This window comes from Lissotriton helveticus, chromosome 4_1, assembly GCF_964261635.1.
Source record: "Lissotriton helveticus chromosome 4_1, aLisHel1.1, whole genome shotgun sequence".
Classification (NCBI taxonomy): Eukaryota; Metazoa; Chordata; class Amphibia; order Caudata; family Salamandridae; genus Lissotriton; species Lissotriton helveticus.
The window spans coordinates 134,806,623-134,950,801 of record NC_136063.1 but is presented as its reverse complement, the minus strand read 5'-3'; the positions used below and the strand labels follow the sequence as shown (position 1 = coordinate 134,950,801).

Below are 144,179 nucleotides of genomic sequence, written 5' to 3'. Positions count from 1 at the left end.
GCCATGCTTGATTGTTTATGTTCCTGAAGGTGTCCCTTCCTGGTCATAAACAATCATTTAAGAATGGTGAGTTGCAACTTCAATGTGTTCTGCACAAAGCAGCTCACAGAGAAGTTACAAATTGCCATTTAAGATTGCTTCCTGTACATAAACAATCATCCCCCACAACGTATGCACCCAAAGTGCAAGGGTGCCTGCTTTTATTTATTTATAAAGTTTTATATAGCGCGAACATGACCCTAGAGGGTATGCAAGCACTTTACATTACACTGTTTGGAAATATCAGATGATTGGGGCAATATACGTACATTCAATATTCGACAGTCAATACAAAAGAGGTACACAGTGGTATATAGGATAACATATGTGTCTAACAGTCATGTATGAATTAAAGTCTTATAATGTGAATTTGTTCATTAAAAGCATTTTTACTTCATTTTTGAAGGAGGTAGAGGAAGAGATTCTGCCTACATCTGGAGGTAAGACGTTCCAAATCTTCGGTGCAATACCTGAGAATGCTCTGCAACCCGTTCTCTTTTTGTGGAAGGGTTGTGGTTTCAGTAGTAGTAACTCGCTCTTCGTGAATGTCTGCAACCTCCTGACTGCTCTAGCTTTTGTGCTAAGTAACTGGGGGTATTGCTATGCAGGGCTTTATGGGTCATGCAGGCGAGCTCTAGTTGTATTCTTGCCTTGTCGGCTAGCCAGTTCAGATCTTTCAAGGTCGGAGAAATGTGGTTATTTCTGTTTGTTCCGGAGACCAGCCTGGCTGCAGCGTTAAGAGATACCCTCAGTGGGGCCAACTTGTATTTTGGAAGTCCGCATAGAGTGGTGCTTCCATAGTCCAATCTTGGTAACACTAGGGCTTGTACCACCATTTTTAAGTCAGTCTGTGGGAGGAAGGGTTTAAATTTCCTTAGGATACTCATCTGATGATTAGCTCCCTTGGTGGCATTACTGATATGCACCTGCATTTTTAAGTGTTTGTCTAAGATGATTCCCATGGATTTCGCAGTCAATGATGTGGAGAGCACAGTCAAAGGCTGTTAGATGCTTTAGCCACAGGTTTATCTTGGGTGTGTGATTGTGTGGAGGAGATGTTTAGGAATTCCGTTTTTTGGTGTTTAGCATGAGGTGGTTGCCAGTGAGCCAACTTGGAGTATTATGTAGAATAGAATAGCGCTGAGGGAAATGAAGTCTTCTGGGGAGGAGATTTTCATATACAGTTTTGTGTCATCTGTATACAGGTGATATAGAATATTCGCAGAGCTCAGCGCGTTTGCTAGGGGTTCCATGAGTAGATTAAAAAGAATGGTTGTTTCTGCTGAGCCCTGTGGAACCCCTAGGGTGACCATGAAGGGTTCAGAAAGTGATTGCTTCATCTTGATTCTTTGGGTTCTGTTGTTTAGGAAGGAGGTAAACAATTGTAGCACGGGGCCAGATAGGCCCATCATTAGTTCCAGTAGGGACAGTAAGTTGTCATGCTCAACCTTGTCGAAAGCGGAGGATAAAACAAGAAGTATCAAAAGACATGATTCGTTATGGTCTAACATTTTTAATATGTCGTCCATTATGTGGGTGAGTGCTGATTCAGTGCTGTGACCTTGACGGAAGCCTGATTGGTCTTTGTCTTGGAGGTTGTAGTTCTCGATGTGGCTGCATAATTGAATTTGTACACATTTTTACAGCAGTTTCACCAGAGTGAAGATGTTGGATATAGGGCGGTAGTTGTTGAGATCGGAGGAGAGGGAGTTTACTTTCTTTAGTATGGGTGTTACCTGCCCTACTTTAAGACAGTCAGGTATGGTGCCTTGGCTAAGAGAGGCGTTTACAATCTTTGACCATAAGGGTAGTATAGAAGTGGTAAAAATGGGATTTCTGGTTGGCTAAGGCTTGCGCCAAAGCCAGACATAAACCACCACTCTAGTCAGGGCAAGGGAGTTACACGCCAAAGATAACCCCTGCTCACCCCCTTGGTAGCTTGACACGAGCAGTCAGGCTTATCCCGGAGGCAATGTGTAAAGTGTTTGCGCAACACACACACTGCAACAACATACTAGGCACATCACAAATGAAACTCCACACAAGGTTATATCAAGAATAGCCTTTGTACTATTGATAGAGATCGCAGGTCACCCGGCCAATAAAAATTTTCACCATACACATACCAGGCCCATATTCTTCCAATTCATCACCTACATTAATCGGGTGACCTACCGATTCTTCTACCAGTAACTCTGGTTCCTACCTATTTATTTCTATTGTACCTGACTTACCAATCCACCGTTGCAGGTACCTAAGATCCACAATGGATCAGGGAGCTAGCTGTAAAAGAAAGGCAGTCAAAATACAAAACCCAACTTATTTCTATTTCCGCATTAAATGATCACAAACAACTGGGAAGTTTTAAAAGTTTATCTAGAAATCAAGTTCGGAAATTAGCAAGTTTACAGTTAGAAGGCAATCAATAATCAAGATAACGAAAAGAACATAGCCATAGAGGAACAATGTCAGGGCAACCATTTATGAGTCTACAAGAAAGTTATTACAATGCGGTCTACTAAATAGATTTAGAACTTGAATCACGAGCTAGACTTTACAAGTTTTGGAAAAATACTGCAAGGTAAGGATTGGAAAATCCTATACATCTATAGGAGGGGAAAAAATTGGAACACGCTATAGTTCTAGTATCTTAACGCGAAATCAGATTTAGGAGAAATTTTATATACCACAGTTATGTTTCATAAACAGTATGGAGAGAAAATGTGTTCTAACAGGTAGGGAAACATAGGAACATGCTAAGGAAAAATATACTGTGTAACTTTATAATAGGTTGCGGAAAGCATGGAAAATTAACATATGCAAAGAAATGTCTTTATTAAAGCAAAGACAGAAAAATAGAAGGTGCAGTGAAGAGTTTTCGCACTATATTTACCTAGAAAGGTGTGCAGACCAACCCTGGCCACGGATCAGTCAAGGACAGGAAATACCCCAAGGAAGGACAGTCATCTATGGGACAGCAGGTGCGGATTGGACACCCCAGGACTGGACAGGAAAACCAGATTAGGATCAGGACAGGACCACCAAGGCACGACCAGCACCCGCAGTTTGGAAGCAACGCCTGCGCTCCACCCTCTCTGCAGTTATCAGTCAGAACCCCGATTGGGTTAGCGAACTCCCCAGCAAAGTGCTCCACCAGCACTTAAGGTTTAGTAAAACCTTTAAAGTCTAAGGTCAAATTCGGACAGAGTGCTCTGCAGCGCTCTGTATTCAGTCACCTATTGAGTGCGTTGGGTCAGTGACAGGTCAGCTATTCAGACAAGTCGGACAATTTCTCTAGCTGAACCTAGGCTAGATATACTGTTTTCGGGTCAGTGTACCACCCCCCAATGTGGCAAAGTGTCAGAATCCCCAATTTCGATTGGTCCACAAGTAGGATAGGCTAACACACCAATCAGAACAAACTTCTACAAGCTCGGTTTTGCATTTTAAGGATCCGCCTAGTGAATTTGGGGTTCCCATGAGAGAATACACAGAATACAATAGGAAAGATTTCATTGTAACAATTTCAGTACATTCGAGTCCCTCTCGCTGGGTCAGAGGTGGCTTTCGCAGGAGCATCTTGACTTGTGGCTGCCAACTGGCTGGGTTCCACTTCTCAAGGCTACCTTCTCCCAGGCTGCGCGACATGCGCAGAAGGGACCTTCAAGATGGTTCTCGTCTCAATCAGACCCCCCCATATCGCGGTACATGAAAAGTAAGCGAAAACAAATTAAAACATAGAAATAAAATTAATGTACCATATACCATGAGTAGTTACTTTATTTTTCTTACTACAAAAATATACTATGCCGTTATGAGTTAGTGCTACAGACAATAACACGAGAGCATCTGCGCAAACTTCACCATGTGAGTATTTCAGACAGCCATATTAGCGGCAGATACGCATGCGCACATTTTCCCACCACAACTGCGACTACGTCACGTCACGTGAGTGTGACTAACGCATGCGCAGTAGTAAATTCCCAAGCGACGGCCATTTTAAGACAAGGATTAATCGTATTAGTAAAACACATAGGCAAGCATCACTAAGATACATGTATATCAAAAATAAAGGAAATTAGTAAGACATACAATTTGGATTACAGAGTTATAAGTGAATCGAGGTTCCTGATTTCAGCAAGTCGCGTAATGTGCGAAATCTTGCTTCATCAATCCCCTCTTTGATGATATTTACTATCATCACAAACTAAATGGAACCAGATGCCAACTTTTAGACTTTGTGCATTTCCATCTCTTCCAACATTCGATTCAATTTCTCTTTCACATCTTTATCAGGGTGAGAATTTTTCACCCTTTTGTAAATTTGATTATTCAAGTCTTCCAATTCTAGTTCATCCACACTCCGTTTCACACCTCTCTTATTCACAGCGTATTTCTTTGTGTGTTTGCGGCATTTGCAACAGACAAATATGAGAAAGATGATGAAGCCTATCACTCCAATTGGCATCAGTACCTTAAACAATAAACCTTTACCTAAATTAGCAAACCAATGACCTACATTGGAGAGACCATCAACGAGTCTCTTCCAGGCACTATCAACCTCCAGTGGTTTGAGTTCCTTTTCCAAATTAGTAATGTTTTTCATATACTTTTTGATCTGTACACTTTTATCCGGTATGTAAGTGCAACAATGTTGCGCCTTCAGCATCCGGCAGACTCCGCCCTCTTTTGCTAATAAGGTGTCAAGCGCAAGTCTGTTCTGCAAAACCATTGATCTGATCGCAACCATTTCGGTATTGACCAGCAAGAATCCATGAGCTGTGTCAGTAGACAGCACATCCACTATTGTGGATAATTTGCAAATTCTGTGTGTGTTCACAACCACTCCCACTCCAGGTATCAGTGCACTAAAAATACTACCCATTATTTCACCTACGCTTTCTCTTTTACTACGCATTAAGCCATTAGTGTTTTCATTGCTTTCAGCAATTTCCCTCACATGGTATATTTTCGGGAAGACAATGCCAAAGTAGCAGCTTCCATACCAGTGATCCGGCAATTTGAAATAAGCCTTGTTTCCACATATATAATAAATTCCGGGAAACACAGGTTCTGACCCATTTTTGAAAACCCCAACCTCCAATTACCTTGTAATTGTGTTCACATTGACTGGAACCAATGAAAATGTTATTATAATAACTAGTCTTCTCGCGGTGAAGACAGAGTTTCCCTTTCCTTTCGAAATCCAGCAACAAAGCAGGACCACTCCCACCATTTGAGGTGCTTTCCATGTTTTCAGCCCATTTAGGAGTTTTCTGTCTCTTATCATTTGCCTTTCTTTGGAAACTTTCTCTTCTTTTCTCTGCCATGTTTTAAAAAAAAAATTCTTGTTCATGTAATGAACAGGTCAAGTTGTCTCTGTGTGCTTCATTTAAGTCTATGGTACCTATAGTCAGAAAGTATTCTCCCATATAACGTGTAACATCACTTTTAGTATGTACAGGATTCAAATTTCCACGTATGGGAAGTTCAGAAAATATCACGTCTGAGTTAGAATAGTAGTACTGTAACGGTCCTCTTTTGTAAAATAAACTAGCTAAAATGCTACAGGAAATTCCATAGGTCAAGGGTAGGTGATGGTAAGTCACGCCTTCAGCTACAGAAGTAGGTAGCTTCATGCAGACATAGCAGTCTTCTATTTCCATAGTTTCTACATAGTGCACTAAAAGATTAGCGAAAACATTTAACTGTGTCTGGTTTTTAACTCCACGATAATGTAGTCCTTCCTCCTCTGATGCTTCTAAGTCTCGTTTTGTTTGTCTGAGTGCTTTTTCACGTCATTCTACACTTCGTGTTGTCAGTTCTTCAGTGTCAGTGGTCACAGTCTGAGTAGGGTCAATATTAGTATTTTTGCTTACCATATAAGGAATGAAAACTGTTAGTCCTATCCAAATTATTAACACTATAGCTATGCTACATATACATACTCTGCAGCATGTTTTGCAACAGCTGCGTCTAGGCCTTCCATTCACATTTGAATCAGACATTTTCGTTCAGAAGAAGATTTCTCAACCCCTCTTTGTAACTCTGTACAGGTAGCTTACCCTGCACAACTTCAGGTTGGTTCGTCTTCCTCGGCAGAATAATCAGCTGTCTGTTCTTCGTCACTTTCGTCAGTAATATCAAGATCTTCAAATTCTTCCAACACTAGATATGTCCATTCAGGATCTTGATATTTTTCGTTCAGTCTTTTTATTCGGTCACTCCGTCTTTTGGAGCTTTCTCCAGCTTGTTCGGTAATACGGGGACTTTTCCTTCTTTCTGCAAGTTTTTCTTCTACTGTTATTATTCTCAGTCTCAGTTTCTTAATATATCCTGGTTCAATAGTTTTCTTTTTCTTGAGTCTTTTAGCTGGCACTGTGATTTGGCTTTCTTCTAATACTCTTTTATTTTAGTTTGTTTGTGGCACTTCTGCCTCTGTCTCTTCCCTTCCTGTCTGACTAGTTCCAGGTATGGTATCTATTTCTTCTGCCTGGTTACTAAGCTGGCCTGGTTCAGGGGAATTTTTGTTTTGGCTTTCCAATGTCTCTATTTCTGAGTCCTGAACACGTTCTTCTATTTCTATCTGATCCTGTTCAAGCACTTCGATCTCTTGATTTTCTTCTGCTCGAACTTTTGTACTAGTTCTAGTCTGTCCCTTTTCAGTTTCAGGAGTTTGTGGAGGTGTATCAATCACCTGTTCTGTCCCTGTCTGACCTTCCTCTTCTTCCTCAGATTTGACATGAATCTCAATGATCTGAGGGTCTTCGCCTGTGCCTATCTCTTCCTCTCTATTCCACTCTCTATCTTCGTGGGTTCGCTCTCTTGTTCTGATTGGGTCTTCGGTTAGGTCGATTATGGGTATCCAATCATCTTGGCTGGTGCTCGGTTGTTCGTCATCAGCTACTTCAGGACCAACGTCTGCAGACCCCTCAGCTGGACAACCTTCAGCGCCTTTTTTCTCGTCTGGAATCACCTTCTGTGTATGGCTGGCATGGATCCACTTGGGAACGCCTGCACACTTCACCGCTGTCGTGGTCACCAGTATTATTTGGCGTTTTTCTCCCCACCTCGGTGCAAGGCAACTCGAACGAGTATGTTTCTTTATTCTGACCCAATCGCCAGGGACCAATTTGTGGACTGGAGTCGTTGGATTGGCGACGGCGTCTTCTCCAATCTGGCGAGAGATAGAACGCACTTGGTCACCCAGTTGCTTGCAGTACTCAAGTACCAAATCGTCAGAAATGTTTAACAGTTTGTATCCTGGTACCCATGCTTGTCTCATCACTCTTCCCATCAGGATTTCATGGGGGCTCAGGCCTGTTTTTCGGTCTGGAATACTTCTGAGTCCCATCTGAACAAGAGGCAAGGCATTTATCCAGTTCATGCCAGTAGAATCACACATTTTTGCTAATCTCGATTTTATAGTGCCATTTATTTGCTCTACTACTCCAGAAGCCTCTGGACGATATGCACAGTGCAGTTTTTGTGTGATTCCGAATGCTTTACAGAGCTGATCGATTACTTCATTCTGAAAATGTTTTCCTCTATCTGATTCAATAGTGACTGGAACCCCAAACCTAGGTATCAATTCTCGTAGTAACAATTTGGCTACTGTTATGGCGTCACTCTGTTTGGCAGGGTAGGCTTCCACCCATTTTGAAAACAGGCAAACAATGACAAGGACATATCTTTTTCCCTCACAACGAGGCATGGTGATGAAGTCAATCTGTATTCTTACAAAGGGACCCCCCGATTTTCCAATTTTCCCAAGTTCAACTACTGTTCTTTTGCCAGCGTTGAACTGCTGACATGTCAAGCACCTTTGGCAGAGTGATTCTGCTACTTTCCTGAACTTCGGATTGTACCATGTTTGTTGGAAAACCAGAACCATGGCGTCCCTACCAGTGTGTGAATCTCCATGTATCAGTCTTGCCATGAAAACAAGCAGATGTCTAGGCAACACAGGCATACCTTTTGGGCCCACAATGACACCATCCTCACTTCTTGGTCGACAACCAAGTTTCCTCCACTTCTCTTTCTCTTCCGATGGCACAGCATGCTGCCAATCTCTCACCTCATCCCATGTAGGCACTTCTTCAAACACCATAAGTTGGCAGCTGTTTCCAGGTCCTCCCAGTTTAACATTTACAGACATGCGATTTATTGCACAATGTCTGGCCACTTCATCAGCAAAATTATTTCCCAATGATACATGGTCAAGGCCCCTTCTATGAGCAGCACATTTGACCACTGCCAATTCTTTTGGTAACTGGATGGCCTCCAGTAAATCTTGTACAACTTTCCCATTTCGAATGGGTGTACCTGATGAAGTCAAAAATTCCCTTTGTAGCCACAATTGGCCAAAGTCATGCACAACCCCATAACAGTACTGACTATCAGTATATACTGTTATTCTTTTGTTTTTCCCAATTTTGCAAGCTCTTATCAATCCAATCAATTCGGCTACTTGTGCAGACTTTATTCCATATAAACAGGATGCTTCTTTAATGCTGTTTAAAGTGACTACAGCATAGGCAGCACTTAGGCCCACTAGTTCGTGTCTTATACATGAGCCATCTACATACAGCTCTTCATCGTTAACAGGCAAAGGAGTTTCCTTAATGTCTGGGCGTGGTTTAGTACTGAATTCTGTCAGGTCAATGCAATCATGCTCGTTCTCTCCCTCGTCTTCTACAACCATTGAGTCAGGGAGTAAGGTGGCTGGATTCAGGATATTACACCGAGTAATGACTACATTTGCAGCACCCACGAGAATCCTCTCGTATTTAGTCAGCCGACTAGGGGTGAGATACTGAGTTTTCGTTCGGGTCAACAAAATCACAACTGCATGTGGAACATACACAGTTACAGGATGTCCCATTACAATGGATTCACTCTGTTCTAAACTCATGCAGGTTGCAGCTACTGCTTTCAGACATCCAGGTAATCCAGCAGCTACTGTATCCAAAGTGGCAGAGAAATATGCCACTGGACGTCTAGTCAAACCATGCTCCTGAGTTAAGACTGACAATGCACAATTGTCTCGCGTGTCACAGAACAGGGCAAACTCTTTAGAATAGTCCGGCATTCCCAAAGCAGGGGCTGTACACAGACAATCTCGTAATTTAGTGAATGCTGTTAAGCCTTCATCATCCCATTCAACTGGGTCCTTTGCTCCTTTCTTTGTCATTTTTATCAAAGGCTTTGCCAGGACTGCGAATCCCACAATCCATTGCCTGCAATAACCTACCACTCCAAGGAACATTCTGATTTCTTTCTGAGTACGGGGTAACTGCATCTTTTGAATTATTCTGACTCTTTCCGAAGTGACTTTTCTGATGCCTTTTTCTATCTGGTGCCCCAGATATTTCACTGACTTTGAACAGAACTGCAATTTTTCAGGGGCCACTTTATGTCCCTTTTCACCTAGGTGATTCAGCAAGGCAATGGTGTCAATCACACAATCTCTGTTACTTTTAGACGCCACCAAGAGGTCGTCTATATATTGCACCAAAACAGACTTTCCAGGTAAGACTAAGGATTCAAGGCACTTTTTCAGGATCTGGTTAAAGATAGAGGGGCTTTCTGTGTACCCCTGGGGGACACGATTCCAAACATACACGTGACTGTCGAAAGCAAATGAGAAAAGAAATTTGCTATCTGGATGCAATGGGATCGAAAAGAATGCATGACATAGGTCTATCACAGTGAACCACTCAGCATCCCAGGGAATCTGATACAAGATTACTGCCGGGTTCGGGACAATGGGACAGCAAGGAACCACAATTTTGTTTACCTTTCTCAGGTCCTGCACTACTCTGTACTTGCCACTAGGTTTCTTGATTCCAATTATGGGAGAGTTACATGGGCTACTCATTACTTCTTGTATGATGTTTGCTTCTAGCAATTGTTGTATTTCAATGGCAACTCCTGCTCTCACTTCTGCACTCATTTTATATGGCTTGGTATTGGGGTAAACTGCATTTTCTTTCATGGCTATTTGTATGGGGTCTACATTTGCCATTAATCCTACATCCTTTCCAGTAAAGTCCCATACTTCTGGTTTCACTGTCTTTTGGAGTTCTTCGGGTAAGTCTTCTATAGTCATTCGTTTAATTTCTGAGTCAGGTCTGATTAACATTAATTTATAGATGCCATCTTCGTCTGGGGTCTGAATTTCAACGCCCTTTGGTGTTCAAAAGATGGTGCAATTCATTTTGCACAACAAATCGCGTCCCAGTAAGTTTACTGGACTGGTATCACAAACGACAAATCTGTGCATTTCTTTGAAATTCCCTATTGTGATCTCCATGGGCTCGGTAACGGGGGTACTAATCAGTTGATTAGATACGCCCACCACTTGGATTGCTTCTCCCGAGAGGGGTAGGTTTGGAACGTCCGCTGTTCTCACAGTAGAACGGGTAGCACTGTTGAAAATGGCAATGTATATGCACATAAGCGGCGTTCATTTGTGTTCACTGTACCCCTTGTTGTAAGCAGAACGGATATCGCTAAACACTGACTGTGTTATCCCGCCAGCATAGACCCATGCACACACGTACACGACAGCCATTTTAGGCACCATGGCCTCTCTGCCCGTTTGTTGAACCCCCGGCACCCCTCCCCGCGCGCACTGCTCATGCATCGGCCATAAGACCCTCTCCCTCTGCGTGACCCTGCCCTAGAAGTAACCCTCCTGCTTGACCCACACCCCCCATTTCCTCCCAAGAACACCCTTCCCCTCAGCTGACGAGCCCCCCCCCCCCAACTGCACTTGGCCTTTCGACCCGGTCCCAAGTCCTAAGACCAAACCTCGTGGATGTACACCCCCCCCCTTTTCCTGCGCAGCATAACAAAACCATGATACACCAGCCGAAGTCCCCGATCTTATCGCCTGCCCAACCTTTGATCTGATCATCCCATCCTGCCCTCGTGTCCTGTAGGAATGTCCGGCTGAGAGATCACAATCTCTTGTTACATTCAGGAGGGGAGAATGACATCTGAGCGACTGGTATGGGAATAGGCCTGAAGCTGGGATTCCAAGCATGCTTCTTCCTACTTCAAAGCGTCTTTATTGCAATGAGGAATGTTTTGTGCATCATAAACATGTGTATAAAAGACGAAGCTTCAGAGAAACTTGTTAGAGCACCTCCTGAAGACACTATGCGAGTGTCCGAAATGACAGGCTCTCCTCATGAGAAAAAAGCTCTGTTCTTGTTTTCCTGCTTCCAGCGCCCGTCTCTTTATTTGGTAATTGTTCAAGATGGGAACTAAGAGGCGTCCTGCGCCAGCAGCCTGGGCATCAGGTGCGTTATGGGCTGACTTTTCCACAATTGGCGTCCCAACGCGGGGTCCATCAGCGACATACGGTCCGGTAAGAGAGGTCCAGACGATGGGGTGAACATCTAAACGATTGGAGTATACCTGCCTTGAGAGGGCCCTCGTCCGGCTGCCGATTGAATGAACTTCACCGATTCCGAACGGACCTCTCTCAAGTGACCTACTGTCCTGACTGGAATCCCACAGGAATGCTGCGGTAAAAACATGGAGAAAGAGAACGATTGGGCGCTGGAAAAGGGAAGGCGAAGAATTGCCCACACGGTCCGGTCCGGGTAAGGTTAAGTAGGACGTCTTTACGTCCGATTGGTAGGATGGCTTTATCCATCTGATTGATTGATTGATTGTACTTGAAGTATTGGTTCTCTTTGAGACATTTTCTATTTGCAAACCACGATGAATAGGAACGTTCCCCTCTCTTTGCAAATAGTTAAGGATAGGTAATGCAGACGTTTGTCCCCCATTGTAATCCGTCATGCCTATCTTTCTCCCCACTGATTGTTTGTTATCGATTTTTATCGATTATTGCTCTTTGAGATATTCCCTGTCTACAAACAGGGAAGAATAGAAATATTCTGCCCCCTTTGCAGATAGTGAAGGATAGGTAATGCAGATTTGTGTCCCCGTTGTAATCCGTCATGCCTGTTTTTCTCCCCACTGATTGATTGACATTTATTGTTCAAGGAATAGTTCTTTTGAGGTATTCTCTGTTTGCAAATAACGTAGAAAAGAAATATTCTGTCTAATCTTTGCAAGTAGTGAAGGGTAGGTAATGCGGACCTTTGTCCCCCGTTGTAATCTCTCGGGCCTATCTACTCCCCACTGATTGGTAAACTAGTTCCACCCGGACCATTTATTAGAGGTAGGTCATCTGGCTCGACCAGAGGGCACCCCTAATAAAAAGTACATATGCAACAATAACGAAGTAATCACCGTATCCTGTTAACAGAAACTTTAGCATGAAACACGCTAGGAAAAAAAGGGAAGAAAGAAATAAGAAAGCAAAATCAGTAGGCCACTGATGAGTTTTTGATTTCGCAACAAATAGGAAAACGTTAGAAATAGCTCACGATAAAACACATGATTTCGCTAGAAATAAGAAACGTTAGAAATAAGCCCGTAATAAGAAACATGAAAATGGTGAGAGAAGCCAAGCTTGACATCGCAACGGCCACGAGGCAACCAGGCTTCGCCACCCCTCACTGCTCCAAACATGTCTGTCCCACCGCCTGCCACACCCCAATAACGGTAACATGAGATAGATACAAATCAGCAGATACCTACCCCCTTTCTGGAAAATCCCGAAGTGCTACAGGTTCGCGGCTACGCCCATCCGGAAGACGAGATCTTCGGCACGTGTAGGGCGGGTCCTGCTGCCAGCCGTCGGCCGGAGGTCGTCGCATAAGGTGGGCCAGAAGAGGAGCTGAGGCCGACGGGATCCGGGCGTCCCCTCTTCTTTCTTCAATAATGGCTGCGACAACACGGGGGGGATGTCTTGCTCATGCCACCGACCCCCCCCCCCTCGCATCTCCTGGTCCAGCCACGGCTTGGTATGAGCTCCCCGTTCGGCCCTGAAGCGGCGCCTTGCAGGCCACCGGGGGGGGGATGTCTTGCCTATGCCTCCGACCCCCCCCCCTCTCATCGCCTGGTCCGGCCATCATGAATATTAGCGCCGAGAAAAACGGCGTGGGGTGCGCTGGGAGGGAGAGGCGGCGCGAACGAGCCTCTCCCACCTCCCCAGGTGGAGGCCCCCAGCGGCACCCCCAACGCTCCACTCACCCGACGAGGGTTCGTCCACTCGTAAAATGGCGGTCGACCCTGCAGGAGCGGGCCTGGCGTGAAGAGATGGCCCGGTTGCTTGCTGATTAAGAAATGAGTCCCACAATCAGAAGTGTTCTCCTCGACTTTGAAGATTCTATAGGAGCCACGGGGGCCCCCGACCCCCGCAGACACCTCCGATGGGGAATGACTGCCATGATTGCCCGCGGAACGATGAAAATGTAGCCGCGAGACGTCGGCGCTCCCATGCTGACGCCAGCCTCAGTTTGAATGACTAAAATCCTGCAGACTACAGTTCGGATCAGTTCCGGTGAAAACCCAGTATGACCCGGTAGAAAAAAAATTGTTGCCTCCCTCCCCCTTTGACTGATGGTTCATACCGCCGATCCTTTCTGTTGCCCGTTAACGGAACTTTTGGACTGCCGAAAGAGCCTCTAGGCCAACCACGAGTTGGTGGAGATTTTGACTATGCCTAGATCTGCCTGGCTGCTCCCAAAATGGCGCTGGTACAACTGAAACTTTCAACTCCTTGTTGTACCCCGATTGCTCAGCCTTGGTGTCATGAAATATGTATGCAGTTTTTAAACACAATGAATTGATATGGGATGGGTACTGATTATGTGTTCGGACAATGAATTGACATGAGATGGGTACTGATTGAACATTCGGACAATGAATTGTTGTTAAGTTTTGGCGCATCATGATTATTGAAAGTTTGAATTTCAACACTTATGATACTCGCTCACACTGAAGTTTCGATATGATTTTATTGTACTTGTCGCACTTTTTATTATGAAATCAACGACCACCGACTCCATTAGGTTTTCCACTAATAAGTATCCCCACATGTACAGTTCCAGCCTGCTCCGTGGCTGGCCCACGGGGTTGTAGGCCCGTATTTATGCACCGACATTTTTATTAAAGATTTTTGGAAAAAGCAAACGTAGTTGTCACGCGTAAATTGGTAAGTTTCGAATAAATGACCACTATTTCCGATATAACTAGATTACAGGTGAAATGGCTCAGCTCGACTAGTTAAGGGTTAAAAAGTATAGTACGCAGAAATATTGCAAATATGAATGGTCCAGGTTTTTGTTGTATGTGTTTTTCATTTTTGTACAAGCCTAAAGCAACTGCTAAAGATCCTGGTATTTAGCCTATACTTTATATGCTACCTGTGTCAGGAAAGTTGTTTTAAAATACCCCTAAGTCGCCCCGAAGGAGTGCCACCTGACCCCCCCCGCCCTAGTACGAACGACAATGACCCCGTACCACTGTAGGTTATCCCTTTTCCTCAACGGAGAGCACGAGCTCGCCCCCCCACGTTGCACCGACTGCCCTTTGTTCTGACCCCCCCCCTTGCGCACGATCCGTAATACCACACTTGGGCGACCTATGCTATCCACAGGCTTCCGATAATCATCTCTCCCACACTAAATGGTCCACCTGGGCTTAAACGCCAAGTTGGCAGGGACTGCGTCCAGTGGAGATAGCCCGAGTATGTGTAAGTAAAAGCCTTTTCGAGTTTATGCGCGCTAATGTGTTTTTAAAATGCTGCCCCCGCCCCCCTTCTTTTTCCCTCTTTCTGCAGGTCACATCGGAAGAAAATGGTGATCTAGCGGACAAAGAGATGGGAAAAAGGGCTTCGATTATGGTGCTTACACACGACGAGCGAACCATGACTATTTCTCTCCCTGAACTTAGCGCTTGGAAGGACAGCCTGAAGCGGAAACTACAAAATATGACTTCGCTTGGCACCCCGAATAATACAACCAAGAACGACGTGCACTAATGAATAAAATTCCTACACTTAGCTAAATAGGGAAAGTTTAAGGAATATTCTGAGGTGAGGTTTACCCAAGTACCCTCCGCTCGGAGGACTAGGAATGTTGCCAATGTTTAAAATCTACTACCTCCTTTCGCACCCTCATAGACATGAAACTCAAAGCTGCCCCATTGTTCTCGCAACTGACACCCACTGTTGCCTCAGCCTGGAAACACATTAGCCTGGCCAGGTTAGTTCTTGACCAATTGCCAAAGGCGTAAGTGTGTGCAACCAAAGCCACCAGTGGAGGCAGCCGACAATAAAAGAGAAGAAAAAGGTAAAAAAGAGCTTAGGATGCTAAGGATGCGCAGCGTACAGGAAGAGATCATGTTGGCCAATAACTGTGTTATGTTTTGTCTTGGATTTTTGTATATAATACCAGTCACTGTTCTATGTTTTGTCTTGGATTTTTGTACATAATACATGTACTGTCTCCCCCGCCTGAGTTTGTGTACACGTAATGTATGGGTCTACGTCGTCCCTCTACCTGTGTTTCCGTATTACTTGACCCCTACTGTTGCTGTGTTGTGTGCGCACTGAATGGCCCATTATTGTACACGTTTCTCTCTCTCTCTCTCTCTATGTCATACGTGTACCGAATGGTTCGTTTAGAGTGCGGACAACTCTCTCTCTCTCTCTGAGGGTCCCCCCTGTTCCCTCCTCCCTTGTGTGGTAACGTTGTGCCTCACCGGCACAAACCTAATTGGGTCTCTTCGAACACGAAGGTGTTCGGCAAAATTGACAGAAACTAAAACGATTGTAACTTGCCATATTACTACCTCTCCTTTCTGCAAAACGATAGAACCCGAGTTGGTAATGAAAGAAAGGACAGGTAAGACGACTGATGTCCCCTAATCTGGCCTTTTATAGGGGGACTATAACGTCAATGGTTGTCTGTTTTTCAGTTCGTTAGAAATGCAATCCCCAATGCCCAGATTGCCTCACCCCTCTGCACTTAAGTGCGGATGTCCAAAGCGTCCTCGCTTCTCCCGATTGACCCCAGCTCCCTGTCCAAAGCGTCCTTGCTTCCCTCGATTGACCCCAGCTCCCTGTCCAAAGCGTCCTCGCTTCTCCCGATTGACCCCAACTCCATATCAGCTATCCCCGAAGCGTAATTGATGACCTTGATTAACCGTCGCTCCCCAAGAAAAGCATGTTTAACCTCTGCCCCCTCTCATGATGATAACCCCCCTGCTTGCAAGAGTTTGCCGACCCCGAAGGGAAATGTAAGATTGTCAGTACTTGGGTTAAAAAGAAAAAGGGCGAGTCTCTACCTAAGGACTCGATTTCGAGTTTGATAGAATACACTGTCAATGGGAGTCCGATTTCTCTCCACGTACGACACGAATGAACGCCAAATAGGCTTACGAATTCAGTGAAAATGCCCTCCTACATACTCCATAAGTGATGACTTCTGACTGTGACTGATGAACATATCCCCCACCCACTTAGGATTGGGGACGGAATTGAGATGTATAAAAGTCTTCTCCTGCCAGTTTTTCTAAAACTTGTTTTGTACCCATTCTAAGATAATCACCGGAGGAGAGGAGCTGGACGTGACGCACAGCCTGGCCACAGATCATGAAGCACGTGTGACCGCAACCAAAGGTGGAGTCGCAGAGCAACGAGACGCGGGACGAGGCACCACTCTCAAACTCGGCAGATAAAGGAATGAAGGGTTGCCTTGAAGCCCTCGATTTGCTGACCCACTCGTGCCTGAAGTCCCATTCCCTTTTGAGCCCGACTGATGGGCCTGCCTGCTCGTCGTCCTTTGCTCCTTTGGTCCCTTGGTGTGTTCAAAGATCTGATCCCACTCCGCCCTCTCTTCCCTCGATTATTCAACAACGTCACCCCTTTCGCATAACTTTTGACTCAGAAAAGAAGAGCAGCATTTAGATAGAATAAGTTTTTGCCACGGAAGAAGAAAGACACGCAGGTGCCCAGCATGAGGCACCCCTAAGAAGATCAGTTAGGAAACAGGACTGTGATCTAACAGCAGAGGACTGATCACACCCTGCAACGCGTAAGGATGAATCCGAGCTGGACCTATAGCTCCACCGCCGGTGCTCAACAGCGCCAACGAAAGAAGACGGACTCTGTTAAAAAGACACTGTGACAAAGACCCCCCTTCCTGAACTTTCTGCCCACCCCTTGACTAATTGCTTGTATCGAATTGAATTCCTCCCTCAACCATTTTGTGTTGCTTTCAAAAATGTTTCATCGGTCACTCATGTATTTAGTTTTCCAAAAGTCTCTTATAGCACTGACAAGACCCGAAGGTATCAGAGCACTTTTTACTGTATTTTGATGTCACCGGAGAGAAAGTCAGAACCTGATTCTACAATGTGTCGGAACCTTTTTCTTGATTGACCCCGACTAAGTATTATGCCGATCTCTAGACTTGTATGAATAACCCAACAAATGTAAAATCATATGTACCGCATTCCGCCAATCGTATCGACTGTATAGAAATGAACTAGCTTATGTAAAAAAGCGGCGACTGTTGAAAATGGCAATGTATATGCACATAAGCGGCGTTCATTTGTGTTCACTGTACCCCTTGTTGTAAGCAGAACGGATATCGCTAAACACTGACTGTGTTATCCCGCCAGCATAGACCCATGCACACACGTACACGACAGCCATTTTAGGCACCATGGCCTCTCTGCCCGTTTGTTGAACCCCCAGCACCCCTCCCCGTGCGCACTGCTCATGCATCGGCCATAAGACCCTCTCCCTCTGCGTGACCCTGCCCTATAAGTAACCCTCCTGCTTGACCCACACCCCCATTTCCTCCCAAGAACACCCTTCCCCATAGCTGATGAGCCCCCCCCCCCCCCCCCCCCCAACTGCACTTGGCCTTTCGACCCGGTCCCAAGTCCTAAGACCAAACCTCGTGGATGTACACCCCCCCCTTTTCCTGCGCAGCATAACAAAACCATGATACACCAGCCGAAGTCCCCGATCTTATCGCCTGCCCAACCTTTGATCTGATCATCCCCTCCTGCCCTCGTGTCCTGTAGGAATGTCCGGCTGAGAGATCACAATCTCTTGTTACATTCAGGAGGGGAGAATGATATCTGAGCGACTGGTATGGGAATAGGCCTGAAGCTGGGATTCCAAGCATGCTTCTTCCTACTTCAAAGCGTCTTTATTCCAATGAGGAATGTTTTGTGCATCATAAACATGTGTATAAAAGACGAAGCCTCAGAGAAACTTGTTAGAGCACCTCCTGAAGACACTATGCGAGTGTCCGAAATGACAGGCTCTCCTCATGAGAAATAAAGCTCTGTTCTTGTTTTCCTGCTTCCAGCGCCCGTCTCTTTATTTGGTAATTGTTCAAGATGGGAACTAAGAGGCGTCCTGCTCCAGCAGCCTGGGCATCAGGTGCGTTATGGGCTGACTTTTCCACAGCACCAGTGTCCAATAGAAAGGTGACATCATTTCCATCAACCTTTCCTTCAATGTATGGCCCTGACTGGTCTACCGGCAAGGAGGCGCCAAGAACACACTCCTTGTCCTCCCCTCTCAGGCCCCGTCAGTATTGATCGTCACAGAAAAAGGTATCATTCAACAAAAACTGCGAAGTTGCTGCATTTCTATTTTCATCGCCTCCCCAGATCTCTATGTCATCACCCTGTGGTGATTTTCCCTTATAATTTGGCTTTGGTGCTCGGGGCAATTGACTTGCTTTTACCTGTTGCTGGGTCTTTCTTGGTTTTTCATTCTGCGTCTGTGGAATTAAATCAGGGGTTTGGGTATTATCATGCTGTAAATATGGACACTTGTCTCTCCAGTGCCCGATTTCTCCGCACTGGTGACAGGGAAATTTCTTTTTAGCTTCTTCTCTACTCATTTTTACTTTGGGCTTCCCTCCACCCCCAGCTCCTTGATTTTGGGTATTCTTATTCATTTTACTTAATTGCTTTTCCTGCTGCTCGGCTAACTTTACTTGTGCCCACATCACCTTCTCCTTCAAAGCCTTTCGTTTGTCTGCCATCTCGTCTTCGCAATACTTTGCGTATCGCAAGACTTCATCTATTTTCTTAGACTGCCAACAGATTTTATTGTCTTTGATCCACTGGCAAATTTCTGGTCTTAAACCGTTTACAAACCTGTAAATGAAGTGGGTCATGTCCTTCATCTCGATGTTATCTATACCGCTGTACGTTTTAAACACCTGTAACAGTCTTTCATAAAAGGAGTGCACAGTCTCATCCCTTTCCTGCGTGGTTCTATCTATCTTTGTCCAATCAGTTTCCTTCTGCTTTAGGTGTAAAATCACCTGATCATATTTTTTCATTACTTCATCAGAGGGTGCTCCTGTGTTAGGATCCCTCGGGTATTCCTCACTAGGCCGAGCTATGGCGATCTTACACTCGGTCCATAGATCTACAGGAACCACTATATCAAAGAACCCATCCAAGTCTTTCCACAGGCATTTCTGTACCTTTACAAACCTTTCCACCTGCCTGTACCAGTCCACAGGCTTCTCTCTTAATTTTGGGAAATCATTTGTAAAGGACACAATATCCTGTCTGGACCATGCAACATGCACGTATTTTCCACCTGGCACTTCACGCATAGGACATAACTGCTCTGGTTTATCAGCTTCTTTTAGAACGAATTCAGGAGTCACTTGTTTGGATCTAGCCTCATCTTTCTTTTTGGCCCACCTGGCTTTCCACCTATCCACATCTCCCCATTTCTGCAACACAGTCAATAATTCTTTGACCTGTGCCTTCTTCCCTGACACGTTCAGGTTTTCCAGATCCTTGTCTGAGAAATCTGCTCTATACGGTTTTTGCAAAGGTTTCGATTTCGAAATATCTATTCCCATACTAGCTGCAGTGTCAGTTAGTTTTTCATGGAGTACTCTGGCATTTCGAGTAAGGCTCTTGCAGATAAACAACAGCTCTTCTTCCGAGTAGGTATTTAGTCTGTCTAAACCTACATTTCCTGCCATAAGTTCTTCTATTTCTACTCTCAGTTTGTAGAGATCTAGAGGTTTCGACTGAAGAGTTTGTTTTTCTAATTCTCGACTCCATCTCTCAATTTCTTCAGGAGTTACTACCGTGACGCTCTTAGTACCTGAAGTTGATTCCATTTGAATCTCCCTCGTATTGAAAGGATTATGTCTTTTCTGCATCCTTTTTCCTGTTTCCCTAATGGGCAGATCCATTAGCGAGACTTCAGACTCACACTCACTTGTTAAGTCATCTACAATTAAGGGCTCTGATCTCGGTTGGGCTACAACTGGGGTAATAACTGGAGTTCTTGGACTTCCCTGTCGGTCCCCATACAATGGAACCACTGGTCCAATAGTAACCGGGATTGTTAAAGACTCAGGACTTGCATTTAACTGGGAGATTTTCTGAATTATTTCAGCTCTCTGCTTGGCTAGAGCCTCTCGTTCCCTGTCCTCCAATATCCTTTCGACTGAATTGTCATGTAATACTATAACCTATGGGATTTATATTTCAGCAGATAGGATATCCGTCAGCGTTGTGGCAGATTAATTTATCCGCCAAAATCGAAATCAGGCCCAAAGTCTCCTTGACATGGTACACCCACCCCCTATACCACACCAGATATGAAGTTGGGCTATTTACCTTAGCAAGTGTCAAGAATTCCCGTTATGCCGGGGGGAGGAAACCGGTAACCAGCGAAGACGGACTACAAATCCCAGGATGCTTAGCGGTTGAGAGGTTATGTAAACGGGAGAGCCGTTACATAACTCTAGGAAACACGCCCTATAAAGGGAGGAACCTGGAGGTACACCGCTGTCGGATATTGTGTTTTCCCCGAAGTACCTGATTCGTGAAGAGCTGCGTTCCGGAGTGGTGCTCCAGTCCGGCAAGAACGGAGGTAGGTCGAGTCAATCTCCCTGGGCCGTGTCTTGTCCAAAAGTAAACTGTTCCTGACCCGGAAGCTCTACCGGACTACCTTTGAGCTTCGCCTTGACTCGGCTGAGTTTAGGCGCATTGGTGCTTGCCCTGGTAGGAGTCGTACTCCCAGCCCGACCCGAGACACAGGGACAACCAGCTATAACGCACACCGGGAGGTGTTTGCCGCGTTACAGACTAGGAAGTCCACAGGATCGATCGAGCGGCTGCTCTCGGTCCCGTTATCTTACATTGCTTTGGGTATCGGTGACGCATCACCAGGAGGTGACGACGCGTCCCGGTACAGTAAGAGGAAGAGGTTGAGCGGCTGCTCCCTACAGGTAGAGACCCCGGCTGGGTGTTTCCCTGACTCCTCTGTTCTACCCATCCATCTACGTGCCCACCACAGCCTATCGATTGGCATTGTCGGCCATTGCACACCTGCCCTCTGTTGGCGTACGTTGGGAGCAGCGTATTTGCAGAGGACGGTTAGGACCATCCGTGCTGTGGGTTGGCAACGTAGAACGTCTGGAGGATTCCAGTGACTATATCTTTTGTTTACTCATTGTATTAGTTATGTCTTCATTAAAATAACTAAACTATACCCAAGTGGGTGCGTCCTCATTATCGTGTCTGTTAAACGATCCTGAGACGTCCAGGGCGTTACAAAATATCCGACCGACCATAAACTATAACTGTCTCCTGGTCGATAAACAGACATGGCAACACTTGATGACGTGCTGGCTGCGTTAGCGGCCGTACAAATAGAGTTGGCGGCCTCTAGACAAGAAACCGCCGATGTAAAAGCCAGACTGGATGCTATACAGTCGGACCCGCTCATGCCCAGTGCCTCTCTCACGAAGCAAAACCCTGCGGTCGTAGTGGAGATGCCCGTTGCCATACCCTTGGCAACACCAGAGAGATACAGTGGGCACCCCAACACTGTGCAGGTATTCCTCACACAAGTGGCGCTGCATTTATCGTGCAAACCAAAGGCATTCCCCACGAGTCAGGCCCGGGTGGCGTTCCTTATTTCCTATTTGGCTGGAAACGCGGCACAGTGGGCCGTACCACTGGTGAGCAGGGACGACCCCATCTTGTGTGACTGGGGTGCTTTCCGCGAGGAATTCCTGAAGGTGTTCGACCGAAGGGCAGATCGTACACGGCGGACCGTGAAATGCTCGAGTTAAGACAAGGATCAAACGACCTGGTACAGTATCTCAACGCGTTCCGTAGGTTGGTTGCGGAAACCAAGTGGCCTGTTGCTAAACAAACGGCGCTCTTCCATCAGGGGCTGTGCGATGAGCTCAAGGATGCAGTGGCTCGTATCGACCCTCAACCCAAGACATGTGAAGGCCTTATCAACCTGGTGTTACGGTTGGAACATAGGCTAAACGAAAGAAAGGGGGATCATGGGAAAAAAGGAAAAGCCCTTCCATCATATGTGACGGTGGGAAGTCCCGAAAACTCCAGCGCATCCAAGGGAGAACCCATGGACATTAACGCCATACGAGCGAGCCTCACAGCCACGGAGAAAGAGTCACGCCGCAAACAAGGATTGTGTCTGTATTGTGGCAAAAAAGGCCACTACGTACGTGAATGCCCTGCCAAACCTAAGACGTCCCGTTATCGGACCCATCGGTCGGTAACAGCCGTGGTGGATGTCCCGGCGGAAAACTAGAGGACTCCCGGACTAAAGAAGGGGCATCTCGGAGTCACGCATCCATCCCTTCACTTTCCAACTCGGTCACTAAGGGACAACGACACCTGTTTCTCACGGTGCACGTAGGAGTGCTAGACCAGTGGATACCCGTTGTGGCCATGGTGGATTCAGGGGCCACTGGCATGTTTATGGACTACAACGAGGCATGCAGGCTCGGGCTGGTGCTTCTTCCCAAAGCCGTACCCGAAGACGTCTATGCTGTAGACGGAAGGCGATTGGTGACGGGGCCCATCGGGCAGCACACGGGGGTCCTTCCGGTAAGATACGGAAGGAACCTTTTGGAACAAATTGATTTTAACATCATCCGAGCACCCCAATACGGTGTCATATTGGGATTGCCGTGGCTACAGAAGCACAACCCCTCTGTGGATTGGCCAACGCATCGCATCGAAATGACGTCGCCGTATTGCACCCTGCATTGTGGAATACAACCGGAATCGCTTGACGCAGAAGAGAGCGGGAGACAGACGGTGGCTACAGCGGCAGAGAAAGACGTGGCACTCCCCCAGGCTTATCGCAGTTTTGTGGATGTATTCGATGAGGTGAAGGCGGAAGTGCTACCACCACATAGACGGTTTGACTGCCAGATCGACCTGGTGCCAGGGGCGAGCGTTCCCAGTGGCCGGCTGTATGCCCTGACGGAGCCTGAAAATGTACATCTCCGGGAGTACCTGGATAAACTCCTCAAGCTAGGATTCATCCGCCCGTCCAAGTCCCCGGCCGCCTCGCCACTTTTCTTCATCCCAAAGGCTAACGGGGAGCTGAGAGCCTGTGTGGACTTTAGGGAGCTCAATGCGATAACCATCAAAAATCGTTACCCTTTGCCTCTCATCAGTGTACTTTTGGAACAGGTCAAGAAAGCTCGTATCTACACCAAGCTGGATCTGAAGGGGGCATACCATCTAGTGCGCATGAGGGATGGAGACGAGTGGAAGACCGCCTTTAAGACCAGGTTCGGCCTTTTTGAGTACCTCGTCATGCCGTTCGGCCTGTGCAACGCCCCGGCAGCCTTTCAGTACTTTCTGAATGAGGTCTTCCGAGAGGCGATGGATATTTACGTAGTCGTATATATCGACGACATCCTCATCTATTCGTCCAGCGTGGAGGAGCACGTACACCACGTCAAATCTGTGCTCCAAAAGCTGAGGGAGAACATGCTGTTTTGCAAACTCAGCAAGTGTGACTTCCACGTCACATCCGTGGAATTCCTCGGAGTGATGCTGAGTCCGGATGGACAGGAAATGGCAGAACGCAAGATCAAGGCGGTGAAAGAATGGCCGGTGCCTCAAAACGTGAAGGACGTCCAAAGTTTCATTGGCTTCGCCAACTTCTACAGACGGTTTATCGATGGATTCTCAGGATTGGTGGCCCCGATCACACAGCTACTAAGGAAGTCCAAGGTCTTTGTCTGGTCCCCGGAAGCAAACGCAGCCTTTGAGGACCTGAAAGGCGCCTTTGGTAAAGCCCCGGTGCTGGCTCACCCCGATCCGGATCTCCCCTACGTGGTGGAAGCAGACGCGTCGGATGTGGCACTGGGTGCTATCCTGTCCCAACGCAACCACGACACAGGGGTGCTTCATCCTGTTGCATACATGTCCCGCAAACTCAACGACGCCGAACGCAATTATCATATTGCGGAGAAGGAGCTTCTAGCGATCAAGGACGCCTTCGCCGAATGGAGGCATTGGTTAATGGGGGCAAGACATGTGGTTTCGGTGTATACTGACCATCGGAACCTACAGTTCATGACGGCCACAAGACATCTGTCTCCCAGGCAGTTGAGGTGGATGATCTTCTTTGCAGGGTTCGACTTCCGCATCACGTATCGGCCTGGGACGGAAAACCGAAAAGCAGACGCCCTGTCACGTCAATCTGCTGTTAGGGAACCGTTGCCTGCTACCGAGCATTCCATCTTTCCCCGCGAATGGTATTGGGAGTTATCCAGCCGGATACGTTCCTGAGGGGAATCCAGAGAGGGATCAGGTCATTCGCATGGCGGAGGTGGCTCCTCAGTCACAAAGAATGGCAGGTAAAGGATGGTATACCCCTGAAAGGCAGGTGCCTACTGATACCCACGCCTAGGCTAAGGAAACAAGCATTCGTCTGGTGCCATGACTCTCCATGTGCCGGTCATCTGGGCTTTGAAAAAACGGTGGCTAGCATGGGACGGAATTTCTGGTGGCCAACCATGAGAGTGGATGTCAGGAGGTGGGGACAAGAGTGTCCTACGTGTGCTACCATGAAGGCCGACAACGGCCGAACCCAAGGGCTACTCCATCCGCTTCCAACCCCGGATAGACCATGGGATAACATATCACTGGACTTCGTGGTGGGTCTACCGGTAGACCAAGGGATGACAGTGATACTGGTGGTAGTGGACTACTTGACGACGATGGGGCACTTCATCCCCTGCAAAAAAGTCCCTACAGCAGGAGAATTGGCGTCCCTACTCCTAAAGAATGTGGTACGACTGCATGGATTACCTGGGGTGATTGTGTCGGACCGTGGATCGCAATTTAATGCGCAATTCTGGAAAACGTGGTGCACGGCGCTACACGTCAAAACAGCCCTGTCCACCAGCTACCACCCGCAAACGGACGGCCAAACCGAGCGCCTGAACCAAACGCTCAAACAATATCTGCGCTGTTTTGTGGACCAGGGTAGGGAGGAATGGGTCGACTTGCTATGGGTAGCGGAGATAGCGTACAACAACGCCACTCACAGCTCCACCCAATCATCTCCGTTCTACAGTAACTATGGCCACCATCCCAGGTTCTTGCCTTTTCTACATCCTTTCAAAGAGGACAAGATTCCCGCCACAGCAGACAGGGTGGCACACATTAAAGACAGGTTGCTGCGCTCCAGGGCTGTCCTGATCGAGGCCAAGAAAAGGTACAAGGCTACGGCAGACAGGAAGAGACGGCCCGGGCCACTGTACCGCACTGGAGACTTCGTCTGGATTTCCACAAGAAACATGAGGTTTCGTAAAAACAGTGTGTTCCATCCCAAGTACATGGGCCCCTATCGAATAACCAAGAGTATGGGTCCCGTGACCGTGAAGGTGCGCTTGCCCCAGTCGTTGCGCATACACCCTGTCTTCCATGTGTCATTGCTCAAACCAGCATCCTCCAAGCAGTCTGAAACACCTAGGCCGGTATGCGTGGAGTCGGAGGTGGAGTATGAAGTATCGGGCATACTGGCGTCCAAATGGCGTAGGGGCAAGTTGTGGTACCTGGTTGCGTGGAAAGGCTATGGCCCGGAGGAGCAATCATGGGAACCGGCTAAAGGGGTTCATGCTCCACGCTAGGTCTCCTTGTTTCATCGACGTTTTCCTGCCAGCGCTGGCCCAGCGGGGAGCCGCTGAGAGGGAGGATGTACTGTCAAGAATTCCCGTTATGCCGGGGGGAGGACACCGGTAACCAGCGAAGACGGACTACAAATCCCAGGATGCTTAGCGGTTGAGAGGTTATGTAAACGGGAGAGCCGTTACATAACTCTAGGAAACACGCCCTATAAAGGGAGGAACCTGGAGGTACACCGCTGTCGGATATTGTGTTTTCACCGAAGTACCTGATTCGTGAAGAGCTGCGTTCCGGAGTGGTGCTCCAGTCCGGCAAGAACGGAGGTAGGTCGAGTCAATCTCCCTGGGCCGTGTCTTGTCCAAAAGTAAACTGTTCCTGACCCGGAAGCTCTACCGGACTACCTTTGAGCTTCGCCTTGACTCGGCTGAGTTTAGGCGCATTGGTGCTTGCGCTGGTAGGAGTCGTACTCCCAGCCCGACCCGAGACACAGGGACAACCAGCTGTAACGCACACCGGGAGGTGTTTGCCGCGTTACAGACTAGGAAGTCCACAGGATCGATCGAGCGGCTGCTCTCGGTCCCGTTATCTTACATTGCTTTGGGTATCGGTGACGCATCACCAGGAGGTGACGACGCGTCCCGGTACAGTAAGAGGAAGAGGTTGAGCGGCTGCTCCCTACAGGTAGAGACCCCGGCTGGGTGTTTCCCTGACTCCTCTGTTCTACCCATCCATCTACGTGCCCACCACAGCCTATCGATTGGCATTGTCGGCCATTGCACACCTGCCCTCTGTTGGCGTACGTTGGGAGCAGCGTATTTGCAGAGGACGGTTAGGACCATCCGTGCTGTGGGTTGGCAACGTAGAACGTCTGGAGGATTCCAGTGACTATATCTTTTGTTTACTCATTGTATTAGTTATGTCTTCATTAAAATAACTAAACTATACCCAAGTGGGTGCGTCCTCATTATCGTGTCTGTTAAACGATCCTGAGACGTCCAGGGCGTTACAGCAAGGGAGAAGAAATTGGGATCTACTCCACACTGTCAGCCTCTATATCAAAACTATGCCACGAATAAACCATATTTCCTCTCGTTTGCATGGTGATGCTTTATACCCCAGGTGGGCAGAAAGACTGTCTGGGCTATAGGGGTGGGAATAGGCCCGCTGACTGGTTGAGCCACCCAGTCTTCATATTTTTTCCTGCAGTCAGGGGGAGCCCCGAACATTGTTTTTCTCATGTTAATTCCCATAGGAAAGTTTGGGAAGTGATACAGAAAAAAACAGCTCAACAGAAATAGACCACATTTTGTAGAAATTTGGAACTTTACTCTGGAACTATACTCCGTAAGTGTGCTTTTCATGATTTGGTTAAATCTGTGCAGCTGTTTGACAATTTTACGTTTAAGGAGTTACTCAAGGTGGTCAAGAAGGGGGTTAAATAAAGATGGTTGGACCTGCGGGACTATTGTGGTACCGCAACATACAAAAAAAAAGTTCCATGGGAACAAGCAAGTGTGCTGGGTTGGCTATCCGGAAGAAATTAGACGGTCTACTTTCATTTGTTTTGTTGTGAAATAAGCTCACTGCCAATGCAGCAAAACCAAAAAAAAAGCCAAACTCTGTACTCAAGAAAATGTTTAACTCGCATCATGACTTTGATTTATGAAGGAAAAAATGCTTCTTGTGTGCCCATCGATGTTTCCACACACATTCTCTAAAATGAAGTGCAGTCATGTTTGCAAACAATCAGGCCCGTCTTGTGCATTATCCTACAAAAGCCCTGCCACAAAACTTGACAGAAGTTCATCCTCCTCGGTCCATGGAGCCAATTTAAATAATTCAGTTCGGGCAAAGACATATGCCAGTGAGAGTCACTTAAAATTCAGGAGCATGATCAATTAGTGGCTTTTTATTTACGTGAATCCACCAGAAAGTAGTAACCAACCTCTGAAACAATCCAGGATGACACGAGATGACAAGGTACACTTGAAGAATGAATGATGCTGTGGTTTAAATTCCAAATTTAAAATCATAGCCCTTGGTATGATGAGACTTTAGCGTCTCTCAAGAGAGATTGTAGGAAAGCAGAAAGGCGATGGAGGAAAACCTATACCCCCACGCTCAAGACCTGTTACCTTACTTTAACTAAGGCATATCATAGAGCGATCTGTCGAGCCCGAGCCACATTTTATGCAGAGGAGTTTCGGAATAGCCTTAATCCCTCTAAATTGATTTTTAAGGTCCTAAAGGACCTTATGATGAAGAGGGCATCTGCAGCTGAAATTTGTACTGACTCCCACTGCGAGAGGTTCGCTGCCTTTTTTATTCATAAGGTTCAGGCAATCTACCGCTCCTTTCCTACGAGGACGCAACAGCCGATCTTAGATGGCTGCCCGAGGGATGACGGTGTGACAATGGACCTGCTGGCCCCCCTCTCTGATGAGGGGTTTGATTTATTGAGCCAAAAAATTAAATCTGGCTCCCCAATGGACCCCCTTAAGCCGGCCCAGTTTAAAAACATGCAGGCTTTATGTCGCACACCTATGTTAGCCCTTATCAATCTATCATTGTCCTCAGGAATTGTGCCCACTAGGTGGAAGCATGCGGTAGTAACACCTATCCTAAAAAAGCCTTCTTTAGATCCGGTCAAACCAGAGAATTATCGCCCCATCTCACTGCTGCCGTGGGCCGCCAAAGTCACCGAGGCCCACGTGAATGGGATCCTGGCTGATCATCTCGCCAAAGCTAATATCTTGGATCCCACCCAAAACGGATTTCGCACAGGTCACAGCACGGAGACTGCCTTGCTGTTTATGACCGAACATCTGCGCTCCGTGTTGGATGGTGGACGAACAGCGGCACTCTTGTTGTTAGACTTGAGTGCCGCGTTCGATACTGTATCCCACGAGATCCTGTTACGGCGGTTGGAGGAAGTGGGCGTTACGGGATCCGCTCTTTGCTGGTTCCACTCATTCCTCTAAGATAGATCGTTCCAGGTTGCTATCCCTCCCGGGAAATCCACCTCTTACCCGCTCACTTTGGGGGTCCCACAGGGATCAGCGCTGAGCCCCACTTTATTTAATATCTACGTTAGACCGCTGGCTGATGTAGTCAAACGCTGGGGCCTGACAATGGTCTCCTACGCGGATGACACACAGCTGGCGGTCACGTTAAGTGGGGACTCAGCAGGGGAGGCCCTCAAGTTCTGTGAGGGGCTTTGTGCGGTGGCCAATTGGATGAATCAGAACTGTCTCCAATTGAACACTATGAAAACAGAGGTCATGGTGTTTGGTAAGCAACCTGGATGGTGGAATGATCGCTGGTGGCCCTCTGAGCTTGGAATAATCCCTACTCCTATTACAGAGATAAAAAACCTTGGAGTCTGGTTGGACCCCTCCTTGAGCTTTACGTGTCATACTGAGAGGGTAGCCGCTACCTGTTTTGGCGTTATTAGAGGCATCAGGCCGGTATTGAAATTTTTTGATGCCCCCACCAGACAGCTCGTGGTCCAGGCCTCAGTGCTATCCAGGTTAGACTACGCCAGTGCTCTGCTAGCAGGGACCAACCAGGCGGAACTAAAACGGCTGCAGCGAGTACAAAACGCCACGGCAAGAGCGGTAGTCGGCCTGCCTAGGAGATGTTCGGTCTCAAGAACATTGCAGGCGCTCCACTGGCTTCCAGTAGCCAGGAGGATTGAGTTCAAGGTGCTCTGCCTGGCTTTTAAAATTTTAAAAGGTACAGCCCCACCCATTTTGGAGAATCTTCTGACCCCATATGTTCCCTCCCGACCCCTGAGATCGATGGGTCAGAATTTGTCTGTGGTCCCACGTTTTCTGTTGAGCAGGACTGGCGGCCGCTCCTTCCGAGTGGTAGCCGCAAAACTCTGGAACTCTCTTCCTGCGGAAATTCGAGCACTGGAAGATCTTTTCCAGTTTAGACGTGCGATAAAAACAGTACTTTTTAATAAAAACTTCTGATTCGGCAGCTATATGTAATGTTGTGTTTACCTTCCTGGGCGCCAGGACGCCCCTTTGCTGGGGCAGCTGTGCGCGATACAAAAGTAATTAACATAACATAACATAACATAATAACCTATAACTAAATAAGAACTATTGCTCAGGCATCACGCTTTCGCAATTGCTGCAGGCATTAGGCTTTGAAAGAGTGGAATTTCTCCGTATTGCTCTTTGAAGGGTGTGCTGCATCCATAACTGAAGAGATCTGCAGCCCAGTACATTATATTGCTCTTATATAGTTTGGTGCGGAGTTATGAAATATTCTGGCAGTCAATGATGCAGCTTGATCGAGGGGTCAAAGCGCGTCGACTAGAAAAATGAAGCCCGGACTATTTTTATTTTGCGTTTGTCTTTTTGCCAGACAGAATATATTGAAATTCATACTGTGCATCTCATGTACTTACAGTGGTCTTGCAAACAGTAAAGAATTTCAGGTAATTACACAAAATATTTTACGCACCTTTTCCACGTCTTTCCAAAATATTAATCCCTGACATGGGCATGGTGAGACTCTGCTTTTGGTTTATCACTGCTGTGTTGTTACTATTAAAGCACATTTGTCTTACTGCTTTTAACCCAGGGCAGTTACTCCCTGGGCCGCTTAACCGTAATGCCACGAGGCTCCCTGTCTAAGAAGAAAAGAATACTGCTTTAAGAGTAGACGGTAAAACTTAAACCTGATGTGCTTACATTTTGACACAATTTATCAGACATAATTTTAGGTCTCTTTGGTGGAGAAGAGCAAACGTGTGTAGTTCAAGCAATGGTAGGAATAAAAGTAATAATAGTGACCTTGTAAATGAAGATGCACCTTACACCCCCCCCCCAAAAATAAGAAGAGGAAAAAGAGGTTTAGCCTACAAAAACGAACATTTGCTGTTCTCCACCGAGTGGAAATCACATTGTGTGCTCATGGCTAAAGTGAGTCTTTTACAAAGTGTTGTGAAAGAAAGCTAAACCTGCATTACTGTGTACCAATTGCAGGCATGAAAAAGACCCAGGCCGGAGCACACCATCGAGGGGTGTCAGGGGAGGGTGTCCATTTCAAAACCTCTACAAACAAGATTGAGGACGAGCATATTTGTACACAAGGGTACACCTAAACGCTGTAGCTTTTTACATGCATAACAGAAAACAACAACAGTCCATCTTCACAATTCCAATTGTTAAAGACTATGGAAGGTTTCAAAAGGATTAATCCCACATCAGACACCAGCGATACCTTCATGGGACCTAAATATTTTCCTTTCCTGACTTTTGGACACTCCATCGGAAGCATTACACTCTTTTTCTTTGAAGTTAATTTTCTGGAAACTGACCCTCTGAGTTGCCATACTTTCCCTCGTAGGGTGTGTGAACTGCAAGCCTGAACAATCGAGGCAAAGACGAGGCTGTCCTCAGAACACACTCTTATTTTCACCCAAAAGTCAACTTCCCTTTCTTTATCAATTGAACGGTTCCATTACCTTACACAGTCTGTTTCTAAATGAGCTGCTATTTACCCCAAGACTTGTAAAGATTCATAAATCTGGTTCCACCAATTGGATTTTTGTCATTATGGTCATGGTTTATTCATTAAAATGTACTCTTTTTTTCAATATTGGTGTGGTATCTTTTTGTGGTGTTATTTTAACTGTGTGCAACATTTCAAACAGTAACAGATACTTTACACATTGCCTCTGAGGTAAGCCTCACTGCTCTGTGCCACGTTACCCGAGGTTTGAGCACAGGTTTATTTAGGGTTCGCTTGTGACTTCACCCCGACAATGGTTGTGATTGCTGCTTGATAATGATTTCACCCCCCTCAACCAGTAACCACATTTCTTACACTATGCCACAGTCTAGTCATAAAAAAGCAGCCACTATGGCCTTCCCAGGCATCCCACTTGCAGACATCTCTAAAGCGGTTAGATGGTCTACTACACATTCACTAAGCATTACTACATGGACATGCATGCCTGCCAAGAAGCTTAAGTTGGACAAGAGTAATAAAAAATCTCTTCAAAATGTTTTCAATTGCTGCTCGCCAGCCATGCTTTAAGGGGATGGATACTGCTTTTCAGTCTATGCACAGCAAGTGATATACAGCGCATATGCCTGCAAACCGAAAACCTTACTTGTCTGTTACACCACTGCTCCCTCTAAGATTGGATTTGGGCGTGAGGCCAATCACCGAGGAACTTGGCCTCAAACCACTGACCTTTTGGCGCCGCCTGTGGAGCAGCCAAGACCTGATAACCTACAGAGCAGAGCTCCAGGACCTTTTACTAACCCCAAAAGCCAGTAGCATACCCTGGCTAAGCTATATAAAGACTATGTGTGAGTCCCTCGGAAATGACAGGACTATGGACAGACCCGGAAAAAGCGAGTATTAGCATCTCCAAGAAATTGCTTTCAAAAACCTATTATGATTTTATGCTGGCTCAAGCACTGTTGGAGGTCCATTCGGGATCACTAACTTCTCATTTTATCCAAAGTAAAGTCACTTATAACATGGAATGTGTTCTGAACGACATCATGCCCCCTCTAACAAGAAAACTGTTCTTACAGTGGAGGTATGGGACTTTACCTTAGAGGTCCTTCACAAAAGGATGGACGAGGCAACCTAGCACTTCGGCATGCCCAGCATGCAATAACTCACAGGAGAATGATGTGCATGTTGTGTTTCTGTGTAGAGCATATCGGTACAGCAGAAAGCATTGGATTGTTCCTCTGCTTAAAAATCTGGGTTTCAGACAGCTTCAACCGGCATACAGAGTCTTAAAAACTGACTTATCCCCGATAATTGTCTTTGCAATGTCAAAATTTTTAACTGCAATGTGGTTTATACGCACAAGGCTTTTAAAGGTGGCCAGGGAATAATAACAAGAGTGTTCGATTCTATTAATTATGACTGTTTTTTAAAAATATTTCCAAGATTTGAACTGATTTTAAATATGATTGTAATATGTTTTATGGATGTACATTGTGCCTATCTTTTATGGTCTTGTGACCGAAATAAAGATTTGAAACTTATTCATTAAAATGTACTCTTTTTTTCAATATTGGTGTGGTATCTTTTTGTGGTGTTATTTTAACTGTGTGCAACATTTCAAACAGTAACAGATACTTTACACATTGCCTCTGAGGTAAGCCTCACTGCTCTGTGCCACGTTACCCGAGGTTTGAGCACAGGTTTATTTAGGGTTTGCTTGTGACTTCACCCCGACAATGGTTGTGATTGCTGCTTGATAATGATTTCACCCTCCTCAACCAGTAACGACATTTCTTACACTATGCCACAGTCTAGTCATAAAAAAGCAGCCACTATGGCCTTCCCAGGCATCCCACTTGCAGACATCTCTAAAGCGGTTAGATGGTCTACTACACATTCACTAAGCATTACTACATGGACATTCATGCCTGCCAAGAAGCTTAAGTTGGACAAGAGTAATAAAAAATCTCTTCAAAATGTTTTCAATTGCTGCTCGCCAGCCATGCTTTAAGGGGATGGATACTGCTTTTCAGTCTATGCACAGCAAGTGATATACAGCGCATATGCCTGCAAACCGAAAACCTTACTTGTCTGTAACAATCGTTTGTAATGTTATGCAGATTTGTAAAGCACAGTATCAACTGGGAGCGTATCCTGGCACTGAGCTGGTGTGAGTCTAGTCACAACTAAGGCCTAGTAAAAATACTCAAAATACCAAGTTTTCAGGTTCGGTTTTCACCTTCTTGAGGAATTCAAGTGATAAGTCTAGCGGCAGGTTGTTCGACACTTTAGGAGCGATGCAGAAGAAGGATTGACCGATGGATCTGGATTTCCATATGCGTGGGATTTGTACAAGTAGGAGTCCGGATGAGAGGAGGCATCTGAAAGATTTGTGAAAGCAGATGCAACTATTGAGGTATGCTGGGCCAGTGTTATGTAGTCCCTTGAAAGTGTGGGTAAGGAGTTTAAATTGTGTTCATTTGTGAATGGGGAGCCAATGGAGCTCCATGAGGTGTAGTGTGATAGGAGTGCTGCATGTGAGGTTGAGAGTGATTTTGGCCGCTATGTTCTGAATGGTCTGCAGTCTTCTGGTTTGTTGTCTTTGATCCAGGCATAGAAGGTATTTTCGAAGTCCCGCTTGCTTGTGACCAGGGCATGTCTGAACGTATTCCTGATGGAAATTGGGAGATTTAAAAATCTTCCTCAGCATCTTCAGGGTCTGGAAGCACGAGACGTGGCAGCACTGACTTGTTGAGTTTGCTATCAATGATGATCCAGAGGTGTTTGGGGTGGGTAGTGGGGGCTATGTGTCGGTCTTAGCTCTTCTGCCCATTAGGTGGAGTCCCATGGTGATGTGCTCTTCCCAAAAATCACAATTTTCGTCTTTTTGTTGATCAGCTTTAGACAGCTGATCTTCATCCATTAGACAAATTCAGTCATGCAGGCAATGAACTAGATCCGTGTACCGGGTGTCTTGTCTGTGAAGGAGAGAATGAGTTGTGTGTCGTTGGCGTGGGAGAGGACGTTGGTGTTGTCAGATAGTATGATGCTGGTTAGAGGGATCAAATATGCATTGAAGAGGGTCAGGCTCAGAGAGGATCCTTGCGGAACCACGTAGATGAGGTCACAGGCGTCCTCTCAATCAGGAAGGAGCAGATCCATCGAAGTGCAGTCCTTAGATTCTGATGTAGTGTAGGCATTGCATGAAGATGGGGTGGGACACTGTGTCAAATGCTGCAGAGAAGTCTAAGAGGATGAGGGCTGCCGGGTCTCCTCTGCCCAGAGTCGTGCAGATCTGTGGCAGAGATGAGCGAGGTCTAACAAGCACAGTAAACACTATCTAAATTCTACCGCCAGACCAAATAAACATCACTGCTTTGAGTCTCTAAATCTACTCTTTTTCCATAGGAATCAATCTAAGAGAGGGTCTGTGTCCTGGTGCATTGTGGGTTCTGAGGGAAGTTCTATACATCTCCTAAAAAGCTAAACTCTTCTTCAAAGAACAATAACTTGCTGTACCATAAGCTGCAAATTTGCTGTGGTAGGTAAGTAACGCTTTCCTTATTTGATATGAAAAGAAGGAGAAAGGTGGTCATTTGTATTCAAGCCTAACGTTCCATGTTAGGTGATTATATGTCTTCTGGACTATGACGTTTTGGGAATTATCATTAAAAACAAAATGGTATAGTAAGACATTTTATAGGTACTCAAACTGACTAAAGGCCAACACATCTAACTCCATTCCAGTGCAACCCAAAAAATAATATATTGTCATTTTCCTTAAAATTAAGGCTCCCAGTTTTATGTTTTACAGGTAATAAACAATGTGCTTCTTGTCAGTATTTGTATTTAAAAATGGAAAAATATAGAAAATTGTGTTTCTTGTGAGTGACTCTCAATGCTGTCCTTCATGAATTCCAGGCCAACAGCAGCGCAGCTAGAGAGCATGGGAGTATTTTAACATACATTTGTATATAATTGATATATTCACCTGTGGGTGTAGAGTTTTATATTTTGCTGCTTAATTTACTAAAAAAAATTGACAGGCATCAAAGTATGAGTGCGGGTTTATCAATTTAATATATGTGGAAATGTACCATTTTATGACTCCATTTATTCTCCAAAAACACAAAATACGTATGGATGAATACATATGAGACGGTTAAAAAATAAATATGCATAAATGCAGATGGAAATGTTAAAAAGATAATTACCATAAAACCGGGAGCCGTAAATATAATTAAATACCATTTTGACTGATGACATTTCAACAACAAAAAAATCCCATTATACTGAATAGCCATTTGAAGTTACTAAGTTAAGGGTGCATAGGTGCTTGGAGGCAGGGAATAATAATAAAGCAAAAGCATAAGGAAGATGGGGAGATTTGCCATAACAAAACTCGCAAAAGAAAGTTGTTAGGGTAAAGGTGGGGGTTTTGGGGAGGGAACCCCCTTCCCTAAATAAAGAAAAATGGTGTTAAGGGGGATCCCAGGTTAATGGTCCTGTCATTCTAAAGCAGAGTAAACATGACAGGCAAGCTACAGCACAAGCTGTGTAACTGCACCTCTTGGTATGTCATGATAAACGATTTCAACATGAGTTTTAGACCAATTAGTTTTGAGAGAACAGATATACACATTTTTCTTAGCTTAAAAGGAATTAGAACAGATATACACATTTGTCTTTGCTTGAGAGGAATTTTATAATCAATTACAACAAAAGGAACATCGTCAAGAAGGTTTTACATACATACAACCATTTTAAACACCTCAAAAAAATTGTGAAATTAAAGTTGGGGGTCCAAGGTCATCAAAAATATGACATTTGCTTGGTTCTTCAAGATATAGTAAGAGGACAAGTAGATACACTGTGTTTAATAAAGAGCACACTAGAAAGGCTATTGAATTATTTTACCCATTAGAAACAAAACAACCCTCCAGTCAATTGTTTTACTCCAGCTCAAATTGGACACATTTTTATATCAACAGATTCCAAATCCAAGCCCCTGCCATACACTATAATGAAATTTCACAATAGTATAAGCAAAGAAAAATATAACACCAAAATAACTGTGTATATTGCCTTTAAACCACCCATATATGCATAAAAATGCTCTTGTTGTGCCTCAAAGGTGAAGAAGGGGTCACCAAAATGGCTAAAATTCCAATATTGGGGTGCAGAGAGATAAGTCCACATTTTTACATACTGGCGTGATATTATTCAATAGCTCGGTTTCACTTCAAAGGGTTTATTAATATGCCTTTAAAAGGTACAATGAGTTCCGGTTTCTATTTCCCGTCATCTTTCCTCCCTCTGAGCAGAAGGCTCTTATCCATCCTTTACACTTCACCTCCCTTCATATTGTAATAGTAACGCAGAATCAAAACCATTTCCAATGAGAGTTCCAGAGTACAGTGGCATGATGGGTGATAGATTACACAGGACAAAGTTGCAGGTTGGAGGCAGATTCCAGAACTTACCACAAGGGAGTAAAATATTATTGGCATGACTGTTCAAGAGTAAATATGTCGATGATCACCTGCTGACATACTGCAGGTTGTGTCCCATCCATTTACATGACTATGTTCTGTCTCACCACTGTGATAACCCAAAGTAAAACTATGAAGAACAATGCTTTTCTCACACTAAGTATATTGGTATGATCTTAGTTACTTGTACATAGTGGGTGTGAAATTCGATGACTTTTGGTTACAAGAATTTCTAAAGCTGCGTGCTTACAAAGACTCTTTGATGTAACCATAAACTATTGGAATAAAATCCTTGAAGATTCATATGATCTATCGTGGGGTGTCTCTACATAGTGTTTTGCCTACATACCCTGGTAAGAATAGCTCTTATTTCCAAGGTTTGGATAATATTCAGCATTATTTCTTAAATTTGCTTAAAGTGTTCATCATAAGGTTTGCAAACTAAAGTCTTTATGTTATTGCCTTAATGGACAGGCTATCTAAGTTGCAGTGAATTATTTCTTTTATTAATCCCATGGCAACTACAGTATCTTTGTCCAATTCTGTTGCGGTCTGCCATGTTTTATGCAAGCACATTTTGTATCTCCAGGTATTTTTCCCATGTGCACAATTCACTACATAGGATGCAGTAGTCACTGGGGAATCAGACCTCTACATCTACAGTACTGCTTGTGAGCGTGTCTGTTACTACTAGGCCTCAATTTCTGCCCACAAACTTTGTTGGTTAGTTGATGTCTGATGGTTCACATTAAATGGAAACAAAACGTCTGTGTGGTACTGCAATGCTAACATGTAGATTCCATTTATGGATAATAAGATCATTTGCTCTGAACGTTTGTGAAAGATGCTTCTATCCTAAGCACTTGGCATGCAGGTGTGGAACAGTCTCCAACTCGATTTGCCCAAACCTGTATTTATCTCATTTGCCGGTTTCTTCAAATGTACACTGTAAAACACTTCAGAAGCAAGCAACTATAATGTATAGGCATCAACATTTTTTTTATTAAAACTTGATTTCAGTACGTGGCTAGCTTGTTATTCTAAAGCTATAAGATAAAACAGGAATGTCAAGGTGATGTTTAAGCTGCATTTTTTCCACACACTGTTAAGAAACATCTTCAGAATTAGCTTTACTAATCTTTGATGATTTTGTCCTCATACTTTAAACGTGGACACTGCAGCTTAGCTTTATTTATATCTGGGCAATTCTACACAGCCTAGAGACCACGTTCCTTAATTCTGCAGTCCTTATCTAAATCCATGCTCTGCATGTGATGATGTACATTATTCTCAAAAGCAGCTTATGAACTTTTGAAGGCCAATGTCCACCTTCATATCAGTGAAGAATTTCCTATTGGCATTTGTTTCTCAAGGAAGTTAATACTTGCACTGTAGTTGTAGGTCATCCACAAACAGCAAACATGGATTTGACTGGCTTCGGAGGGGTTAACTTACACCCACTACATAAGTCACTATCGAGGCTGCTTACTGGGTTAAGTAACAGAATGAAAAGAAGTAGAGGCTAACCTTCTCTGAAATACTTCTATTGTTTCTCACCAGTATGGTTGGACAGATGTTGAATCAGCTGTGACTGTGATGAAAGTCTTCTCCCATTCAGTACATTTATAAGATTGCTAAACAATATGCTTTAGTCCTGGTTTTGTAATAAAAGCTGTGAAACATTCAGTACACATGTAAGATTTTCCACCTGTGAGGATTTTCTTGTGCTGCCTTAATACCTCCTTTACACTGAAAACATTTGTCACAGTCATTACATTTATATAATTTCTCAACTATGTGGAATATCTGGTGTTGCTTTAACCTTGAGTTTATACTAAAAGCTTTCTCACACTTGGTGCAGCGATACAATTTCTAGCCAGTATGGCTTAGGTGGTGCGTGTTAAGGTTCCCCTCTCTAATAAGAGCCTTATTACATTCAGTACTTTGATAAGATTTCTCAACAGAATGGATTCATTGGTGTAGTTTTATTGATGCACACTTTGTACTGAGAGCTTTCTCATGTTCCTCACCAGAATCTGCTCTGTGATGTGCGTTTAGCCCTCTTTGCTTTAACAGCCTTGTTGTATTCAGTACATTTGTAGCACTCCTCACCAATATGGATTCTCTGGTGTTGCTCTAGTCATACCTTTCAATTAAACCTTCGTCTCATTCAGTACACATAAATAATTTCTCACCAGTATGGCTTTTGTGGTGTCCAATTAAATGTGGTGGTGTAATAAAATCCTTGTCACATTCAAGACATTTTTACCTAGTCCAATGTGTCCCGATAGGCGTTTCCCCAGAGATCAACAAAAGCTGAAAGACTGTGCACATTCACTACATTTATATGTTTTCTCAACAGTACAAATTACTTGGTGTTGCTCCAATTCACTCTTGAAAGGGAAAGCTTTGCAATAATCAGTACATTTAAATAGGGTCTAGCGCCACTATGGATTTGTTGGTGTTCCTTTAATTCAGACTGTGCATAAAATGGTTGGCCAGTACATTTACAGGATTTCTCACCAGTATGGATCTTTTGGTGTCTGTTTAGTTTCAGCTCTACATTTGCTACATTTATACTGTTTCCTGCTGGTATGGGTGGTCTGGAGAAGATTTAGTCCAACTTTCGTACAGAAGGCTTTCACACATTTACTATATCTATATGGCTTCTTTCCAGTATGTGTTCCCTGGTGGACATTAAACAGCACATTTTTAATGAGGGTCCGGTCACATTCAATACATTTATGGGTTCTGTTCACCAGCATTGATTTTCTGAAATAGATTCAGGAAGTGCTTGGAACTAAACGTTTTGTTACATTTAGTGCATTTATAGGGTTTAACACCAGTAATGCATATTCTGAGGTTCTGACAATGTACTTACAGCTTTATCACGTCTGGTATGTTTTTATGGTTCATTGACAGTAAGTATTGTCTAGCATATTCTTACAATACATTAAAAAAGCTTTTCAATTACATGTATTTTGTGGTGTCTAATTAAACATTCCTTTGCCATGAAAGCCTTATCACATAGAGTGCATTCCTATGATTTACGAGCAAAATGGTTTCTCTGGTATCACTTTAGCTTTTAGTTTGTAAACATCTCTTAATGTGACTTTTTTGATGAGCCACCGATGATCCTTCTACAAACAATGTATGTAACGTTTAGAACATCTGTATGGATTTTCTAGTCTCTTACTAAGAAACATTTGTCTTGTCAACCTCAGATTTGTTTAATGATTGGAGTTCCCTTTAGAAGTAAAGTGCACCCAAAATCAGCAGAAACTTAGAGAGTCTGTTGTGATGGGTTGACTATAAAAAAGCAGTGATTATCTGGGAAGCTGTTCTCATGTCTACAACACTGAAACACTGTCTTTGGTGGGCTGGCACTAGCCTCCTTTTCATACTTTTCCTAGAGGTTCCTCTCTCCATGATGGCTTAGGACTATCTGATTGTGCAGCGCTTGAACATTGGCTCTGATGGTAAGATGGTGTGTGTATTTCATCATTAATGTAACCTGTTGAAATAAGAGAAGAAATGACACATTAATATTTTATGAAAACAAGATACTTAAACACCACAGACTAGATACAGATTAATAGCCACAAACATAGCTATGACTAATTGATCAAGCCTGTAACAATGACCTGAAAGGGAAATCAAAATACTTGTAATCCAATTAATGCATGGTCCTGCAGCATAGTGCCACGTATAGGCCAAAATACTTGTGGCACCAGTGAGCCCTTCGTTTTATTGTAACTATAGATGAACATACTCTAAAATCATTTATGCAATCAACAAATTATCTAGTTTCATTTCTTAGAGTGGGACACTGAGTGGTTAATCACTTGAGTGGAAAAAGAACGTACTTAATTAGAGGCACAAGAAAACTAACTTTGAAAAGTAACATCAAATTTACTAACTGTAAAGAAAAAGTGATTTGAAAGTTTGTTATGGTAGTTTTAAGGAAATGGTGTAACTTTGTAACAAACTGTGAGAACTATAATTTTCCACCCCTTCCCATAAGAGGCGGGTGCAAGCTCCTCCTGCTAAAGGGTCTCAGTGTGGATGATTTCTCACAAGAATAGGAGACAGGACAGTTAGGGACATAAGGGCTGGACAGATCAGTTCTAGGCTAATCTACTGGCAGAAGGTTTCCACAGGGTCACACTGGTCTCAATCAGCAATAGAGAAAGTACTTGAAACTGTGATCCACCACTTTCTATAATTTAATAAGTGGGTGAGAAGGGCCCACTGGATTCCACCCCTTATCCAGGTGGTTGGGCGTAACATTCAATATCACATGTAGCAACATTTCATGCCATTATACATCAGCGGTAACGTTAGTCTTGGCTGACCATTTCATATGCCCCTTTGAATAACGAAGAATTAATAATTCCATCTCAAACAATCCCGCTGCTTGCCTCGTTGTTTACGGATCTCATTTTGGGATGAATGTGCCGGGATCCTACTAGAGAAGCCTTTTTGGGAGGCTGGAGGTGCTGTAGTAACAAGAAGCACATCAGGAATTAATAGGGGTGAATTAATCCTATACGATGTATGAGTGTTGCCTACAAGTGCCAGATGTACCCACGAAAATAAATACATTGTACAATCTATTTGACAGGTATATGTAACATGGCTATCGGGATGGCCGCAATCATTCCCTAAACCGGTTTCAGTGGATTTTCTCCTTGTAGCTTGTGGGGTGGTTCATGCAGACCTATCTCCGGGCTATCATCCTCGCTGGTGTACGCATTACAAATGTAACTATTCATTCAGACATTAGCTAATAAAAGCCAGACTATAGCACCAAGGGCGACGTGTGTGCAAGTCTTCATTCCATAGGAAATGTGTAGACCCTACAACGCATAACAGCCATTCATAACACTCCTAGAATGTATGGGTGGTTTGGAAATGGTTGTTGGTACCCTCTGTCATACACTCTTAAATCCTGCAAATTTAGGCACCAGTGTACTGTCCAGTGTACAAGTGAACGGCACTTAACTGACCATTCTGGTGCCAGGAATGGACAGGTGAGGGGGACTGTGCGTTCCGTGATAAGGAACTAAGTGATCCACTATTTACAGGTGATCCTGATAAAGTGAGTTGTGCACTATGAAAAACGATTAACAAATATTTAAATTTGAAGGCACTTAAATGATAGGTGGATATTAAGCGTACAAGATAAAGAATGCAATCTTTCTGGGTGCGATATTTTTTGATAATCAAATTTTATTGTTTTCAAACACGAGTCCATTTCTCTACGCCACCTCCCCAGGTCAGGTGGATCAGGGCTTTTCCAAGACGCCGCTATGTCCTGCTTGGCCCCAATCATAGCTGTATTACAGAATAACTTTTAGTTTCTAAACCCATCCAGCCCATCCGTGATCCCCAACAATGAGTGACGTGGATCATGAGGAACCTCCCAGCCCAGTACCTCTGTTAGCTCCACCTCTATAGATCCCCAGAATTGCTCCAAGCGGGGGGCACAACCAAACCATGTGAAGGAAGTCAGCCGGGGCATGAGTACATATCGCACATGAAGAATCTGGGCGCAAGCCCGCACGATAAAGGCGCAGGGGAGTGAGATACGCAGCATGCAGGTAGTAGAGCTTAATCAGCTTAAGTTTGGCGGAGACGGTGACTGCTCTGGGGGCTAAGAGGGCATTGCACCAGTCCACATCGTCGAGGGGGCTCACCCATTGATCCCTCAACGTATCCAAGGAGGTGGGGGCATTGTTAACTAAGGTGCAATAAATGCGGGAGATCCCTCCCTTATCCAAGTCTCCCATCATTGTCTGGGCCTCAGTGGGGCTATATTCGGGGAGCCTCGTGTCGTCCGCAATGTGCATATGGAGGGCATGTCTCATCTGCAAATATTTATAAAATTGGGACGAATGGAAGGAGTAGCGTGTTTGGAGCTCCTGGAAGGACAGCATATGGCCCCTAGCCCATACATCCCCTAGCTGTGAGATGCCAATGAGGTCCCAAGTTTTAAATACCTGTAGTCTGCTAACCTCCCGGAGCCATGCCCCAAGCCAGAGGGGAGTACATTGGGTCAGCTTGCACGTCCATCTGGTGTGACGCAGCGAGGCCCGCCAGGCCAATAACACGGAGCGTGTCATATCAGGCAATCGGGATGAAATGGGCCCCCGTACATCATGGCCTGGATTTTAGTTAGACCTAGTTCGCTCAGCTCAAGCCTGTAGGCCTGGTCAGACCAGCCCCTATTGAACCAGTCGTGGACTACCAAGAGACATACCGCCAAGAAATACAGATAAAAGTGTGCCATCCCATACCCCCATCAAAGGAGGGAATCCGGCAGGCAGACAGAGCCACGCAGGCCCTTCCTCCGCTCCAGAGAAACTTGGTAGTTAGACTGTCCAGTTCCCTGAACTAAGTCCTGGGAAAACAGAAAGGGGTATTTTGTAGGACATAAAGAAATCTGGGGAGGATCATCATTTTAAACAGGGCCACCCTCCCCAGGGGGTTCCATGGTAGCGCTTTCTATTTATGGAGGTCTTCCTTGGCCTTCTTGACCAACAGGGCTACGTTGAGGGACCAGCCCAGCTCACGAAGGAGGGTAATCCTTATCCCCAAGTATTTAAAGGTTTGTCGCCGAAGTGGTATGGTTGACTGCCATTTAAAGCACTCCCTAGAAAGATGCAGGGGGACCAGAACCGATTTCCCGGGGTATGGCCGCAGTCCTGAGGCTCGAAAGAATGCAAGATCTGGAGGCAATATGGCCCGTAGGAGGCTGAGTCAGCCAGGAAGACCAGGACGTCATTCGCGTATAATGCAATCTTATCCATTGCAGTATGCACGGAGGCGATCCTCAGCCCGCACTAGGGAAGCCAAGGGCTCCATCGCCATAGCGAATAGCAAAGGATAAAGGGGGCAACCCTGCCTAGTGCCCCTGGCAATGGGGAAGGCCTCCGAGAGTACCCCGTTGACCAGCACTCGTGCTCACGGGTGAGCGTAAAGGACACAAACCAGAGAGCGGAAGCAGGGCCCAAACCCCATCTCGGCCAGCACACCCTGTAGGTATGTCCAGTCCACCGAATCAAATGCTTTTTCGAAATCTACAGACAAGAGTGATAAGTATGGGGTAAGCAAGTGCAGATGGGCTAGAGCCAGCTGCAGCCTCCAGAGGCAGTGGCGGGTCCCACGTGAGGCATGAACCCACATTGGTCTGGGTGTACCAGCAAGGTTATGTAGGGCTGTAATAGTTGAGCTAGAATGGTGGCGTGCACCTTAATTTCGGTGTTGAGGAGGGAGATGGGACGGTAGTCTGCACATCTACAGGAGGGAGGCTGGGATTTCGGGAGAACCACAATTGTGGCGATATCCACTTCTCGCCGAAAGGAACCTTTCTCCATGGCTTCATGAAATAAGCTGTTCAGGTGAGGCGTTAGGGTGTCTCAACATGCCGCATAGTACTCCTGAGGAAGGCCATCAGGACCCAGGGTCTTATCCGTGGAGGCCAGGGTGATCGCCTATTCAATTTCTTTCAGTGAGATGCAGCGCTTTAGGTCTTTCTGAGCGACCATTTCCAGCCTAGGGAGACGCACCCTACCCCGGTCAAGAAGAGCTGAGGTTGACAGCTCGGGGATGTGCGCTGTGTACAGCCTCCGGTAGTAGGCAGCGTAGGTGTTGGCCATCGCCGCGGAGGCACACGGCACTGCTTCAGCCTAGTCAACCACCTCTGGGATAATACGATTCACCCTGGGGTATGTGGCCAGCCTGTGCAGGATCGTGCCATTCTTGTCCCCCCAACCATAGACTTGCCACCAAAGTTGTCTAATGTCGTCCCAAATGAGGGCAAGCTGTCGGGCCTGGGCGGCATCCTTTGATGTGCATAAAAGCTGTTCCAAGTGGAGCGCCTGCGCTTCCTTGGAGGAGATCACACGCAACTACAATTGCCACTGGATCTTAAGCTGCCCTTTAGCGACGCCCCGTATGGTTGCCTTCCCCGCCTCCCATAGGGTGCCCGGGGAGGCTTTAGAACCCCCGTTAGAAGCAAAGTATTGTTTAAGTTCTTTCCCCACCCCTTTTTAAAAGTCTTTATCTTGGAGAAACCAAGCGTTCATCCTCCATGTTTGGCGGGACGAAGGAGGAGGAGCCCCTGTGCTTAGGAGTATTGGAGAGTGGTCGGAAATGCCTCTGGGCAAAATACGGACGTCTAGAATCTCAGTACAGTCGGGCGTGGGGACAAAGACCGCATCTATGCGCGCTGGAGTGTGGTGAGCTGCAGAGGTATGTGTGAATGGAGTGCTGCAGGGGTGTCATGTGCACCATGCATCGCAGAGTCCCAGGGATTCAGACCAGTTCTTCAGCTGTTTCGCACGCGCCGTTCGGGCAGCAGAGGGAGGACCCGTTGTGTTCAGGGCCGGGACTAAAACTGCATTAAAGTCACCTGCCACAACCATGTTGCCAGTGGGCGTATTATTCAACAGGGCAGCAGTGTGTGAGTGTGGACACGAGCATGGGGGGAGGGGCATATACAGACATGAGAGTGAGGGGGGAGCCAGCCAGCGATCCGCAAACTGTCACAGATGAACGTTGAGGATCATGAATCCCTTGGGAGAGTACGAAGGGCAGGGTGCACACAGGAGGATGGCCACCCCTCGTGAGCCCCTGGAGAAGCCAGAGTGCCATACTCTATCGTAACCATATCGAGCTAAGAAGGGGCAGCAGTTACCTAGGAGGTGCTTTTCCTGGAGCATGTGGAGACACTGCGCATACCTTAGGACCGCCGTGCGTTTGTGCCGGTCCAACAGGCCATTGACGTTCCACGACAGCACGTGAAGAGGTGCCCTAGGCAAAGTATTAGCGGTCATGGTAGGTGTTACCTGGTCCAGGACGTGTGTATTGATATGGGTATAAAGACACGCTTGGGAGCCCGCGGTGATGTGCTCATTCGCTTGCTACAGGGACACAACCGCTCCCACTGGTAGCTCGTGTCATTCTGTGATAGCTGAAACAAAAAACAGCAAGAAACATAGCGTAAGGAAAAAAACCTTCCCACACCACCCCATTGCCCCCACCCTACACTTCAAGAACAGAAGCATCTGTTGACCCCCTCATTTGAACAATACTCAACTTCACAGAGTGAACAACCAAACTAAAACACTTGGGAATGGGGAAGCTTGTCCTCATGTCCGGATGCATGTTTAAGAAACCATCGGGAAAATAGGAACTGTTCTGAGCTAGAGTGCGGTCTCTGGCCGCAGAGCCAGGCCCGGCAGGCAGAGACCGGCTCAAGCAGGGTCCTTCAGGAGCATCGGGCTACGTGAGAGGTCTGTGTCTGGGAGGCCTCCCAGTCGAGGCTCCCTCTTCGATCAAGATTGGCTGTTGTGAGTGGCCCGGCGGGGAATATCCGGTCACTGCGCCTGCACGATCGATTACGTTGAGGCTGAGGAGCAGAGGGAGTGTGGTAGCCAAGTCCACCCTCCGCTCCCCCAAGGCCCAGGGTGCGGTCCTCAGCCCACAGAGGGCGCTCTTCCGTTGCCCAGGTCCAAGCCTCGGTCGGGCTCTCGAAAAACAATGTCTGGTTTGCGAACGCCACTCACAGGCGAGAGGGGTAGAGGATCCGATACTGAATGTTAAGTGCCCTCAATTTTTGCTTAACATCTAGAAAAGAGCGACGCTGGCCCTGGACCTCGCGGGTGTAATCTGGGAAGATCATGATAGCACAATTTTCATGGTGGAGCAGCTGCTGCTTGCGGGCTTCAGACAAGATGGCGTCTCGGTCCTTGAAATTAAGAACCCGCATTATGATCGGGCGGGGAGATGCACCCGGCGCTATTCTGGGGCCAGGGACCAGTGAGCCAGCTCAATCGCGAACCAAGGGGATAGAGAGCCCTCGGGGACCCATGACCTCAGCCACTTCTCTAGGAAGTCCACAACGCAGCCCTGCTCCACTCCCTCCGGGAAGCCCACTAGGCGGAGGTTGTTGCGTCGGGACCTGTTTTCGGCGTCTTCCGCCAGACGATGCAACTCCTGAGTGTGGGACTGAAGACGGGCCACCTGCCCCTTAAGTTGCTGCACGTCATCCTCCACAGTGGGGGTCCTGGTTTCGGTCTCTTTAATCCGGGCATTCGCGTTGCGGAGGTCCTGCCTGATAAGAGTCATGTCCACTCTCACTTCTGCGATCTTGCCCTCCACCGAGGTCTGGGACACGTGGATGGCCTGGAAGAGGGTGGCCAAGTCTACGGACGGAGGAGCTTCCTGCTCAGCCACTCCCCTGGTTGCCACTGCATCCGAGGAGGTGGAATGATCCATTTTTGTCTGGGTGGTGGGGACCTTCGCCGATCTGTCCGTTCGGACCATGATCGGCCCCGGGGAGGCACGGGCTCCCAAAAATCCCCCAACCGGACCCCACAGTGGGAAGCAGACGAAGCAATGGAGATGAACTAGGGGGCAGTCAGGTGCAAGCAGCCGGTGCGTAGACTTGGGACAGACCAATGTGCTTCTCAAAAGGTGCGGCCAGCGGAGAGGGATAAAGGAGAAGGGTCGTGGTCAAGGGCCGTATGCTGGTCCCCCTCCACCAGAGCCACAGAGCGGTCCGCAGGGGGCAACAACCCACAACAGACGAAGAGGTCCAAGAAGGGCAGAGTGTCCCGGGCTGGAGGGTCAATGTGGGCAGATGTCCCCAGGGGTATGGTGGTGGCCCAAGGAGAAGGGTAGAGGGCCTCGCATGTCCTGCTTCACGTGGCTACGGCGATAACCCACAGGGAGTCACCAGATCTCAGTTTATAACCCTCAGAGGGACGCCACCACCCGAAATGGTGGCCGAAGCGCTCACGCCCACGCCCCGGGCCAGAGAGGAGAAGCTCAGTGAGTTACGCTATCACCACCACTGCACAGGAGGGGTTGGCTCTCCCTACCAGCAAGTCCCAGGTGACACGCCAGGAGCGGTGGAAGAGGTTGGGGGGGAGAGGAGCCGAGCCAACAAGGGCCCCCCCCTAACCCCACCTGCTGCCCGATTGACAGCAAAACCACAGCCCAGGACCAGACGCCACCGCACCCCCCACTCCTTACCTGCAGGCCGGTTCACAGGAGCGCACCATTCATCAGACGACGGCCAGCAGTGCCTGCATCAGCGGCCCAGGTCGCAGGGCACAGCAGGGACGTAGTCAGGCCTTTCTCTCATGGATTCAGATGGAAGCCTGTGGTGTCAGCGACGTGTGTCTGAGCCCCAAGGGTGACCTAGAAGGCCGCCCCACCGGCGGCAGTCCACGGCGCAGGCGATGTCCATTTGGGCCTTGGTGGCGACAAAAATCTGCCTCCTCAGCGAGTCGCCCAGCAGATGCAGGCCCACCACGCCAATGACCCCCGTCTGGGTCTCATGGCACAACAGGAGGGCGCCGCCGTCAGCGGTCCACCCAGCAGGCGCATGTCGGGGCCCCGGGAACAACAGGGGACTACCCCCCAGCAGGCCGTGTCCCCGATGGGGCCTGCGGCGCTGGCAAAGTCAGACTGGGTCCGAGGGCAACAAGGGACCACCACAGCCTCCGCACACACCGTGATGAGGGCCCGCGGCACAGACAACACCAGTTCGGGCCTCAGGGCCAACAGGGGGTCACCGGTACCAGTACGCTGCAACGCGGAGGAAGTCTCACAGCACCGAACACATCAGGCCATGCCTCATGGGCAACAAAGAGGCTCCAGCAGGGTCAGCAGGAGCGTTACAAGCGGCCCGCGGGCACAGTAGCACCTCGCAGAGCCGCAGCGCCACAAACACTTTGGTCCCACCTCGGGACAGCCGGCAAGCCCAGGGCGACAGCGCCAGTCCTCCACTGTCTCTCTCCGCCTGTGTAAGGCATCAAACTCGGGCCGGCAGTTCACACAGGGGGAGCGGCGATCCGATCAGGACCGGGGGGGCCACACCAAGAGCCCCACACCACAGTCAAGAAGGGCCGGTCATGGACAGCGGACCAGCAATGGACCAAGACTCAGCGCGGCTGCGGCCACCATCTTGAGAATTCCACACGGAGGGTCCGAGAGGCCGGGGCGGCCTGCCGAGCTCCAAAAGCAGCGCCCAATGACCCGAAGAAAGCTTCAGAGGCCCCCAGGCATCCAGGTAGGTGATGCAAGGTGCCAGGCGGTCCAATGGCAGTGGATGGCCGAGCGGATGACGGAGGGGTCAGCGCACACCTAAGGTGCAACCACCATCTTGACGCTCGTACCATTACTCCCTGGGTGCGATATTTAAGATAATATGGGTATATACATACATATTTTAAGTAAGGTCTTCTTTTATTGCAGATTAGAAAAATCATGTGAATACATCACTCAAATGTGCAGAGATACATTACTAAACAGACATGATATTTCTTTCTACTTGTCAAGAGTAAATATTAGATTGATAATCTGAAACACTTTAACAATTTACAAAAACGTACTTTCTGGCTGGGGAAAATAAAAAATATAAAATGTTTTAACTACATTACCCTAAACTGAATAGTTACAGGCAACAGCTTAGGCATTTCCTAAACAGTACAACAAATATGCCTTTTTTACAGTGCAAACTGGAAAACCTCACATTTTCCAACACAACAAAATATATTTCATGCAAAAGATTAACTAATTAGACTCTTGATGCAATGCTTTAAGCATATTCAATGATGGCTCTCCTTTCCTTTTGTTTTCAGACTTTGATAGTCATGTCAGGGGGCCATTCTCTTTTGATGCTCCTGTTATTTTAACACCGGTGGGTGGTAGGCTAGGGAACTCAAGGTGCATAGTTTTGATAATTTAGATGTTTATGCAAGTCTTTTTGTTGCATGTAATGCTGTAGATTCACGTACTCTGCAGAAATCCTGCCATATAGTGTTAGGATCGAACTGTTGCAACTTGTTTTTATTGTAAGAGGTCTTTTGTGTCACAAGGTATCCAGGGCTTCTCTTGTAGTGAATGTGCAAGATTGTTTTCACACAGAAGGTGGGAGAAAGTATGGAGTAGGTTAATATAGTGTCCATGTGTGTTATGTAAATGAATTGGGTGAAAATATCTTTAGCACACACTGGCTTCAGTGCAGACGGATGGGTGCATGTGATTCTACAGCACTACTTGCAAGGAATATATGCTTACAGGGTAAGTAACAATCTTTATCAACTGTATTGAAGTACTCTGCTAAGAGGTGGCTAGCTACTGGATGGTGCAGAGATCTAAAATAGGGCCATCAGCACCGTTGACCATATCTAGCCTGCTGTCTTGCAAGCATTCCCCCACAAGGCCACTGTGCGCCCTGTTTATGGGTGGAGTGAGGTCTGCGGTTGGGGCGGTCAGGTAGGAATCTTTTGGTTTTAAGGTAGCAGGTTTAGATGCATTTGACGATCCACCTAGCTATACTTGCTTTGGATATGGAGTGACATTTATTAAGCTGTGTAAAGACAACACAAAAACTGATGGATGGAGAGAGAGAGAGAGAGAGAGAGAGAGAGAGAGAGAGAGAGAGAGGGGGGGGGGTGTGTGTGTGTTGTGTGTGTGTGTTCTCTCTCTCTCTCTCTCCCTCTCTCCCTCTCTCCCTCCCTCCCTCTCTCTCTCCCTCTCTCCCTCTCTCCCTCTCTCCCTCTCTCCCTCTCTCCCTCTCTCCCTCTGCTACCGAGTCAGCTTCAGCAAAGAATACTGGGTGAGCAATTGTTTCGCATGACGAAAAAGGGACACAACATTGGGTAGAAATTTGGGGTTAGTTCTAAGGACAACTCAGTCATTGAAGACCTGGAAAAAAGAGGCTCCTGCAGTGTAAGAGCATGTAGCTCACCACAAAAGTGTAAGGGATGTAATGGCTACGAGGACAGCAACCTACCAGGAAGGGAACTGTAAAGGGCGAGAGTTTAGTGGCTGGAAAGGAAGGCCCACTTGAGGTGCCAGACTGGGGTAGGAGGCATCCGGGGGGGGGGATGATATGTTAAAGTCTTCCTTGAAGGCATTAGTGACAGGGATTTTGAACAGCAAGGAATGTTCCCTATTCCGCATTAATGCAACTAGGTATAGCCAAATCGAAGTACAGGCTAGTCCAGACTTTTGCAAATGCAAGAGGTAACAAATGAGGTCCTGTACTATTGGTGTCAGAGGGTTTAGGCTGGTTGACATACAATAATGAACAACCCTATTCCACCTAGCAGCATAGCTAGTGAACGAGGTGGGCTCACAGGCTTCCTTGGTCATACACTCTCGAGGCAAGTTAAGCCAATCAAACTCTAGGACATCAGAAGCCAGATGGCTAGGTTGAGCTGCCTGGGGTCTAGGTATGATTCTGCCTTGGTTCTGTGTGTGACTGTCCAGCCTGTTGGGGAGCTTCTTATGTGGAGTAATGAATATTTCTAGAAGGGTTGAGTACAATGGTTGTCTGGCCCACATGGGAGCCACCAGGTTAAGTGAGGGACATTTGCCGCAGTTTAGTGGGAGAGGAGGAAAAGCACATGCAAATGTCCCTGACCAGTTCATCCACAGAGTATTGGCCATGGACTGGGATTTGGAAACCTGAAGGTGAAGTTTAGGCATTCTGCATTTTCGCAAGGTCTATATGTGGGATTTTCCACCAATGGACTTGTGGGTGGAGTTCAATGAAGTGTTGCTGTGTCCTGCTGAGCAGATCTGCAAAGTAACTGTCCACATGGGTGAAGGTCCGTGATTCTGGAGATAAAACACTATGGTCATGTGGTCTGTTCATACAGGACTACCTGCCCTGAATATCTTAGAAAACAGGTTTGAGAGCTAGGTGTATGGCTAAAAGTTCCAGACGGTTGATGTGAAGCCCCTGTTGTTGGGGTGGCCACCGATCCTGGACTGTAATATCGCCTAGATACAACACTACAGCCAGCAAGTAATGCATCTGTGATGATGGTCACCCGCGGAAATGGGTCTGCGAAGGGCCTACCCATCAACAGGTGGTTGCTGTTCCAACACTGCAGAAAGCAATAGGTGCTCACCTTAAGAATGCTAGATCTTCCCAGTGACCCTCTGCTTGTGACCACTGTGCCGTATGGCACTCTTACAGTGAACGCAGATGAAGCCTTGCACGAGGGACTATGGCTATACAGGAGTCAATCATATCGAGGAGGAGCATCACTTCTCACCCTGTAAGAGGCTGGACTGGCTGAAAAAGAGGCAGTAGCTGCTGAGATGTCACTACCCTTTGATCGCTTGGGTAGGTCTTGGCCGTGACTCCTTTTAGGACTCCCCTCAGAAAGGGCTGGATCTAAAGGGGCTGGAGGTGGGGCTTGGCATCATTGACTGTACACTGCAATCAATTTTGTGGAGCATGGAGATGGCAGCTTGAGTGTAGGCTAGGTACTACTATTTGTTTGCGCTCTTGATCAGCCAGTCATCTAGGTAGGGAAAGACGTGAGTTCTCCCCTCCCCTTCTCTAACCCCACCTCTGAGGTGGATGGCTGTCAACGCAAGGCATTTAGTTGAAACTCTTAAGGCCGTGGTGACTCCGGAGGGCAACATTTTGAACTGGTAGTGCTAGCCACTTAAAGCGAAGGTATTGCACATAAGCCAGATGGACAGGATGGTAAAGTAGGCATCCTTCAGGTCTAGTGTAGCCATGAAGTTGATGGAGTGGTCGATGAGGATCTGCAGAAAGTAGAAAGCTTTGCCTCAGTGATGGGGTGTGGGCCACTGGCTCTATGGCCCCTTTGAGAAGAAACACCTGGACCTCCTCCATCGGTAGGGTGAGGTGTTTTGATCTGAGGACGTATGAACAGAGTAGGATGTTTAGTGGGGTTTAGGCAAGCTGAGGGCAGTAGCCATGCTCGTAAGTAGATTGAACAAACCGTCTGGGGTCATTTTCTCCAGCGGGTAAGAAATCGATGGAGCCTCTCCCCGAAAGATGCAATGAGATTAGGGTAATGCAGGGCAACTCAATGTTTGGAGGTAGCGACTCCCTTGGATGGAGTGCTTCTGCCTCAACCCTTCAAATGATTACCTTGGAGGGAGGCCCTGGTGTACTCTCTATTGAGTAAACAGGTGTATTAGTTGTGGGGGCAAAACCCCACATCAAGTAATAATCATAATCCTAGTCAGGGTGAACTATTAAAGTCACTAAATAAACCTCAGCTCCACGCCCTGATAGCGGTGACACAGAGCAGACATGCCTAACTTAGAGGCAATGTGTAAAACATTTTTGCAATACTAAAACAGTAATAAAGTAAAAGTTTTAAGTAGAGATGGCGCCAAGAAGCACAAAGTGCCAATGATAGTTAACTGTCGCCGTAGACCCAGGTGTGTCAAATATTTTTTGTAGTGAGAGCTACTTTTGATCAGTGAAAATCACGGTCAGCTACCAAAGGCCAAGCAACTTTAAACCTAATTTCCATGTAGACAGACACTATATTTAAACCAAATACTTAAGAGTTCCCTAGCCAGAAACAAAGATGACAATGATGCCAGAATGAATGCCACAGTGCTTCAAGACATTTCAATTATCAGCGGTCACCAAAATAATTATAAATGCAGCTCAAGTAAAATACAAAAAGGAAGATCAATCTTACCTTCAATATGGTTCTGCATGATGTCCTCTAATGCTGTGTAATCTGGTGGTTTCAGAGGGCAATTCTGATGAAGCCATTAGTAGTCACAGTGTGGCAGTTAGACCGGTGCAAAACTTCGCAGAATTTCAAGTGTGTTTCAAAGGGTTGCTACTCTTCTATTGCAGCTCTGACAAGATCTCCATGTTTGTCAGTGTCCAAATGAGCTCAACTTCAGCTTTGTTTTATGCAGCTATTTAGCGCACGAAGGAAAGAGCCGCATCTGCCCTCTACTCTGCATTCCTTGAGACGGTTATGTTACAATTTCACTTTAAAGTTTTTATGGCATCAGTTATGTTGTTGATTATATTCTCACTGCTCCCTTTACTTTTGGTGTCAGCAAGCATTGTTTTGTTCTTGTTCAACTCATACAGAAATTGCAAGATGCTGAAGATTCCTCTCTCCAGATACATTTTTCGAAGTGTCAGTAAAACACCGGATTTGTTTGTGTCAGTTCAACCGATAAAAAAAAAACCTTGAAAGTTGCATAAAACAAAACATCTCTACTATATCAGTGAGAAACTTGACACTGCCTGGCATCGGCCAATCCCCTGTAATCTGGGGTATAGCCTGAGAGGGCAACTCTGATGCAGTCATTCAAATGATCGCCAGTCAGACGTGTTCGCAACTTGGATTTTACAAAGTTCATATCAGAGAAGGTTGATTCACAAAGATAAGTGGAGCCAAACAGGGAAAAAAGTTTCATTGCAGCTGTGCGGATGTTCTTGTACTTTTCAGCATCCACAAGACTCCAAAAATTCAAGTCCGATTGTCTTGCTTTCAATTCAATGTCATTCTGAAGAGTGACAATCTCCATCTCCATGGTGGCAGAGTCCAGGTTGAGCAGCACACTAATTTGTTCAGAAATGTCACTAACATCCACTTCCATGAAGGGGTTTGAAGTAAACATCACACAGGGCTCTAGTAGCTCAAAATCACTAAATCGTTCCTCAAACTCTTGATAGAGCCTCATCAGAAGGCTAATATATTTCTCAATGTCCAGGAGCTCAGGTGCAGCATTATTTTCTGAAAAGATTTGGAGCACAGAGGGAAAGTGCTGCATCTTCCTTTTCTGCACATGCTGCATGAAAAGGTTAAGTTTTGATTTGAATGTTTTTACAGAACTAATCATGTTGGCGATTGTCTTCTTTTTGCCTTGTAATTCACAGTTCAAGACATTTAATTTTTGTGTTACATCTGTCAAAAATGCCAAATCTAGCAACCACTCAGTGCTTGATAACTGGGGGACATCTTCATTTCTAGACTCCAGGAAAGCTTTCACTTCAGGCAATAGCGAAAGGAATCTACGCAGTATATTTCCCCTGCTAAGCCATCGGATCCGAGTGTGCAGCAACAGGTCACCATATTCAGCTGATATTTCTTCAACGAATACCTTAAAGCTTTGGTGCTGCCTGGCCTTTGTCCAAATTAAATTAATAATTTTAACAACAGGAGTCATCACATGATCAAAACCCATTACCTTGGCACATATCGCCTGTTGATGTATAATGCAATGGTAGCTCAGTAATGGAGGGAAATCAGGATCGGCTTTACAATTGGCAATGAAACCAGAGTGATGTTCTATCATTGTGGGTGCCCCGTCAGTGGTTATTGCCACTAACTTTTCCAATGGTACATTTTGTTTAGCAAGATAATTCTTCACCTCATTGTGAATGTCAGCTCCCCTAGTTGTGGTTTTCAGAGGCAGTAAAGTTAAAAATTCCTCTTTGTCTGTGAAATCTTCAAAAACCATTCTAACAAACATTGCCAACTGGTCAATATCAACGGATTCATCACACTGAATAGAAAAATATTTACATGTCTTTAAATCCCGATCTAGCTGCTCTATCATGTTGGCCGATAATGCGGATACCCTTCTTGCAATAGTGTTGGCTCCTAACTGCACACCTGAAATGGCAGACATAATGTCACGGCTATTGTTGAAATCTTTAAATAAGGACTCTGCTATTACAATCATTGCTTCCTTCACAATAGCTCCATCTGAAAATGTTGCTTTGTTCTTGACTAAGTGATGAGTAACTACGAAAGAGGCTTCAGTTGCTGAATTAGCTTTCTTAGTTGGCTTTGTAATAAAAGAATGCTGTGTCTGCAATGCAGCTTTTAGGTCACTCACTTTTTGTGACCTCACATTGCTTCCTTTAGGGAACATCCTCTCAAAATGCATGTGCATTGTTAAAAAATGCCTCTCAACATTGCTTTTTTTCGACACTGCAATTTTTGCGCCACAAATTAAACACGTACATTTGTCTTCAATTTGGGTAAAAAAAAAATTGTTCTCCCACTCTGGATGGAAGTAGTAGGTCTTACACTTTCGCATTTTGGATGGACCTCCTTCTTCATCCATAATTATAAATATCAGTGCTGTAAGGAAGAGTAGAAATGTATGAGGTTACCAGCCATGCTTCTCATGCAAGAATGACATGAACACAACTTCAGAAGCATAGTGTTTCAGGCAATCTGTGAATAGCAACCAGCCTGGCAAGCAAACAGCACAGTTGGAAATGTAATTAATAATTCACACCAACCATCTTTAATCAAAAAAATAAACACTCCTGGGTGGCTGCTTTTCACAAAATCAGGGCTTTGAACTATGATGTGAGCAAGGAAAATGAGCTTCTCTTCCTCATGGTTAAAAGCAATGTGCATAATTGTGCATTCGGCAACTTCCTCCACCCCCTGGGCTCTGATGTCTCTGTACATGCTGCACTATTGATAACTATGTACCCGTGCAGTAAAGATCTTATTGCACAACTTCGGACATTTAATGGATCATCCTAATCCCCCTACACCCTCACTGATATAATGTGTCCACAGAGCACACTGCTAAAGTAAAAATAATTTTTAAGGTGGTTTCTGCCAAGAAAGCCTTGGTCCAGAGCCTTATGGTGCAATATCTGTGATCCTATTTCTTCTGATTCATCAACCACCAAAGGTAGCTTGAGATAGTTAGGGCCAATGGGAAATACAGCAAAGAGCGGCAAATAGGGGATCAACTAACATTTGGAAAGGTGCCTTCCACTGTGTGGCAACACGTACTGCTGCCTTTTGAGTAAAGTTTGATTCAATTGAGCTAGAAAATCTACAGATTATCAAGCACATGGATTTTGTGGCAAATACATATTTAAGAGGGGACACCCCTAAAAATCACAGAATTTTAGTGGCTCTATATATATGACAAATTCGCATTTCACCTGCAGTGGTGTTTAAACCCACTGATCCATCTTAAACTGGATTGGGGGGGGGGTTCGGGGGGGGGGGACTATGACAAGGCTGAACACATATGTGTGTAAGAATAGGAAATATGTTTTAGTGCCTATGATCCTGTGTGATCTGTACTTGTGGCCCAGGACATACCTCAGACTCTCACCACATGTGACACCATTACATGTATAACAGAAAAACAGCCATTTCTTTAAATGGGAGAAATTTGGAGTGAAGTAACGTGTTCCATAAGATGGAACACGTTCCTTCACTCCAAATTTCTCCCATTAAAAAAAAATGCTGTATTTTTCGGTAATAAACATGGCCCGATGCCTACCGGCCATTGGAAGCAAGAAGTCTGCTGTTTGTAAATGCAGCACTTTTAAATGAGAGTAGATTAAAATGAAGAGTTAATTTTGTTGGAATCCAGCAAACTCTTCATTATAATTTTCTACCAGTTCAAAGGATCGCATTTACAAACAGCAGTCATCTTCCTCCCAGTGTCCGGTAGACACTGTGCCATATTTAGAACCCAAAAATACGGCAAATTTGTATTAAATGGAAGAAATTGAAAGTGAAAAAAAAAGTTTAAGACATAATTGCCTTTAATGAATGTATAGAAAACTTCGTTTTATTAAACGTTTTTCTTCATTTTCAATTTCTCCCTTTTAAAAGAACATCTATATTTTTCTCTTTAAAACGGCCCTGTATCTACCAGCTACTGGGAGCAAGATGCCTGCGATTGTACATGTGTCACTTTTAAACGAAGAGTTAACAGTTAACTTTTCATTTTAACTTTCTCCCATTTAAAAGCATTCACACATAGCATCTTGCTCTCACACTACCATAATAAACAATATCGCTGCTTTTTGTCGAAGTCATTACGCTTCATGTGGATGGCTTCTATTTACTAAGCCCTTTAGATCCTATTTTGCATTTAGCACCAAAGACCTATTTGCAAGCGAGGTTCCTACCAAGAAGCATTATTCCTCTTCAGCATACAGAGAAATGATGCCCTCCTTTTAGCAGTTTACTGAGATGTTTCATATTCCATCTGCACCTACAACCCCAGGCTTCCCATCTGAAGTGACACATTACAGAATTTAATGCGAATAAAGGGCCTAGCAGAGGTTACATTCTGGAATAGACAGTCTATAATTCTCTTTCCCACCTTAAAGCAGTTTTAATACAGTCTTAAATCCTGAAAATGTCTCCGTATGTCAGGCTCAGTCATCTTGGAAGTAGCTCTGAGCATATTGTGACTCCCACATTTAACCTTATTCAAAGTCTTATGGTAAAAAATACGGAGACTCTTGTTTTAGATACATACTTCTGCACCAACAAGGGCATTGTTGCTAACGACCTTATCTTCCATACGAATAAATGTGCCCAATGGAGAAATACCTTCCACACTATGCTTAATATTTCTACAATGAAGAAAACTGTGTATGCCATCAAATTGACGGTCATTGCTTCAGACCTTCATCCTCTGAATGCCACCATTACTATTTATAATAATGGTAATATTCTTATTCAATCCACTGACGCGTATCTAGATATTTTTGATAGGCTTTCCCCTACTCTAAAGAAAGCAGTAAATATTAGCACCACACTCTCTGCCTCCTCCCATCGACAAAACTTAGACGTCTCCTTAACGCCTCCCTCTCAGTTTACCTGTTCGGACTCTCTAAATCGGACAAATGTCGCTTCTGTCTTGGGACCTATCTCTCCTGATATTTCGAATTTACCAGACTTTCGCAATCGGACAGATATCGCCCCGGTCTTGGTGCCTATCTCCCCTGACACTTCTATTACAGGTTTTCATGGGTCCTCTGGACCATGTGTGTTAGGTCTGCTCTCAGCCCCTGTCATCAGTGGGACTGAACCCTCCAGTAATCACCGCCAACTAGTCCACCTGCCTGAAACCACTCCTGGTCCCGTCAGACCAGAAGACTCACACTTAGTCCTCTATACCGATCACTCCACTTCAATGTTACACTTGATGGATAGCACAACATTGGATGTCTCCAATATTGTCCCCCTCCTGCACACACAGGGGATAGCCTAGTCCCCAGTCACCTATTACCCGCTGCAGCATCTGAGGGAATTCTCACACCTGCTTCACTCATATCGCCTATACATTCACACATAGAGGATGGACCAGACTCCACTCATCTACTACCTACCACAATATCTGAAGGAACCCCAACAGTGGCTACACTCTTCTCGCCTAACGCATCATTGAACCCAATGACCCTTCCCCAATCCCAAGTGGGGAGCTACTATGCCACTCCTGCAATAGACATGCACATTGATACCATGGACAATTCGTCTCCCCAAACAGTTCATACACCATCACCTATTACTTATTCTCCCATTTCTGTCCTGATTGACCAAATTAATGAGCTAGCCTCCAGCATATCTCATCTTAAGGATGATATGCTTAATCTTTCAACCACCACAAAAGATCTTCTTATCCTACATAGAGCCACCAATGACACAGTGAATATGATCAGTCTCCAAACGAGTAACTATTGCCCCACTAATGTTCCCATTGACAACTCTATTCAACACAAACAAAATTATGCCCAACCTTGTATACCTACACCCTATGTCTCACTACCAATTAACACAATTCCTGTTAGTTTACTCTCCGTTTCTGGTTCAAAGAGACCAAGCGATCATCTTTCCGACAGCGACATTGATGACCTTCTTATATCCTATGCCCTGGATTCTGACAATAGTAAGCCTCTGGGCAGCGCTATTCAATCCATTGTATCCAACCCCCTCAGAGAACCTACACTTAATAACAGAGCTGTTAACAGAGATAACCTCACAAACATCAATTTAGGACTGACTGCTCCAATCCCCTCGTTCAACAAGCTGAAGTGTGGGCTTTTAAATTGTAGATCTGCCAGCAAACATGCTACTGATATCTTCAATCTCATTTTAGATGACAACTTAGACATTCTGGTCCACACAGAAACTTGGCTAAATAGCTCCTCATCTCCCATTCTCGACCTACTGGTTCCTCCCTCCCATGATCTAATTCGACTTGATAGGATTAAGAAAATTGGTGGAGGGGTAGCCTGCATTTATCGTAACTCACTTTCAGTCAAACAAGCGGACTCCATTGAACTATCTTCGCGTGATTATCTTAGCATCAATATCTCAGATTCTAAGCGCATCACTTGCAAGTTACACAGAATTTACCACCCGCAAGGTGATAATTTGACTTGTATTGATGAGATTATGGAGATCATGGCATCCAATTCCAACTCCCTAGTTCCTCATATTTTCTTAGGTGATTTCAACCTTCATTGGAATAATGCAAATGATCATATTGTTGGCTGTTTTAAAGAATTTCTATCAGAGCAGGAATTATCCCAATTCTGTGACAGCCCAACGCATAACAAGGGAGGGACTCTGGACCTCATCAATGCAAAAGCTAACATCATTCTACTGGAATCCATCACACCCTGCGATTGGTCTGATCATTACTGCATCCTCTTCTCCATCAATACTGAAGTTATGCATAAAAGGGGTACAACCATCAAAGTTAAAGCAATGGAAACGGAATCTACAAAATATAAATCCCATTTCCTTAGTAAACGAGTGCAACTCCGCTCTGACCCTCACGACGGACATAACTGATGTACATGAGCTTAAAACCTACTACAATGACAAGATACTTGAAACTCTGGACTCCACAGCGCCGCTACAGGAAAAAAATGTCTCCACTAAGATTTCCAAGCCTTGGTTCCATGAAGACCTGAACTTGGAACGCAGACAGCTTAGAGCTGCTGAACGTCTTTGGAAATCGGCTCCTACCTCTCTCAACCTGGATCATCTCAGAAAAGTAAGGAATTCGTACAATAGGAAGATTCTTAAGGCGAAGGCAGACTTTTTCCAAACTCAGCTGAACCTAGCAAGTAACCGACCAAAAAAACTCTTTGAAATTATCAAGCAACAATCTTGCAATACAACTAACTACAGCGAGTTAAATGACCTGGCCACTCCTTCATGTGACGAGCTTGCCATTTTCTTCCATGAAAAGACTAGAGCTATTGCGCTAGACATCCAATCAAAGTTAACCCCCCGCCAACCTATGGCACTAAACCCCAAACTGGACGGTTTATCTGAAGCTCATTCTAATTTTATCAACCCAAGGGAAGTTGCAAAAAACAACGCCTCCTGGCACACCTTCGCGCCAATCTCTCAACAAACTATCTACAACACTCTCCAAGCATTCAACCCTTCCAATCTTTTCTCGGATCCCTTGCCACCTGCCCTTTTCAAGATCAGAAAAACTTCTATACTACCATTATGGTCTAAAATTGTAAATGCCTCCCTGGCTCAAGGTGTCATTCCGAACTGTCTTAAAATAGGACAGGCCACTCCTATTCTAAAGAAGGCTGACGCTTCTTCATCTGATCCTAACAACTACCGTCCTATAACCAATATCCCCAGCTTGGCTAAACTATTGGAGAAATGTGTTCAAATACAATTATGTAATCACATTGAGAACTCCAACCTCTTAGACAGTCACCAATCGGGTTTCCGAAGTGGACACAGCACAGAATCTGCACTCACGCATATTATGGATGATATACTAATCATGCTTGATCGAAACGAGTCATGCCATTTGATACTTCTCGATCTGTCATCCGCCTTCGATACGGTCAAGCACGACAAGCTCCTAGCCCTATTGGAAAGAAGGATGGGCCTCTCGGGCATTGTACTACAGTGGTTCTCCTCCTTCCTGAATAACAGATCTCAAAGATTCAAAATGAAGAACTCACTCTCGCAACCCTCCATGGTCACTCTTGGTGTGCCCCAGGGATCTGCCCTCTCACCCATTCTCTTCAATTTGTTAATGGAGCCCCTGGCAAATGCTCTGAAGTCTGCGAACATTCTATATCACCTATATGCGGATGACACCCAGCTATACCTTAAAATCACCTCGCCAGATGACTTCATTGGTCTTAATACTGTGCCTCTGAACACGCAAAGCTGGCTCACCAACAACCATCTGATGTTGAACACCAAAAAAATAGAATTCATTCTCATCTCACCACCAAACTACACTCCAAAGATAGATCTTTGGTTAAAACACCTAACCTCCTTTGACTGTGTCCCCCTCATCATAGACTCGGCGAAATCCCTAGGTGTCACCATTGACAAACATTTGAATATGCAGTCGCACATCGCTACGGCCACCAAGGGGGCTAATCACAAAATGAGTATACTAAGGAAACTTAAACCCTACCTCCCTCAGGCTGACTTAAAAGTTGCTGTACTAGCTCTTGTGCTACCTAGATTAGATTACGGAAGCACCACCCTCTCTGGTCCCCCGAAATACAGGCTTACACCGCTGAGAGCAGCTCTGAATGCTGCTGCCAGACTGGTATCAGGAACCAAAAGAAACAGCCAAATCTCACCAACCTTGAAAGCACTGAACTGGTTGCCGTATGAAGCAAGAATACACCTTAAAGTAGGGTGAATACACCCAGCTACTTGGCACTAAAGTTGGAAAAATCTGGAGGCTGCAGACAACTACGAAGTGCGAGCACTCTACTTCTGAAACCCCAATTCTTCCGGAAGAAGAGAACAGGCTGTAAAGATTTGGAACTCTCTACCACCCCTAGTGCTGGAATCACCTCCCTTACTGTATTCAAAAAGGAAGTAAAAGTCTACTAATGAACAAATTCATATCCTAAATTTAAGTATGGGTTGTATTTGATTGCATGTCTTTTCATCACATCCCCCACAATTGTTGCTGATTAATGTTTTCGATGGATGTAGATCTGTTTTAGCTCTTCACATTTTTATATCTACCTTTAATCGATCTAGGAATTTGATTGGCTGACATCATAATGTCTAATGTACGTTGTTCTGCAGATGCTATTGCTGGTCCTTTAACTTTTCTATGTTTATACTTTTCATTTATATCTCTATTATGACAAATTGACATTTTGTTTGTGTTGACTACCTCTTCCACTGTTATTCTTCTATTGTAAAGCGCTCTGATACCCTTGTGGGTCACGTTCGCGCTATATAAGACTTTATAAATAAATAAATATAGGGGAAAAAAAACAAATGCCCTCCAGGCCAGACCATTACACCAATTCACACTGCAAATGGTTTTTATTCAAACGATGATGACTGTTCATCAACTCCACAGTAATATAATGTTAGGAACCGCACCTACATTCGATCTTTAAGCCTAAAATAGAAATGTGCAATGTCATTCCGGGTTATTACAGTAAGTGCACTTACTAAGTAAAGAAAATACAGATTATTTTTATTGGGTGCAATTCAGAGGAAATATATGATGCTTATTATCATTTGCCAGCAAATGCACAGAAGATCATTACTCTTTTCTATTTTAGGCTTTCAGCTACTATTATGTCAAACACACCAAAATAAATCATGCACGGAAGATCATTACACTTTTCTATTTTCAAGAAGAGCTAATCCTGTTTGTAATTAAAGCATGACAATTCAGGCCTTGAAAAATCATGAAATTGTTACTAGGCCAGCTGGTCTACTAAACTAAGGGCCAGATGTAGGTGTCCAAATACCGGTCGGAAACGGCCGAAAATACCGATTTTCTGCCGTTTCCGACCGGTATTTGGACATTGGTATGTAGGGGTTTGAAAAACCTACAGATTCTGTAATTTTACCGAATCAGTAATTTTACAGAATCGGTAAAGTTACAGAATCGGTAAATTTATCGATTCTGTAAATTTTACCGATTCGGTAAAATTACCGATCGGTAAAAATGCCGAATCTGTAATTTGCTATGTAGGTAGCACTGTTAACATAGCATGCTACAGGCCATTCAGGATTCGGTATTTACCATGTCATACTATTACATGGTAAATAACGAATTCCTGTGTACATGCACATCTGTGCATGTACACCTGTGCCATGTGACACACAGACATGCCCTTAGGCTTGTGTGCCACATGGCACACAAGCCTGCAACAGGGGTGCAACAGGGTGTCAAAGTGACACCCTGTCCCCCTTGTAAAATCGGTAGTTACCAATTCAGTAATTACCGATTCGGTATTTGCTATGGAATCCTATGGGCTTCAAGGACCATAGGATTCCATAGCAAATACCGAATCGGTAATTACCAAATCGGTAATTACCGAATCTTACCGATTCGGTATTTTTACCGATTTTTTTACTTACATAGCAATTACCGAATAGTAAATACCGAATAGTAAATACCGAATCGGTAAAATTCGGTATTTACCATTCGGTAATTTGCTATTACCTACATCTGGGCCTAAATAGTCTAAATCGACCTAACTGTAATGTACTTGACCCATAAACCGCTCTCATAATTTCATGCTAGGCAAATATTTTATTTTGCAGCGCCATCTTTCTCTTCCTTATTACATATGAGAGCACCTTCCAATATGTGAGTCCAGCAATCCTGCTGTACAAAAAAAATCAATTTGGTTTGATTTAATAGACTAAACATTTGCTACATGCTGAAGAAACCCAAGGCGGACCCGAGCGACCTCGAACTTCCGGCCCATCTCCCTACTTTCGTTCCCGGCTAAGGTCATCGAAAAGATTGTCAACATCCAGCTCACACGCTACCTGGAAGACGACAACATCCTCGACCCCTTCCAGTCAGGCTTCCGCAAGAACCACAGCACCGAGACCACCCTCATCGCCGCCACAGACGACATCAGAATCCTACTCGACAACGGCGAGACAGCAGCCCTCAACCTCCTGGACCTCTCCGCTGCCTTCGACACCGTCTACCATCACACACTACGCACACGCCTCTACGACGCAGGGATCCGCGACAAGGCCCTGGACTGGATCACCGCCTTTCTCTCCGACAGAACTCAAAGATTCCGCCTCACCCCGTTCCACTGCGGAATCACCAAAACCATCTGCGATGTCCCGCAAGGATCATCCCTCAGCCCGACGCTCTTCAACATTTACATTGCTCCACTCACACGCATCGCCAGACTTCACAACCTCAACATAATCTCCTATGCCGACGACACCCAGCTGATCCTCTCCCTCACCAACGACCCCCTCACCGCCAAAGCCAACCTCCACTGCGGTATGAAGGCAGTCGTCGACTGGTTGGAAGAAAGCCGGCTCAAACTTAACACAGACAAGACAGAGATCCTCATCCTCGGACCCAACCCCTCAGCCTGTGACGACTTCTGGTGGGCCACATCCCTGGGCACCGCCCCTACACCAACCAACCACGCACGCAACCTGGGTGTCATCCTCGACTCAAAACTCACCATGACCAACCAAATCAACGCAGTCTCTTCAACCTGCTTCTACACCCTCCGCATGATCTATAGATGGATCCCTACAGACACACGAAAAGCCGTCACCCATGCCCTCATCAGCAGCAGACTCTACTACGGCAACGCCCTTTACGCCGGAGCCCCGTCCAAGCTCATCAGCAGACTTCAAAGAATCCAGAACGCCTCTGCACGCCTGATCCTTGACGTCCCCCGCCGAGACCACATCACCCCCCCACCTGAAAAACCTGCACTGGATCCCCGTCGACAGAAGAATCACCTTCAAACTCCTGACCCACCCACACAAGGCACTCCACAACACCGGCCCAGAATACCTCAACAACCGACTATCATTCTACGTACCCAACAGGAGACTCCGCTCCGCCGACCTCTCACTGGCCGCTGTAACACGCATCCACAGGACCACCTCCGGGGGTAGGTCCTTCTCCCACCGCGCCGCCAAGACATGGAACTCCCGCCCTCTCTTCCTATGACAAACAGGAGACCCTCAGACCTTCAGGAGACTACTCAACACCTGGCTCTTCGACCACTAGCTGCAGCCACCCCCCCCCCCCCCCCCAGCGCCTTGAGACCCTCTCGGGTGTGTAGTGCGCTTTATAAATTGACTGATTGATTGAATAAGAATCTAGCCCACTTATAGGTTACATATGACCTCCGACTTTCCTCTTAGTTCACTAATATCATTGCCATCAAGTCAGGGGCGGAATGTATCTTAATTCATCTTTAAAAACCCACTTTTAATAAATATATTACTAAGCATGAGGTAATTTACAAACAGCACATTTTCCTTTTTTTTTTTTTTTTTAATCTTTTTATTAATAGTTTTTGTTTTTCCCATGGCACGACATTGTTATAAACAAACTATATCACAATGAGAAAAAAAACCACAGAAAAATAGTGACAAACAGCAGACCATATTCTCTAACAAAAAAACAGAAAATTAAAGAAAAAGAATAAAAAAATGAATATAATCAAAAGAATATTCCATTCTATTATATTCCATAGCTTCACTTATAACAGTTAAATCATACTCAATTATCTAGCTTTTATGTCTCTCCCAATATTATAATAGTAGCATTTAGGTACAATATTTCTTACCCTAAATCATCCAGATTTTACCCACAGCTGATTTTTATTCTATTCTCCATCTTTCCAACATGTAATGGGGTCCCAGATTAACCTACCCAACTTCCTTCCCCTTTTCCCTTTCCGTGCATAGATCTCTTTCTCCAGATTATATATTGTTATTAATTTTGCCAACCAGTTATGAAAGGTAGGGGGAATAGGGTCGATCCATGCAGCCGCTATACATAATCTCATAACTGATAGTGCTACAAATAAAAATTCCCTCCCCCTTCCTAGTACAGCATCCTTCACATTTACTCCTAATAGTATTGTTCCTGGAGTTAAGGCAATTTCTGATCCTAGAATGTTGTTTATGAATCTTTCTATACCTTTTTTAAGTGTATCTAGATGAGGACATGTTGCAAATACATGCTTTAGATCAGCTTCCGGACTTCCACACCTATAACACTTAATTCCCACCGTGCTTCCCCATTGTGCTAATCTTACAGGGGTATGATATAAGTGATATATTGTTTTGTAATGTTGCGCCTGTAATGCTGCCGAACATAACAAAGAATGTCCCATTTCTAAAGAGAGACCAAAGCTTTCCCCACTAATTTTGAGATTGTCTTTCCATTTTTTACTCCATTTATCACAATCATCTTGTTTTCAATTCAATTTATAGACTTTATTCGGTTCTTAAAAAGACACCATAAAAGCACAGATACAATATACATACACAAGTTAAAAAGCAATATTAATAATGTTCAATTTAAAAAGTATGAATGTTAAAATTTTATGTACTTGATGGGGGGGGCCAGGATAGTGTTAAAAAATTTAAATGTCCAAATCCATTAAGGGACAATGTCTCTGGTAGTCCTCAGTCTTGTTGCGATCCGAATGAAATTTATCGTGCAAAATAGGGTGAAAGCGTCCTCGGCTTCCTGTAGGAATCTCAACGCCAGTTTCGCGTGCTTAAATTTTAGCTCTTTCAGGATACCCACCAGGAACTTACGTCTTGGTGTCGCGTAAAATGGACACAGTAAGACAAAATGAAGGGTATCCTGCGGAGATCTATGATCGCAGCCGCAGGTACCCTTCTCCTCCACTGTGTGGGTAAATCCAGATGGCACTGCAAGGATGTGGTGTAACATGTTGATTCTAAAACGGGTTATGAGGTAGCGATCCTGCGCATTGTACATGACCCTTAGGTAAGGTTCCATGCCTTGCTTCGGTGTGAGATTATTGTAAGAGAGATTGGTAGGTTTAAGCCTCTCTTTTTCTGCCCTTGTTAACTTCAGCTGAGTGAGGAAGAGTTTTTTTACCAAAGTTTTACACTCCGGAGTTAACGAGTCGGGGGCTAAGAAGTATTTAGAGCAGCCAATCTCTGTTAGCGACTCTTTAACAAATTTCAGCCATGGGATTACGTGGCCTTTGTCTCTTTTGAGGCAGTCCTCGATAATTTGTCTGGTTAGGGCCGCCTCGGGATTGGTCCATACCTTCACCCAAGCCAGAAGGGGTTTAATTTTGATTTTGTCCTCCAGGAAAGGTTCTCCCAGCTCTTCATGTATGATGTGTGCCGAAACACTCTGTGGGACTTTTAGTATTCTTCGTAGGAATTTGTTTTCTTCTGTCTGGAGTGGCTGAGCTTTTTTACCCAGAAAGCCCCACACTTCCGCTCCATAACTTACTTTCGCGCAGCAGATGGATCTGTACAAGGTCAGGATTTGTTCCGGGGACCATTTCCCTAGTCTCTGCCCATACCCCATGATGGCTCCGACTGCGGCCGCCAATTTGGTCGAGTGTTTTTCAATCAGGGGTTTAAACGATAAATCATGATCGAATAACACCCCTAGATATGTGAAGGACTTCACCTGGTCTATTTTGTGTGACCCGATGTTATAGGTAAAAGATCCTTTTATAGGTTTCCCTGATGTCATTACGAAGGACTTTTCCAGGTTTGTTGCCAGGTCCAATTTGTCCATGAATTTGACAAACCCGTCAATTAGTTTTTGCAGGCCCAGGGGAGTTCTCGAGAGCAAAACCGCATCATCGGCATAAAGTAGTACGGGTACAGCTCGATGACCGATTTGGGGTGAATCAACTTTAAGTTTAAGAAGGTCCTGTTCCAGTGCATTAATGTAAATGGAGAAAAGGAATGGGGCGAGGATACATCCCTGCCTTACTCCACTATTGCAAAAAAAGGGATCGGTCTTTTTTCCTTCCTGGCTGTATCTCACACTTGCTGAGGTATTGCAATGTAGGTTTTGTAAGGTATCAACTAATGAATGATCCACGCCTAGATCCATTAGCATAGCCCAGAGCTTTCTCCTATTTACGCGGTCGAAGGCCGCTGAGAGATCCATAAACCCCATATGTATTGACCCCCTCCCGGCGATGGTATATTTTGCAATCAGGAGATATAAATTTAGGCATTGGTCGGTGGTGGATCTGCCTTTCCTGAAGCCGTATTGGATTTCGGAGAGAATTTGTTGCTCCTCTGCCCAATCTTGCAATCTTGATAGGATGACTCGACCCAGGACCTTAGCTGTCACGTCGATGAGCGAGATGGGTCGGTAACATTGGGGGTCGTCCCGATTGCCTTTTTTGTAGATAGGGACTATGGTCGCCGTTGACCAGGACTGGGGGAGGCCTACCTCCGCTGCCTCGTTTAGCACCCTCGTGAGTAACGGAGCCCATAGGTCTGGTTTGCTTAGGAATAGGTCTGGTGGTATTCCGTCCGGGCCCGGCGCCTTATTTTTGCTCAGTCCGGTTATTCCTAATTCGACCTCCTTTAAGGTGAAGTTTGGTTTAGCGGACTGATGGACCTTCGATAGCTCCTCTTGGGGTGCTTGGTTTGAATGGTTGTATAAACTCTGGAAATGTTTCTGCCATTGCTCCGGCAAGATGGTGTTCAAGATTTTTGGGGCCCCTTGGTCCTGGAAGCAGGGGGCATTGATCACTTTCCAGAAGGCGGTAGAGTCCTTTCTTTCTGCGGCATCCCTTAGATCTTCCCAAGCCTGGTTTTGTATACTCTGCTTTCGTGCCTTCACCGCTTTTTTATATTCGGCTCTGTTTTTTGCCACCTTCATTTTGTCCCTTGGTTGGGCGTGTAGACTGACCTTCAGGTTTTTCAGCGCCTTTGTGCATTTAGGATCAAACCAGCGGGGGTTTGTAGAAATATTGATATTCGCTCCTTTGGTTTGAAGGGAATTATTTACAACCTGCGCGATTTCTTCAAATGCCTTCACCACCGCACCTCCAGTTACGCAGGGGTCGAGACATTTATCGATCGCTGCTGAGGCTTCACATAAGAGTTTTTTATAAAAACAGTTCCCATCAATTTTGGCCCATTTAATTCTTCTACCCTGGTTCACTGCTCTTTCCAATATAACCGGTCTCTTTTCCGCTGGAAAGACAAAACCTTCCATTTTAATGATCACCGGATTGTGATCACTGAAGCTACTGGCCTCAATGAGGATTGTACTGATAAGACTTTTTAAGTTAGGAGAGACTAATGCAAAGTCAATATAAGAATGACAGCCTCTGCCTTTAAATGTTGGAGTTAGTTCTCCTCTCTCATTTAGAATGGCAAGGTCCAGGGTTTGGGTAAGGTTATGCCTTTTCATTAGTCTTTCTAGGTCCCAGCCCTCTGATGAATGGGTGAAGTGTGGGCCTTTCATAATCGTGCATTTTGACCAGTCATTATTAGAGGGTAACAGATTCTCGCAGAGGTGACAAGTTAAAATCTCCCATTAGAATTAAATTCATGGGCTTTGGTGTCTTAGATAAAAAGTTCAGACAATTTTCAAGTTCTTTTATAGCTACGCCCTTCTCCGTAATAGCCGGTGTGTTATACCAGTTCATTAGCAGGAATGTTAAACTTGGTGAGGTGAACCTTAGTACCTGAAGATTACGTGTGACCCATTTGGTATTGGACCAGGTGCCATTAATGTCTAAGTGGACGTAAATCGCGAGCCCCCCACTCGCTCTCCCTGAGGTTGCTTTTTTTGCAGGGACAAAGAAGCTTTTGTAGCCCTCCATACTATAGTCGTGCGGTTCAATGACCCAAGTCTCTTGGAGGCATAGGATATGGAATTTCCTTATGTAGCTGAGCCAGTCCTGAGATGTGAACTTAGTCGCTAGCCCTGCGATGTTCCAGGTAGCTATTAATAGGTTATCGTGAATCATTACCTTGGGAGTCCTTCTACCTTCACCTATCGATGGACTTAACTGTTTACCCTTAGCAGGTACGGTGGCCCGGCTTGTTTGCGGCCCGGGGTGGGTGGCGATTCTTCTTTCGGAATTTGTCCCCTCCCCTGTGCCCTGGGTACTGTTTGGTGGTGTACTCCTACCTTCTGTGGTGTGCACTAGGCCCATAAAGTCAAGTTGTCCGAAGGCTGCTCCTTCTTCCGCCCTTAATGGTGTGAAGCTTGGTTCGTTCCTGCTTTGGATTTTTGTTGGAAAACGGTCCATTCTCTGTCAGTCCACCCCTTCAAGTGTGCTGAACCTGTTCCAATGGGCGTACTGCATTAATGAGGAGTCATAGGTAGGGAATACAGGGAATGCAGGGTTTGGCCTTTGCCATTGCGGTGGGCCATATTGGAAACCCAAGTGCGGTGTTCTGTTGTGGTTGAAGTTCTGCCTCGGCCTTTGAGGTGCCAGGGGATAGAAGTAAGATAGATGGACCGGGTGAATTTGTGAGCGGGTGTAACTCGGGGGGGCGTTGCAGATGAAGTTGACTGCTGCCATGTCTCTGAAATTCACCGTGATGATGTCCCCTGCGATGGTCTTAGTGCCTTTGCCGATCCACTCGCCCCTTCTCACTGAGAGGATTTCCCCGTAGATATTTGGGGGCAGGGGCCTATGTGTTTGCAACCACTGTGCACATTTGTTTTTTAATTCAATTTGTGATTCCCTTTGGCCCTCCTTTAATGGGGGCACTCCTGTGAGGACAACTACAAATGGTAATGCCTCCGGAGGAAGATTAATTGTCCTGAAGCGTGTAGCGGTTTTCTTGTCGTTGATGGTTGTCGCGGTAGGGGTGCGGAGGGTCTTAGGGTCCGCCTTCGGAGTTAAGGCCTTATTTTCTTCAAGCATTTGTGAAGAGCCCGGTAGAGGTTTATTGTTACCGATCGGTGTTTGATTTTTATTTTTACCTGCTTGTGGGGTGGAGGCAGCCTTCTGTTTTTCCTTAGCTCCTTTCTGCAGGGCGCTGGTGTTATTGACGTTGTTGGGTTTGGGAGCCCCATTTTGTACTAAAGGGGCCTTTTCTTTTGGTAGACTTGTTGTAATAGGGGCCTTAGATTTTGTCGAATCTCGTTCCTGCACGAGATGAGATTTCAGACTTATCCCCTTGTTGTTAACCAATGATGTTAGTCTATCTATTTTTGCTATGAGGGGTTTTAGGAGCACCGTGAGGGAATGCTCCAGGTCAGATTTCAGATCCGCCACCATGTTGGTTATCCAGCATGGTATTCCCGGTGTGGATGGGTTGATGGGTGTGATCAAATTGTGGTTGCTGGACTTTGCATGACCTTTTTTCCTCCCTTGTTTGCGGCCATCCCTATGCGGCGTTTTCTCCTCAGGGAGTGCATCTGCGTCCTTAGTAGTTGTTTGAGTGCTTGTTTGAGTGCTTAATTGTGCACCGGGTCTGTCCCTGCTGGTTTCAGCGGTCGCCTGGGCACAAGGAAGGTCAGCAAAAGATGGTGGGGTTATGGGCCGGCTGGTGTAGGTCTCCTCTACCAAGTTATCAGAGGCTTCTGAAAGATTAAAGAGTGAATCCTGGGTATCTTGAATGATGGTTACAGGTGGTAGAGACATTCTTCTCTCAGTGTTGGCTATGGCATCTGAAACCGCCCCTATGGTCTGTTTAAGCATTTTATCGATGGCAGTTAGGGTCGGTAGGGGTGGTGGATGATCCGGTTTGGCTTTTGTACTCAATCTTAGGGTGGGCATCCTGGTCTTTTTAGCAAGTTTCCTCATTGCCAGGGGTGCTGTGTTGGGTAGTAACAGCCGACTGTAACTTGTGTCGATAAGAATGATCAATAGCCAAGCTAGGTGCCGAGGGACAGTTAACAACGGCTTTTGAAGGGGCAATTTTTGGGGGGCTGGCCCAGCCCGGCCTCTTCTGGCCCCTGAGGGCCACAGAGGGCCCGCCCTTTGCCCGGGCTTCGCTCGGCGTCCCGCTCGCGTCCCGCTACGCGTTGCCGCCCTCTATTTGTAGAAGGTGTTGCGGCCGGGGGCGTGGCTTGCTGAGGGCGCGGCCGTGCACACCTGTGCAGCGCGGGGACTCCTGGTCAATGGAGTCCCTGCCTCACACGCCCCCAGTTACCTTTCGCTGATCTTTTTTCCTCCCGGTGCTGGTTGCTGGGTGATGTCCTGCAGCCTCGACCCCACGCCTTAGCGCCGCGCAGCGGCACCCGCGAAGCGGGTGCTGCAAGATGTTGGTGCAGGCCTCGGCGGTCAATCCCTCCTGGGACACGGGGAGGCCGCAGGGACGAGTGGCAGTTCCCAGGTCAGGTCGTCGGCGAAGTCGGCGTTTCTCGGCGTGCAGAGAAGGGTTAGTTCTGGTGAGACAATCATCTTGTTTTAATTTTATCAATTCAAGGTAAAACCTCCTAATTGTACAGTCTTCCCCTGATTGAACCACTTTCATAATCGGGTCATGTTTAAAGCCCAATGGACCCCCCTTTTTACTCTGCACGAAACTTCTAATTTGTAAATATTTAAAAAATTGCCTAGTGTCTAGCTTAAATTTAGCCTGCAGTTCTGAAAATTGAAGAACCCCTTGTTCTCCAATTACATCCCCCATACTTCTAATTCCCTTTCTTTCCCACTCATTGAATGTGGACCCCAAGAATATCTCTTTTGGAAGGTTTGGATTATTTATAAATCTAGTATATACATTATATCTCCCCAAACCTACTCTTTTTCTAAAGCTTTCTCAAATTGTATAAGCTGCTATTAACGTCTTGAACTTTGTCCTTTTGTAATAACTGGCCTCTGTAAATTTCAGAAACACATTCTCTACTTCCCTTCCCAAGGTTAATCCATAAATTGCTAATGTTCCATCTTCCCTCCATCCTTCTGACTCTGCCCCTCCCAGTAAACCGGTCATATTTTGAAGAGCTGCCGCCCAAAAATAAAGCCTTAATTCTGGTACTCCCCAACCTCCCCTCTCTCTCGGAAGTGTCATAAATCTTAGGGCTCACCAAAACCATCTGCGATGTCCCGCAAGGATCATCCCTCAGCCCGACGCTCTTCAACATTTACATTGCTCCACTCGCACGCATCGCCAGACTTCACAACCTCAACATAATCTCCTATGCCGACGACACCCAGCTGATCCTCTCCCTCACCAACGACCCCCTCACCGCCATAGCCAACCTCCACTGCGGTATGAAGGCAGTCGTCGACTGGTTGGAAGAAAGCCGGCTCAAACTTAACACAGACAAGACAGAGATCCGCATCCTCGGACCCAACCCCTCAGCCTGTGACGACTTCTGGTGGGCCACATTCCTGGGCACCGCCCCTACACCAACCAACCACGCACGCAACCTGGGTGTCATCCTCGACTCAAAACTCACCATGACCAACCAAATCAACGCAGTCTCTTCAACCTGCTTCTACATCCTCCGCATGATCTATAGATGGATCCCTACAGACACACGAAAAGCCGTCACCCACGCCCTCATCAGCAGCAGACTCTACTACGGCAACGCCCTTTACGCCGGAGCCCCGTCCAAGCTCATCAGCAGACTTCAAAGAATCCAGAACGCCTCTGCACGCCTGATCCTCGACATCCCCCGCCGAGACCACATCACCCCCCCACCTGAAAAACCTGCACTGGATCCCCGTCGACAGAAGAATCACCTTCAAACTCCTGACCCACCCACACAAGGCACTCCACAACACCGGCCCAGAATACCTCAACAACCGACTATCATTCTACGTACCCAACAGGAGACTCCGCTCCGCCGACCTCTCACTGGCCGCTGTCCCACGCATCCACAGGACCACCTCCGGGGGTAGGTCCTTCTCCCACCGCGCCGCCAAGACATGGAACTCCCGCCCTCTCTTCCTATGACAAACAGGAGACCCTCAGACCTTCAGGAGACTACTCAACACCTGGCTCTTCGACCACTAGCTGCAGCCACCCCCCCCCCCCCCCCCCAGCGCCTTGAGACCCTCTCGGGTGTGTAGTGCGCTTTATAAATTGACTGATTGATTGAATAAGAATCTAGCCCACTTATAGGTTACATATGACCTCCGACTTTCCTCTTAGTTCACTAATATCATTGCCATCAAGTCAGGGGCGGAATGTATCTTAATTCATCTTTAAAAACCCACTTTTAATAAATATATTACTAAGCATGAGGTCATTTACAGACAGCACATTTTCCATTGAAATGGCCAAAAAACGTTCACACTCACATGGAGTTACTTATAAAACCATATAGTGTATAAAGAATAATCTGTGGAAATTGGGTTTCAGCAAACATATTTATCATGTGCACATTACAGAGAATAGTGATCATCACACAGAATAACAAATAAAGGGCTTTCGTAAGTACTGAAATGTATTTGGAAATGTTTGTACAGTTCACTTTTTGGCTATTTCAATGTGATAGAATAAAACATGACACCCTGCAGCCTTTCATTTCACACTTATTGTAAGCATGTTTGTCAGACATTTCACTTTACAAAATCCTTGAACTTTGAAGTCGAGAAAGAAAAATAATTGTAGATGTAAACTGACACTTGACCTCTGTCTCTAAACACAGAATAAATGTGACGAAAACAAGTTTCAAAGGCATCTTTAACCCATTGACCGCGGCGCAAATTCCGCCACGGTGCTGGTGAAATAATGGGTGGGCGTGGTTCGGACGGCCCCCGGTCGTCCTCTGCACACGCCCACTGTGACGTCGGACAGCCAGGGGCTGTCCGATGCACCGAATGGGTTAATGCTCCTTCACTTTGTGAGTAAACAGAACCGGTTGTTTGTCAGCTTGCCAGAAGGGGCGAGTAGACCTTAAATATAGCTCGCCCTGATAAATCTGACTCGCTATAGCGAGTGGACGAGTAGATTTGTCGAGGCCTGCGATTAAACAGAACGAATACAAAAATCAGCTGCCTCGCCCTGCCAACTCTACTCATAATAAGGCTTAAGTAAGATCCAGCATTTTAAATAACATTTACAGAAAAAGAGACATTAATTCCCATTATATACATTGGAATCGCTCTAGGGAAAGGCCCGCCCTGCTCTCTGGAGTCCGATGGCAGGACTCTGGCAGAAGTCAGACTGTGTCCGAATGCTGCTATCAGGCACAGTCCACGCCCCACAACCCCATGCCAAGATTCTGGTGCTCGGCTGCTGCGAGGGAAGGCCTGTGCTAGACTCAATCAGGTCCTAGAAAAGCAGTAAGCCAGAGCCAAGAAAGTTGCTGCTGCACAGATATACAGTGTCCCTAAGCGCAGTTCCGTGCAGTGTAAGACAGGTGCTGCAGTACCAGTCATGACAAGGATTTGGTGCCGCTGGACTAAAATAAATAATGAACAGGCCTGCACACATAATTAAATCTTTACAATAGAAAGAAAAACGCAACACATTTAAATTTTCAAATATAAACATTTAAATAATTGTCTTCACAACAAAAGGGCTGCAAGCTACTCATAGGGAGTCGGCAAACTACCAGCAGTTTGTTTTTGACTGCTTGGAGACACCTGCTGTAGACTAACCAGGTACGTCCTGGTTAAAATTTTACCTACTGACTTCAGCCCTTTAAGTCCCAAGCCACCACAGGAGTACAATTGTAAAGCCCCCTCAGGGGTCTTCCAGGGCTTTTCTCAGGCTGCGGACAGCAGGTTTAATTCTCTTCTGATATTCCTTAGGTCCAGATGTGTTCTGAAGTGGGTGCCCTGAGGTGCCACATTTATGCCTGGCATGAATTAGTGGGTGGGAATGAGCCCAGGGGATACCCTAAACAATGGTGTAAAGATTCCTGGGGCTGACCCACATTTTTACAATGGGCAAACTCTTCAGCCACACTCAACTTGGGCTCGGAGGGATGGCATGTGTGTGGGGAGTATATTAGGGTTATCACATATCTAACAGTAAAATCCAGTATCAGGTGGTCCATGAAGACCCAACAAATACAGAGACAGACGTCTGGCAAAATCAAAACTGAACTTTTAGCAACCAGGAAGTGGATACACACAAAGTGTTTTGGGATTCTGTTTACCTTCTTTAACCAGTTCCATCAGACCCGCGCATTGCAAGTACTGCCCTGGACCCAACCGAAGTTCATCGCATTCTTGTTCAAATGTGCCAGAGACCTGACACACACCGTCTCTCCAGACCTGAAATTACATATTGTCCACAATTTGACGTACTGGTGCCAGAATGCAAGGATTCAATTGTTTACCTTCTTTGGAATGTGCCCCAAATGGTGTAAGTGAACCCAGTAAACCTGGCAGGACAACAGAAGAGACCTGCCCTGTGTCAGCCAACATTTGCCTGCGACAAGTGAGGACTCGTTCAAGTGCAGCCACACGGTCAGCAGTGTCAGATGAAAAGCCCCAGCAGACCAGTCAGGCGGGATCTGACATTCAAGCAGGACTTGAAACTTCAAAGTCAAAGAGGATCCTCTCAGCCTTCCCTGCAGGGTCAGATGGGACATCTTTGCCCATTCAAGTCAACATATTGTTTGATCACGGGAGCAGTTCACACCTCACAGCCATCAGCAACCAGGTGACAGTTGGAAGGATATAAAAAGCCTTTGAAGCTTTGGGCAGGCAGAAATTACCTTATCTAAAGTATCTTTTCTGTAATAGTTAGACAAAAAACAGCTTTATCATTAAATCCGATTGTGTAACTCTTAAAAAGTCATTGATATAGTTCTCAATCTGTTTCACAGGCAGAGAAAACATTTTATAAACCTAATATTGTATACCAATGCTTTCCTCTTCAACAGGCAAACCAGTTTCAGTAAAGATAGCTTTGAGAGCATTGTCAATGTAAGGGCATGTTTAACAATTACCTTTTACGTGTCCTACTGTTTACATGGTCACTGAAGTGGATGGCACAAAGCGGTGCTGCAGTATATTTGTGACATCTAACATGCAGGCATTGACACATTTAACTTGCAGACCATGGTACCATATGCTGGGGACTTACAGGTGCCAATCAGTAGTATACCAATTTTACCGTTTTGAAAGGAGTGGCACACGCACTATACCACTGGTTAAATAGTCTATAGTCAGCAAACAAAGGGTTCAGCAAAACAAGGCAAAAATCTGAGCGACCCTGCAGCAAAGACAAAATTCCAATAATCTACCTTCTTGATGACAATAGGTCTTCTGCTGTTGCACATACGACTGTGCTGGGTAGCTTTCGGCCCGCCTCTTGCCTGTGAAAAGAACTCCTTGTTGACTGTCCTTGAAGGGCACCCACGGTATCGGTGTCCTCCTTTATTTTTTCCAATATTTCATCAACCTGCGGGCTGAAGAGGTGCTCTCAGTCAAAGGGCAGGTTGATGAGGTGCTGTTGAACCTCTGGCTTAAAGCCAGAAATAAGCAACCCGACATGGCGGCAAAGGAGAACAGAGTAACCCTCTGCCAGCTGTATCGGCTGAATCTAACGCACACTGTATAGTGGTGTTAGAGCTGGCTTTCCCATACTCAAGAATCTCTTCCTCCCTCTTCCTATACTGGTCAGGAAAATGTTGCAACAAAGCCTTCCCATTGGGCCTTGCGATCGAACAGCATTGGTGATGCTCCAAGGTGTGTCGGCATCAACTACCACCCTTTGGCCAGCTGCAGTAATACGCTTACTCTATGTATCAGGAGAGTAAGTATCACTTGTGGCTTGGGCTGCTGCTCTCTTACATGAAGGGGGACCAGGAGGGAGTCCAGTGACATAACCTCAGGTGGATAAGGGATCTGATGCGGTTGGTTTAAACTTTCTCAAACCTGGGTGCTACCACCTGGGATATTTTTTAAGCTTCCTGAAATATTTACAAGCAGATTTGACCACACCCGTTAGTAAATGGAGTGACTTGAGGGAGTGCTAGGTTACCATCACAAAATCATCATCCTCTGGCATAACATATATGTCTACCTTGTGAGAGGTAGCTGCAGGATGGATAAACACCGAGGTGCACTGGTGGGGAAGCACCTAACAGACATGCTCAAGATAAACATCCCTGGAGTATCTACATTATAGTGCAACCAAGGATTGTCTATGGGACAAGGGTAAATTGGCAGTCCGAAGTCCTCTGTAGGGGAGTAGAAACTGGGGCTAACTGAATCAAAGTAAGAGTCCTGTCACCCCTGCTCGCAAGAGGTGAGGAAGGAAGAGGTGGAAGCAGTCGAGGAGGGGTGATGGGTGGCAGCATATTCTTTTGTCAGGCCCCGGCTGTAGAGGAGCACTCGGCTCAGAAGAGTCCCAAGGCAAGTCTCCACTTTTTAGCGAAAACATCTTTCCAAAGGTGGCAGAGATCGTGCCAGTGCAAGGATGGGTGATAATGCATTGCCACATGTCATTGAGCTGCAGTTCGAGCCTCTCAGGGATGGACTTCTCATTGGAGAAGACTGTAGATGGGTTCAGCGCCGACTGTGCTTTCGGCTTTGAATGAGCCTGTCAGTTTCAATGTCTCAGCATCGATGTGTTTCGTCAGACTGCATGTCTGATGGAGGGATTGTGATTGGATCCTGTCTCGGGTCCAATGCCTTGCCGTGGAGCGGACCACAGCCTGAGGGCAGTGGCAAACCCAGGTGGGTGTGGTTTGAGCACGGGGCAAGGCCTTGATGTAAAGATGCTTGTGTGTTTTGGAAGTATGGGTGTTGACCATACCCGTGCATCGCCATGTGGTGCAAGGTGCAGTGCAGACTGAGGAAGATGGGGTATTGTTAGGCATCTCCACCTCCTCTTCCGGCCTGAGGAATCACACCCAATGATCTCCGGGCTGATGAGCCAGTGTTCTGGTGGGGTTGTTGTATTCCACCTCTTCGGCACCGAGTGGGTCGCTTCACCGAAGATGTCCGACATCCCGGACGAGGAGTGGTTCATTTTGTTGTGGCCCCAGTGCCTGTAACTCCGCTGCCTAAGGGTCTTTTTGCCCCTTGGGCTAAACAGGAGTCACAATGTGCATCGTCATGCCCTGGGGAGAGGCACAAGTTACAGATGCTGTGGAGTTTGGCCCAGTGATACAGTGGCACTAAGGGCATCTCTTGAATGGCATTTGTTACATCACCCCCTATGCCTCTTCATTCTCCAAGTCAGAAAGGAAGGTGTGGGGGCATGGAGGCCCGATCTTCGATGACGATGTCTGGAGTGGGCGCAAGAGAAGAGGAAATGGAACGATCATCGAAGTAGAACTCTATTCGGAGACACGAAGGGAAGCAATGAGTCCCAGAACCACAATTTTTAGCGTCGAACAGGCCATGACAGGGAGTAACATTGCTACATGTCCGAAACCAATGGCAGGGAGTAACAATCAAACAATGGAGTCACTGTCCATGTGTGTTCACCACTAGAGGAGTCACTGATACCTCTTGACACTAAAGATTTCTTTGAAGAAAACCAAGTTCAATCAATCAATCAATCAAATATTGTGTAAAGCGCACTACATACCCGCAAGGGTTTCAAGGCGCTGGAGGGAGGGGAGGAGGGGGGTGCTGTTGCTATTGGTCGAACAGCCAGGTCTTGAGTTGTCTCCTGAAGGTTAGAAGGTCTTCGGTTTGTCGTAGGATAAGGGGGAGGGTGTTCTAGGTCTTGGCGGCGCGGTGGGAGAAGGATTTGCCTCCGGCTGTGGTTTTACGGATGCGTGGGACAGTAGCCAGGGAGAGGTCTGCGGAGCGGAGTTTCCTGTTGGGTACGTATAAGGAGAGTTGGCTGTTGAGATAGGCTGGCCCGATCTTGTGTGGAGTGCCTTGCGTGCGTGGATCAGGAGCTTGTAGGAGATTCTTTTGTCGACAGGGAGCCAGTGCAGGTTCCTCAGGTGGGGGGTGATGAGGTCGCGGCGCGGGACGTCGAGGATCAGGCGTGCAGAGGCATTCTGGATTCTTTGCAATCTGTTGATGAGGTTGGTCGGGGCTCCGGCGTAGAGGGCGTTTCCGTAGTCGAGTCTGCTGCTGACTAGGGCCTGTTACCTGTTTTCCTTGTGTCTGTCGGGATTCATCTGTAGATCTTGCGGAGCATACGGAGGGTGTTGAAACAAGTGGAGGAGACAGCGTTGACTTGTTTCGTCAGGGTGAGTTTCGAGTCGAGGAGGACTCCTAGATTGCGTGCTTGGTGGTGGGTGCGGGGGATGTCCCCAGTGATGCGGGCCACCAGGAGTCGTCCCATGCTGAGGGGTTAGGCCCGAGGATGAGGATCTCCGTCTTGACTGTGTTCAGTTTGAGGCGGTTATGCTCCATCCATTCGTCGACGGCCTTCATTCCCTGGTGGAGGTTGGATTTGGCGGTGAGGTGGTCCTTGGTGAGGGAGAGGATCAGTTGGGTGTCGTCAGCGTAGGAGATTATGTTGAGGTCGTGCTGTCAGGCGATGCGTGCGAGAGGCGCCATGTAGACGTTGAACAGTGTTGGGCTGAGGGAGGATCCCTGCGGGGCGCCGCAGATGATCTCGGAGGCTTCGGATCGGAACGGGGGGAGGTGGACTCTCTGGGTTCTGCCAGGGAGGAAGGAGGAGGTCCAGTCCAGGGCCTTGACTCGGATCCCTGCGTCGTGGAGTCGTGTGCGTAGTGTGCTGTGGCAGACGGTGTCGAAGGAGGCCGAGAGGTCCAGAAGGATGAAGGCCGCCGTCTCACCGTTGTCCATCAGGATCCTGATGTCGTCTTTGGTGGCGATGAGGGCGGTCTCGGTGCTGTGGTTGCTGCGGAAACATGACTAGGATGGGTCCAGGATGCTGTGGTCTTGAAGGTAGTGGGTGAGCTGGATGTCTATCTTCTCGATGACCTCAGCTGGGAACGGAAGCAGGGAGATGGGCTTGAAGTTTTTCAGCTCGCTCGGTCCGCCTTGGGTTTCTTCAGTAGGGCGTAGATCTCGGCCTGTTTCCAGCTCTCAGGGAAGGTCGCGGTCTCGAAGGAGAGGTTGATGATGTTGCGTAGGTGGGGGCTTTGTTGAAGATGTGGTGGGGAAAAGGGTCAGACGGCGAGCCGGAGTGGATTGTGCCCATGGTCTTGATTGTGTCTTCGATGCTCACGTTGGCCCAGGTCGTCAGGGGGTCGTAATCGGTGGGGTGTGGTGGTTCCTGCGTGTTGGAGCCTGTGGGGGTCGTCCTGGGGGTTGAAGCGGTTGTGGATGTCGGCGATCTTGCGGTGGAAGAAGGTGGGGAGGGAGTCACACAGGGCTTGCGACGGCAGGATGTCGTTGGCATTGGAGAGTTCCTTCACGACGTTGAAGAGCTCCTTGCTGTTGTTGTTGAGGCGGTCTTTGAAGGAGGTCCTCTTGGCGGTTCTGAGGAGGTGGTGGTGGTTGCGGATGGCATCTTTGTGGGCTGCCGAGCGACTTCTCGCTGTGCCATATGTTCTCCATCTTCCGTCAGGTGCGCTTTGACGCTAGGAGTTGCGGGGTGAACCAGTTTGCTCTTGTGCTGGTTTCTTTGAGAGTTTGTTTTTTCAGCGGGGCTAAGGTGTTGGCGCAGTTGTCCATCCATCGTCTGAGGGTACGCGCGCCATCGTCAGGGTTGGAGGGGTTGGTGGGTGGGTTGAGTGCGAGGTTTGTCTGTAGTTCTACTTCGGTGATTTTACCCCAGCAGCGACGGGGGATCTGTAGGGTGCGGTGATGTGCGACTGGTTTCCGGAAGGTGAAGTGGATGTCGTGGTGGTCGGTCCAGGTGGGTTCGGAGACATGGCTGAAGGAGACGTGTGGGCTTGAGGGGAAGATGGCGTCGAGCGTGTGTCCGGCGATGTGGGTCGGCGTCATGACGAGCTGTTCCAGTCCGAGGTTGGCGAGGTTGTCTATCAGGGTGGTGGAGTTGCTGTCGTTGTTCTCCAGATGGAAGTTCAGGTCTCCGAGGAGGATGTAGTTGGTGGAGGTCAGTGTGTGCGTGCTGATAAAGTCGGCGATGGGGTCGCAGAATTGTGGTCGGGGTCCGGGTGGTCTGTAGACGAGGGTGCCTCTTAGGGTGGTCTTGGGGTCAGTGTGGATCTGGAAGTGCATGTGTTCAGCGGTGGTGAGAGTGTCATTGGTGTTTGTTGAGACCCTGATGGTCTTCTTGTGGACGATGGCGATTCCTCCTCCGACTCCGTTGGTGCAGTCTCTGCGGGCGATCTTATATCCGTAGGGGATGGCTATTGCGATGTCTGGGGAGGAGACTTCGTTCATCCAGTTCTCGGTCAGGAAGGCGACGTCTGGAGATGCGGTGTCGAGTGGGTCCCAGAGCTCGACGGCGTGCTTACGTGCAGAGCGTGTGTTAATCAGGATGCAGCGGTGCTGGTTGTATTTTGTCGTGGCAGGTGTCTCTGCGTCTTCGATACAGGAGAAGCTGCAGTTCTGGCAGGCAAAGGGACCGTGGGTGCGCTTCGGGGTGGCCCCGCAGCAGGTGGGGGTTCGTCCTGGGTTGAGAGCGATGATGGTGCTGGCGTCGTATCGGAGGCGGTCATCACGGCTGGTGCGGGGGCCAGGGGTTCTGGCGGTGGGCACGGTCCAGGCACGGACGGGCGCAGACGGGCTTGCCTTAGGTGCCCCTTCGTTGTGGCCGCCATTTTATGGGGAGGTGGGAGGGAGGAGCAGCTGGGAAGCGGGAGGCGGGTGGCAGGGGCGAGCGAATGGGCACGGGGGTGGGGCGGCAGGGACAGCAGCGGCAGGAAGTGAGGAACAGAAGGTAAAATTGGCACCAAGGAGCAAGCTGAGGCAACCGGGCACAGGGGCACACAAGCGCTGGCGGAGCTGCAGCGGGGTGGCGCGGCCCAGCAGCGGCGGGAAGTGAGGAACAGAAGGTAAAATGGGCACCAAGGAGCAAGCTGAGGCAACCGGGCACAGGGGCACACAAGCGCTGGCGGAGCTGCAGCGGGGTGGCGCGACCTACCTGGCAAGTTGCCACAGCCCGAGCCCAAAATTAGATGGCAGGATTATACAGAGCATGTGTATCTACAGCCACACATACCATAAACATAGGTATATCGACAGACTGAAATTGGCCAACATTTTACCCATTCCCAGGAAGGATTTGCTTCTTTAGTTGTGTCTCACAGCTTTACATTAGACAATTTTTTGGTAGTTCAGATTTAATGGTCTGCCTTTGAACAGAGAGGGAGTAACCCAACTATTCAGAGGTAACTCCACAACAGAGACAAATGAAGCATTCACAGTATATGAGACATTAACTGGCCATGAGGAAGTCACTCACCGAGGGTATAAAACCATCGCTTTCTGAATGTTAGTTTCTCTATTATGAACTCCCCACAGTTCTTTGTTTTTTGCTACTCGGGGAAACCCTCTGCATCACTCTGGACCTTGCACTCAGGCTTGTACACCATATAGGAGTGACCACCTACATATATGTGCTGCCTTTGCACTAGCATGTGCCTGACGGGTCCAATGGTGAGCAGAGCGCACAACCTGGAGGCTGGCCACGACCTAGAACCAAAGCAACGCTTGGTTGCACAGCCCACCTATAGGTTTCTGCATGTCACATATGTGCCAAAGTCAGACTCTCTGTGAGATTTTTTTTCTCATTCATAAAAGAGGGTCCCTCAACACACCAATCTACCATGCAGCTCGTTACATGTAAAACTCCACATTTTTGCCTCTGCTTGTGTCAGCAGAGGATACTGATAAGGCAACGAGTGACTGCAAATGGAGAACGTGGAGCAGAGTAAACAGTGGGAGAAAAGTTGTCAAAGTGGATACTGCAGTGAAATAGCACGGTCCTCTGCCCACACCTGAGAGCAAATATTCCTCTCTAATATGGTAAAACCTCTCTATCTTACATTTGGGAAAATAATGAGTGATATACCACATCCTTGACATGGAGTAGTGTTTATTTTATGTGTTTTCACGTGTGGCCACCGCTTCGCCCCGCTGGAGATTTGACACTTTCAAAAAAAGAGACTAAGTACAAATCTTCACTGCGGCTTTGACCCAAGGCTCCTAGACGACAACGATCCCTCGTCAGACACCACCTGCAGCCTCAACCCGCTGAACTTTACCTTCGCATATCATTTTTCTCAAAATTTCTTCTAAGTCCAGAGGTAAATGAGAAATGGCCTAATCCACTTCTTGCACACGACCCACGCTCCATAGCCGTCAGCCATATTTTTCAACTTTGACACCGTCTTGCACGAGTGGAGGTCTACGGTTAGCTCTTGAATCTTTTAGGAGCACATTTTTACTAAAAACCTTTAAAAATTCAGAACTCTGGTTCTACTAATAGGATTTTTGAAATGTTGGTGTCAAGTGATTTATAAAAATAAATTGGTGTGGGATTTTTCTTGTATTGTGTTTTTACTTTATTACTGTTTGGGTGCTGCATAAATACTTTACACATTACCTTTAAGTGAAGCCCGACTGATTTTTGTTCCAAGCTACCGAGGGGTGAGAGGGAAGCACAGGTTAATTTAGTACTTTTTATGGCTCACAACGCAAGGGATTGTGGCTGCTGCTTGACCCGTGCTGGCATCCCAATCAACCAACAACCCAATTTCTCACAAGAGGGCTGGATCACGCTTCTCTGGCCATCAATTTAACAAGTACCATTATCAGATGTTCAGAAGAAGAGCTTTCCGAGAATTTCAAGCAGCCATTGGCGTTTTCTCCACAAAGGGGAAGAGGTGGCAGAGCATGACAGTTTAGTGGACGAGCATAACAGTTAAGTCAAGATAACCTGTGTAAATACGAAGATAGATTCTAGTTCTTCCCTCAGAAAGGATGGGGGAGGGGGGGGGGGGGGGGGACATTTAAACATTTCCCAGACAACGTGACTAGATGAACTTAAAATCTTTTGGTACTACAGACAGTTCCAGGTTATGTGATAAAATTCAGATTTCTTTTCCGGAAAATTCAGGCCATTTCGATGAAACCGAAGTACAGGAGATATTTTTCCAGCAGGATCAAAACGAGAAGGTACAAGCAGAAGAGATGGAAATATTGCTGAAAGGTGCTATTTTAAGAGTGTTGGAGGAAATAAAGTCCTTTTGTCAGCACATTTTCTTTGGTGTTAAAATAAATGAATAAGGAGGACATGGGATGGCGTCCTGTGATACATTTAAGGGACTTAATCTGGTTTGTCGAATAGAAGAAATTCAAGAAGTAGGAGACCTACCTTTTAAGGGACATCTTACAGGAAGAAAACTGGCTACTAAAGATGAATTTGAAGGATGTGCATTTTACTATTTCCATCGCAGAGTTGGGTCAAAAATACCTTCAGTTCAGGTGGGCAGGAAATTTATACTAATTTACTTGCCTACTGTTTGATCTAAAGTTGGCACCTTGGTGTTTCACCAAGGTGTTATGTCCAGTAGCGGCATTCTTGAGAAAAAGAGGCATTTGTGTGATAATGTATCTGGGAGTGGGTAGGTAGTGGTTCTCGGAGAAGAAGATTAGAGTTTAAAGCAGGAATGTTTGTATTAGTTGGTTTTGGGGTGGGGAAAGGGAGGACTATATTTGCCTTTTGAAGATGGACAGTATATGGGTGTTGCAATATGTGAAGTGAACAAATTAAAGGAAGCAACCCCCTCAATCTGTCGGAGCTAGAGAAGGAAGTTTTATTAGAACAGAAGGTTGAAAGCAGAGTACCTTCCAAGGCAGGTGAATTGAGTAGCGGATTGGAATTCAAGATTTGTTTAACAAATACAGCAATTGGAGATTTGATCAGAAGGTTTAGTAGTGAATGTCTTGATGATCCTTACTTGAAAGATTTCAGGGGTGGAGAGTGATTTGTAGGACTTGAATATGGATCCCTTGATGCTTCTGCAGTAGATCTATCTAATTTCAAAACTTTTTGGCAAAGGTTTGCTAATAGGACAATCATCTGTTATAGATCAGTGGTAGTGGCTGGTCATAAACACATTGAAGGAGAATCTATAGAAAGAGATGTCTTGGTTTGTAGAGTTATGAAATGTACTAAATTGAGAAGGCCACCTAAACCAAGGTACAATTTTGTTTGGAAGTTTGCCTACTAATGGGTGTTTATCTTGGAGACAACTGTCAAGCAAAATGGCTTTATTATGACTCATTTCATGCACGAGAATGGCAGACATAACTTTCAAGGTGGGCAATACGTTTTACAGTCATGATGGAGTGTTGGTTACTTTGACACGAAGAACAAATACAATGCCATCACAATTTGTTTTCCAAAATTTGATGATCATTCATGTTTCTGTGTGGTGAGATGTCTGAAGGAATAGGAGTTAATGTACACCATCGGTTTGAAATTCCTGTATCTTGTTCTGTTACTTTCTTATGTTAGGCCGTTCAGACCTGTAAGTTCAGCCATAATAGCAAGGTGGGTGAAGGTGGTAACGGAAGAAGCAGATGTGGATTTGAGTGTTTTCTTGCACATTCTGAGCATGGCAAGTAAGGTGTTTTTCCAATGGTGAACATTTGGCAAAAATTATGAAAGCAGCAGATTTGTTGGATGCAGGAGTATTTGCACACTTTTCTTAAACCATTGTGAGCATGTTCCTACAGATAGTTTGAGGAGCTTTTAACATACACATTGCTAGCCTTAAATCTTCACATCAAATGCAGATTCTCCAAGGTTTTGTGTCAGAAGAATCTGGATTTCATTAAAGACACGGAGGCTAGCAGTATCTCTCCTATACCCACCCTTATGTAGGATATTTTATTTTGAAAGAAGAAATTCTGATAAGAGGAATGCTTGTACACATAAAGTGGTTTTATTTCATATGAATATGCATTTGTTTCTCTAGTCATTAATTTCTTTTCTCCGCAGATGTAGTAGTTTTGTGTTCCTTCAGAGAGAAACCCGCTGGTTTCTACAGGGCTTAAAACAGGATCCGATTCAAAGAGGAAGATGGCTGCTGTGTGTGGGATTGAATGGACTGTGGTGTTCTGGTACTGGAATTCTTGGTCTGGCACAATATTTACTGTGACGTTCTGCAAGGAGTAGCAATAAAAAGAAGAATGCATAATGCTAGTCCCCGTCTCCTTAAAGAAACCTGACTGTCCTGACACTAAACGTTGGAGAAGCTACATTCTCCTCCGAAGCTTTGTTTATTCAGATCTCCATTCCACTGGTTTCAGAATGACACAAAGCCAACAATTTCTGAGTATTACCATTCATCTGCAAACTAGCTTCCAATTCTTTTCATGTCAACAATATGGAGTTTTAACTGCTCATTGGGAAAATCACTCTTCCTGTGCTCTTCATCCAGCAACCTCATCACACTTGTCATTTTACATTCAGGTCACTTAGGAAAATGATCTTGCAGCACTAGAACAAACTGGACTATACAAATGCCTCAATGAAATGAGCATATAATGTTCAAAACTAGCTTCTAACATAGACCATGGCACAATTATTTCAATGTCAAAATAAAGATTTTCATAGAGACTTGTGTCACTTTTTTAACAGTTCACATTATCCACAAACTCTTTCAACCTCCAAATCGGGTACAATAATGCATTTAGTCCAGAAAACTAGGCTTGACTACATGGCCAATGGTCCATTCCGGCATTTTTCCTTTCAAGGTCAATTACATTTAAATGAATGCGTTTGATGCCAAATATTGGTTATGACTTTAGTGCCTAAAGACCTCTTGGGGGTAAAGGAGTACTCAACCAGCAGGATGATTAATTAGAACTACACCTCACAACCAGTAATGCTCTCCAATCCTCTCTGCTTGGGGACAGTAATACACATTATCACTATGTAGTTGTTGTATGAGGCTTCCCTTTAGCTGCTCTTGTAAACACCGCTCCACATTTATTCCACAACTCCTCCTTCACCATCCACGTGTTGTTTTTAGGTCTCGCCTGTCGATGCGCATGCGCATCGAGCTTGCGAGCCTATTGCGGCTTAACCACGCTTTAACTAACAAGCAAGGAATCGTGGCGATTCCTTGCAGTGCCCGTGACTTTTAAGCTCAATGCGCATGTGCATTGAGCTTAAAAGCGCGTGCACATCAGTTCCCTCAGCCGCAATCGCCGTCTGTTCCCTCAGCCGCATTCCTCCGACACCTTTTGAAGTGAAGCTTAGCTTCACTTCAAAGGCCCCGGCTTCTTCACACCCACATGCCGCTCTCCCCGCTCCGCCCCCTCCCCTGCCCGCCGTGTGCATTTCTCCTCCACCCCCTCCCCACAGCAATGCCCTCCGTCTTGTTTTTTTTATTTTAACTTTCAGCGCAAGGATCCCGCTTGTTCTTTATTTATTAAACACACGCTTCGCTCTTTCTCTTCTGCTTCTTCCACTCGCAATCTGCTTTTTATATTTTTTCCTTCTTTCCTCGCCCACTCTTTCCATTTTACTTCAGCTTTTTCCATTTTTTTTGCCCCTCTGACTCACACCCGATCTCCCGCCTTCTTTTCCGTCTTATTATAGCCTCTATGTGCTCTCACCTCAAACAATTCTACCCTTCACTACGACACTCCCGCCATTTCACCCCTTCTTTACTCATTCACACTCAATTTCCCGTCTTTTCCCCTTTCCTCTCATTTCTTTTTTTCCTCACACTTCGTCCTATCTATATTTACCCATCTCCAGCCCTACTCTTCTCCATCTTCTTGCTCACGTTGCCCCTACAAACTTTTCTTCCTTCGCACTCGGTTTTCCTGCCCATGTCTTACACGCTCCCCCAGAGTCTCTTCTCGTCGCTGGCAGCCTCACCTTCTTTCTTCACCCTTCCTTCTCGCTCTTGTTAGCCCTACAAACTTTTCTTCACACGCACTCGGTTTTCCTGCCCATGTCTTACACGCTGCCCCCAGAGTCTCTCCTCGTCGCTGGCAGCCTCACCTTCTTTCTTCACCCCTTCTTTTCTTCTTATCTCTCTTTCACACGCTTCTGCTTATCTTTTCATCTTTCACCTCCCATCTCCACGACACTCCCGCCATTTCACCCCTTCTTCACTCATTCACACTCAATTTCCCGTCTTTTCCCGAGACCGGAACTGTCTGGGGAAATCTGGGACGTCTGGTCACCCCATCAATACAGCATTTCATAACAATCAATAAATAAATACCCAGCCTGTGCTTTTCGCGACCTCTTGTGGACACTACGTTTAGAATGTGTGCAATATAATAAATAACAATTGTGAGTGACTGACTAGACAGTTGCTCCAGATACACAATATTGCTTGTACATACAGTGAACATGACACACTGACTTTCCTTGGCGCACTCATGCCGATGTTGTCAGGACATTGCAGGTGGGGTCAAGTTAATGTTTAAAAACCATTACTTTGGGCCGCTTCCGTGTACTGCATGAGCAGTCCCTGTAACTTCTGCAGGCCAGCTGCTGCTGAGACGCTGACACTCTCCCGCTTTCTGCTTGGCGCCACCAGCCCTTCCTCCCCTCCTCCCCCCCTCCTTCCAGGGACGACCACCGTCTCACACCCCATCCCCATATGCTCCTTCCCTCCCACTCGCTGGCTCCCCCTCCCCCCGCCCCCACCAGGCTCTCAATGCTTGTTTTAAACCAAGGCAGCGGGGGCTCTTCAGCGTGTCCGACTCAACATTTATCCAGTGACTCAACAAAACAACATTTAATCAAGAAAACTGCACTCAAATCATCGTAGGTTCCCAGCTTGACAAAATGTGTGATCGTTGTCAAATGACTTTGCTTCACCGTGCATCGGTTTACTCGAGAGTCGAATCCGAGACCTCTTGTGGACACTACGTTTAGAATGTGTGCAATATAATAAATAACACCCACCAGGCTCTCAATGCTTGTTTTAAACCAAGGCAGCGGGGGCTCTTCAGCGTCTCCTTTGCCTAAAACTCACATGGTCGCTCTTGGTTTTATTTTTATTGACCATTAACTCTGTGGTTTGCGCACTCTGTCAATTTTTTACAAACAATTTTTTATATTCTCCCACTGGGCAAAGTAACATTTGCTGTGGGCTTAAAAATATCAGCATTCGTTAATCACTCGTGCATGGCTTACTTTTTTTGGTATCTCTCTCTCCCTTCTCTCTCTTTCTCTTTCTCTCTCTCTCCCCCTTCTCTTTCTTTCTCTCTCTCTCTCTCTCTCTCTCCCTCCCATAACTCACTCTCTCTCTCTCTCTCCCTTCTCTCTCTCTCTCTCTCTCTCTCTCTCTCCCTTATCTCTCTCTCTTTCGCTTCCCTTCATTTACTCGCACACGCAACGCCACTCGCACACGCAACGCCACTCGCCCACGCAACGCCACTCGCCCACGCAACGCCACTCGCCCACGCAACGCCACTCGCCCACGCAACGCCACTCGCCCACGCAACGCCACTCATCCATGCAACGCCACTCATCCATTTGCAAAACGGAAAATGTTAAACTCTTCTATTGCGAGACCTATTGCATTTTCAATGCTTGTTTTCTCTTGTAATTACACACCATATGTACTCCTTCCACTATATCACTCTGCCCATCTCTTCATCTTGTTCCAGAACTTCTAAGCTCCCTTTCTTTTGGCAGGCACCAGAATCCTTCACTGAAATAGTCAATACATATACTTTCTGCTCCTCAACTTTTTTTTCTTCCATTCCCAAACTGTACAATTTCCGGCTAGGTTCTTTTTCCCCAGACATACGTGAATTCTCATGTGTTCTCACCTGCAAATTTATATTGAAATATTATGCAGACCCTTTTTTTCAATCACTTCTTTCACAGTTTGATGGCCACGTTATACAAATGTTACCCTCCACAGAACATCATGACCTTTCTCACTCCCAAATCTACTGTCAATGTCTCTTACTTGGTAACACTGAATCTCGTCTCAGAACCTTTAAGTAATCTGGAAGCAAATGAGGTGGTAATACTTAGTCCACCTTCTACCCATGTGAGAACATAGCCCATTCCTGTTTGACTGCCATCATTAAAGCACACTGTATTTATGTCATTCACACTCATTAGACAAATTGACAGGCGCCCTCTTCCTTGTAACCTTCCCTAAAAGGACTATTATTTTAGTAACCTTGTTCATAATGAACGTTAAATAGAAATTCATAAAACCTAAAAATGACAAAATGTATCTTTGCCCATTTGCCCTGATGCATGTAAAATAGTTCCCACTAAGCTTCCCTTAGATTTCCCAACCAGTTAATTTCATATGGTCATTGGTTAGTGGATTACACTCTAAACTTACACTTATAAACATTAAAAAACATTAAATGTAGCCCTTCCTTATAAATTTCCAATTCGAGGTTTAGCCTTCCACTGTGCCCCTTAACTCTTACCATCCACCAACATGAAATCTTACAGGAAGAAGACGAAATCATCGGTCTGATCAACTGATTCATCACTCTCTGAAATGTGGATGTGGCCGACGAACCTAAACATACCTGGTGGTGTTGAGAGAAAAACCAGGCACCTCAACTCAGGATGCGGAGGAAAAATCCAGTGAGGTGAACACATTCATAACCGATATCGCCCGCCATGGGTGTGTGGCGGCTAAAGGAAGCACTACTTGTGCTCTCTTTAGCCACCACACATACTTATCTCTCACAAGCCTTCCTCGAGACAACCACTGCACTGACCTATTCAATGGCCTCCAGCTGTTCAGGGTTCCTAACGCACCCCGTTTAGTTCATGTTTAACAGCCTCTTCAATAGATTAGGAGTAGTGATTGTCCTCACCATCTGAACAGGTATAAAACGTCCTACCCCCATCTCTGCCATTCTTTAGAGGGGATAGTCCAATACTCATCCACTGTCACTGGAATGCCACCGCCGGCACTGTTTAAAATGAACTACACATTTAATAAGGTGCCCCTATTATATTCAATGTGTACTTCTTGTGCACAATCAGGACTGTGAAAAGTAAAATCTTACACATGGGTCATGTAGGGAGGAATAATATGTGTTGATGAGAAGGAATTTCTCGTCAAAGGGGAATCTAAGGGTTCAAGTCCTTAAGATTTGAAAATCTAAACTTGACTTTGATAAGGATGCTTATAACACCATTGCAATGGCAATACAGATGGAGAACTACTCGTCAAAACATTCTTTTTTACTCCAGCCATAAAAAATAATGATATTCTAACGGTGCCAATTCATCCACCCTTGTCTCCTGTGATATATAAAAGTATGGGAAACCCAAAAATCCATGGCATCCGGAAGTTGAAAAATTATATCAAACCTGCAACATTCCAACGTAATAAAGGTAGGAGACAAATGTAATTTGGTGCTCTGTTTGCTTGATGTCCTAAGGTGGTTCTCTATTCTAGGAGCTCATTCCTTGGTCAAACATAAGACTGCTACTACCTACGACCAAGCATCACAAACCTGCATATGCTCTCTCCCGCCCTTTCAAAGCAGGAAGAGGATTCAAAGTACTATCTGCTCATTCCCCATGCCCAGTAACTTATTTATTGGACACTTTTCAAATTTAAGAGTTCTCAGATAACATTGAGGTTCTATGGACACAATGAAACTGACCCAGTGAGCCATCAGATTGGTTGCAATTTCAACGTTTTATTCTCATGGGAAAGTTGTGCCAATAACCCAAACAAGATAGCGACAGGAGAAGGTAGCCTTTCTAACTAGAAAAATACACGAGTGCTAAATAAACAAATGAAAAAGGTCCAACACTGTGCTCTCGCGGGGCACAAAGTTTATAGACATGGGCCCCAATCGCTGCTGATTCAGAGTAGGATCCTACTCGGATCTCTACACACTTGTGTTTAACAACAAACCCCAGGGATTGACAAGGCGCAAGGAAGGCATGAATGGGGTGATACTAATACAAATTAGAACAACAAAGCGTGTCAGTGTAGCAACTAATTAACATTCTATTGATAGGGGAATGTCTCCTGTAGGGTAAAAGGATATGTAGCCCTGCCATGAGTGATCAACTGCATGTGAAACTGGTACTCTGACGTTTATTTGGCTCTGGCATTAAGCAGAGCCTAGGCCTGTCCCCGATAACGTGAGGTGTAGAACCTGTTATGTGATCTGGAGGGGCACTCATTGCATGCCCTCATAGTAGGTATTGGATTCCTGCCCGTGTCCTGAGTGCAACACATAAAAGAGATGGTAGCAACATACTGTGTTTTGTGAATCTGTCCTGTGACTAGACCTTTTTTATGTCAATGAGAGAGAGGGTGGTCTGCTGACCACTTGTGTCAAGTTCCACTGCTATGTAAAACCCAGGATCTTGTGCTGACATCTTGTGTGCATATGGAGTGCATGTATATAGTGTAAGAGAAGCACGCCTAGGGTATATGTGCAGGGCATTATTTCCCTACTAAAACATCCAGAGTTTTAGCCTCTCATAAAAAAGCTGATATTAGAATGCTGCAAGAGATGCACTTTGACTGAGCCTTAAATTTGAGGAAGCATTGGAAATACCAATCGCTTACTTTTACATACAGGTGAGACCAATTGGCATTGCCAAAGCTTATTTATAGCCGTGTTCAATGTCTGTCAAGATCAACATTGCATCTTTCACATTTCTGCTACTTTTTTTATGATGAAATTCAAGGGGCACTGAAATGCAGCATACTGGTGTTGTTTAAACTTGGTTCTGTTTTCTTAGACGCAATGCTGCATTTGGAGCAGATGAATAAAAAATCTATCAACAGCAAATTTAAAAAACTCCTATGGCTGGGCCAAACACAGAAAGGAAAGAAATCCACAAATCAGAGCACAGTAACCAGGAGTGAAACGAAAGCCATCCAATCTTGAATAGAATGCTATTTGTAGAGGTCTGTATAGAGATGGCAAAAATAGCCAATGCAAGTAAGGACCACAGCACCTACTAATATGCAAGGTAGTGATTTTATTTAAACATGTGTTAGACCTGGCTTTTCCACCTGGTTTCTCCCCAGACTTTTTGCTTTTTGGCCTCCTGTTTCTGACCAGGTTTTGTTGGTTTTAGGACTCCGGGCACTTTACCACTGCCGATCAGTGCTAAAGTGCATATGCTCTCTCTGTAAATTGTGTTTCTGGATTGGCGTTTCCATGACTGGCTTATTTGATTTACTACTAAGTCCTTAGTAAAGTGCACGATGTGCGCCCAGGGCCTGTAAGTAAAATGCTACTAGTGTGCCTGGAGCACTGATCGTGCAACCCACAGAAGCAGCCAAAAGGATCCCAGACCTGCCACTGCAGTGTCTGCGCATAGTTTCTACTGCCATGCCGACTTGGCAAGTGCACCCACTTGCCAGGCCATAACCTTCCTATTATTACATGTCCGTCACTCCTAAGGTAGGCCCAAGGTACCCCTGTGGGCAGGGTGCAGTGCATGTGAAAGATGGGACATGTACTGCTGTGTGGGACATGCCCTGATAGTGAAAAACAGTGTATTTCGTTTTTCACTATTGAAAGGCTATCTGTCCCATAGGATAGAATGAGAGTTAACCTAATACAATTTTCCATTGGTACATTGGTCCATTTTGTGATTGTGGGCAAATCACTTAATCTCTCCATGCCTAACAAAACAAGCATTGGCAAAGCCAATAGGTCTCGCCTTTGGAGCATTATAAGTGTTTAGACAGAGCTATTGGCTTTGTTAACGTTTTTAATATGTGTTGTAGAGCCTTGTGAATGTTGTGCAGCATGTTATAAATGTATGTTATAATAAAAAAAGTGTTATAACTATTTCTGTCACCTTATATCTAACCGAAAAAAACATTATATATAACTGAGGTGTTGTACTAAAAACCAAATTTCATTAAAAAAAGTGTTCTAGTTTATTTGTTTATGCAATGCTGTCAATTCTTCCTTGCTTGTTGTAATACATTTTTGTTATAGTTTTTATTGTTAGGTGTGGGATATAAACAACGAGAGGGTGGATGTTGCGAAATAGTATTTTAATTAGATAGGAGTAGTGGAGAGTTATTTGTGGAGAATTAATAAATGCCAAATTTCTATGCCAACTGAAGTTGTGTGGAGTGATGCTGAGGTGGTTGTGAGTAGTGGCGGAGGCAATGCTCAGGTGATCCGGAATAATATTGAGGTAATGCTGAAGTGGTGGTGCGCTGGTTCCGAGGTGATGCTTATGTGATGCTGAATGATACATAGGTGGTACTGAGTGATGCTTAGTGATGTTGTGGTGATGAGTTATGCTGATGTTGTGTAGCTGAACTGGTGATTATGTGGTGCCAAGTGATGTTTTTGTTCTGTGTCTCGACAAATGCTGACGACACCCTCAGCACCGCCGAACACCTGCACTTCCAGATCCACACCGACCCCAACACCACCCTCAGAGGAACCCTCGTCTACAGACCCCCCCCCCGGACCCCGACCACAGTTCAGCGACTCCATCGCCGACTTCATCGGCACACACGCCCTCGCTTCCACGGACTACATCCTCCTTGGGGACATGAACTTCCACCTAGAGAACGACACCAACACCACCACCCTGATCGACAACCTCGGACTCAGGCAACTCGTCACAACACCTACCCACTCCGCCGGCCACAAGCTTGACCCCATCTTCTCTGCAAGCTCCCACATCTCCTTCAACCACACCACTGAGCTTCACTGGACCGACCACCGTTGCATCCACTTCACCTTCCGGAAAACCACCACACACCCAACAGATGCAGTGCCGCTGCTGGGGCAAAGTCACCGAAGACCAGCTATCAACCACCCTCACCCGCAGGTCACCAGCAGACCCAACCGGCCCCGACGCCGCCGCTCGCAACCTCAGACACTGGATCAACGACTGCGCCAACAACCACGCCCCGCTCATGAAGCCCTCCAAAAGCCTCACCAGCAAGAAAGCCAGCTGGTTCACCGAAGACCTCCAGGCCTCCAAGCAAACCTGCCGAAAGCTGGAGAAGAACTGGATCTGTGAACGAACACCAGAAAGCTACACAGCCCACAAGAACGCCACCCGCAGACACCACCACCTCATCAGACCCACCAAAAGGGCCTCCTTCAAAGACTGCCTAGACAACAACGCACACAACAGCAAAGAGCTCTTCAACATCGTGAAGGAACTCTCCAACCCCAGCTCCAACACCAATGACATCGCACCCTCGCAAGACCTATGCGACTCGCTGGCCTCCTTCTTCCATCACAAGATCGCAGACACCACGACCGCACCAGCATCCACTGAGACACCCGCCCCCACGACCACCATCCGCACCAACAGCCTGTTCTCCTGGACCAACATCAACAACAACGACACCATCAAGTTCATGAACACCGTCCACTCCGGATCCCCGTCAGACCCTTGCCCACACCACACCACATCTTCAACAAAGCCAGCACCACCATCGCACCCCATCTACGGAGAGCCATCAAAATCTCCTTCGAGACAGCGACCTTCCCGGAGAGCTGGAAACACTTGGAGATCAACGCCTTACTCAAGAAACCCAAAGCTGATCCCAAGGACCTCAAGAACTTCCGACTCATCTCCCTGCTCCAGTTTCCGGCAAAGGTCATCGAGAAGGCCGTCAACAAACAACTGACCAGCTTCCTCGAGGAGAACAGCATCCTAGACCCTTCCCAGTCCGGGTTCCGCAGCAACCACAGCACCGAAACTGCCCTCATCGCCGCCACCGATGACATCAAGACCTTGCTAGACAACAGAGAAACCACGGCCCTCATCTTCCTGGACCTGTCAGCCGCCTTCAACCCGGTCTGCCACCGCACATTACGAACACGCCTCCACAACGCCGAAATCCAAGAGAAGGCCCTGAATTGGACCACCTCCTTCCTCTCCGGCAGAACACAGAGCATCCGCTTCTCCCCTTCCACTCCGAAGCCACCGAGATCATCTGCGGCGTACCCCAGGGCTCATCCCTCAGCCCGACCCTGTTCAACATCTACATGGCCCATGTAGCCCGACTGCACGACCTCAACATCATCTGCTATGCCGATGACACCCAGCTGATCCTCTCCCTCACCAAGGACCCCCGCACCACCAAAACCAACCTCCAAGAAGGAATGAAGGCCGTCGCTGATTGGATGAGGAACAGCTGAGTAAAGCTGAACTCGGACAAGACGGTGGTCCTCATCCTCGGATCCACCCCCTCGGCCTGGGATGACTCCTGGTGGCAGACTGCACTAGGAACAGCCCCAACACCCACCGACTACGCACGCAACCTAGGGGTCATCCTCGACTCCACCCTCTCCATGACGAAGCAGGTCAACGCTGTCTTCCTCCTGCTTCAACACCCTCCGCATGCTCGGCAAGATCTACAAGTGGATCCCCACCGAAACAAGAAAGACGGTCACCCAGACCCTCGTCCGCAGCAGACTGGACTACAGAAACACCCTCTACTCAGGAGCCTTGGCCAAACTCCTGACACGTCCCCAATCCATCCAGAACGCCTCCACATGCCTGATCCTCGACATCCCTAGCCGCAACCACATCACACCCCACCTGAGGGACCTGCACTGGCTCCCTGTCAACAAGGGAATAACCTTCAAACTCCTCACCCACGCACACAAGGCACTCCACAACACCGGACCAGCGTACCTCAACAGCCGACTCTGCTTCTACACCCCCACCCGCCAGCTCCGCTCCGCAGACCGCGCCCTCGCCTCTGTCCCCAGCATCCGAAGAGTGACCGCCGGCGGCAGATCATTCTCCCACCTCGCCGCCAAGAAATGGAACACCCTCCCAATCCACCTACGGGAGACCCTAGACCTATTGACCTTCAGAAGACTCCTCAAGACCTGGCTCTTCGAACAGTAGCAGCCCCCACCCCTCCTTAGTACCTTGAGACCCTCACGGGTAGGTAGCGCGCTTTACAAATACTATGATTGATTGATAAATTGAGGTGTTGCTGTATTGATGCTGAAGTGGTGCTGCGTTGGTTCTGAATTGCTGCTGGTGTGGGGCTGTGCAGTTGCTGAGCTGGTGTTGCACTGGTGGTGGTGCACTGATGTGGAGGTGGTGCTGTGCTGATGCTGTGATGGTGCCGTTTTGATAATGAGGTGTTGCTGCAGTGCATCTGAGGTAGTGCTGTGCTAATTGTGACTTGTTGCTGCACTGGTGGTGGTGGTGCACTGATGAGGTGGTACTGTGTTGATGTTAATATTGTTATGTGGTGATAAGGTACTTAGGTGATGCTGTGCTGGTGCTTAGGTAGTGCCGAGTGATGCAGAGGTGCTGCTTAGTGATGCTGTGGTGGTGCTAAGTGATGTTGTGGTGGTAGTGAATGATACTTAGGTGGTGCTGAGTGAGGTGGTGGTTTGTTGGTGGAAGGTGGTGCTGAGTGATACTGATGTGGTGCTGAGTGATATTGAGGGGGTGTTGTGTGATGCTACGGTGGTGCTGATTGATGTTGCGGTGGTGCTGACCGATGCTGCGGTGGTGCTGACCGATGCTGCGGTGGTGCTGACCGATGCTGCGGTGGTGCTGACCGATGCTGGGGTGGTGCTGACCGATGCTGGGGTGGTGCTGACCGATGCTGGGGTGGTGCTGACTGATGCCGGGGTGGTGCTGACTGTAGCTGGGGTGGTGCTGAGTGATGCTGAGGTGGTGCTGAGTGATGCTGAGTGATGCTGAGTGATGCTGAGTGATGCTGAGTGATGCTGAGTGATGCTGAGTGATGCTGAGGTGGTGCAAAGGTAGCACGAACCACAGGTGCCAGATGTGTGAAAGGAAGCGTGCACCACGGTGCTGAAAAAACGTGAATGTTAAAAGGTGCGGTCAATTTTTAAGCTGTGCAGTGGGGTGAAAGGAAGAACGCACCATAGCTGTGCAATGTGCAATAAGGTGAAAGGAAGCACCCACCACAGCTGTGCACTGGGGTGAAAGGAGGCACACACCACATATCTGCACCGTGCAGTGTTGTGAAAGGAAGCACGCACCACTACTGTGAAGTGGGGTGAAAGGAAGCACTCGCCACAGCTGTGTACTGTGCAATGGGGGGGGAAGGAAGCATGCACCACAGCTGTGCATTGTACAGAGATGTCAAAGATAGCATGCATCACAGCTGCGCAGAGATGTCAAAGGAAGCACGCAGCACAGTGATGACAAAACGTGAATGTTAAAAGGTGCGCTCCATTTTGAAGCTGTGTACTGTGCAATTGGGGAAAGGAAGCACGCACCACAGCTGTGTACTGTGCAGAGATGTCAAAGGTAGCATGCACCACAGCTTCGCATGGGTATGAAAGGAAGCATGCACCACAGTGCTGAAAAAACACGAATGCTAAAAGATGCGGTAAATTTTTAAGCGGAGTACTGTGCAATGGGGGGAAAGGAAGCACACACCACAGCTGCGCAGAGGCATTATTTAGCAGCCGGTGCCTGCAAGCGCGCATAAAAAGCAAGTGCTAATAATTAAGTGCCCATGTGCGCACCGGCAGACATCGGCTCAAATTAAGCCCCCAGCAAGGGCCTGCGTTACGCCCCTGGATCAAGAGAGTGCGAAAAGCAATGTGGGGAAAGGAAACACGCACCACGGCTGAGCAGAGGTGTGAAAGGAAGCATGCACCACGGTGATGAAAAAACGCTAATGTTAAAGTTTTTAAGATGGTACCGGAAAAAGAGGTGACCATAGAGGCCAACTACAGAGTACAGTAAATGTCTTTACAATAACATGCAAACACAAAGGTAACGGTGCAGGAAGAGGGTGCTGACATTCGAGTGCTGGAAAAAGAAGCGAGCACTCTTGTGGGGGTGGGGTCTGTCCCTTGGCGAGGGTGGAGGGGACGCACCTTGGAAGGAAAGCTGCAAGGTCTTTAAATGAAACATGATCCACAACAGATGGCACCCTGCGCGCCCCCGACAGCTAAACGCTGTGGGAGTAAACATTTTTAGAAAAGTTGAGACAAGCACCGGCCTTTGGCCCATTGCATGCTTTAATTTTTTAAAGCTACACGCAAAGGCCAATAGCATGTGTGGAAAATCGAACACCACACACACGAGTTTGCAGAAAGTCTGAAGTGATTCCAAAAGGCCTCTCCTAGAGCAGCGCTGCGCTAGGCTCGACCTAAAAATCAATGTGTCCGCCTCTAACGCAACTGGTGCTCATGTAAAGCTCTCTGTTACCGTCAGGTCCAGTTTGTGAAATATAAACCCCCTTACTCCACCTCCCCCAAGCCAAAAATGCTAGAAGAATGGCTTGGGCCACAGTTATTAACATTTTTTTATGTGTATTTAGTTAAGAACCAACTGTTGTGCTCATCTCTAAATTTGGCAAACAGTGCCACCATGTGCCAGACTGTCTAAAGTGCCGCTGTTGACAATTAAGTACAGGTGTTGAGTACCGGAAACCATCAGTTCAAATTAAGCACTGCCCTACTCACAAATGACTGATAAGTCAGCAACACCAAAATCATGCATTCTAGATGCCTGTAAAATATGAATGTTCGGTTGAGGAAGGTACTTACATCACAGAGGGCTCTTGATATTCCACACCAGATGATTGGGTGACAACTGTTGCAGTTAGGGCAGTTCCTTGGCTAGACTGAAAAGATTCAAGTCCAGGGGTGGGGGGCTTGCCCCCCACCCAGTGGAGTGGAGTGGTGTGGCTCACTGGTTAGAGGTGGCAGACCCGGAAGCAGAGAACGGCCCGGGACCAGGGTTCAATTCCCGACGCGGCAGGGTCGTAGACCAGGGTCAGCGGACTCGATAATTCTCGCCTCGGTGCCTACTCTAACCAGGGATCACACTCGGCAACTCTGGGCATTAGCTTGCCTCATCTCTACAACGGCCCCCCACATTCGCCGGGGATGCCTGGTTTCACCTTGGAGATACCCAGTAGGGACCATCTCACAGGGATAGCCAGGACGGGTTCCCCAGCGGTCTACAGCGGTCTACAGCGCCACGACGCCTCAGGGCAGCAGTGCGCTTTACAAGACACATACAATTACAATTACCAGTTGATGAAATTACTGCACTTGTGATAAAGTGTACCTCAAATGGTCACACCCAAAACCTGGAAAAGCCACACACTAGCATACATGAAATGTGAAAATTTCAGACTAAAGATCACTAGAAAAGTGGGACTGCTAAAAGTATTCACTTCATCGATTTCAAACTGAGCTACCTGCCAGACTTTCATATTGGATACTTAAAAAGTTGATGCATGCCTTTCTGAGGCGCTAGAAGAAGGGGGCAGGGGTGCTGCAGAACGAACAAAATAACCATGCTGAAATTCAAAAGGTAAATGAGCAATAAAGATGCCTCTAAATGTTATTATTTATATTGTCACATTTACTGTGCATTCAAAAGAGAATAAATGTCAGGCTATGTCTTCTGACTTATTCTTTTAAAAGGGAGGTTGGTGTTTATTTTTATTTTCTCCGACAGCAAACTTACAGGATTTTGTAAACTGAACTATAACAATCTTGCTGCGTACAGTGGGTGTGAAAGGAAAGGCTGAAGGATGTTTTGATCACATAACAAAAGGTATCCGTAAAAAACAAAACACCTGAAATAGATCTGTTGAAATATTTCAGAATATATCAGCAAGGTCGAAAACATGAATAAAGCACTTCTTTGGCTTTTGAAGAGTGATGGAAACAAATGTTTTAATAAAATCATAAACAAATTAATACACTAAAAATCTGATTTCCACACATTGAAGAATTAGCACTTTACACAATACTAAGCCCTGTCAGCTGAAAACCCAGAGGAATCGGGTTTTTAGGTCTCGCCTGTCAATGCGCTTGCGCATTGAGCTTGCGAGAATATAGGGGCTTATCCAGAGCTTAACCATCGGGGCGATTCCATGCAGTGCCCGTGAAAAGCAAGCTCAATGCGCAAGCGCATTGACCTAAAATGCTGGTGCACATGAAAGCCAGCCATCTGCCGCCAGCAGCTTCACCGCCCCTGCTGCATCAAAGGATTTTGGTCATGTCGCATTTCTCCTCCCCCCTCCCCACAGCAATGCCAAGAGCTTTCACTTTCACGGCCGCCAGGCCGTGTCTCTCGTTTCTCCTCCCCCCTTCCCCTCTCCCCACTCGCTCATGTATGTATTTATTTACTTATTAAGCGCGTCTGCCACCCAAAGGGTATCCTGGCGCTGAGACTGCATCTGTGCTACAAACAGGTCTTCCAATTACATTTTCCTTGGGAACAGGAACGTTTTCAGGTCCTTTTTAAAAGAGGGGAGATCCTGTCTGCTCCTCAGTGTCAACGGGAGCGAGTTCCAAAGTGTGGCGGCCGTAAAGCCAAACGCCCGGCCGCCCATCCTCACTCTATTTATCCTTGGAACCGTCACTAAGAACGCAGAGGAGGATCTTAAGGATCTAGTGGCGCAGTACCAGGAGAAAAGGTTTCGGATCGGCGTCGGCCCCAGTCCATGCAGGGCCTTAAAAACAAGACAGGCTGCCTTGAACAATATTCTCTGCTGGACAGGTAGCCAGTGAAGGTCAGCCAATGCTCCAGTGGAGGAAGCAGATCGAGGACGCGCTAGGGCCAGCGTAGCTGCCATATTTTGTATCCTCTGCAGTTTTAGGATTAGAGTTTTTGGGGCCCCCAGAAGTAGTGCATTGCAGTAATCTAACCTGCTAAGAATAGAGGTGCGCACTACTTCTGTTCTAGCCTCTTCAGGGAGAAGTGGTAAAATCTTGCGTAGGGCCCGGAGTAGGCCCATACAGGTCGCTATGGTTTTGTTCACCGACGCGTCAAGCTGCAGGTTGAATTCAAACAGAACTCCCAGATTACGGACCGACTTTGCGGCCTCTACCGTGCCAGAGATAGATACAGGCCAGAAATCGTCCGGAAGCAGGCGCGGTTTGCGATCTAAAGAGCAGTGGACCACTTCCGTTTTTAGGCTGTTAAATTGTAGCGAGTTCGCACACAGCCACTCGGCTGTAGCCGACATACAGCGGTGAAATGTGTCCATTGACACTGCCTTGGCGCCCTCAAATGAAAAGATCAACTGGGTGTCATCGGCATAATTGATGACCGATATGCCGAATGACTTTATCAAGGCGACCAGAGGTTGGAGATACAAAGGTGTCATCAAAGGCTGCTCACTCTCCTTCTCCCCCGCCCCCCACCCCATCCGACTTGTCTCTACTGTGTCCGGCTGCAACTTCTACAACCCGATTGTCCCGTATTCGGATGGGTAGAGGGCCCCCTGGGACATTTTATGTTAGTCTTCTGCAGAATGTCGTCCGCTTCATGGGCTGCCATACGCATATATGTCTAACATGCATGGCCGTTTTCATCGTTATTACTTTTGTATTACCATGGCGGCAATGTGTTTAACATATATGTGCACGAGCGCCACGCTTTGTTTAAGCTCAGCGCCCATGCATCCAATTTGCTCGAGCACTCTGGAAAATGCTGCCTATATCTCGAGCGGACCAGAATGGGGCCCGTATTTGAATCAGTACAATTGGTCAATGAGATATCCAATGACAGCATTCCTTAACATTTAAAATTATTTTGAGGCACCCGCGGAAGTGTTACACTCGCGTATAGTACAAACCGATGCCCGAAATGTTACACTCACATATAGTACAAACCATTAATTATGCTACAGCACGGTTGAAGCACAATTTACTTTCACTGCATATTGCACATAACCATACACAAGGGGGTAGCGTAGCCAAACAAATAACATACCCCCTACTTTAAAGCACATCACAAATGGGTTTGAACAAGCGTGTAAGTGAGCCTGAACGGCCTGTTGAAGGTTCGGGGGGAGGGAGGTTTCTCTCCCCCATTCATTTTTTTTAATTCAAATTTGGTTTAGTGGGTTCAGATTACAACATACATTTCAAACAATATGGCCAAAAGCTTCACTTGTTTTGCTTGTTACATTGGTGTCCCAGACAGCGGTAGCAGCAGGGAAGGGGTGTGTAAACCGCCGCATGACTCATCTTTCCAGCAGTCTGCACGGCGTTCAATCATAATGTTGGCTGGGATTTACGCATAGCATGTAGACTGCACTAGAGGATGAGGGAGGGTCCTATATATTTATTTCTTTGCTTCAAACAGTAAATAACATGTCCTTTTTCATCCATGTGACTCACGCACGGTGCAGGCAGCGCACGAGCACAGCCCCGGATGAGAGGATGAAGCGGCAGAACGCGGACCGCAGCAAACTCCGGAGGCCTTTGAATCAAAGCCGAATCACAGAGGGAATCTACACCAGGTAATGGGGGAACAACCCGGTGGGGCGGGGGATGTGTGTCTCTTTGCAATTCAGCTTGGCCGGGTTTCGGAATGAGGCAGTGCAGGCTTGGCGGGGACCCTGCTCAGGAGTCAGGTTACGCCTCTTCTTAGATTGTCCACCAGGATAGTACTGACTGCTACCATCCCGAAAAGACAAGCTGCAGACTACCAGCATCCCAACAGCAGTAAACTGCAGATGTCTCCATCCTTAAGGCATTAAATGCACTGACACCAGCAGGACAGCTCTTGCCCCATACTGCCGCGATTTGTGCAGGCTGTCAAATTCACTAGGGCACACAGTGCACTGCCAACACTCGCTCCATAATAGCGCCACTCTGGTAGCATTCATTGAAAACTGGTTTCATTCTTCTAAAAATCGGTACTCGCGGTGTACACCCTATAGAAGTCACATACTCTGACTGTATGGGCTGCAGAAAGCTTTCACACTTGAGAAACACTCGTTGCAGACCGTCGTCATCCAGTGGCCAATCAGCACAGATTGTCATCATTGCAACTGCCTGTTGTAGACTTCCACCACACTGAAAGTATAGACTTATTGTATGAGCACCCTAAAACACTTGGGCACATGGGTTCTCACTAAGAAGACTTGCTGGAGACTGGTATATAACCATGACAGCTTTGAGTGTGGACTGTCATAAACATAGAAATACCCCATTATATACTCTCATCATCCTGCTAGTAGTGACTGCATCCCCCCAAAAATTTCACTCTAGTTGCGCCTCTGCTGCCGACTGCAATCACCATAAGAGGACCAATTGTAAACTGCTAATATTGTGACAGCTCTCTGTGCAGACTGTCACCAGACATTCAGTACTTCGTGCAGACTGTCTGCATCCTGGCATCTCACAGTACAGTCATTCAGCATACTGACATCACTAAACGAAAGCTCTTGCTATGATGACAGTATTCTGATCATCCTAATATCACTCAGAGCAGTTGGTCCCCATGCTGGCTTTCAAGACCAACACATTAAAAAAAATTGTCATTTACAAAACAAATAGCTCCAACTTTTCTAATGCGAGACATATTGCATTTCCAATGCTTGTTGCTTGTAGGAATCGGGAGGCGGGAGACTAGCCTTCAAATCGGTAGTCTCACGCCTGAATCGGGAGTGTTTTTTTTTTTTTTTTGTAGAGTTTTATATAGCGCGAACTAGACCCGAACCGAATCAGGTATCAGAGCGCCTTACATAGCACAAGTTACGTTTTACATGAGGACACACACTTTCATTTTATTTTTAGGCACGGGGAAATTAAGTGATTTGCTCAGAATCACAGGAGGTTTTGGCGTTGTTACCGAGACTCAAACCCAGATCCCCAGGTCCGAGGTCGAGCGCCTTAGCCGTTGGCATGTCTGGCACACTTCCAAAGCCCATACATGCAAGTAACCCGATTCAAAGCCCCATTCTCCTGATTGTTTTTTTTTTTAAATCTCCCACTTTGCAGATCCTTCTCCTACCTGGCAGCCAAGACATGGAACTCCCTCCCCACTCACCTACGGCTGACCCAGGATCACCTCTCCTTCGGGAAATTACTCAAGACCTGGCTGTTCGAGCAGTAGCGACCCCCCCTCAGCGCCTTGAGACCCTTACGGGTGAGTAGCGCGCTTTACAAATGTTATGATTGATTGATTCCTCTCCTGAAATGTTGGCATGTATGCTATGCTTGAGAAATATACTTGAAACAATGTACTCTAAAATGACAGCCAGCTACATACATCCAATAGACCCAATTCAGACGGGAGGCATGCGATTTATTAAACCAAAAATGGCCTTAGTTTGGCTTTCTCCCGCCTGAAATTGCATGTTTCAACAGAAGTCAAAGGGAGAAATACATTTTCCAGATATCTTTTTTATTTCAATCTCACACTTCTTTCTTCTAAAATATTGCCATGTACGATATTATATCCTTACTAATGTCCTGGTGAGTGCATTTATTACGGTTTTTCTTTGAGTGACATTTGGATTTTCCACAATATAGATCACTTCAGTGATGTGGACGGCGGCACTCCACTGGCGCCTTGTCTATACAAACTCCTACTAGTCTGAAATTTCAGGTTTGATCCTCCCCACCCAAGGTCAAACGAGGCTACTTACCTCCCCGCCTATCTTCAACGAAGAACCTAGATTTCGACAGCGAATAGGCACTGTGATGAGGCCAGAGGAAACAGACAAACATCGGAATTGGAGCGTAAATAAACACGTGTGTGACTCACCGCCGTACTGAGTGTACGTAAACCACGCGGCCATTTTGCAGTGGAACAGTTGTATCGCTCAATGCACCAAATGTCCTTCAGCAGCAAGCAAAGCGTTGTTTAGGAGTATAGTATATACTTTTTTAATATGTAATATTCATCTTATTATTATTATTCAAGTCGTCAAAAAGATCTTTATTTCGGCAAAAAATGTGAATAACATAGTTAATATATTACTTAATATATCAGAAATTAACAGGGCCTATCTCAGGCGTTTACTACAAGAGCGTTTACGCTTTTAAACAATAATATTACCGAATTATTTATATCTAATGTGGAATTCCCTTTGTATTTGGCTTCGGTCACTCCTTTTAAAGATGGCCGTCTTCGTTGGGAATTTTCGCGGCATTAGACCCTTAATTTGATGTTCTGAGCATATTAGAGACAAGTGTTGAGGCTTCCAGTAGTAGAAAGAAAGAAGGGTCACGGCCCGCAGAGCCTGGCCCAGGCGGAAATGGCGTCTTGGTGAGCAGCATGTCGGGAGAGGTAGTATTTTGGTCTCTCTTTGCCCAAGCTACTGCACGGGTTGTAGTCTGTCTGTGCATCCTCGCGGGCCGCTGACATGGCGGGAATGGAGCTGCTGTCCGACCAGGGCTACCGGGTGGACGGACGGAAGCCGGGCGAGTTGCGCAAGATCCAGGCTCGCATGGGGGTCTTCGCGCAGGCCGACGGATCCGCCTACATCGAGCAGGGCAACACCAAGGCGCTGGCTGTGGTGTACGGGCCTCATGAGGTGAGCCTCGACTGGTGATGTTTTATTTTTATTTTTTTGTTTTAGTTTTATTTTAGCGCGAACTGGACCCGCAGGAATTGGAGCACTTTACATGGGCAACGGTTACATTACACAAGGCTCATTAATTTTTGGTAGGCGGGGGAAGATTCAGTGAAGTTCTGTTGTCTGTAACTTAAGCACCATCATCCTTACCTGTTGCTTGGCCAACAAGTTATGTTATGTTAACGGAGCTTGTATAGCGTATGGCTACCCCAGCAACGGGGCGTCCCAGCACTAGTGGACAGGCAGCAGTGGTGGAATGTTAAAGTCTAGGTGGTAGGACAGCCAGAAAATGCCTATAGAGTAGGGCGCCACGGGGCAGACACGCACCGCGCAGGCGTTCCTGGCTAGATGGAGGAAAATAGCCAGGTTTTAATCTGTTTCCTGAAAGCCCAGTGATTTTGAGTGAGGCGAGCCGAGATTGGAATAGAGTTCCAGCGGGCAGGGGCCAGGGACCAAAAAGAGCGCCCCCTCCCGCTCTGCTCCTGCACACCCTGGGAGTACAAGCCAGGTGCAGGTCTGCAGAACGTAGTGCTCGAGTCGGCACCTAAAGTGAGCAGAGGCCCTGTAAAATCTGGGGGCCCTGATCGTTCAGAATCATATGGATGGTGCAGAGAGTCTTAAAATGAATTCTCCGTACAATCGAAAGCCAGTGTACGAGGCGGGAGGTGTGGCAGTGCTTAGGGAGGGTGAAGAGTGTGTGGGCAGCTGCATTCTGAGCCTGTTGCAGTCTCTTTGTGACCGTTTTGTTACCACCCAGTAGAAGTCCGTTACAGTAATCAAGGCGAGACAAGACCACTGATTGAATGAACACTTGATGGATGGGTCTGGCAAAAAAAACCCTAAGATGGGGTTTAACCCGGGTAAGTGGCTGAAACTAGTACAGCGGGCCACCCCTGATAGTACCATTTATGAGAGTCTCTTCCAACCAAGAGCATCTCCGTTTTTGAGGAATTGAGTTGGAGGTAGATTTCCTTCAACCAATCTGAGATTAGCAAGACATCCTCCTGGAACCTCAGTTTGTCAAGGGCGGGGTTGTTAGAGAAGGTAAGTAGCAGTGGCTGTAATCCAGGGCCTTGCCAGCCTAGCTCTGCCTCTCGGGGTCCGCCCATCGCGCTGGAGCCGTGACTTGCAGTGCCCCAAGGACTCAGGGGGTGCCGCGGCAGGACTGATGTCCTCCCGCAAAGCGGCGGGAGGTAAAGTATAGTTCATCACCGAGAGAGGTGGGTGAGATCCACCTCGGCAGACCGTGGGGGCACACGGCCAGGCACTAGAGACGGTGTGGAAAGGAGAGCCTGACTCGACTGGAGAGGCTCGGTCCTCGGCACCAACACTATATCTTCAGACAGAGGCTAGACTGCGCAAGGGTGGATATTCCCCCGGGGGGGAACGACAGAATTCATGTGGGTTCCCCCAGTATCCAAACTTTGGCATCAGCGAAATCTTTGACCTGCCTACCTGGAGAGTGCAGGGCAAGGCTGTACCGCCGCTTGCCCTGGGTGACCCTAGTAACGTCCGGAGTGGACACTTGGCGGCATAATGAATCGCAGTAAAGCCTCAGGGGCCCAGGGGATAAAGATGACGCAAATCAATAAACGGGACCGCTACACTGTACCTATAGATATACAACAGAATTGGTTTTCCAGGGATACCACCCAGGGTGGCTTGGGTGAAGAGGAGCAGGAGCTATCGTTGAAGGATGTCATGGACGCCAGCACTGGAGTAAAAACCTCCCTAGACCACAAAATGGACACTATGGTGATCAACGTGAATCTTATCAGGGCTGATCTGGTGAAACTTAACGAGAAAGTCTGACAGGTAGAGTTCACTGCCACCAGTTTCGTTGGGGATGTCTCGCAGCGTCAAGGAGAAGTCCGCGAGCTCCAAGATTTCCGCAAACTCGCGGACCTTAAAGTGGACGACTATGAAGGCCGACTCCAGCGCAATAACCTCCGCATTCTGGGTGTTCCGGAAAAATTGGAGGGGCAATCCCCCGAACTCTTTGTTGAATACCTCATTCTCAAACATTTGCAGCATAAAAACCTCAGTAAATTCTTTATCGAACGAGCTCCTAGGGTCCCGGACGGCTGTCCCAAGCCAGGCGCTCTCCCGCGGCAGATGCTGGCTAGGGTCCTGAACTACCGAGACAGAGATGTTATCCTTCAGAATGCGAGGGCGGGGGCCCCCTTCATTACGAAAACGCAGACATATTCCTTTTCCCGGACTTCACGCAGAGGGTACAAAGGTAGCGGAGGTCGTTCCCCCTCAGTGAAACATGACCTCAGAGAGAGAGAGGACTGAAATACTCGATGTTCTTCCCAGCGCGTCTCCGGGTTGAAGCTGAGGGAAGAGCGTGGTTCTTTGAACACCCGGTGGCGGAGTGGATCGAGCTTCGTGGAGTGAGGAGCCCAAACAACCGCAATGGCAGGGTGTGTGCAGACAATCGACCTCCCTGAAGAGGAGACTTGGCTGGAAGCAGAACCTGAACGGAGTAAATGGAGCCTGGAGCGGGGTGGGCTTGGGAGGAGGGTTTCTCGTTACTGATAATTTGAGATGGTGGACTCATTTGGACTTGACCCACTTACTTTTTTGGGGATGTACATTTGACTTGGTTGGGGACAGGGAAGTGGAGCGCTTTATTTCCCCCTTTTCTTCTACTTTTAGTTCTTTATGAGGGTGACAGACACTCTGCAAGTTTTTGATGGGCAGTTCTAGGCCCAGAGTGCAGGGCAGCGGGGTGGAGGTTTGTTGGGTGGGGGTGTTTTGTTTGGTTTTCGTTGTACTCATTGCATCAGTGACTTCTATTGCAATTCCTGTAGAGGATGTAGAAACACATGCCGCAATTTCCGTAAAGGAAGTAATGATATTTTTTCAATCTGTCATGGCTACACGGTGGGGCGGAGGGATTAAATTGTTAAGCTGGAACGTCAATGGATTGGTGGACAAGATCAAGCGCAGTGTTGTCCTCTAATAGAACAAACGTCAGGCCCCTGATTTTATATTGCTTCAAGAAACTCATCTCATTGGAAATGCATGCAAAGCCTTACACAGAGGTGGTTACATAATGTTGGCCCATGCAGGATTCACCTCTAGCTCACGAGGGGTGGGTATTATGATGAAGAAATCCTTTCCTTTTGTGGTACAAGCAACCTGGACAGACGACCGGGGACGATATATTGGGGTCTCGGGCACATGGAAAGAGCACCCCATCACACTTCTGTCGGTTTATGTACCACCTGGCTTACAAGCCACCAACTTTAGAGACTTGGGGACTATATTGCTAGCTATTCCAGAAGGTCTGTTAATATTAGGAGGGGACTTAAACTCAGTAGTCTTGGGCGAGCTAGATCGTCATCCCCCCGTGAAGTTAGCTCCACATCATGTTGGCTTCCCGAATTCCTTGATACCATGGGGCTGGTAGATAGTTGGCGGACCTATCACCCAAACACCGTGCAGCACACCTTCCACTCTGGGGCACATGGAACCTCTAACACACAGATTATTTTTTGATCCCTGCATCTCAGATTGCTCACATCCATGAGATTAAACACCTGGCCAGGGGTTTTTCTGACCATTCGCCAGTTTAGCTTCACGTGGTTCTTAATTATAAATAGAGCTCCCGGTTTTATGGTATTTATTTTTTTGCCATTTCCGTCTGTATTTATCCATATTTATTTTTTGGGTATTTTTTCTGTATTTATCCACATTTATTTTTGCCACAAGCAAAAGACGATGCTACAGCTAGTATTTTTCCACATTTATTTAAACTGAAAACACAGCGAAAATAAAATGCCTTTCCACGCTTGAAGTTGAAGGTATTGAGTAAACTTAGTGCTGCACTATTTCTATAATATACAGGAAATGCATTGCATTTGTTAGTATCACAGTATGCTACATACATTAGCTGCAATTCCCACAGTAAAAACGTCTGCATTTTTCATAGTATTATTATTATTATTATTTTTTTTTAATGTTTCCTAACCGTGCTTTGGTAGCCACAGTTCATACAGGGCCCCTGTTCTCTTTTAAACTGCTTGTCATTGGATTAAAAATAAAATCGAACAGCCCTGAGCACACTGAGCAAGTACTAAAATCTACAGCGCTCCTAAACTGGATGTGCTCTCAAAGTTGAACCCCCACTGATTTTTAATTGCTGGACGCTGAAACTGGCTGACTGGGGAAAGCTACTCTGCTACAATCTACTGGGGCTAAGTGAGTCACTCGCCTCAGACACTCCCTTGCGGTGCCCATGTCATGTTAAAGGCAGACGGCCCATTGTCATTCTAAATGTGATAATCATCTGAAGTCAGAATGACAATAGGCTGTCCACAGCCTGTGCGAGGGTGGGGAGGAGCTGTTGCATCCCGTGGAGTTGCAAAGAGAAGTGCGAGCTGGCCCAAAGAACTTTTGAACTCCTGGGGCTTATCACAGGGGAACAGCACAGTTTGCTGAAATGCCCAGAAGCCCAGAGTTAAGGACAAAAGACATCCGTAAAAGGAATGATGCTGCTGAAAACTGGAAAGAAGTCAATGGAGGTGAATTAGTATGCATTAACAAGGCTCCCCGACTACTCCCTTAAACAATTTAACTCCGACTGCGAGCAGCTCAGATGCCCTCCAAAGTTCGATCTTTATTTCTTTGTCCTTAAGGTTTTCGAAACGCTTTCATGCCAACTCAGTGATGTGATTCCCCTGCAGGAGGAGCTCTATTTTTAGATCAGCTTGCAAATCGAGACTAAAATGTAATAGAGGAGGAAATATCCTTAACGTACGCCGAGGTGTGCTTACTCACTGATTAGCACATGCCAGAAGGCGACCTCATCAATGCACAGTTTTACTAGTATTTTGCAGTTTTTACATATAAATGCAGATAAAAGGAAAAATAGTTTTCCGTCTGTATTTATATGTTCAAATCTGTTTAAACGGAAAACCGGGAGCCCTAATTATAAACAGGTGGGACGGGTGTCCCCATCAACCCACGCTATTTCCGAGATCCTAAAATTCGCAAGTAACTTCTCGCAGCAATAGATAATTACTTTATTGACAATGAGGGATCAATGGAATCCCCGCAGACGCTATGGGAGGCCTTCAAGACGGTAATCGGGGGTCAGACCCTCTCCTTAATCTCTGGAAAGAAGAGGGATCACCAGAGAGAGATAGTGGCCATTGAGGCGGAGATTAGCCAATTAGAAACTGACCTGGAATCAGAAGTTACACCTGACAAACTTCACTATCTCAAGCTCCGACAGCTGGAATATAGAGCGTTGGTGACTGACCAGGCCAGAGCCTTGGGGAGAGCAGCGCAGGGGCTATTATATGAGGTGGGAGACAAAGCCGGGAAACTACTAGCATGGTTGGATAAGAAAGAGTGGGCAAGCCGGCTAGTGCCGGAACTTCATGGGAAAGGAGGTAGCCCCCTTACAGATCCCCAAGGCATTGTTGACATGTTTGCGGCCCATTTTGGTGCTGTCTACGCTCCCTATTCCATAGAGGACTCCCGTCAGATGTTAGTTGACATAACGGGGCCCAAGCTTTTGGTGGACGACCATGACTTTCTTGATGGCAATAAATCCAATGAGGACATAGCGAAAGCAATCCAGTCCATCAATTCGGGGAATGCCTCTGGCCCTAATGGACTTCCGGTCGAACTTTACAAACTTAAACCGGACAGACTGGCCCCGTATCTCCAGGCCATGTGTGAGGATTCAAGGGAAAAGGGTTCCTACCGATAGACCAGAGGACGGCCACCATAATCACTATCCATAATGAGGGGAAACCCAAAACTGACTGTGGATCATATAGACCGATTTCCCTCTTGGATGCAGAGCCAAAGATTCTGGCTAAGCTTCTGGCCAACCATCTGATCACAGTGATTGAGACTCTAGTCCATCCAGATCAATCCGGTTTCATTCCACATCGTAACACAGCGCTTAACTTGCGTAGGGTGCATGGAGTATTAGGCAGAGCGGCCTCCATCCTAGGATCAGCTATAGTAGTCTCCCTTGATGCCACCATGGCCTTCGACACCATTGAATAGCTGCATTTTTGGGCAGTGCTGGAGAAGATGGGGTTTTGCCCAAAACATATTCAATGGGTACAGCTCCTATATTCTAAACCTCTAGGAAAAGTGGTAGTTGATAATAAAAAATCGGCCACCTTTGAGCTGGGTTGAGGGACCCGGCAGGGTTATCCGCTGTCCCCCCTCCTGTTTGCTATAGCATTGGAACCATTGGCAGCCTGGATACGCAGAGACCCGATGATTCTGGGCATGCGCTGGTCCCCGGAGTGGGAAGACCACATATCACTCTACACAGACGATATCCTACTTTATCTGACCTTTCCGAGGCGGTCCCTGATTGTTGTCTTAGATATCCTTGCTTTTTTCGGTAGATTCTCCGTATACTCTATCAACTGGAGTAAATCCCTGTTTGTTGTGGCAGGGGAGCCGCCAATCCCACCTAAGGGGTGCCCAATACAGATACGTACAGAGGGCTTCAAGTATCTGGGAATTTTTCTCTCCCTAGATCTAGCGCCTTGAGACCCTCCGGGTGAGTAGTGCGCGGTATAAATGCCTATGATTGATTGATTGATTGAATCACGTTGTTATACCCGGAACCTGCTCTTAACCTAACCAGGCTGCGGAAAGACATAAACAATTGGGAGTCACTCACCCTTTCCCTACTGGGAAAAGCGGCCCTTTTTAAAATGCTTTTCCTCTGCTTTTTATATGCCCTGCAGAATTCCTTAGACCCTGTCCCAACGTCCTATTTCAGGGAGGTAGAAGGCCTTCAGCGGGACTTGTTGTGGAATGGAAAGCCAAGTATCGCCCTCAGTAAGCTCACCCTGAACTGGTGCGATGGGGGCATCAGCCTCCCTGACATTAAAAAGTACTATTGAGCGGCCCACCTCGCTGCCATCAATCATGGCACCTATACCCGTCCCGGGGATCCAGGCTATAACATGGATAGATGGCTTCTCTCTGGTGGGAACTATAACCAAGCCCTTTATTCCAAACCACGACACTTTAAACTCACGGGCCCCACCAAACATTCGGTACATGTTTGGCACACTGCCACTAAAAGCCTTGGATGGAATCGCAGGCTTACACTTGCGACCCCTTATGGGACTCAGAACAGCTAGGTAGTTTGTGGAAAAGCAAGGGGTTTGACAAGTTGAACCTCATAGTTCTTTTGCGTATAGGTGATGTGTGGGACAAGTTGGATGTTAAACCATTTGATTCCCTGCAACAGTAATTCGAGTCAGCTGACTCTGAATTCTTCCGTTACACACAGGTCAGACACGCTTTGCGTTCCCATCTGCAGCGTGGTGCCACCCTTCCCAAATACTCCCCATTGGAGGATAGAGTATTAGGCGGCCACATCCCTGATAACACAATTTCACTGATATATAAAAAAATTATAAATCATATGCCAGACCCTCTTCAATCACTTCGGGAGAGATGGATGACTAGGAATGGCAGGAGGCCGTTTCCTCGCCTAGAATCATGGCAATACCAGCGCTCCTCCGACAAGTCCAACTTAAAGTCCTTCATAGGGTTTATGTGACAGGACCCCAGTTGGTACGGATGGGTAGAATGGACGGGGGGGATTGTAGACTGAGATGTGGCCGGGTGGGTACCTTTATGCACATAGTTTGGGAATGCGACAGTATTCAACCCTATTGGCGCAAAGTACAGAACATCATTAACACAGTCTTGTCCAAGCAACTCAGCTTTGAAGCTCTTAGATGCTTATTGAATATTTGGGAGCCAACAGATCTGAATAATTACATGACACAATGGGTCCCTTTGGGGCTTATGCTCGCTAAGAGAAACATTTCTCAGCGATGGGGAGCCTCCTACAGTGAAAGAGACTGGGAGAAAGATCTTGATTGGTCAATGCCCAGATAAAAGACGGTATATGTGGCCCGAGGTTGCCCTAAGAAGTGGGCCCATATATGGGGCTTTTAGAATTCCTATTGTGGGGACATATGTCAACCGCCCCTCGCCATCGGCAGTGATGACCCCCCCTTCACCCTAGACTTTCCAAGTGATATTTTGTAATAATTGATTTTACCTATTGTCCCCATGTTGCCTGATTTATTACTTCCTCTGTAATGTAATTGATAAGCTGATGTCTGTTTAATAAAAAGTTTTTATAAAAAAAACATCGTCGGGTGCCACTATGCATCATGCCCGTTGAATCGGATTTGCTGCTTTGGAGAATAACATACAGGGAGCTGCAGCAAAGTTAAACCCATAGGTGATTCACCTATGGCGGATCGATTTGCAGGTAGATTCCGGTCTTATGTCTGTTCGCCAGGCAGAAATCTCAGTAGTTTTCATGTCCTAGATTTTAAAATTAGGCAGGTAGAGTACGCTTGTACAATTATCCATGGACCTCAGTACCTTGGGGCCACCATTTAGAGGTTGGAAGCCTTCTACATGGTCTAGGGCCAGTTCAGTTGGTACTGGTCAGCTGGGCCCTTCATGTAAGTTAACTTCTTGCAGCTTTTGAGTCCCTGTAGCTGAACAGGAGGTCAGCCAACTGACCCTTGGAGTCCAATTTTCAGTCCTGGGTACAAATGGGAGCAGGTCCAGCTCCCAGGGTCTCCTTACATGTCACCACAGCAGGTGCAGTCCTCCTCCTGCCTTCCACAGCAGTTTATTTTATTTATTTTATTTAAGAGGTTTTATATAGCGCTGGCTGGACCCAGGAGTATCAGAGCGCTTTACAAGGTGTTTCCATACAGGTACAGTGTGTATAAGCACAGACAACGGAATAATAAAAGAACAAGTCCACATAGGATACATGACATCTAGATAAAAAAGTAAAAACAATTGCTAGACACTATGAGTCATACAAAATAGCGGTCACAGTTTGGCGGGAAGCCTCACTTAGGTATACAAAAACATGCAAGAGAACTGACTGTCATGAGGAGGGGAGGTAAGGTGGTCAGATAGAAGGAAAGGGAGTTGGCCAGGCGGGATGGTCACAAGTCATATGCAGAGCAGATAGGTGGGGTGATGCAGAGGGGCGAGGCTACCAGGGAGGGATTAGAAACCCCAGTATTTATTAAGGAGAAGAAGTTTGAGTTCTTTTTTGAAGCTGGGGTAGGACTGGTTACAGCGGAGGTCTTTAGGGAGGGCATTCCAAATAAGTGGGGCATTGCCTGAAAATGAGCGTGACTGAGTGGAATTCTTTTTCTGAATGGGGGGAATAAGTAGGAGGGTGTTGGAGCTTCTCAGTGATCGCGTGCAGCCTGCTTTGGTCAGTTTATTGGAGAGGTATGCCGGTGTGTTTTGGTGGAGGATTTTGTGCGTAATGCAGGCGGTTTTATATGTGGATCTACCTACAATGGGGAGCCATTTAAGGGATTTAAGGGCGGGAGAGATGTGGTCAAATCGTTTGCAGTCCGTGATAAGCCTAGCTGCGAGGTTGAGCACAGATTTAAGAGGTGCCAGGTGGGTTTTGGGAATTCCGGTGAGGATGGCATTGCCGTAATCAATGCGCGATAGAGCAAGCGATTGGACTGCCAGTTTAAAGTCATCAATTGGGATGAAGGGCTTAATTTTCTTAAGGTTACGGAGGGTAAGGAGGGCTCCTTTGGCAGAGTTGTTGATGTGAACGTTGAGAGTTAGTCGGTTGTCAAGAGAGATGCCCAAGGATTTGACTGAGGTGGCTAGGGACAGGGAGCAGTTGAGGGCGTTAAGGTCTGTGATCCACTTTTGAATGGGGAGCTGGTTGTTTTTTGGGGAGAAAAGAATAATTTCAGTTTTTTTTGGGTTAAGTTTGAGATGGTTCGAGTGGAACCAGGCTTGAATTTTGATGAGGGTGTTGTTGAGGTGGAGGATGTCAGCATGGGTTTTTATCTTATGGTAGAGTTGTGTATCGTCAGCGTAGAGGTGATAGTTAATCCCTGCTTGTTTGAGAATGAGGGTGAGAGGTTCCATGTAGAGGTTAAAGAGAGAGGGAGATAGTATGGATCCTTGTGGAACTCCTAGAGAGATGGGGGAGGGGTTCGAAAGGCAATTGTGGATTTTAATTTGCTGATCGCGGTGCTGCAGGTATGAGACAAACCAATTATGAGTCATGCCATTAAGGCCGAATCGTTCTTTAAGGACTTTGAGAAGAACAGAGTGGTTAACAGTATCGAACGCTGCGGAGAGATCAAGGAGGATCAGTAGGCTAGATTCGCCATTGTCAAGGGAGTGGTGAATGTCATCTATAATGTTAAGCATGGCGGTTTCGGTGCTGCAGCCTTTCCTGAAGCCAGATTGAAGAGGGTCAAGTAAGTTAAAAAGTTCAATGTGTCTGTCAAGCTGAAGAAGGACACATTTTTCAAGGGCTTTCGAGAGGAGGGGCAAGTTGGAGATAGGACGGAGGTTGTTGAGGTCATTAGGGTCAGCCGTAGGGTTTTTAAGAATGGGGGTGATTTGTCCCAGTTGAAGGGAGGTGGGGACACAGCCGGTTGCTAGGGAGGTGTTAATGATCGAGGTCCAGGCAGGTGTGATGATATGTTTGAGGTTTTGGACAAGTTTAGAAGGGAGGGGGTCTTTAGTGTGGGAGGAGGGTTTAAGTTTTGCAATGATGTCAAAGACATCTCTTTCAGTGACTGGCTGGAAATTATGCCAAGCGGCGTTATTTTTAGGGTGAGTGTTGGGGGGATTAGAATCTTGGAGGGTGGAGGGAAAGGGGGGGGGAATGAGATCAGAATTATGGAGGGTCGTGGAGGGGGCGGGGGGGAGTGGGCAGGAAGCAGGTGCGGTAGGGGGGATGTGTAGTATGGAGGTAGGGGTCAGAGTCGGCAGGAAGGATTGCTCTATTTTTGTAATTTTTTCAGAGAAAAAGAGGGCTATTTCTTCGCATCTGGACGTCGAGGCCATAAGTACAGGCGGAGCGGCTGAGGTTTGATTGCGAACAATGTTGAACAGTTCTCTGGGTCTGTTTTTGGCTTGGTCAAGTTGTGTTCTGAAAAAGGATGCTTTTTGTTTAAGGATGTGTTTTTTGTAAGAGGATCTTGCAAGTCTGAGGCGAGCTAGGTGCAAGGGGGATGGGTGCAGTCTCCATGTTCTTTCCGTCTGTCTCAGTGAGCGTCTTTCATTGTTAAGCTCCGTATTAAACCATGATTTGGAAGGGACGGTTCTTTGGTTTTTGAGCTTAAGCGGGGGCCAGGAGGTCTAGAGTTTCAATAACTGCTTTGTTGTAGTGTTCAGTAAGTTCATTTGCGTTAAGTGAGGGCGGAATGGCGAGAAGTTGGGCATGGAGTTTGGATTCCAGTACATCCGGGGGGATATTATTCAAATTTCTGGTCAGTTTCGAGGGCTTAGTGGTTTTCGTGGGCGGGGGAGTGGCAGAGACCGCTATAGAGAACAGTATGAGATGGTGGTCGGACCAGTCGATGGGAACAATGTTGGATAGGAGGGCTAGATCTTTGCTAGTAATTATTGCATCTAGGATAGCTCCTTTGGAATGGGTCGGGGAGTGACAGAGTTGCTCTAGGTCATTGATCTCGAGAAGGTTGGAAAGGAGGGTGATAGAGGGATCGCTGCGCTCATTCCAGTGGAGGTTAAAGTCTCCCAGGAAAATGTTGAGGGAATTCGAAAGTGAGGATTGTGTAAGAATGTTGGATAGTTCATCAACGAAGGGATGAGTATTGCCGGGAGGGTTATATATGTTGTGAAGGCGAATGGGTTGGGAGCCGTGAATTTTGAGTTCAGCTTCAAGGTATTCAAGGGTGGAGTAATTAGTATTATTGACAAGGGAAATTTGTAGTTCCTCTTTGAAGATGATGGCAACACCACCGCCAATTCGGATGGGCCGGTCTTTCCTGAGAATAGAATAGCCCGGAGGAGCTAGGAGGTCCAGGATGCTTGTCGAGTGGTCTTTGAGCCAGGTTTCCGTTAGGAACGCAATGTCGATGGATTCACTAAGGATAGTTTCTGATATTTCAGTGGCATGTCGCACAGCGGACCGACAATTAACAAGCATGCAGTGAAGAGGTTTTGGGGGAGTTTTAGGGAGTGGAAGGGAGTAGATGGCTGTGAGTTGGGGAGGAGGCCTAGGTGAGCAAGGTGAGCGGGGAGTTCGGCTAGTCCCCAGTATGACAGGGATGCTGGAGGCTGGGGGAGGCTGGAAATTAGTGGGTGAGCAGTGAGGGTAGGATTTGCAGAGGTCGAGCATCTCCATGGGGGAGAGGGGGCAGGAGGTGCGGAGAGGTCTGTGTGTGCGGCAGTGTAGAGGAGTCGTGCGAAACTGTTTGGGGGTAGCGGGATTCATATGTCTAGTACGAGCGCAGTTTAACCGAAGTGGGAGGGCTCTGTTTTTGAGGGAATAGAAATCAGATCTAAGATGAGCGAGATCTCTGGTGAGAGTGGCAAGAGTGAGTTCAATGTTGCAAAGAGAGTTAGATATAAGACTAAGGTGGGATATTGGAGAAGGGGGAGGGAGCGGAACGGGATGAGCGATGTTCTTCATTGGGGGTGGTTTGTTGTTGGGAGGGAGGGTGGGGTTCCTAGAAAGGGAGATGGGAGGACTGTGGTAGTAGGGCAAGAGGAGGGGCATGGAGGGGGAAGATGGGTATGTGGTCATCGAGAGTGAAGAAGGAGGAAATGGAGGGGCAGGAGTGTTCGGAGGAACCGTGAGGGACTGGTCGGGAGGGGGGGAGCCATGATAATCAAAGGGAGAGAGGATGGGACTGGGGGGGGGGTGAAGGGGCGGTTCTGGATTAGAGTGAGAGACGGTTCGGGTTGATGGGTGCATTGAGTTTCGGGGGGACAGAGTATGGGTTTAGGTGAGGAGGAATAGGGTGGAGTAAGAGTGGGAGGGGAAGGGGAAGGGCAGGGAGAGTCAGAAAGGGGGTGGGGGATAGCACTAGTGGTGTGGGAAATGAGGGGAGAGTGAGGGCAGGTCGTATGAGTGGGCGATTGGGAGCTTTGGGGAGTAGGGAGGATCAGGGGAAGAGGAGGGTCCATCGAAGAAGGCCGGGCCAGGGGGGTATGCGGGGGGGGAGTCAACAATTGTGTGGCATTGTTGGACGTGTACATGGTCAGCAGTTGTAGGGCATTGTTGATCGTGGACAAATCTGCAGAGGGGAGTAAAGGATAAGGGAGAGGGGTTAAAGTGGAGGGCAAGGGGAGAGAGGGGGGAATGTTGTTGGGGGAATTATGAAGTTGGATGGTCAGCAATTGTAAGGCATTGTTGACTGTGGGCACGTCAGCAGAGGGGAGTATAGGATGAGAGAGAGGGGTAATCGAGGAGGGCAAAGGATGTGTGGGGGGAAGGTCATTAGCGGCATTGTGAAGCTGGATGGTCGGCAATTGTAAGGTATTGCTGGACATGGGCGTATCAGCGGAGGGGAGTATAGGATGAGGGAGAGGGGTTAAGGGGGAGGGCAAAGGATGAGAGGGGGGTAGGTTATTAGCAGAGTTTTGAAGTTGGATGGTCAGTGATCTGAAATGTAATTCAAAGGAGTTAAGGTGGGGAACGGCCGCTTGGATGAGGATGTTACCGGTTTTAAAAATGGAGATATTGATTTCCCCAGGAAAGGTAGAAGAGGGAGAAGTGGATAGTTTATGGCCATGGGGGATTTTGAGGGACTTCGTGACTGGGAGATATTGTAGGAAAACGCTTTTCCATTTAGAGGGGCGTTTGGAATAGAAGATGTAGTTGGTAGTAATAGGGGCGGTCAGGCTGTAATAGTTGTCCACAATGAGAGTTTCAGGGTTAAGGACGAGAAGGTTGTGTTTGAATTTTTTTCTTGCGTATTTCGAGAGGTTGTGGGGGTAGAGAATGGACCAGGAGTTTGGGCCATGTTGGGATAGCTGAAGAGGAGGCATAGTAGGGGATAGTGGTAGGTTATGAACATAGGTGCATGTAATAGGACATCGGGTGAAAGAGGCCTATCGGGGTCATGAAAAGGAAATAACAAAGCTGGTCATATAAATAAACAAATTGAGGGGCGAAATTCAGGATAAGGCCACTAGGTGGCGATCAAGGCAAGCAGGTCTGAAAGGAATAAGACTATAGCTGGTCATATAAAATAAGCATTGAAGGGCGAGGTTCAGGATAGGACCTAGTATGACTTAATAAAATAAGCAATTCAGGGGCGAAGTTCAGGAAAGAACCACTAGGTGGCGCTCACGGCTAGCAGGTCTGAAAGGAATAGGACTATAGCTGGTCATGTAAGATAAGCATTAAGGGGCGAAGTTCAGGATAGGACCACTAGGTGGCGCTCAAGGCTAGCAGGTCTAGATAGGTCAGTATAGGGTCATTGTGGTTCAGGAGAAAAAAGATAAGTGGTCAGGACGTTTGTTGTTGTTTGCTAAGCGTCCATCTTAAGGGGTCAGGAAGTAAATAAAGATCAAGGATTCCACGCCATTTTGTCTCTCCTGAGGGATGTGGTATAGAAATGTCCCAATCAGTTAATATCGTTACTCAGCGCTACCGGATCATGTCGGTCCAACTGGGATCCCAAAGTTAGATTCCCACATCGGCAAAGACAGGGCAAATAGACCAGTGAGGGGGTCGAACGCTGTCCCCCAGCCAACAGTAGTTCCGCAATAATCCACTCTGTGCCCTAGCCAGGAAGACCCGTGGGCAGCGCGGCTGGTACCGGGCCGAATGTCTGGGCAGGGGCGTCGCTCCTCACCAGGATGCAAGGCAGCCAAAGCATGAAGACCGGAGCGCGTCGCTCCTCTGCAGCCGGCGCGGAGGCATCAGGGGCACCACTCGAAGTGCACAGCATACAGGGCAACCATCCGCCACAGACCCCCAAGAGGAAGTCCAGACCCTCATCAAAACGGGGCCGTGGCACATGCAGCCGTCCACACAGGCAGGGTCCCCAGCCGGGCTCCCCACGCTCAAGTCCGGAGGGAAGCACCCGGGACCAGTCAGCCGGCAAGAGCAGGGCGGAGGGGACTTGAGAAGTCCGGAGTTCACTCCTCGCCTCGAGGAGACCCACAGCCGGTCAGTGCAGCGGCCGGATCTCTGCAGGGGCACCGCGAGGAATCATATCAGGCAGCCAAAAGGCCGAAGGCGGGCTCAACACAAGGCCGATCTCCGCCAGAGGGCCTGGGCTCCACCAGGATCGTGGGCTGCGCAGCAAATCAGCACAAACAGGCCCCAACTCCTAAAGCCGGGGTCAGCACAAGAAAGAGGATTTCAGCAAACAGGGACCTGGGCAAAAACTTACTGGGCGCTGTGCAGTCCTGAAGCAGTGCGCGAGCTGAACGGTCCGCTCCAGCATGCAGTCCAGAAACCCCGATACACTGATTGGCTCAAGTCGGGATATTTGAAGACTGAGCCATAGAATCCAGCCAGGCCGCCGGGGCTCCGAGACGGTCGCAGGAACCTGGGAGAACAAAGTCCCAGAAGTCAATGTCTCATCTGGCCAAAGGCTCAAGCAGCGGGCGCAAACAGCACCACGGCCCTGCCTACATCAAGGGTCTGAGCATTCGAGGAGCTGCCACCGATCCCACGAGGGAAAGTCGACGCTGTCCCCGAGCCAGGACCCAGGGCGTGGAGTGGATTGGGCACAACGACCACGGGGCCCCGGAGAACCAGTTCCATCAATCAGCCCCAGCAGATTCAGGCAGCAAGAGCCAACAGCACGGCAGACAGTTCAGTCTCGAGATCACAGGAGGCGATGTTGGTCCGGTCCGAGAGCCAGGACAAAGGCCAGGATGCGAGGAAGTCCGAGCCAGTCATCGACGAGTCCTGTGGTAAGTTGATGCAATAATTTTTCTTTTGTTCCAGTTACACTCAGGTAATTGTAGTTAAGCAAAATTTCAGTTGGTTATGCTCGGCGGGTCAGATGGGTAGGCAAAACAGGGGATAAACACTGATTCAGTATTCCCCAACCCAGGAGCTCGACGAAGGAGCTCCTACTCGGCGGCCATCTTGACTGTTCTCCAGTTCTCCAGCAGTTCTGAAGACAGTTCTAGGGGTGCCACATGTATGCCTTTGGTCAGCCTGTGGGTGTGGGAAACTCCTGGCCACTTCCTAACCACTGGAATAAAAATTCCCATGGGTGACCCTACACACTTTTGCAGCACTTCTGTGTATTTTACCGTAAACGATCCCACAGTGCCCTTCTCTATCTAAAACCAGCATGACAGAAACTTTTTTCCCTTGTGCAGAGCTCCTTGTGCTGCCCACCCAGATGTATGGCTATGTTAATGGGCAAACCTTTCCTTGTGGTCAATTCAAACCAATTCTGAGGTTATTCCCTTCCCCTACTGAGTTTGGAGACAGCCTGGCTAGGAAGAGCCATATCGGCCGGTGACACCGCAGGCTTACCATGAATCTCAAGAAGGGGCCTGCCCCAGCCCACGAGGCCATCTTGATCAGAGAAAAACATATCCCCACACCCAAGCCCTTTGTCCAATGTCTGGGAGTAATACACATCTCACCACGGGTGAGCCGTTAACAATTAGGTGACACCAGGGAAGAGGCGAAGAGGAGGCTGGGAGGGGGGACATACATGGAGGGTGGGATTGGGGATCTCGATCGTCTACCCAGGAGGCAGGCACTCTGCAGTGGATGTCGTTCTGTGTGGATTCTACGGTGCATTAGGGACGAATAGACTATAGCGGGGACTCTGGCTCATCCCGGACCAATCCAAATAACATCTAGTAATAGAGTAATCGCTGAGTGACTGGACGAAGGTGTGAAGTCTATGAGTTGGGGGGTGGGGGGACTGTTGGGGGCTGTATCTATTTTTCTGCATCATAGGCTATCTGTCCTGGTTCGCATCAGGGAGGGGTCGTTTTGGTAGTTCGGGGGGAGTGAGTGCACTGTTTGAATGATGGGTGGGCTGGGGTGGGACAGAAGTATTGTGGTACTTCAGAAGCATCCTTCGTTTATAGTTCTTCTTTATATTACATGTCTTGCCCTACCCACCGCCGCCGGACCTCCGGGTTGTCTGCTCATCGGCTGTGTGAGATCCACAATGGGACATATGGACCTGATAGCCCCCCTTACTGCCGGCCCACCCTGGGTTGTAGGCGAATGGCTGTATGTGATGCCTTGTTTATTAATAAAAGTTTTGGCAAAAAAAAAAAAAAACAATTAGGTGACACTGAACACTGGCAGAAAGGCACATTTAGCACAGTCTGGAAAAGGACAACTTTCTTAACGTACCGTTTAAAAAAATGTTATATGAAATCTGATTTGACCATTTAATTGAATTTTAAATTACTTGTAAAATAAGTGCTTGAATCACTTTCTAGCTATTCCCAAACTGAAGTTATGTATTATAAGGTGCTATATAATATAAGACAGTGCTTTTCACTGGAAGAGCCACACACACGTACGTTTTAAATACCAAGGGCCTACTGCAGGGGTAACGTATAAAAAAGGAAGGTTTAGACTTGGCAAAAGGTTTTACTTGACAGGTTGAATTGGCAGTTTTCAAACTGTCTACGCTGGTGGCAGGGGCTGGCATGGAGAATTGTTCACTGCCACTTTAGAGGTGGAGCAATATGTGCTGCAGCCCACTAGTGACACTTAACTTGCAGGCCCTGGGTACACTTTTGCACCATATGCTAGGAACTTAAAGGTAAGTTAAATATGCCAATCAAAAGTGCAGTCAAATATGACATGTTTTAAGGTCTGAGCACATGCAAGGGCCTGGTTAGCAGTGCCCTAGTACACAGAGAAATAAACAAGCATTTACAATGCGATATGTTTCGCATTTGTTGGAGTTGGAGCTATTGGCGTTGTAAATGACAATGCCTCCTATTTATGTGTTTAAAAAAACCTGCAATAATAGAGGCATTGTCATTTACAATACCAATAGGTCAAAGTTTCTAAAATGCGAAACCTATTGCATTGCAAATGCTTATTTAAATTGTATTTACCGTTCCTGAACCGCAAACACACACATACACACACACACACCTCCACCCCCATCATGCTGGCTACGACTAGTTGTTTCTGATTCTAAGTATTACTTGCAAGGTGGAGTTGGTGCACGTCCCGGATATTGAGTACGGAACACACAAGTGAGCATGTAATTAACACGCTTGATTTAAATACAATAAAACTTGGTCTAAATCTATTCTGCTCCCCATTTTTAAAAAGGGAGACCGTAACAACCCAGCATGCTACAGGCCCATTTCCCTCCTGGATTCTCTTGGTAAAGTTGCAGGTCGCTTGATCCTGGAGAGATTGCGGGTCTGGTCTGAAGATAACAACATCATGACTGACATGCAATATGGTTTCCGGGAGGGACTGGGTACCGTGGAGCAGGCTTTGAATCTCTCCCTTCTAATTGGGAAGTATGTCCAGGCGAAGAAAGGCAATCTTCACCTGGTTTACGTGGATTTGACCGCAGCCTTTGATTGTGTTTCACACTCTAGGCTGTGGTCAATCCTAGTTGAAATGGGAGTAGACCCTCCAATAATATCTTTTTTGCGTGAGCTGTACACAGGAGCAAGGGTGAGATTTGGGGTGAACGGGGAGCTTACTCACCCTTTCGCAGTAACCAAGGGAGTCAGACAAGGGTGTGTTCTGGCTCCCTTTCTATTTAATTTGTATACAAATGGCCTTGAGAAGGCCATGCTAGAAGGGAGTCAGGACCTGCCAACAATTGCCCGTCGTCCTATTCCCGTGTTACTTTACGCGGACGACACGGTAATTATGGCCCGAACCCCAGTACAACTCCAGATTCAGCTAAATTCATACTGTACATTCATGGCTTCATTGGATTTAATGGTCAATATTAAGAAAACACTAGTTATGCATTTAGGCAAAAAGAAATCTAAGAAAAAAACGATATGTATCGAACAAGCTAAGTTGGATTGCACTAGGACATATCCTTATTTAGGTATATTATTTGATAATACCTCCTCCTGGAAATCGGCCATTGATAGTAGATATCTTTTATTTTTAAGAGCCACCTCTGCGTTGATTGCTTTTTCCCGTAAAATAGGGAAGCCTCCCCAAAAGAACTTTTGCAAATATACCACGCTAAGTGCCATACCGTAGCTGTATATGGTGCTGGAGTGTGGGGCTATGTACCTGTGGTCACCTTGCAGAGGGCAGAGAATAATTTCATTCGCTACCTTTTGGCCGTCCCACAGTGCTCTCCAACATTCGCTTGCCATATTGAACTGGGCATGGATTACATTGCTGATTATATAAAAATCCAGCCAATATTATTGTGGCATCGCATCTGGTCAACGGAGCAGTGTAGCTTAACCCGTGCATTAATCACAGACTGCTTGGTCTTAGACAACTGGCTGGATGTTCCATGGCTGTCTTATGTACATAACTTTTTTAATGATCTGGGTCTTCTTAAATATTTTAAAGAACCGTCAATTTTAACCACTGTTACAAGAAAGGCCCTGAGATTGCTCTGTTTATCTCATCTGGGTGAACTTCGTATGGCCCAAGAAATCAATAAAACTACTAATCGCCATATTTTAACTATTCAATGTACTCTGGGCATCCAGCCGTATCTTACCTTTTGTCTGTCTACCTATGAAAAATACTTGTAAACTCGGTTTAGGCTTAATTTGCTTTTCCGTTTGGTTACATTCCCAGAGAGACAGGATTGGTCAAATTCTATTATCCGGTGTCCCTGCGATGGTACTTCAGAACAGTCCAATATTCACGTATTGCTGTTCTGTAAATTTTACGATGTACCACGCAAACGCTGGATCATTCCAATCCTGCTATCCCTAGGACTGAGAAGATGCCGCCCTGCCTTTATGGCCCTACAATTCTTAGATACAGTATCAAACGCCAAATGCATAGCCATGTTTCTTAAGACCTGTCTGAAAATCCGAGCCACTCTTGGAGACTTACAGTGATTTAAAAATAAACCACTTTGGGTTGTTACGCTTGATTTTATATAAATAGCAGACAGAATCCAAACCTTTTCTATGATCTATTGTATGGACGGAGGGCTTTATCATGTGTATATACATATATATTGTTTCATACTATTTTTATTGTATATGATTGTATATGAAACTGTATATTATGACTGTTGCTTTTATGATTTTATCTTGTTCTAAAATCGAATAAAGCTTTCTACTACAAATACACAATGCAATTTTTTTTACTGTGGGGCATGAGGAGGACGCTGGTGCACATTTTTGAGCCAGTGACATTGGGTGGCTAGGATTTATTTCTGACTATGCATTTCAGGAAGGATGGGTACATCTGTACATTTTAACCACTTGCATAGCTCTATTAACCTTTCCTTACATTGGCCTTTTGGGAGTGTCACTACTGTTAAACTGATTGGTGTTCATGCTGAAAAAAAAGCCTGAGAGAAGCTGCTGCCGGATTGGTTAGGTACGAGAGGTTAAAAGAGTTTTCCTCTGATCTCGGTTGGGGTCTGCAGCCTCCGAGCGAGGTAGAAGGGCTGCTGGGCAATGCTTAGTCGTTGGTAAACAGGCAGCGCAGGTAAGTAGCCGTCGGATGCCCACGAGCTCCATGCACAGGGCACTGCTGTGCGGGGGCTTTATTGTATAGTACCATGCCACCAGGGCTCTGAGGGGGGGCCTCGGCTTCCTGCCCATTCTCCAGTCCATTCATCCATTCATTCATCCAGTCCGAACATTCTCAGTTTTTTGCAACGTGATAATTCTTCCTGTACCGTTGTCTGTCGGTCTAGCTATCTTGCAGGCACTGTAGTTATTATTTATGATGAAATTATAGTATCTGTTAGCTGCTGCAGCGCCTAGAACCGCTTACATCTGCATGGTGTGTTACAAATGTTCATACCATGAAACAAAATGCTGAATTTAAAAACAAAGGCATCCATCCTTGAGCCGGCAGAAGCCCCGATCCCTCACCCCGATCATCAACACTACAGATACAGGATTATAATCAGGCAGAGGCGCAACTAGAGCCAAATGTTGGAGGGGGTGCTAATTCTTCCAGCGATGTGTGCCTGGGAAGCTGTCTCAGCCCAGGCTGACACACACAACGGGGGGGGGGGACTGCAACCCGTTGAGCCCTATGGGTGTTGCACGCCTGTGTTTTAGGGTTATGATGAAAGGCATAGACACGGGGCAGTGATGACGCAGGCAGTCTCCTCTCTTACTCCCCTCCCTCCCTACTTACATCCACCCAGGAGTCACACTTGCAGAATCTGCAGCATTTGTCTTCCTTGGATCTCTGCGTCTGTCTATTGTTAGCAGCTGCAGTGCCTAGGTGCTCTAAAGCTTGCACAGGGCGCTATGCAGGGTCACAACAGAACGTAGCAATTCAGTGCCCAAGACAGACGCTGCTTGCATGACAGGGGCTCGCTCACCTGTCCCCTGCTATAAGACGCCTCAAGGCTTCTCCGTGTTAGCAGGGTCTGTCTGTCAGCTCCTCTCCCGCAGCCACTGCATTATAAACCACTCCCAGGGTGCCCCATCTACCGCCTCATGAGCCCATGCGCCACAGCCCAGAACTGAAAGTGAATGTAAGTTTCCGTTCCTAAAACATGGCAATTTCCGGAAATTCAGTTTTCCTGAGGCGGCAGGCGGGGTGGGCCTCAATGTTCACAGCAGTCCTGTCCTAGCTCAAGACCTCATCAGCAGCACCCCCGGGAGGAGACATTTTATAGGACTGGTAGCGACAGCTTCAGCGAAGGAGGACCTTCTGTTATGCATTCTTCAGGCATCATTGGCAAAGCCAACAGGCGAGGACTTGGAAAGGAAGCGACTGCAATGGGTCATTTATTTTAATTCTATAATTGCAGTCACATGCCAGAACACTAAAATAAAGAAAACAATTTACCTCCTGAAAGCGTCATCTTTTGAATTATGGGGACTCGTTCCCTACACAATCACCATCTTTTATAATGACGGCACCCGCGCGAAGACTTTGAACATCATAAGCTAAAGCACAAGTGCCGCGATTGCTGTAAAAGTAAAGATTTTTTTCTTTACTTTTAAAGCTATTGTGACACCCGCGCTTTGGCTTAAGTTGTTCAAAGTCTAAGCGCGGGTGCCTTATTATTAAAGTAAATAAATAAAAAATAAAAAAGGCTGGCGCCAGCTTCCGGGACTGTTGTCTGAATGGAGGAGAGGCAGCACTGTGTGCTGTGGAGTGCGAGGTAAATAACAAGTAGTCCCTAAACAAAACTAACAAGGCCAGACAGTGTAATAAAACAGTAGTTGGTCGGTGCTGTTTCCGATAGAAACAGAAGTGATACATTTAGATCAACAGCCAACAGAAACAAAAAGAACAGCAATGCCAGAGTTAAACAAATCGCAAGGGGCAGGAGAAATTCCATAGACTTTCAGCCAACATACAACTTACTTTAGGTCTCGCTGAGACAGCGCATGCGCTGCTAACGCGAGACCTAAAAAGAACAGTGGCATCAGTCCCAAAAAATGGGAGTTACAATAAAAACGAGCAGTGGCATAGCCAATAGTTCCCACCTTTGTATGTGTTTAGCCAGAGATATTGACTTTGCCAGTGTCTTTAAGCTATGTTGTAAATCATTGTGGCTGCAGTGCGGCATGTTGGAAAATTATAATTTAAAAGTGTTATAAGCATTTTATTTACCTTACACATAACCAAGAAGACCACAGGAGAGTGGAGGTTGGAAAATAGTATCTGAATTACAACATGAGCAGTGGACGGACACTAGAGGAGAGTCAACAGATGCCAGATTCCGAGGGCAGATTGAGGTGGTGCTGAGTGATGCTGAGGTGGTGGTGTGGTGCTGATGTTTAGTTGATGCTGAGGTGGTGCTGAGTGATGCTGATTTGGTGCTTTCCTGAGGTGATGCTGATGCTAAAGATTTGGTGCTGAGGTGGTGTTGCTCTGAGGCGGAGCAGGTGCCCAGACCTGTTGCTGCCTCACTCGATGCCAAAAGAAAGGGACATGTGGGAGGGGGGAAAAACTGTGTTTCTGCTCGAAGAGTAGAGGGCGGGTTCCTAACTTGAAGCAGGAGGGGGGTGCAAATATGTTAAAGTCTCTTTAAAATGAATAAAAATAGGGGTGGGCGAGGAGCAGGAGGCACAAGGAAGGCGAGTTAGGAGAAGAGCAGCTGGAGGCACATGGATGGAGAGTGGGGAAAAGAGCAGCATGAGGCACAAGAAAGGAGAGTGAGGAAAAGAAGAGCAGCGTGAGACACAAGAAAACGTAAGGAGAAGAGCAGCGTGTGGCACAAGAGTGAGGAGGGGGAGCAGCGTGATGCACAAGGAAGGAGAGAGGAGAGAAGAGCAGCGTGAGGCACAATGAATGAGAGTGAAGAGAAGAGCAGCAGGAGACACAAGGAAGGAGAGTGGAGAGGAGCAGCAGGAAGCACAAGGAAGGAGAATTAGGAGAAGAGAAGCAGGAGACACAAGGAAGGAGAGCGAGGCGAAGAGCAGCTTGCGGCACAAGGATGGAGAGTGAGGAGAAGAGCCCTGTGCGGCACAAGGATGGAGAGAGGAGAAGAGCTGCGTGCGGCACAAGGATGGAGAGGGGGGGGGAAAGCAGCGTGAGGCACAAGGAAGGAGAGTGAGGAGAAGAGCAGCGTGGGGCACAAGGAAGGAGAGTGGAGTAGGCCTCTGTCTTGCTGGCCACCGATGATCGTAAGCGACCAACAGTCTTTGTTTACCTTTTAGGGCGAGCTGTGCTATGCCGGTACGTTTAGGGTGTCGTTGTGGGTGGGGGTGGTATGGGTTGCACTGAGTTCCTGCGGGGACTGTTTGTTTCCGTGTTTTGTTGCAGGGTGGGGGCTATGGGTTGGGACTGTTCTTAATTGTTCTCGAACGTATTGGACACATACAGCTAGACAGGGTCAGCAATGCATAATTGGATACATGTCTTTGTGGCTTTGGCAATGTCAATGTACCTTATAGACAAATCCGCATAGATGACACACACTGATGCTCCCATGCCTCAAATTGCTCACGTGGAATGTTAGGGGACTCCAAGACCCTCGCAAACGCCGACAGATATTAGCATATCTAGACCGACATCACATCCAAATAGCCACGCTTCAGGAAACGTACATGGACCCTAGGCACCCTCCCTTTTTCGGTACCAAATAGGCCTCTACATGTGTTTATTCGTCCTATTCCACCTACTCCCGTGGCACAGTTATACTAATCAAAAGAAACACGCCTTTTATTGTAGGGGGCACATATAGTAATTCCTCGGGCCGTAGCTGTTTACTCTGGGGTTCGCTGGCTACGCACCCTGTCACACTTGCTTGCAGTTACCCTAGATGGCCTGTGTTAGGACCGTATTTCACTGCCCTTTGGGGTCAAATACTAAACATAGGCTCCATGCATGTCCTATGGGGTGGGGATTTTAACACTTCTCTTTGCCCATCCATGGATCGCTCTAATCCCCTTCCACGTCACTACACCAATACTCGGTTTAGGCTTATTCGAAGAACATAGACTTGTCGATATATGGCGGTATGTACATCCCACTACTAAAGAGGGCACCTTTTATACGGCGGGCCACTCTACTTGGTCGCGTCTGGACTATTGGGTTTGTTCCCGGGGAGTGATGCCCTGGATCCGGGGTGTTACGCACTTAGCTCGTACACACTCTGACCATGCACGGTATACCTTGAACTAGTACCCCCTAACTCTATTGTCGCTCCGCGTTGCTGGAGACTCGTACCAGAGGCACTACTAGATACAGTGTTTCATGCTGAACTGGGGAAGGAGATCGCAGATTTGTTTTCTCGAAATAAGGGTACTTTCGACGAACTGGGCATATTCTGGGAGGCCTTCAAGATCACGGTTAGGGGCGTCTGCATCTCAGAGTTTTGGAGTGCTTTGCGACATTAGGAATAGACTGCGCCGCCTTGAACAAGAGATAAAGCGACTGGAAACCGATATGTGGGAGGCTAACTACCACCCAACGGGCTACCCTCTGTGAAAAACTCACCGACTACATTGATACTGCGTCTAGAGAGGTAAAGTTTCGAGGTAAACACTTCACTGACCGTAGATATGGGGAGGGTGAGAGACCTGGAAGGGCTTTGGCGAATACCATTAGGAAGCCTGGGTTCTCTAACTATGTGGTAGATGGTGACGGATATAGGCACAGAGACAGTCACAATATACTTAATGTCTTTGTTACATATTATAAGGTCTTGTACAGTTCGCAACTCTCACCCTTCCCCCTCCCCCCCCTCCCTCCCCCCTGGATTTCTCTCCCTACTTGCAGGATATAGCTCTTGGCTGGCTGGGGGACTCCCAGCGCAAATTCCTAGCGGCTCCATTTGAAGACGCCGAACTACGTGAAGCCATAATGCAAATGGCATCAGGGAAGGCCCCAGGCTCAGATGGCCTTCCCATTGACTTTTACAAAGCATATATTGATCAGTTACTCCCAGTGCTGAAGGAGGTTTTCCTAGAGGCACGGATCCTACCCACAACGATGAGAGAAGTGCTGATTAAGTCATTGCTGAAACCCGGCAAGCCTGCCGATCAGTGCGAATCTTATAGGCCCCTGTCCCTTATCAATACAGATTCAAAAATTTGGGCTAAACTGGTGGCAAACCGTCTTAGCCTACTTATGGATAAACTGGTGCTTCCAGACCAGTCTGGGTTTATCCCAGGTAGAGCCACGTCCCACAATCTTAGAACGTTGTTTTCCATCTTACAGGCGGTTGACCCCAGAATGCAGTTGACAGCAGTGTTCCTCGATGCCTCCAAGGCCTTCTATTCTGTGGAATGGGACTACCTCAACACCATTTTGCAGAATATGGGCCTCCCCGTGGGCTTTATTTTGTGGATTCGGTTACTATAACGCCCCCACAGCTTGGGTTTTAATCAACGGACATACCTCCTCCTCCTTTTCTTTATCCCGTGGCACACGCCAGGGATGTCCGCTGTCTCCCCTCCTGTTTGCCTTAATCATGGAACCCCTAGCATCGAAGATTAGACCGCATTATAATCACATGGACCTTAGATGCTTCTTACGCTTGATCCTTATTTCGCTATACGAGGATGATGTTACTTTGTATGTCAAAGACCCGCAGCATAATCTTCACTCCCTATTGTGGGAATTTGTCAAATTCTGTGGTTATTCGGGTATTCATATAAACTGGACCAAGTCACAGATATTCCCCTTGACTAGCTCTGTTCTCCCTTTGATACGGACTATCCCCTCAAATGGTGCGATACTGATGTCAAATATTTAGGTATCCGTGTTTTGGCAAATCGGGATGAGTTAATAAGAACAAACTATGGGTGTGCAATGGAGCACATCACGAGCTGCATTACTCGGTGGATTGCCCTCCCACTGTCTATGGCCGGACGAGAGTCCCTTATAAAAATGGTGATCTTCCCTAAACTTCTGTACCTTTTCATTAACATTCCTTACGATCCTGGATGACACTTCTTTGCCTCGTTACTGTTGGAACTGATATGTTTGGTCTGGGGATGGCAAGCAACAACGTATACAATGGGATACACTAATGAGACCCTATTCCCAGGGAGGCTTTGACATACCCAACTTCGAATTGTACTACATTTGCGCTCAGGCCCACTTTGCTCACTTTTGGTTCCATCAGCCGCGATACACCCCTCACGTTGCCACAGAACATTGGCTGGCTGATCCCGCCCCACTTGATGGTGTTCTCCTCGCCAACATTGCCCCTCGAGCACGCTGCCCCTCCTCAGCGGACTGCACGATTATGGCCTGGTCCCGTATCCTTGATCATATGCATGCGCCTTGCTTATATTCCCCTCTTCTTCCACTCATGTATCATCCAGATATATCCCTCCTTCAGGAGGACGCTTTTTAGAAATGTAGCACGCACAAGGGGGCTTCAGTGCTGGGGAGACCTGTATACCATTGGCAAATTTCGCACACTCTCGCAAATGTGCCCCGATCCACCACCGTCCACCATGGAAACATTTTTGTATGCTCGCCTTCGTCATGGTATCCAGGCTAGTACCGCTTCCTATCCGGCAACACTGGCCCCTCTACTCCATATCCTGCGGGCACCCTCTGCGTCGCACCCAGTGTCCACTCTTTACCATACATTATATAGTGATGTCGAGTATCCCTCATGTGTAGCGCGTGCTAAATGGGCGCTGGAACTGGAACAAGACATTACTGATGATCAATGGCTGTTTTGCTGCAGCAGACAGAGCACGTCTCCTCTAATAGCGGGCTTCAACTGATTCACTATAGATTCTTGCACCGTAGCTATCATACCCCGGTTAAGCTCTACAAATTTGGGTTGCGGGACACGACTAGGTGTGATAGGTGTCAGATGGAAAATGCTGACTTCCTGCATTTGGCTTGGGAATGCTCAGATGTTCACACTTATTGGAGCCATGTCCTCACGGCTCTGGATGCTATGATCTCACTACCCATCTCCAGATCCCCCCTCGTGGTCTTACTAGGGTATACTGAGCATATTCCGGCTCCAAGCCGTAAATTTGTTTCCTTCGGCCTTGCTATTGCTAAGCGGCGAATAGCCTGTCGATGGGGCCAGGGTAGAGCGCCCAAATTTAAGGACTGGCTGTCAGATATGATATTTTGGCAGGATCTACTTTGCACTTACGCTGAATTGCTCCCACGCTCTCCCCGCCCACGTGACATCAGGGGCCCACTGCAGGCATACTTATTAGAACACCCCATTAGTGAATCACACTCACGGTAGAAACTCTTCTGGTGTCCCATTTTCATCACTTCAATGGACAGGCTCTACCCCTGCCACATGGAGCATATACAGGGCTGAAGCTGCCTTCCGCAGTAGAATGTCCTGCACTATTCAGCCCCCCCTAAAATCCGGGAGAAACAACTGCAGGTTGTGGTTATGCACTGGGAATGTGATGTCGGACAAACTCTTCTTGCCTTACATTGACTCCTGGTTACATCTCCATGATTGTGTAATTGTCCATGTAATTGCGCGATATTCCTGTTTGATGGCCTCACTGTACCGTAACATGCTATGGCGCGTGGGTAATTCTCATGTGTTTCTGATTCTTTTAGGTCTTCCCACTATTGTTTTTCTATGTGCATGCTTTGACTCCGCCACAGGGAGAAATCACTTGTTCTGAGGCGGCCTTCTGCAATAGTAAGACTCGCCATGGATAATTTCCCCTGATGTCCACAACATATGCTGCAGTTTTTGATTATGTACTGGGTATGTGTTGCTGTCATGAGTGTCTTGTTTACATTGACTCCGGGATGATTTTACGTGACTGAGGAGTTGTCCATGCGATTGTTCTCGATTCCTGTTTGCTGGCCTTACTGTATTGAAAAAATGGTTTGGCGCGTATGTAATTCTCCTATGTTCTAGCTGTTTGGCCCTTGTTATTGCGGAAATGTAATGTCTATCCTCTTTGAAAATCAATAAACAAATGTAAAAAAAAAATTTTTTTAAAGGAAGGAGAGTGGAGGTTGTGATAGAGCAGGAGTGAGGTGTAAGATGGCACAAGAGAAAAATTTAATAAAACAATAGAAACTGAACACATTCTATAGATACATTTTGAAATTGTTATAGTAATTGGTGCCCTAGAGTATTTGACACCAAAACCAAGTCATTAGGCAAACAGTAACTTTTCACCGCCAGTAATAAGCTCTCAAAGATGTTGCGAATGGGAAGCTTTGTATGGACACTTTTGAAGGGAAATTTTCATATCTCAGGGTCACTGACCGGCCTCTGCCTGGTACAAATCGTGCGACACAATGCAACATGCCACACTAGCAGCTGTAGGCTCAACCTAAAACCAGGCATTTCCTACGAACTTTATTACTGTTTTAGTGCTGTTAAGTTAAGCCTGCTCTGTGCCACAGCTACCATGGAAATGAGTGCAGTTTTATTTAGTAACTTTATTGCTTTACCCTTACAAGGACTGCAATTAGTACTCGACCTGGGTATTTACCCTATTAACTAATTATCCAATTAGTTAAAATCTCCATGTTATGTAAACTTCTTTACTGTCTTTTGGGGCTAAATTTCACACTGGATGGATCAAATGTATAATGTGATGTATCTCAAGTCGGTGTTGTACAGGATGATGCATTATTTCCAGAAATGCCCCATACCATTCATTACGTTCTCTGCGTCCTTTGTGTTGCTCAGTAGGTTAGTTGTAGGGTAGGATTGGTCCCTGAGGTCATGGGCAGGCAATATAATAGGATAACAACCTACTATAATTGCTCACATCAGTTCTCTGTATGTGAATGTATCCTGTTTGTTGGGTTAACATGGTTCATGTGTTCTCTTTCCCCCCCCCCCCCCCCAAAAAAATATCTTTACCAGGTCCGAGGATCCCGAAGCAAAACTCTCCATGACAAGGCGGTGGTGAACTGTCAATTCAGCATGGCCACTTTCAGTACCGCTGAGCGCAAGCGCCGGCCACATGGAGACCGCAGGTCCAGCGAGATGACGCTGCACTTGAAGCAGACATTTGAGGCTGCCATCTTGACACAGCTGTATCCCCGCTCACAGATAGATATATACGTCCAGGTGGGTTGAAAGTAAGAGGATCATTTATGTCGGAGTAACACAGGCTTAGGAGGAATCTGGGAAGTTGGAATGTCAAGAAATTGAAACTGTGCTAAGTACCTAACATACTTTTATGAATGGTCCTCTCCGTTGCTAAGCTTATGAAACACTGCACCTCTTGGGTGTGCTGGTGGCACAGCAAGAAATAGTTACACAACTAGTACCACTTTTGTGAAGCTTTTGGCACACCTGACTGTTCCATGTATGCGTTGTAGGTCTGCCTCTGAGCCAGCACCTCAGCCCCACTTGCTTTTTGTTGGTTTGGCCTTCTTTGGTTTGTAGTCTTATAACACTGATTGCTCAAAAACGTACTAATTTGACCCAGATCACTCTTGTCCAAAGTTAAACTGCAACCAAACGCCGCAGTGAAAAGAATAGCATTACGAGGCTTTTTTTTCCCAAAAATATTCCATTGGGGAAAAATGTTTTACATCTAAGAAACATTGCTGATCATTTTTGTTGTGGTGTGGCTGTGGTTTGCGAGAGAACGACTTCTGGCATAGTTAGAGAAAGTTTGCCATATGCACCTTGTGGGATTTAGAACTGCATACACTTGGTTTCTGGGCTGAGTTATCTGGGGCAATAGCAATAAAATCTAGGTCAGGCATTAGCCGAGCAAAACCCCGATCAACAGTAGGGTTTCCAGCTTTACTGAGCACGTTCAATAAGGACAACGCTAGCTGAGTGAAGTTTCTAACTCCTTTCCTGTAGATCCACATTAATACCACTTTCTGGATCCCCTTGATTCAGAAATCATTTGTATGACTGGTAGATATAAAAAAAATTGCAACACTGGTGAAACTGCTTGCAGCAGTGGTGTGTTGGAAGAAATATTTCTATGAAGTGAAGATAAGATAAAAACTGCATTGCTTGACTACCTAGGAAATATGTCCAAGTCTGCGATCAGAAATCATTCTTTGTTGCAGTATCTGCTGCTAGCAGAAGATAGGGTGCAGAGGGGATGGCACAGAGGGCCACGGTTACGGATGCAGTTCTTGGCCCTTCTGCCATTTGGTACCATATAGTTATTCGGTCTCCTCTGCTTTCTTGTGGATTTATGATGGATGAAGAGCCCTGTAATACTTTACACCTACTGTTCTCTACTAGTGGGATAATATCCCATTTTGACTTGTTTAAGAGTTGAATTGCACTCTGCCACCTCTTATGAACTCTCACCCAGTCCCATCGCCACCAAGTACTTCTTGATCGATCAGTCAAGCAATGATCTTGCTTATTTGTTGAAATATAAAAATGGCATGTGCTGTACCTGCTGCCTAAGAAACAGGACATAAGCTTTTGAAGGCATCAATTATGTTTACATTCCTCACTTCTCTTCTGTACTAAAACCCTTCCTCCTTCAGAAATAACTATAGTGCTAAGGCCTTTGACCTTGACTGGTCTGATTGCCAGAATCTGTGTTTTTGTCGCAGAACCTTGTTCCTCTGGGTCATGGCACCTACTAACAATATTAATACTACTGACCGTTTGAAGGCACCAGTTGAAATGGAAGACCCCAGACCAGGCCTGGGCAAAATTTAAATTACTCTGGTGTAATTTGTGTAATATTGGGAATTTTAGTTAAGCTTGATATGCGAAAATCACAAACTTATGCCTTTACACCACTTCGCATAAATATGTACCATTTGCAATAAAAAAATGTTTTTACAGCGAACATAGGAAAAATAAGAATACAAATGGCTGTTGTTTGCTACGGTTCTATTTTCTTTGGACTTTTTTTTAGCACGCAATGTGTCATCGACAAAACTAGATGCGTAGATGTATATTTTGCACTAAAACAGTGCCAAATGACAGATTTGCATTTTGCATAATTTTGACAAAGTTTTGCTTAATTATGGAAAAGCACATTATGCCAGTTTTACACACCCCTACCCAGACCTTTTTCTGTGTTATTTGTGGTTTTAGGTTCTATACCTGTAAATGACCATTGATGTACTCTTCATAGCCCAGTCCTTGTTCCTGTACAAGTGTCCGAAATATGTCACACTTACATCACATCTATTTTTCTGACTTGAATGTTGAGGGTGGTTACATTTCGCCCCAGCTGCAAAGTGGTTTCTGAGCAACTCTTCTGCCTGCATTTTATGCAGCAGGAGAGAACTTGAAATAGTACCTCTTATGTCCCCATTGGTCACAGTCTTCCAAACACCACAGAAGCAGTCATTTTACATGCACTGTTTGTTTCTATACCCATGTAGTCCTGGTAAAAACGTCACTACCAGCATGGGTCGCAAGGAAACATCTAGGGAGGTTTCTATGTGATTATTGTGATGAAAAGGAATATCATCCTTCAATAGGCTCCGGGCTTTACAGAGTTTTTTTTTGCTCTGCAGTGTGTCAGCCAAGTAGGACCACGTGTCAAAAAATGCTTGCATTGTACCAGCTAAAGATAAGCTTGTTTGTTGAACTGCTGGAGTTCTCAGATTGCTTGGTAGGGTAACAACAGTCTAGTGGCACACATGCTCACTATTTTATGTGCTTGGAGAGCACTTTTAAATTCTACCCAGAGCCAGTGTATAGTTATCAGAAAAGACGTATTGAGGGTGAAGATCTGCAGGCCTAAGACGAGTCTGACAAGATGGTTTAGCACTCTGCCCTTAGCCTATGGTCTTGAAGGAAATCTTGCTTAGATCTTAGTACAATATTGTCATGCTCAAGCTTCTTAAAAAGAAGCTGAGAATCCTGAGCAGGAGGCCTGTGCGATACTGCAATGTTTGGGATATTTTGGATTCTGTTGATGGGGAAAACAAGGCCGCATTGAATAAAACTCCAAAGTTGCCAATATTCTGCTTGGATATTGGCGGTGCCATAGGCATAAGGCAGCAGTCATAGGTCAAATTATGCAATAGGGAATACTAATCTATGCATAAAGGAAAAGCAACTTATGCAGCACCTCTTTCCATTAGAAATAGTTCTGCAGAACAGTGTAGGTTTCAGGAGATGGGACCTTGTACAGGATCACAATATTTTTGTTCTTCTAAAGCCTGATGGCTGTTTTGAAATGAATGTTGCTTTGAGGGCAGTTTCTATTATGTCAACCCACAACTCTGTTAATACTTATAAAAAATTATGGGCAATAAGAAATCCTTATTTCTTACCTGCCTCAATGAAATTCGAGGAATTAAGATGTTGTCTTCTGTGCTCAGCATACGGCCCATCAAATGAGGACTTTTTCACTGTTTGGACAGCATAACCTAATTGCAGCAAACAGTCGATTAGTGACTAGCTAACTAACCGTTTTCAAAGTGGATTATGTGGCAAACGCTACAAGTGTATAAGTACATTAAAACCGCCCAATTCCTGTTTTTTTCTTCTTCCAGAGGTTCTGGGTATTGGGTAAGATCCCTTGTTTAATGGAAAGTCAGAGTCTCAGGAGTATTCTATTGAGCAGTTCTCCAAAAACAAATGGACAGGGAGAAAAGAACAGACCGATAGCACAAAGGTCCATTTTAAAAAGTACAGTCTGGATACATAGATTCCTGGAGGGTTGACTTGTGGCTTAAAGGTCTGGTTTAGAGCACAAAATCCAGGTGACAAATGAGAACAGAACATCATCTGGTATCTAGATATACCCATAATAGATAAGGTGTGACATAATGAAATGATAGGCGTTAAATAAAGGAAAAATGAAGGGACGCCAGTAGGTACAGAATCAAAACACGTGTATCGGTGTGTAAAATCAAGGGGGGGGGTTTGGAGCATTTAGATGCAGGTGGGATTCAGAATGTATGTTTATTTCTATCTAAAGATTCCGCGCAGGGCTTCGGGAGGAGGTGTTATCAATTCTAATTACTATTTGAGTTGTAGGCAGACAGGAGAGGGAAGGTGTACAGGAGTGTAGGGTGTAGAACTCCTAGTAGGGTTTCATGGTGGTTTAGAGGTGGCAAAATAGTTATCAAGGGAGTTCCATATAGATGTATTGCGAGCAATCCAAGGGGAGTTTTGCAAGGAGGTGTTGTCTGCTCCTTTCAGAAAGGAGGCCCAGTTAAACCAAGGGCGGAAGGAAGTGACAGCTGTGTTCTTCCAGTTAGCTAGGATAGTGTTACAGGCAGCAGTAAGAAGGATATCAATTAATAGCCTGTTGCAGGATCTGATGTTTGTGGCCAAGAATCCTTTGAATAATATTGAGAAAGTCCTTTCAAGATGGACTCCTCAGATTGAATGAGGCTCAGTAGAAAATGTTACTTCAGTATTGGTACAAGATGAAATACATAACACTATATCTTAATCATTTATTGTGGTACCCGATTATCATTCTGTAATTATTTTTTTCTCCATATTTCTAGATTCTCCAAGCTGATGGTGGCAACTACTGCGCATGCGTAAATGCTGCAACACTCGCCATCATGGACGCTGGCATCCCAATGCGTGACTACGTGTGTGCCTCTTCAGTTGGTTTCATTGAGGACACACCACTGGCAGACTTGAGCTATGTTGAGGAGGCTGCAGGTGGTCCACAGGCAGCCCTGGCTCTGCTGCCCAAGACTGACCAGATTGCCTTACTGGAAATGAACTCCCGCCTACATGAGGACCACTTGGAGCGTGTGATTGATGCCGCGAGCAAGGCCTGCAAAGACGTGTATGCTGTGCTGGATAGTGTGGTGCGGGAACACTTGCAGGAAGTTTCCATACTGTCTGCAGATTGATACTTCATTTTTTTATTTCCTATTTTTTTGAGATTCTGAACGCACTTTTGATTGAATACATGTGAAATAAGAAATTCATGTCACAACAGTAAATTAAAGCTGACCGGATATTTCATTTCTTTTTATCCATGATCATATGTCATCCTTTACGTTAATCCCCTCGCAGCTAAAATCCATGTTGTTATACTACATTGTACCCCGTGTCTCTAATTGTGTGAGCTTTTGTAAAGTGACAGATATTTCATTACTGTTGCCGCCCAGTAAACAAGGGAAGGAGTATGTGGAGTTAGGTCTACAAGTGCAACTGTGCAAACTTGGTAATAAGCATAGCTATTGTCCATGGAAATTATTTGATGGCAAATACTATCTCGAGCTCCCTGAATTGCCCCATCTTCTCTGTAGGCTCCCACTTTTAGGAGGTAGAACTGTCCTGGCTTAATCCTGAAGGTTCATTCTTAGGCAGGACAGTATCGTCAGCTGGTACATATATCATTGAACAGAATGCATGAAGATAACAAAATGTTTGTGGTGATCACATGAGGTATCCGTTTGCTAATCGGCAAATAAGTGAAACAGTGGAGTATCAAACTACATAGAAGTCTAATTGACAACCAAGTTTTCAGAAGTTACCCGAACCGCAACGGATACATTTCACATATAATGGACACCAGTAAAAGGTTTAAGGCCTAGGCAGTGTGTATAGAAAACCATGTTCTGCCTGGCATGGTTTTCTTAAGCTAGTGCACTTTCACTATGTTAGCATTAGATGATCTGATGATGCAGGTTACAAAACTCCACTCTAAGAAGTAAGAGCCCGAATTATGAACACCTTTATGACAAAGGAGCATTGTGAACCAGACCCATTTAACCGCAGTCCCCAACAAAGATTTTCCAGAGTGAAGGATACTGGTTAGCTGCGCTCCAGACCCATGACTAGTTTTGCGGTGGACTTTGTTATTAAGTATAGTTTCCTAATCAGGAAAAAAAGACTTACAAAGAGCTACCATAATCTAACAGGGTAGTAAAGGTAGTCTGCATTTTGGTTTTTGCGCATATGTGAAGCATTCGTATTTTTTGTTTCTTGGCGCACTCAAAATTGTAATGCAGGATGAAGACAGTATACTGATTTGGGATTTCAAGTCCATTTATTATTGAAATCGAAGCCTGGGTTCTTGGCTTCAGAGAATAGAACTGCAATTGCCCATAAAGAGTCTACCATACCTCAGTCCAGATCTGGCTTGAGCTGCCAAACTTGAAGACCTCAGTTTGATCAGTTCTTAATTTTAGTTAATCATCCTTAACCCAGCTGGCAATTGCTGTCTGGCAAAATTGAAATCTTTGTGGTGTCCTATTTATATCTTCCTTAATTCGTATGATAATTTAAGTATATTACACATAAGTTTAGAAAGAACCTATAAAAGTATAACAGTGTAGCCTTAGTCAATGGACCGACATAGATGTTAAATACAATAAGACAGATCGAGGAACCCTAGGGTGTCATGCATGTTAACTTTATGACTGCCGATTTAAGTGGACTCCATGGTACCGATGTAGTTCCATTCTGAAGAAAAGATTGAAGTTGTACCAAGACACTGCCCACCCCCACCCCTACCTTATCGAAGCTCTTAGCTAGGACATTGTAGGAAACGGTCAGAAGCTGTGGCGAGATCTAACAGTATCAGATTTCTCTTCATCTCACCCATTGCAGCAGTAAGCACAGCGCTCTGATGCCTCTGGGTCCAGTTCGCGCCATATAAAACTCAGGTGAATGATAAATGTATGTTGACAACGGAGTATTCACTGTGCATTCTGGGAACTTAGAACCCACTAAGGAAAGCGAGATTAGCCTGCAATTACCCATAGTAGACTGGTAGATGCCCAATTTTTTTGAGGGGAGAATGTCAATTAGCATCTTTCCATAATTTAGATACCCTGCCTTCTGACAGTAAGAGATAACATAATTTTGCCAGCCTTGCACTGATCTCTCCATTAGTCAAAATAAAATTGCTGAATATGAGTGGTTGGTCAGAGATCCTGATTTAATAGAAAGTTTTTCCCACCAACTTAATTGAGACTGGTTCAAAGCTAGGAAAATAGTAGACCCTGCACTTACATTGGGTATTGGATTCTAGGTGGGGTAATTCAAAGTGGCTCTGAGTTTCTTAAAATTAGCCTGAAAAAAAATCCGATAATTATTGACTAACACTCTGTGAAGTAGGATCTGGTGGCAGGGTGGAAATCTGTTTAACAATGCTAAAATTGGCCATGCTAGGAATGGAGGCATTATGCTTTTTTTTTAATCGTGCATCTTCATTTCGAAATCAAAATCGTTTTGCCAGAATCTTGCTGCTCCTATACAATTTTTATTTTTTTTAATATTAAAAAAAAAAATGTTTTTGAATACCATGATTTACTTGGTTAAGCATGCCGTAGGAGTATCTTTTTCTCTAAGGTGAGGGACTGAATGGTCTTCAGTAATCGACTCCTGGGTTTGACTAGCTTGCTGTCAGTGTTCTGAAAATTCAGTATACAGTCCATTCTCATTCATGTTGAGAGCTAAAAAGAAACTACTCTTCCAGTGCGTGGTTAAAATTCGTAACCCTAGTACAAGCATGTGTTACATGTAGGCTTTTTAAAACAGACTTTATAAAACAGGGACCCAACTTAGGTATAGGTACAAAGCCACCATCTGAATACGCAAAAGGGAGGCAAAGATTCCATCAAGGGCATATCAGCCATGTAGTGGGCCACTAACCAACTTACATAGACCAATCTCTGCACATTTATCTATCCACTCTATAGCATCTGTGGGTGCTGTGTCCTCAATCCATAGACTAAAATCTCCTGAGAAGAATTTTTTTCTCAAAAGATGGAGCTAGAAACAC

The 144,179-nt window shown here is 46.4% G+C and overlaps 2 protein-coding genes across 2 annotated transcripts; one reads left to right on the top strand and one right to left on the bottom strand.

The window, feature by feature from the left end:
- Positions 1-35,672: 35,672 nt before the first annotated feature.
- LOC144828414 (general transcription factor II-I repeat domain-containing protein 2-like) lies at positions 35,673-106,324 on the bottom strand. The gene is made up of 3 exons (XM_078686539.1): positions 106,266-106,324; positions 53,381-55,798; positions 35,673-40,389 (listed from the first exon to the last, which is right to left on the bottom strand). The coding sequence occupies exon 2, from the start codon at positions 55,779-55,781 to the stop codon at positions 53,928-53,930; it is 1,854 nt and encodes a 617-aa protein (XP_078542665.1). The 5' UTR covers positions 55,782-55,798; positions 106,266-106,324; the 3' UTR covers positions 35,673-40,389; positions 53,381-53,927.
- Positions 106,325-106,888: 564 nt separating this feature from the next.
- EXOSC4 (exosome component 4) lies at positions 106,889-141,409 on the top strand. The gene is made up of 3 exons (XM_078685512.1): positions 106,889-107,156; positions 136,385-136,591; positions 140,935-141,409. The coding sequence occupies exons 1-3, from the start codon at positions 106,986-106,988 to the stop codon at positions 141,292-141,294; spliced, it is 738 nt and encodes a 245-aa protein (XP_078541638.1). The 5' UTR covers positions 106,889-106,985; the 3' UTR covers positions 141,295-141,409.
- Positions 141,410-144,179: the final 2,770 nt, after the last annotated feature.

What these genes read in the sequence shown, in the direction of transcription:
- LOC144828414 (XM_078686539.1), bottom strand. Translation starts at nt 55,781, where the DNA reads ATGGATGAAGAAGGAGGTCCATCCAAAATGCGAAAGTGTAAGACCTAC.
- EXOSC4 (XM_078685512.1), top strand. Translation starts at nt 106,986, where the DNA reads ATGGCGGGAATGGAGCTGCTGTCCGACCAGGGCTACCGGGTGGACGGA. An exon ending in TGGTGTACGGGCCTCATGAG is followed by an intron (nt 107,157 to 136,384) that starts GTGAGCCTCGAC and finishes TATCTTTACCAG; the next exon opens with GTCCGAGGATCCCGAAGCAA. An exon ending in AGATAGATATATACGTCCAG is followed by an intron (nt 136,592 to 140,934) that starts GTGGGTTGAAAG and finishes CCATATTTCTAG; the next exon opens with ATTCTCCAAGCTGATGGTGG.